At 43.7% G+C, this 144,179-nt stretch overlaps 1 protein-coding gene across 5 annotated transcripts; it reads left to right on the forward strand.

Annotated features, from left to right (window-relative positions):
• Positions 1-44,490: 44,490 nt before the first annotated feature.
• On the forward strand, positions 44,491-114,644 carry cdh11 (cadherin 11, type 2, OB-cadherin (osteoblast)). Of its 5 annotated transcripts, none has more exons than XM_061690998.1 (16): positions 44,491-44,776; positions 78,064-78,110; positions 92,030-92,325; positions 93,623-93,762; positions 95,173-95,467; positions 96,963-97,082; positions 99,250-99,417; positions 101,328-101,515; positions 107,845-107,958; positions 108,078-108,217; positions 108,296-108,432; positions 109,694-109,815; positions 110,336-110,453; positions 111,199-111,450; positions 111,682-111,833; positions 112,339-114,644. In XM_061690998.1, exons 3-16 carry the CDS (start codon positions 92,211-92,213, stop codon positions 112,699-112,701), a joined length of 2,424 nt encoding a protein of 807 aa, XP_061546982.1. In that variant the 5' UTR covers positions 44,491-44,776; positions 78,064-78,110; positions 92,030-92,210; the 3' UTR covers positions 112,702-114,644. The 5 variants fall into 5 exon arrangements, with proteins under 5 accessions (XP_061546982.1, XP_061546985.1, XP_061546984.1 ...); XM_061691001.1 differs by having other exon boundaries at positions 92,126-92,325; XM_061691000.1 differs by lacking the exon at positions 44,491-44,776 and adding an exon at positions 74,205-74,272.
• The last annotated feature ends 29,535 nt before the right edge of the window (positions 114,645-144,179 follow it).

Consider the following 144,179-nt stretch of genomic DNA (forward strand, 5'->3'; position numbering starts at 1 on the left):
ATGAGGGTGTTTATCCTGGGTTAGGGTTTGAAATGAATCTTTGAGTCCATGGTTAGGGTTTCAGATTCGTTTCAAACTCGGGTGAGGGCTTGAAGTTAATGTCTCGAGCCAGGTTTTGGTTTCAAATTAGGATGTCCATGCTGGGTTAGGGTTTCAATTAATGGTTAGGGGTTCAAGATGGGGATAGGATTTCAATTTCAAGCCTGGGTGAGGGTTTCAAGTCGGGTTTTAAGTCAGTGTTAGTTTGATAAGGGTTTGAAAAAAAGGTTAAAAGTTTGATTTCAAGATAGGGTTAGGGTTTCAAATTGAGGTTTCAAGACAGGGGTTGGGTGTGAAACAAGGGTTAGGGTTTTTCTTTGCTTTTTGTATTTAGACAAACTGGAAGTCGGAGAGACAGCACGAGGATGTAGGGTCAGTCGGAGGCAAGGACTTTGAGTTTGTGTGTGTGTGCGTGTGTGTGTCGGATGACGTTAAAGTCGGAACGATCTGTCCAGTAAATCAGTCATCTTCCATCGCAAGAAGATTCAATGACCACATGACCAGCAAGTCTAACCACACGCACACACACACACACACACACACACACAGTTCACACTGTTAAACATTCACTTTAAAGGACGTCCCATCGACCGCGGCGGGGCCTGACTAACACCTGGTACAGTAGACGCTGGTCACAGTTGTAATGAAGTGCTGACCGCGTCGTGCAAACAGCGGCGGCGACAAACGTGATGTAAAGATTCCCTGGAAGCTGATGGCTTTTGATTATCCGTCCCGTCGTGATTTAGCGGCCCGCTCGGCGTGCTACTGGAGCGCTTTCGAGACGACGCGGAGAAACTTTTACACAAGCAAACGTCACGACTGATTGTGGCAAACGACATCGCTATTGACGATTTCAGGTCACATCCCGATGAAATGCAATCCTTTACTGTCACTTCATTAACATTCATCATCCGCAGTTTAATATTTGAATATGTCATTTACATAATGTGCAATAGTTACATTATATTTAATATTCTAACGTACCATATTTACATTATATTTAATGCTGAAATTTACCATATACAAATCATGTCATGTTCTAATGTACCATATTTACATCTTATCTAATGTTCTATACACCTCTAATGTACCATATCTACACCATACATAATATTCTAATGTATCCAATTTGCATTGATATTTAATATTCGAACGTACAATATTTCCATATTTAATATTCTAACATATCATATTTACTTTTTTACACAATATTTAAACCAAATTTCTAGCGTACCATATTTACATCATATTCAATGCTAAAATACCATATTTAAATCATATGTAATATTCTAATGTAGCACATTGATATCATATTCAATGTCCATACACCTCTCATTTGCATCATATTTAATATTGTAATCTACCATATCATATACGTAACGCTCTAATGTAAAATATGTACATATGTAATGTTCTAACATGATATTTCCGTCATATTTAATGTTGATATCATATTTGAAGTTCTATACACCTCTCATGTCCCAAATGCGGCAAATGAGGCTTGTTTGTCCTCATGTGTCCACATTTAGCAGTTTCACATTTCCAGCGAGGGTCCGTCGGTGGGCCTGGAACCCCGGCTGTTAATGTAACAAGCGTCCACTTTCAGTACGGCCGCGGGGTGCCTTTTGCAAAATATCAGCATTAGCGCTTGGGCCCGGATGCTTCCGGAAGAGCGTGCCTGTTAAAAACTCAGCAGGCTTAATAGGTCCACTCGGCCCCGGCGATGGCGTAAGTGGCCGCGCTCGAACGATCTTGTGTGAAATTTAGCTGCAGGAGGTAACAAATGGATTTGAAAACGTGAAAAGAAGCAAGCGGTCTAAGCTGTGTTTTGTAGACATTAAGCAGCCAATTTCTCGTGGAAAGCGTGACCCTTCCGGTCGGACAATTTACGATGGAAACGCAATTACAGCAAATGCATCCCGAATCCAACTGGTCCAGTTATGTTTAGTAATCCACAGTGTGGTTTAAAAATCGTTAAATCGTGATCGGGCTTGATCCTAGCGATGTAGATAGCGAACGTAAAACTGGACAACAGGTTGGTTCAGGTCGGAAAACACAATCAAATCCAGACCGGTCAAGCTATGTTTGACTCAGCATCAAGGTTCTAATAGTTTGGCCATTTATTTTTATTTTTTTTAATATTATGAATAGTTTGTATCTCATTTGGACGTTTTATTGTTATTATTTATCTAGTTTTAATTAACCTTTTCAATAGGCTTGTTGATTTTCATTAGTTGTTTTTTTCTTTCGAAAAAAAATTCATTTTAGTTTTAATTAATTTTGAAATTTATAATTATTATTATTATTTTTTAATTATTGTTTTGGGGGTATTTGTCAGGTGCAGGATTTTCTTTTTTTTTTTTTTAAAAGGTCAATGGCTTTTATGTAATACAAACTCAACAAAAGATACAATTTCAAAAAATGGATGAAATTACTAACATCAGCTTAATAACCAACAACAAATGAAACAACAGTCCACAAAAGATGAAGTGCAATAAGTGCAAGAATGTGCAGTGTATAAATGCTGCTTCTAAAGTGAAAATGTCACAACTGAGATAACGTTGTTGCACAAGTGTGCACACCCTCTTATAACTGGGATGTGGCTATATTCCGAATGACCCAATCGCATTCAAACTCTTGTTAAATGGGAGTTAGCGTAGACTTGCCACCATTTAGAGTGCCTCTGCTTGACCGCAATGAAAGTTCAGCTGTTCTATTCGTTTTTTCCAGACATTTCTGGGCTTCTTTTGAAATTCTATTCACTGTTCAAATTACAGGCTTTTTAAATTTTGGTTTTGCTGAGGTTAGCTGATATTGTAGCAATCGTTAAAATGGTTCGAGTCCTATAGAGGAACACATGATCGTGCAGTTCCGTACATAAACACCACTTAACTGAAAAAGTGAGAAAAGCTCTTTTTTTTTTTTTTTACCCCAATGGGAAACTGTGGGGGGGGGGATGTGTTTTGTATCATATATCCTGTCATTAATTTTTCATATGGCAGCAATACCGCCATGGGACCAGTACTTTTTTGGTCCATTCGAGTGTGTGCAAGTGCATGTGTGCGTGCGTGTCAGTGTGTGATATTTGCTTTAAAGCGAGTTGAAGAGTGCAGCAGAAGAAAAAAAATATTAAGAAATAGAATTCGCAGCAGAGTGCATTTCCATCTGGTGCCGTCCACTTTAGAAAGTGAAAGAGCGATAGGATGAAGAGGAAGAGGGAATTGGATAGGATGAAGGAACACACCGGTGGGAAAGTGACTGCTCCTCTGGTAGACGTCTTCCGATTACACGCCCGCTTAGATTGTATCTCGAGCTCTTTTTTTGCACACTGACTCTCACTGTGTGTGCAAACTGTATATACATATACTTGTGCATATCCTCTTGTGTAATTGCACTGCAACACAGCCACCACTTGCGCACATCAACATGTGCAACAAGTTGTCATCCGTCAGTGTCAACAAAATACGAAGGCTTCTTCCTTGGAGAGGATCTGACTGACAGTGTAAAACCATCGTCTGCGATATGATCCACGGACGCCTAAACAGAACAAAGATGAGATTTTCCTCGAGAATCAGATACATGATTGCTTCTATGTATCCATCCATCCATCCATCCACCCATCCATTTTCTGCACCGCCTATCCCCACAAGGGTCGCGGGCATGCTGGAGCCTGTCCCAGTTATCTCCGGGCACACCCTGAACCGGTCGCCAGCCAATCGCAGTGTTTCTATTTATGATAAATGTAATGCTACATAAGCAAAGCAAATTAATATCGCTGATTTTTTACGTAGCTTCCTTACCCGGATCAAATATCCAGTTTAAAGTCGGTTTGACACAAGAACCTTTGGCACCTGCATATGGGGAGAGATAGGTCTCAAAATGATTAATTAACACCTTCAGTTCGTCAGATCCAATAGTTTTCCATCAGTACAGTGCAGCTGTCTTATGGACATAACAATAGCCTACTATTCAGGTGCACACACTGGATGGCTGTCTTTTTAAAGTTACACTGGAAGTGTAACTGAGTGATAGAAACATACATACATGATAGGAGTCATAAGCAATGGTTACGCAATAACTCCTTTTCTCCAGGTAGGATTTGAACCATTTCAGGACTGATCCATTTCGTCCTACCCACGTTTCCAACCTGTTCAGCACTGTGTTATGATCTCCTGTACCAATAGCCGAAGAAAAAAAATCAACTGCATCGACTGTTATCCTTGAAAATAAATGGTTCACAGACTGTTTGATTCGGAAAATTCTGGAAGTGCGTTGATGCTGGCGTGTATGTCACTGTTGCAACAAATATGAACGATATGCGCCAATAAGTCAGCGAATGCTGAGGCAAATTCATGAATGATGAATTGCGAACAGGCGGGGGCTCACTGTATACGACGTCCGCGAGCCAGACGATGAGCTTCACTGTTTGTTGACATATTAGCCATCTGGCTACAGTGCGAGCCAATTACAATTCCTGGCCCTGACCTAACACGTTCTGTGTTGAATGCTTTGTGTCGTAAAATTTGACTGTGAGTTTCAGTAGTCTCGTAATAAAGACACAGTAGGGCTGATAAAATAAAATAACAAAGTAACAGACAAGGGTTGTATTAAGAGCAGGCGCTGCAATATGTCAGCGTATACGTGGCCGTGTAACAAATAGCCGAGAGGGAGAATAGTACGCCTTGGCTGCGATAAAAGCAGGAAATAAGATCACTCGGGCCGTCGAGATGTTGTCACCGGCTAGAAAACAAGATAAAAAGGTTGTTGTCGTCCTCTTCCAGATAAGAGCCCTCACGTGTGGAATCACGCGTTGCTCCAGTGACAGAAAGAAATGGCCACATAAACGAATGGAAAAAAATATGACTGGGCATCATGTTCTTCTTAATTGAAATGAAGAGTCATCGGCGCGCTCAACGGCGCGTCAGTGCATTGCTAATGAGCGAAAATAAAAAACATTCCAAAAAAAACAGCTCAAACATTCGCAAGAGGCATGAATGGCCTGTTTTTACACGCCGTTTAATTACAATGGCTAATTTATATTTAATGGCGGTGTACGTTGTAATCATGCCACTAATTTAGCCACTGGGGTAATTCATCTAAGCGAAAACTACTCGCAATTACAGAATTACTAAACAACACTCTACAGGCACAAAATGTTTTTCATTATTGTTTTGTATATATTAATTTTATATATTTTATATTGATTTTATATATATATATAATATATATTACGTATAATGTTTATTCAATGTATATTAAATATATATATATTAATAATATATTAATATTATTGTTTTTTATATATTAAATATTAAATACATAAATGAATGGAATAAATAGAATTTAAAAAACATATACAGTTTGTTATTTTTATTATTTGATTATATAGATAACTTATAGAGTATAAATTATGTCAATGTTTTTTTAATTTGAACAGAATTTAAATCTTACATTTCCATTTGAACTTGGAAGCAATACTTTTTCATTTTCTTTTTTTCCCTTTTTTTTGCAAATTTCCAAATCGATTTTTGATGAAACCAATGAAAACCAAAACTCGTCAGCTTGATTGATAGAGCAACATGATCCTTATTTCATGTTGCCATATAATAAGCAAAACACACTCAGCGGATTTCAAGCGAATGACTGTGCCGGCAAAGCCAAAGTTACCAAACGTAGCCCGCGTTGCATGATTCATCGTGCCACGTGCAGAGAGGTGCTTCAAGGTTAGGCTACTAAAACCAGTCAGTGTGAAATAGGATGAGAACCCCGCCCGGTGTTCCGAGGGGTTTCCAAGACGGATGCCGTGGGCTCCCCCTCCTCCTCAATTCTCACCGGCCCGACCTTCACACCTTCGAGCACCGAAGCGCTTGTGAAGTCGTGCGACGGAAGCGTTCCGGTGCCGTATGTTGAGAGCAGCTCGGAGCGACGGAAGCTCGCCGCGCTCCTTTAATGTCAGTCAGCTACGTTATGTATGAACGTTAACACCAGACAGTAACCGCCCGCACGGAACATATTCGCTAATGCCACCTGGCTACTCTGGAAACAACCACAGCGCAGCTCAGCCTCTGGCTAGCGGACATCATGGCTAGCAATATGCTTTTGCTGTTGCATCACAGCAATGTGAATATCAGTTTAGCACGAAAACAAAAACAAAAATGAACGATTGCAATGTTGAAGCAACTCCCTGCAGCACTTAAACAACCAAAACAACAACAAATGCCATGACTGGTCTTTTTATAGCATAATAATCCCCAGTGTTTAAACTGTTACTCTTGCATTATTTATTTCTTTAAAAAAAAAAAAAAATCACATTTTATTGAATTTATTGAGAAACTAATTAAATAAATTAAATGGTTTTAAAAACAATAATTTTGTTGCAGACATAATTTAGTTTATTTAACAATCCTTTATTTTGGGGAGACTGTACTCTTAAGTAGTTTTCCATTTAGATTTGATTTCAATTATTCATCCATTCATTCATCTTGCATTCCGCTTCTCCTTAACGCGGGTCCCGGGCGTGCTGGAGCCTATCCCAGCTACCTTTGGGCGAGAGGCGGGGAACACCCTGAACTGGTCGCCAGCCTATCACAGGGCACATCAACAAACAACCATTCACACTCACACATTCACACCTACGGGCAATTTAGAGTCTTCAATTAATGCATGGAGTGCCCGGAGAAAAGCCACGTAGGCACGGGGAGAACCTGCAAACTCCACACAGGCGGGGCCGGGGATTGAACCCCGGTCCTCAGAACTGCGAGGCATATGAGCTAACCAGTTTTTTTTTTTTTTTTTTTTTTACTGCACCCAATGTGACCCAAACTGTCACCCTAAAACCAAGGAGCCTTATTTGGTCTTCCGTTTCATGCCGAGCTCCGTATCATTCATTTGCATACTGTAACTGTTGATTTGATAGCAATAAATACAGTATTATACATGAGTCCATCTGTGTCTCGGGGAGAAATCCAAACCCTGTTGTAAAGCAACATAAGGCTCGTCTCATATCGATCCTGAAGCAGAGTAATTTGACTCAGCAACTATTTATTTTTGATGAAATGTATTTTCCGTGGTGGTAGAGGGCTATCACATATCCGTATTATGGGATAGTGAAAGTCATTTGGCTTCTTTTTGCCTGCAAAGTGGAGCAAATCTTCTCATATTGGTGAGGTTGAAGCATCCACACACACAAAAAGAAGCCTTCCTGCCGTGTTTGGATTGGATTGCACAATTGGTGTAAAATTGTGCACCCGGTGTCTCAAACGCACTTGTGATGCATGAGAGGATCCGGGGAATGTGTGATCATGACTGCCTCTGGCTCTCATTCGAGTTCTATTTCACAGCCCCTTCTATTATCTGCTGCCTTTTTAACTACACCTCACGGTCCCTTCATGCGTCTTTCTTCCTGTCGGACTCATCGAAACACGACCGACCGACTCTGTTTTCGTGCCCCTCGGTGGGAATTTTTGTATTTCGGGGGTGCCGACCTCGACAAGTCCAAAACTCATTCAGTAAGGCCCACCTCGAAAGTAACAAAGCATTAGCCCCCGACGCCGATTTCACTGACAGACATGTTTATGGTAACAGGACCCGCGCGCGAAATTAAAAACAATGGATATTGTGCCGCTCCTTCTGGTGTGCGCGCCAAGGCCACCTAGGGGAGAAGAATACCGACCTACTGTAAAGACACACTAAGAAGATCTTGATAAGGGACTCAGTAGCTACTATTAGTCGTTTTTCTCGCAGAGGATAAAGAACGTATGACTGTGAGCTCTGTTATGTTGTCTGTCTACATGTGGTGCTCCACTGTTTGAGTTCGAATAACCGTTGCTTAAAGGGTTATAGCACCGATGCTATTCGTTAGCCCTTCTATGGCATTTTGCATTGTCCGTTAGCATGACGGTAAATGGACTTTATTAAGGCCAAGACGTGGTTGTTTTAAACGATCGTTTTGAGTTTGTTTTGTTTTTTTTCCCATAAAAAAAAAAGAGGTGCTAGATCCCGTTCATCGCTGCGCACAGCTTTAATCAGTTTGTTTTTACGGCTGTAGTCGTCAAACCGGCTGGTGTAACAGGATTACCTCTCTTGCGTCAAATCCTCTTTTTTTTCCTGGCGGCCTGCTTCCTCCTCTCACTTCTTCTCATTTTAGCACCTTCTCTATATTCCTCGGAGAGGTTCAATATCAATGTCAGTTGTGAAAACGTCTCGTGAAATACAGAAAACACGTCAGCCTGTGTGCGTGCGAGCACGCTTGTTATTCTCCCACGCAAATATAAACAGGTGTGTTCATATATGCCCATTTTATCGGGCCTTGTGCGAATACGCCGTCGCTTATTGACTGTGAGTGATTTTCACGGGCTTTCGCTACTCAAAATGGCTCCTCAATTTAGCGCTTTTATGGCCGGCGAAGGTAGCGTTTCGCTCATTCTCCAGCCGTCCACGAAGGTTAAACTGCCACGAGCAAAGGCGTACGCGCTACTGGGTACACAATTGTGCGCGTGTACGTTCGTAGCTTTCACAGCCTATTACAGCTTTGAAACAGGGAGCAGAGCTAATTCTACTTCAACCAAAGCAGGTTTCAAAGCTTTTTCTTATTTAAATAATGGTAGGGTGTAAAGATTCTACACGCTCGAATGCCGCAGAAACGCTGTTAATAATTACAGAAAAAATACATAATAATGACCCGTGTCGCTGATGAGACACATTTCACTGCGAGCTTATTTAGCTTTTAGGTATGAAATACACACTGGACAATATAATGAGGGATATCATATGTTTTGTCTTTAACAAACACTGGGGGCGGGAAAGACGGTCAACTTTAATGATGAATACACTTGGATACGATTAATCGATGTAATAATTAGGAGAATAATCGAGTCTGAAAATATTTGAAAGTGAAAGCCCTTCAACATACCCGTTTTATCAGATAAATGCAGAATAACAGTCGATTCTATTTGGAACGGAACACCCCAAAAGTCGAACAGTGTGGAAACCCATCAAATAAGAGGTTGAGCTGTCATGACCTGTGAAGTCACGCGAGGTTTCAACACATCCCGCGGGACTTCAGTGAAGAGACTCACCTCCCGAACACGCACACTAAGCTTCACAACACATTGATAACCGTCAGATTGCGATGCTCTTTTTATCTCTCTGTGTTCTTTGCTATTCATACTTGACATAAAGTAGAGGCAGCATCTGATCGAAGCGATTCTCTTTCAAACAAAAGTTGCCGCTTTCATAAAAACAAGCTCCTCTGCCGGCTAAACCGGGATGAAAAATGCTTCTTATTCCCCGGAGGGGGTCCTCGTTTGACGTGACCCGCGTCGAGTCAAAGTCAGCTCGCGGCGAGCAATTTTATGCGGCGTCTACTTGCGTGTCCATATATCTGTTGGACTGTCACGCCAAATCTTTCATCTCTGAAGGGGAGCAAAACACGAAGCAACCTACGAGCGGGCCTGTCCTTCCAGCTCGCCGCATTTACTGTGCGATGTTTCACAAATAGTCCAAAGGATGAAGAAGCCTCCCTGCAGGTGTCCTCGTGTGAAAACTTGCTTCTTTAGTTGGTGTACCTGTTTGACTTCACAGTCATGTAGTGTTTTGACTTTTCACTTTTTCACTTATTCAGCCTAAGAATTGTAAAACGTTTGATTACTGAGGCGTACCTGTTTGTGTTTTGAGTTGTGTGCTGTACTTGTTTGACTTTTGACTCTAAAACCAAGCAGGTTGAGAAGGCTTGTGTGCTACAAGTATGCAATTCGTATAGTAAGTCACACAAATGCGCCGCTCCAAAGTCAAACAAGGACACTACTCTAAAATCAAGCAACTACACCACTCAAAAGTCAAACAACTACTCTTAAGTCAAACAGGTACACCTCTCAAAAGTCAACTGCGCTTAAGTCAAACGGGTACACCACTCAAAAGTCAAACAACTACTCTTAAGTCAAACAGGTACACCACCCTCAAGTCACACAAGTGCACCATTTTTGAGTCAATCAGGTACCTGGCTGTTCTTTTCTCTGCGATGCTCATCGTCTCGCTTATATTTGCGCTTTTTGCACGTTGCTCGATGTATTATTGACAAGTAGCTGTCAGAGATGCGCAGGCGGATGAGTGGAAGAAGATACGGAGCTAATGGCGCAAGCGCGTGGCCATAAAAAAAAAAAATCAGAGCAACGAGCCAAAGTAGCACGTGATGAAGGTATAGTGACCATACTGGGGGGGAAACAAAAGGAAAAGGAGAGTGGTGGTGCACGCACACACTGCAACAAGTGTGAAATCTCTGAGAAGGACAACGACGACGTCTCTGGTGTCAGCCTGCAAAAAGCCTCTCCTCGCTCGCCTCTGTTGCACAATAACACACACACACAAAGGCACGCACTCCTCCACCCACAGTTAATGCATCCATCCATATCAACCACCAGGTCGACATTGGGAATGAGAATCTGTTCTCAATTGCCTTACCTGGATAAACAAAGAAATAAAGGGAAAATAACGACCAGGGAATCCATCCATCCATCCAAACAGCTATTCATCCATTCATCATGACCTATCTGGACAACCGTCCATCATCCAACCGTCCTTCTGTTGAACCCAGCCGTCCAATCTGTAAATGTATTCTTCGTCAACTATCAACTACCAGAGGAGGCATCCATCCAACCGAGCATCGATTCATTAACCCGGTGGTCTCCAACCTTCTCTCGGCCACGGTCCGGTTCATGCAAGCGCACATCCGGCAGCCGTTTGTGTTTTTTGACGTACTGAATCAAAACAAACCCCCAAAGACGTCCCGTTGCTCTTCTCGGCCAAAACGTCCACCATGACGTTGGGCTGCTTTTCAATGCAAATAAATTCACTGAGACCTGAGTGACAAAACGCTTCCATTTCACGGCGAAGCCCGTTAGTGTGTTCGGCCGCAGAATGAGGCCGAGAAGAAAGCGCGAGATTGAGTGAGAGGAGAAGAAAAGCGGGAGATTGAGCGAATAGGAAGGCCGCGGGAGGTGAGCGAGCGTGTCGACGTAGCCGAGGGGAGACGGGATGCTAGATACAAATTATTCATGCGCCTCCGCCAAATCCGCCCTCTCGTGAGAGACGACGCCGTGTTTGTACCTCGAAGACACTCGGACGCGAGAGGAGATTGCGAGACGAGAGCTGTCGCTAAACATCATTCGGCAATCTTTTTGCCGGCTTTCTATTCAGTCGAGGAAACAACGAGATCGATCGCAAAAAAAGACTTAAAACTTCGACAATTCATTTTTAGTCAGTGAAGCCTTTGTCATGACAATCAGAATTTGGCCAAGATTTTCCGGAACAATTGGGACCACCAATTCACAGACCAAACAGTAAAGCCGGCGTTTATCAGCTTTGACTCTTTCACACAGAACCTGGCAACGCCTTCTACTGTGTTGTGTGACTAATGAAATATTAAGATTTTTTTTTTTTTCTGATTGTCCAAGTTAAGCTAGACTCTCTTATGAACCACTTTCCGAGTTTATGCAAAATTTAGATACTTAAAAGTACAACCGCTATTTATCAGCTTGTCGCTTTTCCACAGAACCCAGCAAAGTCTGGTGTACAGTCGTGTGCTGAGCCATTTCTCCCCGTGTCATTTGTTAAGTCTGTTCTATGAGCCTTTTCACACATTTCCCACTACATTCACAAATGTAGCAGTACAGCTAGCATTTATAAACCTCTTCCACACAGAGTTTTCGCTAAAAAAAAACAAGTCGGCATTTATCGGCGTGTCTTTTTCATACGGATCCCAGCAAAGCCTCATTGGTAATGTGATTATTTCCTATGAGGGACACAATCTGATTGCCTTCAACCTTCAATGTTTTGCTGTTATTTTGAAAATGCAGACAGGAGGTCTTCACACAAACTCGACTCCGAATAAATTGAGATGGACGACGAATGAACACGCGCACACGCGGCATGTCAAGCGCATGGTTGTTGCGTGTGTGTCTTGTCCGTTTGCGTTACTCGACAACATCGTGTTCACCGTGTAGCCGTGAGATCCACTGTGTGGCTCATTAATGAAGACGGAGCGAGCGGCTCCAGAGCGCACGGGGAAAGCACAGGCGTATTCACGCACACACACGTCGCACAGAAGAAAGAAACGTTCCGACGGTCCGTCCTGCTTTAGAGTCGGATGAATAATTCAGCATTAGCTAATGTTGTCTCGGCCTCACCGCGCATATTTCACGATGGCGTGCTGCACGTCTTTGCTCTTTTTTTGAATTGTTTTTTTTTTTAGGGCACGGTGGGCTTTCATTTCCCGCTCTGACGCGACAATACTCGATCAAGTCCATCGCCTCGACGCACACACAAACAAGCATGCTTGTTGCTTGTTAGGATGGCAAATATAAAGGCCTCCAACAATGACATACATGTTAGAACCATTCGGTTATGCTGTGTTTTAAAGTGACTTTTTGCTAGGTGGGACAGAAATATTTGAGTGCCTGTCCACCCATCAAGTCTGAAAATTAACAACCAATTAGATCTTTTATTATTTCTCAAAATGTGTCTGTGAGCGAAGCACTTTCTTAATTTTGCCATATTGCGACATCACAATTTGTCTCATCTCCATAATCCCACCCACACATTATGTGTTTCTCCGCCCACAATTTGGGAGCTTGGGTGGGCCCAGATCCTGAGCCACTTTCAAGACCTACCAAATAGATAAGCAGAGGTGTGTTGAGTTTTGGGGGATGCACAGAGGCGGCATCTGTCAACACGGTGGTGTTGGGGAAGGCGAACGGTTCATTTTGGTTTGGCGACATGTCTGCTGCATGCAGCAGACATGTCGCCCCCCCCATCCCCACAGTAATCGACTGTTGGAGTTTAGCAGCTCCAGCTTCCTCTTACATTCCAAAAACGAGCTTGTTACGCTCAAAATTGTCCGTAAGCGCGAATGTGAGTACGAATGATTGTTTGACTACATATTAATATTCAAATGTTCATTGTTATGCACTGTCCCTTTTTGAAATACATAAAGTAAATACCTAAACCTGCATGAGACAGGGCCACCCCCTCAAAACGGGCTAATTTGAGGGGTATTTGACAAAAGCATAACACAGACATGTTATTAAGACACCTGAAAACTGTTTTAAATGTAATAGGTGTCTTTTAGAATAAAAAAATGATTTACAACATTATGTAGAATCATGTCTGTGGAGATTCTTGGTGGTAATCCGCAAAGGTGGACTCAAGGCAACTGGACTGTTCTTGCTCGTTGAAGATGTTTCCCCTCTGATCCAAAATGCTTCTTCAGTTCTCAAATTGTTCTTGAGATGCAAATGAACCGCTGATCCTGGACCCAAAGAAGCCGGCCGTCGATGCGCCTGTGAAGCGGTTGCTTCGCCCCTCCGATGTATTTGAATTAGTGTCTTAAATCGGCTTGGAAACCGTTCAAGGTTCCAGGTATTCATTAGAATAAATTCCTAAACATACATTAAATAAATAAGAAACAGTCAAGGCATTCATCATACCAAACAAAATAACCACATGGCTGAAGCACATGCTAAGCTAAGCTAGAACAAGGTTCCTAGTTTGGAGTCATGTCATCACATTTACAGGCCACATGGTAGCTGACTAAGCATTGGCAAGTTAGCATTTAGCATGTTAAGCTAATGGCTAAGGGTAGCATGCAACTGATACTTAAAAATATGAAACATTGCACAAGTTAGCATATAATCAACTGCATGTCTTCGGGTCATGGGTGAGCTAGAGCCCATTCAAGCAAACATTGGGCACTCGAGACACCTTAGAATAGTCGCCAGCCAATCGCAGGGCACATGTAGACAAACTATGGACTGCGCTGCCAGCAAATCGCAGAGAAATATATACGATAAATATTGCTCGACTGGCCTTACTTTTCATCTTTTCATTGCATATTTTAGGGCCCGAGTATCAACTGCAAATGTAAGCCATAAGATACACAAAGCGAATGTAAAACAAATGTGCGCTGACAGAAACATAAGTCATAAAATCGGTAGCGCTCAGTAGCTGAGGCTGAAATGTGTTTGCCGATGATTTCAAGGAAATTACACATGCAGATGTATTCGTCTCTAATGACTGTGCTTGCACGCAATCAGTGTCGGCGAGAGTCGCAACACTCACGTTGCAAAGCACTTTGTTTTTTTCCCCTTTCTCTCTCCTTTTATGTCCGTGAGCTCTGATCCACAGTGAGCATGACGCTCACCAATGCGCCGGGATCATATTTTGTCCAGGTGAGGATATAAAAATAGAAAATACAGGGCAGCTGTCAGGCTCGCGGCCCAAATTGGAGATGGAAGCGAGCGGTGGACGTGGACTGCTTCGCCTGCATCTGTCGTGTCTTTATCTGCGGCTGAAAGGTCGAACTCTGCCAGACTGCAGCTGACTGGCTCAAGTGTAATCAAGCATGGCCGACTTTTTCTGACACACACACACGCGTCTAACCAAGCTATTTCCTGGCGCTGACACTTTGTCATTTGCTACAAAGACATCTCCTCTCCATCAGCAACCTCCATGGGCGCTTACTTGACTGGGTTAGCTGATACAGACAAAGGACGACAAAAGACATGATGAACAATACGTAAATTGGCAATTTAGCCTCACCGGTCTGTCTCGGCTCTTCCGTTTGTGGCTGATTTGGTTGAATTCCCAATTGGGGAATAAGTGTGTGTACTTTTGCTACTAGTTTAAAAAAACACACATGCTAAACAGGAGAAGCAACAAGAGAATAATCCTAAAAACGTTGAGCTAAATAAGACTGACGGTGCTTCCACTTCCACTTCCACACTTAAATCTCACTCAGAACAATTAAGTAATACATGCATTTTTTTTTTTTTTTGGTCACAGTCAATGAAAGTATCCCCCTTTTGAGTTCAGTTCAGCTTGTGTTCATTGCGACCTTAGAAACACGAATCTTGTCTGCTTCACTTGCAATAGCACATGAAAACGACTCCCAAATCCTCAGTTCAGAGGCGAGATAGAGCGCTTGGGCTAACGCAGTCGGCCTCATCGCAGCACCTGACCCGTGAGACGACTTGGAACTCCACAGCGGGAGGGTCCAAAAAAAAAAAGGTATTCTGGTCCGCTGTATATTAAAAAGTCTCTCTTCGGTTTTAAATTGAATATTAGCCTCGACTGTATACGATGCATATAAGAGGCTAATAAGACGCTAGCATTAGCATGGTATGTCGCTAATCGCATTTTGTTTTCTGTGTCAATTGCATCCTCCCAAATGGCCATTAAGATGCAATGTCTTTAAGTATATATATATGTTGATAAGATTTATATGAATTATTCGAGTTTATTATTTATTTAATGCTTCTTAGAGTTACATGTTTATTAGCTAACTTACCATCTTGCGTTGATGCACAGGTTGTTTTTGTCTGAATTCTGTGTGAAAATCTTATCATATGCCCACTTGGACACAATGTCTATAAGTATAGACATGTTTGTAAAGTTTATATTCCTGCGTAAAGCGCATTGTTAGAGTGTTGCTACCTAAATTTATGTTCATTTGCTGACTCAGTTTGGGCATTATGCCGCCCTTCTGTGTGCCTGACCGAAACTTTTTGTGTGAATTCCATCCTTCTCCTTCCTCTCATATGCTCATTAAGACATGTATGTAAGGGGATCAAACAATAAAACTGAAACCTTCGACTTTTTAGAGGGTCGACTGATGATAGCCATGCCGACCAAATTCCAGGTTGCTCAGTGAAACTGGCTCTGTGGGCTGAGTTTTTAAAAAAAAATGAAAAAAAAGAAAAAAATCCCAGGGGTGCTACCGAGTCTGTTTTTGGATGTAACGATGGATGATCACGCCTACAAAATGTGGTGACTTTTTGATGGAGGGAAAGCCCTCAAAATGAAACATTGATGGAAACATTGATTGATTGCAAAAATGAGGAAGAAACAAAGCAATTTCGAGATTTTCTTACCACTCAGTGCTCAGGCCCTGAAAATAATATGCTGGTCTTATTGTACAAGCAATAAAGTTTGCCCACACGGGATTATTGCAGCCCCAAAAAGGCTGAATCGACAAATGTGCTGCAGAATTTCTTGAATCCTCTAAAAACATGCAGTCATATACCCTGGCAAATCAGAAATAAAATGTATATACTGTATATATGTATATTTTCCTTAATGTTCAAGGGAGCAGAACAAGTGTGTCACTCCTGATTTGGAGCAAGAAGAGAGGTAAGCCTAGTTTTTAAAAATATGCAATATAAACTCCATACAGGGAAAATGGCCTGGTTGTTGCATTTCAGTTGTAAAAAACGCTAACCACAACTCTGTCCTGCATCGGTTTCTATTGGGTCACTAAACCTTAACTCGAACTGGAGATTCCAACCTTGACCCCTTGACTGCCAGTTAGACGTGCTAACCGCATGTTCCGCATTGGGGAGAAGAAGCACATTTGCAATTTGGGTCCTGAGTTCAAAAAGTTTGGGGAATCAGTGCTCTAAACTGTCAATAAACGACACCCTCAGCTATTTTGGAGACAAAGACGCAGGCCAGCTCAGAAGGAGAGCAAATTGAGGTGAGATGGGAGGATGGGAGCTAAAGTGAGATTTAGGAGAGGAGGGAAGGGTGATTAGTGGGCAGCTGATGCATGGAGAGAGGCGCTGAGGTGAAGATGGAGCTGGGGGGCAGGTGAGGTAAGGGGGTGGGGGTCTCACAATGGAGGGAGACACAGTACATCACAGAGAGAGTCTGGGTGAGAGAGGAGGAAGGACAAAGTTTAAGCAGGATTGATCACCTGTGTCTGTCTCCGGAATAAGGCTCGAGATGTACATCATTACAATAGAAGATGCTCCCACACCTGAGCTGCGTAGAAGGGGGGTCAGGTTCTTCATCTCACTTTCACAGGAGCTAACAACAACCATGGATCATGGATCACTTTCTATTGAGTGGCCTAAACTAACCCAAACCCCGTATCATTAACCCGAAACCTAACCCATATAGAACGGTTGGAATTGGGTTGCGAACGCGTCCTAGAGCGGTTTTGATTGGCTCGCTAACCCTAACTCCGTGGTGGATTAATTTTCATTTTGTTGCTAACCATAACCTGAGCCCCAAACGCTCACTCCTAATTTCTAATGACTGACCTTTTACTGGATACATTTCGAGTGGCTCGCTAAACCTAACACTAACATGGCTCAGTTTTTACTGAGTCATTAACCCTAACCCCTATCCCATAAACGCTAACCCTCTAACTTTAACACTAACCATGTCCTGGAACACGTTTAGGCATGATGCCTAAATCGGATTGTTTGTTACATCAGATCTTTTTATGTTTCAGTCCAAACGCTTTTGTGGCAATTTCAATATTACATTGATGATTACGTTACATTCATTACAATTATTATTAATAACACGAGCGATCAGGCGCATTGCAGATATTTGCGATCTCCTTTATTATCATCTGCCCGTGGAGGTCTGCTTGCAGTTCCGTATAAACGTGTTTTGTGCGCCTCGACCTCCCGGACTCGCACGAATCACGTTCCTCTTCCGCCGTGTCAAAGACTGTCAGTGCCGCTTTTAAAGGGAATGAGAGGAGCCGCTTCGATTGGACATGATTGAAGTCGGCTGTGAACACGCCCACGACAGCGCAAACGTCCCTCTTTTAGGAGCATTGGGGTGCGCTTGTCCACAAAATTACCAGCACTGCGTCCTCGCGCCGGATTTATGCCAGTCACGGAAACAGAGCCCCTTTGAGAACCATTAATATAGGTTATCCAGTAAATGAAGAGCATCATATGGCACAACATTTATTCAGCTTCCCAGTTCTCTTCATGTATGGATTAGCGATTTGAAAAAATAAAAAAGGCACACTCAATTTAGACCTTGCAGGGAGAGGAAAACATGTTGGCTGAATGCAAACTCACTTGGAGGTGGGCCAGTGAATTAGAGCGTGGAGGCCATTGTCGATGGCTCCACTACGTTAAGTGTGTGCGTGCGTGTGTGCGTGTACATCGGGCCCCATTATCATTATGGTGATTCATTCCACATGCTGGTGGAGATGGACGAGAGGGGGGGGGTGAGGATGGCGATGAGGAAGAGGAGGGCGAGGGTGTGGCCACCGCAGAGAGCGATCGTAATAACTGCAGTGAGGTCGCCGGTGCAATTATCGGAGGGGGCGGTGCAATCAAGCGCCACTGGCGTAGAAATATTGGACAAAGTGGTCGAGGTCAACAACGTTTTGCGTTGCGTCTCCGTCTGTTTGCAATGTTCTTGCTCTGTCCACATAAATGCACACTACGGAAAGCAGCATAATGAAAGTTTATGAACTGTTTCAAAAAGGTTTTTCTTTTTCTTTTTTTTTTAAACCTCAGTAATGCCTTTCATATAGTTGAGTATATTGAATACGGCTCCATTAGCAACTAAATGTTCAGGGTCGACTATGTCAGTCATTTAATTCAATACTATTGTTAAAATATATTTTTTTATTATTTTGGCTGACTTTTACCAAAATTACCAATTAATGAATCAAGTAATTTTCTTTTTTTCAGACATTATTTTAATTCATATTTCTATTTTATTTTGAGAAAATAACTGAAATGTTTTGGGCATTTGTAATTATTTAAATAATTTTGTATTATATGTTTTTTAAAAGTTGATTGACCTTGAGGAAAATTGACAATCGATTAATTGATAAATTAGGTATGTAGTTTTCCTTTTGCACAATTGTCAAAAAAAAAAAAAGGAGATAAAAAGAATGTACCGGCAAACAGTAAATTGTCTTGTTTTGTTATTTTTATGTTTTTAATATTTTTATGATCAATTTTAGTGAGTGATTGTTAAGTATGTAATATAAGCGTGGCCATATATTTGAAAGTGGCACGTCATTCCGTCCGAGTGAGACGGTGGCATCGCATCCTTGACCCTTCACCCTCATCCGCGCCTCGCCCGCTCGAACCCGCCCAGGTGAAGCAGGTGAAGCCCATTTCGGCCGAGGTGACGACGGGTCACGCCGATGTCGTACATCACTCGCCGGGTGTGCGATGTTTTTCAAGGGGGACGTTTGAGTTGGGGTCCTGAGGTCGGCGCAGCGCTTTAATGAATGACAAATTACCGTCTCCACTCGGACGCCACGGCAATCTCCGAGTACACGCACACACAAATGGTTTGCTGCCCTTGTTTGAAAGCAAAACTACTCTGAAACCCTAACCCTGACATGAAAAGCTCATTTCAAACCTCAACCCTACTCCGAAAGCCTGCTACTGCTTTGAAAGCCTCACCCTGGCTTGGAATGTGAATGTAAATCCTTAACCCCGGCTTGAAAACCTAACATCCTCGTACGGTTCCGCATAGAAGGATGTGGACTCGACGCGGTCCTGCTTCGTATTCCGAAGCGGTCCCGCCGCTACCGAGGCGCTAAAGCAAGAAGCTTTGATTTGATATCAAACGAGCAGAAGACTGACGGACGAGCGAGCGAGCGAAAAGGTGAGCTGTCTTAATTTAACCCTCATGTCGAGGAAAGAGATGAAGGAAGGATCGGAAGAGCAAAGAAAAACATGTAACAACAGATCATTATTGTACGCGATGTGGTGCCAAGTAACGAAGTACAAATACTTTGTTACTATGTTTAAGTAGATTTGTCAGGTGTCTTTGCTGAAGTGTTTCTTTTCTGATGACTTGTACTCCCTATATTTGAAATGCGATGTCGATAGGCTCTTACTTCTTTTTAACCTCCGCAGATGACGGCAATGTAAGAACATACAAAGTCAAAAACCACATAGGATGGCTCTTCGGCTAATCTTGAAAAAGGCAAACAGGTAAGGTGTCATTTTTTTTTTCAATTGTTATCATTAGCTATATTAGCAATGTTGTTGTTTTTTGGTGTTTTGATCACAACAAATCTCTGGGAAGACATTACCCGGTGACATCTGGATTTGAGCATGTTTCACTGCCGCTTGTCCTCTCTCTTCCTCCCATCCTCGGAACTGAATCGGTGCTTCTACTTTTTACTACAGTCTTCTTTTTGTTTTTCCACAATAACCTGTACTTCTACTCAAATACACCGGGTGAGTACTTTTGCCACCTCGATGTGTCGCAATAAAAAAAATAAAAAAAAGAGAAGCAGCTGGCGGTGTTTGGATAACCAACCGCGGAAAGCCGCAATCTTCTCGTGGTCTGCGATGGATTTAATGGCGCAGTCGGCCGTCATCGTTCGTCTGAAGAGGCCGACTTTAATACTCTTTACGCCACAGTTCCTGTTTGCGCTTCCCAATTGATTTAGAGCCAGTCGCACGACGTGATCCGATAGAGGGATTTGCTGATGATGTAATATGTGCGGGGAATGAAACAATGCCCGGGCGAGCCGGGCATATTCCATGATTCACGTCTTATTTCATCATTTCACCTCGGAGCGGGTTTCAGGGGCCCTTTGTTTGCGCTAAATCTGCATCCATTGCCATGTGGGTGCGAGTCTTTCTGACTCACTAGCGTGGCTTGAAACTCGTGAGATTGACTGTAAAACATTTGTTGCTCACGTCAGATCCTAACCAATTTTCCGGTTGGGCAATTGCTCATTTTAAGAAAGATGAAAGACCCCCGGAGGCTAACGTTAGCCGTTGGATAGTTTAGGGAAGTTTTAATCCATCTTTCATCGATCTTTTGGCACAACAAACTAAGGCGGGTGTCGAAAAATTCGTTACTCGACATTCACATATTGTCTTGAACTAACCCTAATCCTAATGTGAGCAAATATTTTAGCATGGCGACTTGTGGCTCACATGGAAAATCAAGTAGCCAGTTGCCAAGAAATTTACTGGTTAAACACAGTTAATAATCATCAAAAAAACGATCAAAGCCACACAGAGGCTAACTTTATTCGTTAGCTGGCTCCAACAAAAATCTCCATCGATCATTATTCGATATTTCATCGTCACAAACTGCAGCATACCCGCTAATCTCAAACGGTTTGCTAGTTGAAAAATTGACAATTCTAGCAGGAACTAAGCTAAATCTGGCCTGTGAGCCGGAGTTTGACATGTTTGCCTTAACTTGTTGGATAGCACCAACAAAATCATCCACAAGCTACAGCGGAAGTGCTAACGGGGAAAAATTTGAAAGTCAGCCAGACAATTTGAGAAGGACACAATTCTAAAGTTGGCAGTTTGCGAGGAATGATTTTGTGTCAAGCGTCTGTCTGCTGTTTCTTTGTGTTCTTTAAAATAGATATTTTTTGTGCGATTTCACCAGAGAGTAGTATTAATGTCATGTTGACGAACCAGGAAATGGATGTAGGAAAGTTGTATACTGTACTTGCCTTCGTTCTGACTTCTCAGTACAGTATGGCTAAAATGAAAATGGAGACCTTTCTGAGCAGGTTTTAGAAAGATAAAAGATAATATTGTTAGCTGATGAATGGCTCTGACAAAAATCGTCCATCCTCATTTATCTTCAGTTTGCAAATTTGTCTTCTTTTTGCAAATTTCCCCATTGTGGGACCAATAAAGGTTATATTATCTTTTACCGTAACAAACTACTGTACAGTGCTAATGTCAAATAGTTTTGCCAGTGCGAACATTTGCAATTTAAGCAGAAAATGTGAGAAAATTGCAGTTATAAAATCAGACATTGACCTCAGTTGAACACAATCAACACGTGTTGATTCACTCAAACGTTTAAATGTCATTGACCCTGAATCACTGACATTAAAATACTGTAACACATATTATCATTCTAAAGTGACTTTTTGCATACAGGTTGTTTTAGGCAATCTTTTCAAACCTTAAGCTGAAATTCTATCACATAATCCATTTGTCACATGTCAGTAGGCTACCATTGCGCCTGTTTACCGAGTTCCAGTGAATCGGATTGATTGAATCATGTGTTTTTTTTCACTGAGCGTGAAAGCGCTTAAGTTGACATTTTTTGTTGTTGTTTAGTGGCAAATCAAACTATAATGCTATGATGTGCACCTTCACTGGTGATTATGTTGACTCATCACCAGCATACGTGTACACGCCGCATACGGAACAACATGGCAGGAAAGCGTTGAAAGAAGCTACAGGATGACGATTGTTATTACAAGGATGATGACTTTGTAGTCCACGCTGCATGTTTTTGTGGTTACACAGTGTCTGCCGATAAGCCAACATCTACCATAACAACAGTGACAGATAAGAAGCAGCTGTTTTGCGTGTCCAAATGCTCAACTAAACACTTTGACGCATTGTTACGATTTAAAGTAACAATATCGAAGTGAATTCAGAGATTTGTTTCGAAATACATTAAACGGGTTTTGAAGATAATTGCGGAAAACATGCAAAGACTGAGAACTATGAAGTAGCTACTGAATTTTGGACATATAGCATTCAAATGTTTTTCATCATTTCAGTTTTTCAGATTTTTGAGGTGCGGCTAAAACGTTGCAGTGCGACGCACTTTGGAGTCCGGCCTAAGTCCCCACTTGCCCACTATCTAAGAACTTGAGCGCCTTCATTTGCATCAGCGGTCCGGCACATTTGTGACGTACAGTTAGTTAGCTAGTTACGCCCACAATCCCGGAAATTCCTCTTCTCCTCGTATAGCCCGCTGGCGCGACTGCTTTAGAGTGCCTCATTGTCGGCCGTGAGTGCATGCACGTCAACTAAATAAAAAATAAAAATAAAAAATGAAAATATTACAAATATGTATATTGATATATATTTTAAATGTTTTTTATTTCGCGAAAGACCGCTTACGAAACGAATGGCGCTTTACTCTGCGTGTTGTGTGGATAATTGTTGATTCATCACTTAACGACTGTAACAAACTGTGCGGTCTAGTCTTTAAAGAGGAGCGTACAAGCGCACTAAATGCGTTAAACATTGACTTGAAGTGGGCAAAAAGTGTCTCCTTGAGCTTCGGCTTCCATTCATTGGCGCTCATAACAGCAGTAAGAACCTAAAATCGCAGCATTAAAAGCCATTACTACCGTCGTCATTGGGCCATCTATGAGGAGGACAACGATGTCATTTAAGCACACACAAAAACTCTGTTCGGTTCCACACACACACACATACTTGGAAGAAGGGCTTGTCTGCTCGCTTTTGTTCCCGGTGACCGCTGCTTCTGGCCGTGTCATATTCGCGAGCGTCCGCGATGCGAGCGGACAGCCACGTCGCTCGCAGAGACTCGGCACTAGCGTACCTGCTGCTGCTGGCGGCCACGGAAAATGACAGCGTGGCTTTGTGCGCGTCTGTATACATGCGTGTGTTTGTGTTTGTGTTTGGGCAAGCTACCAGAAACACAACCTGCGTGTAAAAAGAAGAAAAGACTGCTGCTGATTGGAGGATAAGGAAGTAGCAGCCTTGTCGGAAAGTGTCAAAAGGCCATTCCCGACTTTTTCGATTTATTAGTTTTTCAGACTAACCTGGCTGCTTGGATGCAAGATGGCAGACTTTCTGTAACTTTCCAGGTATGGGTTTTTGAGACTTTTTTTAAGTGGATCTTCTCATGGTAGACATGCCTACCCAATTTCATGTTGCCAAATTAAACGGGCTTCAGATTGGATTGGATTGGCTTTTCAAAATAATGATCGGTTTTAATTGTGAGTCTGTTGCTGTCATGCTATGTTGACATGCAATGGCTGAAATGTTTCAAATGTCCAATTTTTCACAATTTAGCACCATCCATTTATCTACAAAAAGTGGGTTAAATTTGGTAGCCGTGGGGGAAGAAAGTATGAAGTCCCTCTGAAAATGGACAAATGACCCGGCAACGGCTGCTTTAAAGCGAAAAGGCAGACTTGCGTTGTCTTTTTCGATGAATGTTCGTCAGACTTTTTCGTTTGTCAACTCATGATAGACATATCTTCCAAATGACATGTTGTTGTTAAGTGACACCGGCTTCGGGCGCTGAATTAAAATAATAAATAATCCTGTTTTTACGGTGGTTGTTGATTCGTCATGAGAGAGGATTTTTAAACTTTGCCCCCATGCTCCACCAACACACAATGACGAAAATAATACATATTTGCAATTCAGCATCGCCCGTCAGCCGAGTATAGCTACTGTATGCGGTTGAATCTAGAGGACAAGTTAGTTACTGAAGGACTCGTGTAAATGGCCAAAATGACCGTAAATTGGCTGCTTGAAACAAAAATGGTAGACTCCCTGTGTCTTTTCAGGCATGGCTTCTTGAGACTTGACACCCAAAATTTCATGTTGCTAAATGAAACTGGCATCAGCGGCAGACTTTTCAAACAGAAATTATGTTTTATGGCAAATAATCAAACTTTACTGCCATACTAGGGCGACACCTAATGACTCAAATTTAAATGTCTTGGAATTTAGCCTTATTTTTCTTGTCTACTGTATGTGGTTAACATTTTTCTAACCTCTGTACAAAATCTTTAGGACACGTTTGTTTTTTAAGGATCTCCGGACATGGTCATACATGACTCAAAAAAATTACTAAAATGAATTCTTCGAACCAACATGGCAGACTTCCAGTTTCTTTTCAGGCATGAGTTCTTGAGGCTTTTTTGTCGATCTACTCATGAGAGAGACACCTACCAAATTTCATATTGCTAAATGAAACTTTCATCGGGGGACCACATTTTACAGTGGGATGAGTCCGTCTTTGAAGGATCCCGGGAAATGGCCACCATGACCCTAAAACGGCCGCTTCAAACCCAGATGGACGCCTTCCTGTGTCTTTTCAGGCAAGGGTTCTTGAGACTTTTTTTGTGGGTCTAGTCATGATAAACAAACCAAATTTCACGGTGCAACATGAAACTGGCTGACGTTTGCCAACGTGAGCTCTTCAAAGCCAGATGGTCGACTTCTCTTGTCTTTTCAGCCACGCCTTCTTGAGACTTTTTGGTGGGTCTACTCATGATAGAGCTTCATACCAAGTTTTATGTTGCTAAGTTAAACAGATCTTGGGAAGAAGAAATCATGGTTTATGGACAGTTACTAAACATTGCCACAATGCTCGGCCCATACACAAGGATGAAAACTCTCACTCAGTTTAGCGTTACCCATCTTTCAAGCACAGGCGCTGTAAATTTGGTAGCCGTCGGGCAAAATCTCGAGGGCAAGTCCCTCTTTGAATGTGCAGTTGGAGGAATAGTTCCTGGTTTGAGAGGAGGGGATTTAGAATGGAGGTGAATTCCAATCTATTCACTGCTAGATTTACACACATCAGTGAGTTGAGAGGAAGCGAGGAAGAGGAGGAAGGAAGGTTTTCAAATGTCAAGTCCCCAGAGATTAACAAGCCAGCGAGGGAGGCCCGAGCTTCGATTCCACGCCGCTTGTCGGCTTCCGCCTCCGAGACGCCGGCGTCCCTCGCCGTCCCCGCAACACGACGACCACCGCGACCCCGATAACACGCACGCATTCTCGTCACATCCTTTGCGCTCGCTCGCCTTTTCGCATCTCTCTCGTTGCACATATTTTTTTATGCACACTCACTGTTGGGACTCAAGCAAAGAGGGCCAAGGAATGAATACATTAACTCCAATGGCTCTCACTTGGAAGTGCAGACCTGTGCAGAAGCCGAACTGTCCTGATCCCCGGTGTTGTCGATTGATTGGGGTTCTTTGGGCAAATTCGCGAGGAGGCGATAACCATGCAAGAAGATGTTGGCAAACCAATCTTTGCAATTTAGTATTGCCCACCTGGTTAGCATACTTGCTTCTGATTGGGGCTCATTTAGGCAAACGTCCGAGTACGAGTTTGCCGGAATGTCTCCGAACTGGAATTTGCCCAAAATCTGAGGGAACCTGTGCAAATGTGGTGGAGATACAGACAGTTCTCAGGACTGTTTCAAACTCCCCACTTTGCCATAGAAATTACACATCATTTGGACTGTTTTACTGTTTCGAGATTCCCCCATCACCCTTAAAGGACCAACAGGTGAATACTTCTTATTTTGATTTAAAGACGTGTTTTTGTTGACTTTGATTCAATTTAGTTGTGTTTCATGGAATGTCATGTTTTTCTGTGTCCCTTGTTCAAGTCGAGTCTACTCATTAGGTTTTTGCCTCCACCTGTTCTCCTCTGCCCTGTTCCTTGTGTCCATCAATCAGCTCCCTCCAACCACTTGTGTTGTCCAGGTGTGCCTCGTTGTCTCATCAATTTGTTTGTATTTAGTTCCCTGCTTTCTTTCAGTGTGTGTTGATTCATTATTGTTGCAAGTCACATTTCCCAAGTTATGTCATCTTTGCTATTGTGTATAGTCTGTTTGTATGCTACTCTTTGAATGTTCTTTTTTAGTTTTCCATGTGTCATATTTGCCCTTTTTGTAAACGAATCTATCTTTTTGAGACCGTGCCTGTTCCCTGCGTTGCTTCTTCTGACCCGCATCAGCACCACAAACTTTATAGCACCTGTACAAAAGAATGATATTTTTAAATATTTAAAATTTTGTCTTTCAGGTCACTGTAGGAAAAGGTTCAGATGAAAATGACATTTAGAATATTTTTATTACTGCCAAACATCAGAAATGTGTCAAATTTGACAGGTTAAGTGGCAGTTGGTGGAGCCAATAAAAATCCACAAACAAACTTGTCAACTTTCTGCATGCAGAGTATATTTCCAAACTACCAAACAAATTATCTCGGGGATAGAATTTAAAGATGCACTGACCCCGATTCTGCTGTAGATTCCATCAGCACCAATCCGATGTCTTCCTGGCGGGATAAATTGATTCCATAGGGTGAAGGCGTGCGCGTGAGTGCGCGCGCGTGTGGTCTTCAACCGGCAGTGACCTGGTTACACAAGCCTCGTAACGACAGCCGCATGATTACGCGAAGCGCTCACGTCGCGTCGGCGTGACCTCGGCGGCGGTCGGGAGCGAGGCTGATAATGTCATTGTTCGAGGCTCGATGTGGAAAACAGCCATTTGTCCAAAGAACACTCGCATTGTGAATGGAGGAGTTGTTGTTGTTGCTGTTGGGGTGAACTCAGGTTCGTTTCTTATGTTACTGCACAGCTCAAGGCTTTTTACTTACACGTTTCTGTCGATGGACAGCAATAGTCAATAAAAATTGTTGGGGTTATTTAAGGGTTTAGGTGGGGAAGGGGGGTGCGTTCTGTGTATCTGTGTGTGTGTGTGTGTGTGTGTTGGGGGGCTTTTTGGCTTAAAAATGTTGTTCCTCACCTGAATGAATCATACTACAAAGTAACACATTATCACACGACTTTCACTTCTTGCTCCCAAAACTGAAGTCCCGGCGTGTCTTTTCATTGTGAGGTCGTTGACTTCTACACACACACGCACGCACGCATGCATTGAACAAACACCTTTGAATATACACGTGAACACGCGAAGGCACTCACCTATAAACATGCATGAACACACACATAAACGCGCATACTTTGAGTCACGTGTGAATGCACAGAGAAGCAAACTCATACAGATACACAAACACACACACACACACACACATGTACGGAAACACTGACACAAAGGAATACACACTAACATGAACACAAACACACCCAAAAAACACGTGTACAAGAATAAACGCACACAAAGAAGTAAACGCGTAGACACACAAACAACTGCACGTGAACATAAGCACAAACATGTGCACACACACACACTAATGCTAACATGTACACAAATGTGAACAGGAGCAAACGCATTAACGAAACACACAAACACTCGTACAAGAACAAACACGTACAGTAAGTGAACAAACTACACACACTACCTATGTAAAAGTACTCATTGATTAGAGTCGCTGAATGCAATCGGATCAATAAAACCAACAGCTCCTCTCCGTGATGATGCAAGAAAAAGACGACAAATGCCGACACAAGTGTGATGGCGCGTTCGCTGTCAGGCTTGAAAAAACAACTTCAAGCTGATCACGTTAGATTTTTCCAATTGACACCAGCGCAGCATTCCTGACATTTTACCTTTTACGGAGACGGCCGTCTGACATTTTCTCACAGCGGCGAGAGGAGTGAATGCTAATCTTGGCCGCTCATTCCGGAACGCTGCGGAACTCTTGGAGAAAACCGATAGTGGCGGCCAAGATTCATTTTCAGGCACAAAAAAGGACAAATCGAAATGTCACACACTGCGTGTGGCCAGTCGTGTTGTCCTTGTGTGTGTGTCAAAGTAGCATGAAAACATAGTAACGACGTGCATTTTGTCTTTCTTCAGTGGAGGCTGAAACAATGGATAATCGCAGAATCAATATTCACACTTATGTTTTGTCATTTTCATCCTATTATGTGAGCAGTTGTTGTCAAGCTTAATATGTTTTACATCGTGACTATGTTTTGATAATTTTGTCTATGATGCATTTTTATTGTCTATTTTGTGAGTGTGTGTTGGTTGTTTTGTACCCCAATTTGGGGGGTTTTCATATATATTTTTTGTTTGTTTGTTCCATTTTACGTCATGGACAACAGATGGAAATTAGCTTTCTCCTAAATGTGGCGCAAGCATCTTTTCATGTGTATTGATATTGATTAATAGATGTGCACATTGTCCATGAACTAAATTAAAAACAGATCCACTCTGTCGTACTGAAATATCAAAACCTTAACAATATAGCTGTCATGTTCTGCCGTGCAGTACCGTTTCCGGAGCCCGGATGGCGCTTTGCGCTCTCTCTCGTCCCCTCGCCCTCTCATTCAGCACCTTCCTCAAGCCGCGCACCTGTCTCCAATCAGCCCTCATCACCACCTACATATAAGTCTGCCTGTTCCCGGAAATCCTCGCCAAAGTATTGCAGCTTATTCCAGCGGTACCACGGCCCGCTCGCCTCACGTACGCCACGCTGCTCCAGTATTCCTCCGTGTTCCAGATCCACGTCATTCCTGCCGCCTGTCCTCTCCACTGCCTGCCAACGCACCCAGGACCACCTCCGTTACCTTCCTAAATAAACTGTTCATCACAATTTATCTGCATCCGCCTGCTCTTGGCTCCAGCTCCTCTCCATATGTGACAATATCTGTTAAGTAGTACAAATTCAGTACAAGTCTACCTGACTCATGTTGCTGATTGAAGATCCACCATGTGCTCAATAAATGCTAATATTAGCCAAAAATGTCCACTCTGTCAAGGTCCACCCTGTCAGCAAGCGCACATTTCGCTCTTTGCATGTTCGTACATTGTCTACTTGTAGTAAATTTATTTTAAAAAAAACAAAAAAAAAGTGGGAGGTTGACCAATATGCAGTTATAATAGCATAAAATCTATTTAACACAATGAATGTTAATTTCAATGGAAAATCTCAACTTTTTGGGGGTAAAATGTAGAAGTCTCAAAGGCGATTTATAGTGATAGTGACTCGGAGAGTCAATATAGGTGAAGAATGTCAGCTAATTCAGTGAAAGAGATGTGAAAATAAATGCAGCAAACAAGGAAAAACAGTTCAGTTCTGTAACATTCCATTTTATTGTTATTACTGCATGTTTTTATACAGTACAATATTGTACAGTGCTTAAGAACGGGGCTGGAACGGATTAACGGCATTTGCATTCTTTTCAATGGGCAAAGTTGATTTGAAATACAGATTAAACTCTATAGTTAGCCACTTACATTCCTGTATTTGGGATTTTCCTGTAATGTGTACATGCGCTAAAGCGGCGTCATTTTTCAAGGCATTCCGCAGTGGGTGGCTTGCGTTGGGCTTGTTGTGTTCTACAAAGTACGACAAGTCGCTTACTCACACCGCACGCTAATTGTCCCCGCAGCCCGCCATGCGAGCGCTCATTGAGTGCTAATTGCCGCCCAGAGCGAACGCGTTACGCCTACCAAAGAAAAAGAAAAAAAACTCCCACGCAGATGCAGCAGCACTTATGTTTGTTATTAAAAGCAAAATGGCTAATTTGCACCTGTAAACTGATAATAACTGTTTTCCCGCGAGGGGATTTGAACATGTATTGACTCTTACTGATGAGGTCGGCCATCTGATTGAACTCTAAATTGTCAGTTAAGCTATGGGAGACTCGACCTAAATACAAATGCAAGTCTGCCTGTGTCTTTAATTCACACTCACACTGAACATTTTGACAATGTCACGAAAGTAGCGTTCATTACCAAGACAAACGTTAACTGTGGAAGGAAGCGTTTGTTCCCTTTTTTGTTGACGTTTCGTCCTTTCGCTTATGAAATATTTTCATCTTGCAATCGACTTCAGCAGCGTGATTGATGATGTGCCGCAAGAATAAAAGAATAACAATGCTTTGATTAAACCGACAGAAATAAATTCAAACTGCGAGGACCCCTTTTTTCACGGCCTATGTTCAGAATGACCACTTTACTTTGACGCCGTCCTCCGCCCCATTTACAGGACATAGGCAAGAAGTCGTTACGATTTCGCTGGGATACTTGCTTCTTATTGGGGCTCGTTTGGGTAAATTTCCTTGGATGAGTTTGTCCAAGTACGAGCCCTGGAATTCCCCCAAAATTGATGATTCGCTTCAAATCAAAATTGCTGACTTCCCGTTCAGTTTCTTGCGTTAGTCCTTCAGAATTTTTCATGTGCCATTATGATCGACGTGTTCACCCCATTTCAAGTCGATCAGTGAAACTGGTGTCAGGGTTTTTTTTTTTTTAAACTTTCCAGGGAGTGCAATTGGTTGAGTTCGGGGGAATCACATTTTGGACCCTTAAAATAAATTTTCTCTAGGACACAAACAAGAAAAATACAACATTTAAAAAAGCTGGGGAAACGTAATCCTGAAAACTAACAAAGACGTCATTTACCTCAAAAATTGCGTTTTGCAAAAGTGCTCCCGCTACAGGTGTTAAATGTAATTAGCTTCAAAGTCAAATGGAAATGAGCACACATTCGTGTATTGATGTGTGCCTTTAAGTGAGGCTTGGCCTCGTGAGGGATGTCAGGAACTCTGGACTCCAGCTCTGGTTGGCCATTTGCCATGCGTTAGCATCTGTTCCATGCTCCTTGTGAGTGTTTTCATTTTGTATTTGCGCGTTTAACTCCTCGGTTCAATAAATGTCTGACAGTGCGTCGTGCAGTGTGGCTTTGGAGTTTTCTGTTTGTTTGTTTTTTCACTTCAATGAACTCACTGACTGAACTAGCGTCTGCTCAATGCTCCTTGCGAGTGTTTTCATTTTGTGTTTGTGAGCACATGGCCATTTTCCATGAGCTTAGCATCTGCTCCATGCTCCTTGTGAGTGTTTTCATTTTGTATTTGTGTGTTTGGCTGCTTGTCCTGTTCAATATATTTCTATTTCTATATTTATATTTATACTATATAGGTCTAGGTCTTTTTTTAATGGTTGCTTTTGTTTTGTTTGTGGTAGTTGATCCTTTTTTCTGATTAAATCCCAAGGCACTGCTGTTACTGATATAATAATTTGTATGATCGTATTAGTGTATATAGGAATAATATTTCTGATTTATTGTTATTATATTATCATATTAGTACTATATTGATGATGAAGTACAGATAGCGGTACGAGTAAACGTTTTACTTCTTCTACTCCTTTCCAAAAATGTATACTTTAACTCTTTTATTTTTGTTCAAATCTTTCTTTGTTTTGTTGTTTTTCTGTAACTTATGTTTTCCTGTTCGAAATAAAGACCTGAATTCAATTCAAAGATTCAACTCAACGAACGCCTGAAACAATTGACCGAGCGGTGGCTCGAGAAAACTCAAGCTGGGGCACTCAGAACGCAAGACACCTTTGAATTTACGTTTTCGATCAAATTAAGAAATGTTGTTAACACTGCATTTGTAGCCCAACGGGATGCCTGGGAAATACCAATGGAAAACGTCAGTTCTTTGGAGTGCTGCAAAGCGATCTCAGCAGTTGAATTTTGTATCTTCTCACGGAATAGACATAGAAAAATGTGAAACAAACACCGCAGCAAAAGCCAGACAGGGAGGGTTGCTAGCGAGAGTCTGCGTTTCTTCCGTCACAACTTCTTATCGCCGCCTGACTCAGACATGTGCACTCAGTCAGCAGTCAGCGATAAGATAACGACAGGAGATGGATGAGCATAGAAGCCCCGCAGAGAAGAGTGATGGCGAGTAAATAAAGAGTGTGTGGGCTTCTTTAGCCAGCGCCTGGCGGGGGGCGGCGAGGTGGGATTTTCAGTTAAAGAAAACACATGAACACCCAGTTGATGATGTCGACGGATATTTTTAGGAGTGGCATATTTGGCGCGCGTTGCTACAAACACAACAACAGCGTAAATGTTTCAATGTTTGCTTCTGAAGCGCTTGCGTGTTTACAAGAGCTAAAAAAAAAGAAATGATTACATCTTTAATTAGCCGTGCTTGTTTTGAAAGGGATTGGAAATCACAACATAAACAAAAGCACTTTCCCCTCCGAGTCCCCCGTCAGAGAAGGAAAACACACCTTGGAGGCAGCCCGCCGAGAGCTGCGGGGGTGCGACAGCTGACAATTGCGCTAAATTTGGATTTGGCGATGGGCGACGAGCTAATTGAAGCCTGCAGCTCACAGCCAAGATCGTTTTTCAGCTCATTGTCATGACGACATTCGTAAATACTTCCGTGCCCTGACACGGACTCTCACAGAATCCCTAAAACGCCAATTTGGACACAGCATCGGACTGAGTAAGTGACTGAGTGAATCATTTGTGAGCAGTTTCATTGGGAGAAATGTAGTGCTGAATGAGTGAGTGAGTCAGTCAGTGTTAGTTGTCGGTGAGCGAATGAGTCCTTTTTGAGTGAGCGACTCAGTTAGTGAGCTGTAAGTTAGCAAATACTTTTGTTGCGAGTTAGTTGTGAGTGAGTTATTAAGTTGTATGTGAGCGAGTGAATTGCGAGCCACTTTTAAGTAGTAGGTTGGGAGTGAGTAAATGACTGAGTTGTGAGTAAGCAAGTAAGTAAGTTATTCGTGAATAGTGTTGTAACACTCAAGTCCGATCTCGGTCTCGTGTCGGACTCAACTCCCAAAAGTCTTGGTCTTGTCTTGGTATCGGACTGGCCAGACTCTGAATTTTCTGTCAACGCCAGCACTGTTCTGCAACTCTTCAACTTCACGAATTCTGTTGTCTTCGGTTCACTGACGTCAAACGTTTTGCCGCCATCTCCAAAGAAAACATAAACACGGGTAGGCTAGCGTTAACTAAGTGAAACCAGCGAATCTAATTTTGTTTTGCTAAGATGAATATGTCTGGAATGAGGTTTAAGATCCACCTTAAACGTTCAAATGTATTTAAAAGAAAATTAAAAACAATGAGAAAATACTCTTTAACTGTTCAACCTTGTCATGGTTTTTAAAATGGATTTTTATAGTGTTAGTCTTTTCACGGTCTCGGTCTTGGTGAGTTCTGGTCTCTGCAAGTGTTTGCCTTGGGCACAACACTAGTAGTGAGTGAGCAAGTGAGTTAGTGAGTTGTGTGTGAGGGAGTGAATATGTTAGTAGTGAGTAAACAAGTAAGTTGTGTGTCACACAGTGAGTTAATGAGTAGGTTGCGAGTGAGCGAGTAAAGAACCTAGTTGTCAGTGAGCAAGTGAATGAGTGAGTCGTGCGTGAGCGAGTGAGTTAGTAATTTGTGAGTCAATTGAGTGTGACTAATTTAGTGAGAGGGCCAGGTCAGTCAGTGTTGATCTTACAACTGAGTCATTTGACCTGGTAAGCAAGTAATTGTTGAATGAGCGAATGAATTAGTGAAGCAGGGAAATGAGTTATTTGCCTGTGAGCAGGTGCGTTTTTGTTGTTGCTGTTGTTGTTTTTAAGGGCTTGTGAGTTGTGACTCTGTTCTGAGTAAAATTAGTTAATTGCGAGTAAACAAGTGCGCTTGTTGTGAGTAACTGAGTGAGTTAGTGAGCTGTGAGTTTAACCATACCATACGATTTTGGCATGTTAGCCAATACAAGGTGGGATAATTTGGGACCTTTTTCCAATAGAAACAGTCAAAAATGTCAAATAATTTTGGGGGGCAATGCGCAATTGCTTCTTCTTGATCTTTGGTCTTTTTTTCCAGAAATGATCTGCAAAAAAACCCCGATTTGTCCCGCAATAGCGCTAGGCTAGGCTACAAGTGCCCCTTCACGCTCCCAGCTTCTAACTCATGTAATGCACAAAGACAGCTTACTGCAGGTGCTATTAAGAAAATCAAAAGACCCACATTAGCATTGGACACGAGATGCACATTAGCATAAATTATAAACTTGTTTTTTTTTCTCATCGCAGCAGACATGAGAAAAAGCCCGCATGAGTTCAAGCATATGCAAAATACAGAACGAGAATAAAAACAACACATTTGACCACTTCAAAGCGCCGCCGAGCTACGGAGGATCGGCAGGGATCGGCACCTTCGGCACCGGTCGGCGGTTTGTCGAAAAATCGTTTTTACACCTGCAGGCTTAGGGGGGTGGGGAAGGTGTTGGGGGTTTGGGGGAATGCTTTCTCCTTCAGAGAAGCTTTGTTCACGTTATGGAACAATTGAGGAGTAAGTGAAGCGGGCAAACTGAACAGCAGCATCCACATTCGAGGCGAGAAACACTTTGGGGCCCCATTGACTGCGAATACTTCATTGGCTTCAGCTGAGGATTATTCAAACGCTTCAGCGACAGCTTCCACACACTTTTGTGTACTTTCGTAGCGGGAAAGAAAAACAATTAGAACAAAGAGAAAACAGAAAAAAGTTCCGCCCACACTTGGCAGTTGTGGTTTGACGCGCGCAGTGCCGCGAGCTAGCCGCCGTGGCTACGTTTTAATTGGAATGCATGGCAGCAGAAGGCGTCCAATAAGTCATTTATTCAATTTAAATTAAAAAAAAAGAAGGCGGCAAAGGGAATGTTGGTGACTGACAGACTCACTGACTGAGTTTAAGTTTTAAGAGCGATTGAGTGAGTGAGCTCTGAGTGAAGGAGTCAGTTGATATTCACGCTTGAGTACTCATCGATACCGATAGAGAGCACCGATACCACTAGTGCTTTTGATACAGAAACATTGAATTAACATAATGACATTGTGGACAAAGAGATTTGTTTTTCTTTTTGATTGATGATTCGCCAATGTGTCAGAATGCTGCGGTGTAGCACCAACTACTTGTGAGGAGGACTTGCTCGATTACTTCGATTTTTTTGCTTTAAGTATTGGTGGCCGGTATAATCATCTTTTACAAGTAGCCGATTCCTTTGAAATAAGACCAGTACTTGCCCATCCCTAATGAAAACAGTGCATCCACTGTACTCAACGAATACAGATACCTAAAAACAGAAGAAGAAACTTAAATACAGTAATGAAGTGCTTGTAGTTTGTTGCTTCCCACCACTGTACATAAGTGAGCAAACATTCTCGCCATTAAAAAAGTGTCACCCCATTGCAAATTATCCTTGAAACAACAAACTAACACAACCACAAACACATTTGTATTGACTTTAATACATCTGCCTTGGCTGAGGTCTCCTATTGTAGTTGTATTTGCTTGAAGCCAGCCCGAGACCCCTGAGTGTTTATTCGACGTGCAGGCTCGCACAAATCAACTGTGTCGCCTCTATAAAAAAAAAAAAAAAAAAAGAGGAAGTGGTGAGCAAAAAGTCTATTTTCTCTCTCTCTCTCTCTCTCTCACTCTCGCTGTGTTTGTTTCGAAGGCTTCTTGTTCCATTCTTCCATTCACACGCTATTGCTCTTTGTGCAACGCTGATGCATGCAGACGAGTCGAGGCTCTGATTAAATGAGTCCAGAGTGGAGGAGACGGAGGCGGAGGAGGGCCGGCCCGCGTTTAGCGCCGGGCGGCTGATTAAAATGCGGGGCGAGAGGCCATTGCTATGCAGCGCCGCTCCTCGCCGCTAACTCGCACACAAGGCCGCTTCTATGCGCCGCTCGCTTTTCATTGGCCGTCTTTGCCCATTTGGACTCGCTCACTCTTGTTGTTTTCTTGTTTATTTTCCAACTTTGCGTCGACCTTTTTGCTTCTCATTTGGGGCGTTGAAGCGCTTTATGAGGACCATTAGCCCAGACAGACCCAATTAGAGGATGTTAAAATGAAGCCGGAAGGCAAACGCGAGTCTTGCTAAAATGATGTGATTTAAGGGGATATATATATATATATATTAGGCTTTACACAATCAGGATTTCGGGGGCCGGTCACTGATCAGCGAGTTTAAAAAAAAACGATAACCGATCACCGATCCGATCACAAGATGGAGGAATGTGTCTATTTAAATGACCTGTTCGTTTACCGTATATACTTGTGTACTTAATTGCTCAAAAAAATTATATTTACAATTAATAATGTATCTGTGTTCCTCTATTTATGCCTGTGAGTCATAGTGACAGACAGAACAAATGAATGGTCGTCTATTAGATGGCAGGAAGTAAATACAGTAACTAATGTATCCACTTTTTTGGTAAAATACGTTCCTTGGCTCCAGAAAGGTTGGAAATCGCTGCTCTAGTCAGATGCTGTATTCGAATCAGTCAGGTCAAACCAACATTACAACGTGACAGAAATAATGGGTGCTAACTTACTGTAATTAAATTACTTTATTTTTAAGTAAATGACTTCACCCACACCGAAACTTTAGAGCATGATTCGACAGTACGGCGGCATGTTTACGTCCCACCGTTCGTGCTAGCGCTAGCTTGATAGGCTGCATAACGTTTTGTGGCCTGCTTGCGAGCCGTATCGTATTCAAAGTACGAGAACATACCTCAAGCGAGCCTTAAACCGACGTCCTCTCCTGTCCTGAGCACCGGTGACCACCAACACACGTTTTCCCCCATTTTGTCCTTATAATACAGTCGGCGCGATCCACTCTTGTTGTCGTCGCCACGGTAACAAGTGTATCCGGTCGCATTTGAGTTGACAAGATAAAGCCCAGTGATCGTAAAAAACGGAATGCGGTGGTATCGGAATACAGGAATTTATTGCAGTAGTCTGACATAGTGCAATCGTGAAAGAGCAAATTTGTGTTGTAGTCTGATCCGGGCATTACGTGTTGTCTGTCTCTGACGTGTTGTCTGTCCCACAACGCCGACATGTTTTGTTTTTTTTAAGAACTTTATTGGCCGTCAAATATTTACAGTGCTACGTCAAAAGACGCGCGACAAGGCAAAAAATAAACAAGCTTTTGGATTCAAATATACTGACGCGGAGTAAATGTCTTTTTTGCGGAGCCGATCAATGACGTCATTGATCGGATCGGCGAATTATGACATTGAAGCCGATCAGCATAAAATGCAAAATATCGGCCGATACCGATCAGGCCGATAAAATCGGTGTAAAGTCTAATATATACATAAAAACTACAAGTCACACACAAACGGAAAAAAGCCTGACTGTACAGTGCATCAGAAATGTTTGTGTGTTACAGCTTTATTCCAAAATGGATTCAAAATTGATTTTCTCTCAAAATTCTACACGCAAAACGTTGATTGGGAAGGAACACGCTTGTCTATATACACTGCCTGCGGAAAGTATTCACAGCACTTCACTTTTTTTTCACATTTGAAATGATTTTCCTTCCAAATTCTGCACAAAACAGTCCATCGTGACAATGTCCATACAGTGCATCGGGAAACTATTCACAACGCTTCGTTTTTTTCTGATTTTGTCATGTTACAGCCTTATTACGAAATAGATCAGATCAGAACTTCCTCAAAATTCCAAACACAGCACCCGATAATCATATTGTGACATTTTTTTTGGGGGGGGGTGGGATTTTTCAAATACATTACAAATGTACATAAGTATTCAACGCCTTTGCCAAGAAGCTCGGGCGCATCTTGTTTCTACATATTGATCTGAGTTCCACCTGTGGTAAATTTAGCAGATTGGACTTGATTTGGGGAGCAACACACCTGCAGTGTTTCAGCTTTTCCACATTGCGGTATGTACACAGCCTGATTTACAAGCAACACCCCAAAATGACAATGTGGGGGAAAGTGTTGTGTTTGTGTGTGACATTTTTGCATGTATTTTTATATGTCATTTTGCATATATATACAGACATAAGCACAGCCATTGTCATGACTCTCCAAATTGAGCTCAGCTGCATCCTGTTTCTACTTACCACCCTTGAGATGTTTCAGCAGCCTAATAGAGTCCAGCCGCAAAACAAGCATCAAGTCAAACAAATTTTTTTCACAATTTCAGCTGCTTTGAAGGTCTCAAAGAACATCGCGGCCTCAATCCTTCGCAAAAGGAAGACCCGTATACAGCCGTTGTTTTTTAGCGGATTGGCGGGTTATTGTTTTTCAAGATTGTTCATTGGCTTTTTTTTTTTTTAGCGGTGACTTGGATGTTTTTTGGCTGATTGGTGGGTTGTTGTTTTTTAGCTGTCGGCTTGGTTCTTTTTTTTTTTTTTGCTATAGTTATATGTATGGTTGTTGTTGTTGTTTTTTTTCTTAGTTGATCGTTATTTTTTAATTGCTTGGTACAAACATTACCTCAGAGTCCAATAATGATACTCATGCTATAAATTAGTGTGGAGTGTAGATTGCAGCATATAAAGTGTAGCGTTATTGCTTCGCTAGTTGCGACCATGTGTTGAGCTCCGCCGTTGTGTTGACGTGTCTGATGAACCACCAGACTGACGATTACACTTTTATCGATGCATCTTGATGTTATGAAGGGTGAAGCCATAAACGTTATTACCTTCATAAGCCTTCATTGACTAAAAGCTTTATAAAGGCTATATGTGAGGGTTTGAGGTCAAAACCCGGTGTGATGCCGGAATACGTGACTCGTCATTAAGAACCAAAGAAAACAAGAAAAAAGAAACCTTCTGTCGCTCGAAGACGTTGCCCCAATATCCTCCTGCTCAGTTACCGTGCCGACAGCTCAGATTCAATTATGGCCGACTGCGATAATCCCGGCCTGCTGATTGGTCACCGCTGCCCTCCATTAAGCCCACACAGCGGGGAGGAGAACGAGGAGTTCCGTCGAAAGCGTAGGACCGGGAGAAGGCGGACAAAGGGAGGAGTCAATTAAAACATATAGCCCGCTTGTGTGATCCCCTCAAAGCCGCTGCTATCCTTCAGGCTCAAGTGAAAACAAACAAGCTGGCCCTTAAAAGGCCGCGCCGTAATCCCCCGTGTAATCACCGGGGCGGCCTCCAGCAACACGCATGCACGCACGCAGAAGCCAAAAGACACACACACATGCACACGCGTGCGTTCTTCATTTGACGACATTAGCCAAATTCAAACAGGATGTTGGAGCGCGGAGATTGTCTCCATCTGCACTGTTTACAAAGAAAAATGAATAAAGATGACAAATTCTTCAAACGGGAACAAATGTGGAGGATTTATGACACGCACGAGCAAGAATGGAAACTGGAAAGACATTAGCTCACATGCAAGTAAAAACAACTACTACTGCTTGTTGTTGTTCTTGGACTGTTTATCTCGACCAGTTTGTGCCCAAATCCCTGAAAAATGGCACTTTCAAACCAACAAAATGCGTTTTCTAGGGATCATATACTTGCAACGTTTTGCGTGTGTTCCAATATGTCTACCCTCGCTATGAACGCGCTGTATTATTGGCTTCTGTGCATGTGCTGTCACGGTGCCGGATTTCGACGCACTGAAATGTCGGAAATCTCCATGAGGCGATTCAAAGCGAATCGTCAAACTTCACCGCCAGGCTCCGCCCACACCGTGTGATGAAAACGTACAACTTTCACGACTACCGGTTGTCCATCTGTCTTGCGTTGGGGTCAATATCACTATAAAGCGCCTCATTAGAATCAGTCAGATATCATGAAAATGTAGCAAAATAATGAAAGCGAGGTCTTATTATAAATGGCCAAACAGTTGCACACAATAAGTCTCTTCAAATGGGTTTGCTTGTTTTTATGCCATTTTTTTCTTTAAATCACTGGATGTAAGTGATTTTGGCGTGTTCTACTACAGTGTATGTAATAAGTGGTTAAATGATACTAAATCCACATTTTGTTTGCCATGTTTTTATTGTCCACAACAACTTATTTTTATAAAACACGTCATTTGCTAAATTGTAGTCTCTTTTCATCATCGTATTCAGGGCTCAAGACTAACTTTTTGCACCGGTTGGGTTGTTAGGTGCACCCAATTTTCGACTGCATCCCAGTTTTAATAATAATAATAATAATAATAGTTTCGATATTGACTGGTAAATGATTAATTAACAATCTGGTCAATTTGCAGCACAATTCTACAAGACAGGCCACTCACCCAGGCCTGTCACGATAACACATTTTTTAGGACGATACATTTTCCCACAAATCGCAATAAATCATAGTATCGTTGATGTTGTTTTTTTTTATGTCCCTGATATGACATTGCAGCATAATTCAAGCGGTTACGTCCTTTTTAAGAGTAATTAACTTTAATAAAGATGAAAAAAAATAATGAAAATAATGATTCTGGGCGGCACGGTGGCCGACCGGTTAGAGCGTCAGCCTCACAGTTCTGAGGACCCCGGTTCAATCCCCGGCCCCGACTGTGTGGAGTTTGCATGTTCTCCCCGTGCCTGCGTGGGTTTTCTCCGGGCACTCCGGTTTCCTCCCACATCCCAAAAACATGCATTCATTGGAGACTCTAAATTGCCCGTAGGCATGACTGTGAGTGCGAATGGTCGTCTGTTTACATGTGGCCTGCGATTGGCTGGCAACCAGTTCAGGGTGTACCCCGCCTCCTGCCCGATGACAGCTGGGATAGGCTCCAGAACGCCCGCGACCCTATTGAGGAGAAGCGTCTCAGAAAATGGATGGATGGATGGATAATGATTCTGATTCGGATGGGTGGACAGTCCTCATATGTCTGTGTCATTTATTTATGAAGCCGGATCTATAAGAGAGATTTTTCTTGCAAACTCAACACTCTGCTGCCTTCGAATTGTCCATGACATCAAAATGTCCACATTTGACATCTTTTCCCGCTCTCGCTCATTTTCTTATTCCTTACATTTGTTTGCTCCAAATTCTCTCGTTTCCATCCCTCCTCTTAACTCTCCGTGCACCGCATAATTGTAAATCTTCTCCCCAGTCCAATGACCAATCGCGTGTGAGCACTCGGGCCTGCGGCCTCTCCCCTCTGCGCAGTGCCCAGGGAGAGAGAACGGGAGAAAACAAAATAATAACCCGGCTTTCAATCAACTCCTGTCGTCGAATCAAATTCAAATTGCGGTAGGGAGCCTTGAAATGCCCCAAATAACGAATAAAAGGCAGCCTCAAACCAAAATAGCCGACTACCCTTATGTTTGCCAGCATGGGTTCTTTATTGATTTTCTGCGCATCCCGAATGCTGGATTTCATGTCAATCAGACGCACTGGTGCCGAGTGCTAACAATTTACAAGTCTCTTGGGAGCATATTGACATGTCGCATTGACAAAAACACGCAGCAAGCGCCTTAAGTAGAGGGAAACTCGACACTTTGCCGTTTGATTGCACAACCGATGGCGTTCTTGGAGACAAGGCAACGTGTGCGATGAACTAAGAGCGGGAATGTGAAATACGCGCATCGGCAGCGCGACGTTGGAAATGTTTGCAAGCAAGCCGCACTATTGTGTTATTGTCCACAGAGCCAGAATCTAAATGTCTCTGTCTATACTCTTCATTCGGTTTTTATAGTTTTTTTAATTATCAGCAGTTGACGCAAAAAGTCATATCAAATCCTCTTTCCCAATTGAAATGAATGGAAACGCCATTAATCCGTTCCAGCCGCACACCAAAAAAAGATGTCGCTAAAACCTTACAACCGCTTCCCCACAACCACCTTGGCGCAAGTTACAATTTTGAATTTTAGGGATACAATATAAAACTGTAACTCAACTGCAAGATTTATTTTTTTGGGGTTAGGGGGGGATTCAGCCATGAAAGCCGGTTTCACTTAGGCACATGGAATTTGCGAGACATGTCCACACCCACGAAACCGTCTCAAGAAACCATACCAGAAAAGACAGTAAATATGCCATTTGGGTTGCAAGCAGCCATTTGTAATAATCTCATGGATTAGCTCTTTAGAATTGGCATAGTTTGAAGAACTAGTAAATGTGTAATGCGTGAGTTAACTTTGGCTGTCGAAAAACAGGAAATCTTAGCTTGTAGGGTGAAAATAAACCCTATAAACAGGAAGTCAGCGTGCGATGTGACTAAATGAGGCAGTTTTGAATTTGCCTGCATCACACGCACTGGCAAAAAAATGGCCGCTGTTGTGTGAAAGAGACCCCATAATTCAATTTGACAACATGCCCTTTATTTTAATCTAATTATGTCCTTCGGACTCCACACTAATAAAGTCCTACTGAATGTCATAATGGCAATGTACAGTATCCTCCATTTATTATTACTATCACTATGATTACTTCAGCGCAGTCGCTCGTGTTGTTAACAGTAGAAGTCAGATGAATAAATTACATTCCTAAAATTTTGGAACACACTGGTGGGCCGCAGAATTGACAAGTCATTGAAAGTCACTGCCATGCTCCGCCCACATGCAATGACAAAATCTAAATGTTTTCACAAATTAGCATCATCCATCGTTGTAGTATATGTGGTTCAAATTCAGTAAGAATAAGACAAAAACTTTAGGACTAGTCAGTCATTGGCCAACATTAGCCTACCGTAATTTCTCGTGTATAATGCGCACCCCAACGTTGACCTAAAAATTCTGGAAAACCCTTCAACCTATATACAAGCGTATAATGCATTTTCACAATGCATGATTTTGCTTCTACCCATATGATCAAAACATTAAGTGTTATCTGGATTTCATTTGTTTTTTCAAATAATTATTCTGATGTTAAGCACTTTATTTGAACACATAATGGTTTCTTTTTATTTACTTGCTTTTATTTTGAAATTCACAGCCCTACTTTTATTTAGTAAATGAGAATGAGTTGTGCTCATATGTTTGATTACCCAGGCAAAAATTTGTAAGATGTGTACAATTCTTTCAAGAAAACGTGAAGGACCAGGAGAAACACATTTAATTTCATTTTAATTAGATTCAAATTAAACAGTCAAGCATTTCAGAAAAGCATTATCATTAAACAAAACATAACCATAAAGAAATGAATGATGATTGTTGTTCAGTCATCAGTCGTATTTAAAAAAAAAATAATAATCATCATAATTCCACAAATTCTGCCAGGGTATGTAAACTTATGAGCACAAGTGTACATATATGCAGTCATATGTACCTGTCATATTGGAATGAAAGTGTAGGCTTCAGCTTTTTCATTACCACTAGGTGGCATAGTAGAATGGAAGTGTACAACCTTTTCCTAACCTCTTGGAGGCGGTGGCCTATTGGAATGAAAGTGTACAGCTTTTTCATAATCTCTAGATGGCAGCATACATTTATAAAATGTGAAAGTGTCATTTTCTCCTATACCTATGTATAATGCGCACTATTGACTTTTGACAATTTTTTGGGTGGGGGTGGGGTGTGGGCATTATACACGAGAAATTACGGTAATTTGTCCTCTTCTGACCACGCATGGCTTTTTTGCTCACTTACTCGTCATAGACATGTCCACCATATTTCATGTCACGAAGCGGCTGAATTTTCAGTTCAGTTTTGTGTTTAATGGAAACTTAATACACGTTGACAACGAAATGCAATAAGATTCATCTAGTATGCACTGTACAAATATGTAGGAGTAGTCCGTCTTTGAAGGATCTGCCGGACATGAGCCTAGAATTGCCACTTCCAAACAAAATGGCAGATTTCAGGCATTGCTTCTTGAGACTTTTTTTGTTTTTTTGTGAGTCCACACATGATAGACACACGTACCAAATGTCACGTTGCCAACTGGGACTGGCTTCAGGGGCTGAGTTTTGGAAAAACAAAGAAATCCTGTGGTTGTGGCAGTTTAAGGATTCATGACGAATCATCAAACTTGGACAAGTCGGTCTTTGAAGGACTGTTCTGTTGGAAATGGTCAAAAATGTGCAGATTCAAATCAAAATGCCCAACTTCCTGTGCCGTTCCGGGCATGACTTCTGGAGACTTTTTTGTGGATCGACTCGTGACCAAAGTTGTTGTTAAGGGAAACGGGCTCTTTTTCTTTTTTTTTTTTTTTTTTTTTGGGGGGGGGGGTTCCTCATTCAAAGAAACGCAGTCCAACAGTGTCACAAACTCTCGCGATTTCCTGGCGACATTTGAAATGGTCACCCAATCACCTCCCTCGGACAGCAGCGGCTCCTGCGCCGAGGCCCCGCCCACTCTGCTTATGATTGGCTCACTGCTCGCGACCAATCGAGGGAGAGCAGCAACTGTTGCATTCCCCTGGATGGAACAACCACAAAATTGAAGAAACACATCAATAACTATATTATAATTTAATAGCTATGATACAAAAATGAGTCATTTTGTCGGTTTTATAAAGGGAGGGTGGGGGGGTGGGGGGGGGCTTGTATGGAATTAAGACTGCATTCCATGTGCACGGAGACAGAAAGAGAAGAGCTGCTGTGATTACTGCGCACCGCCTCCTGTCTCTCTCTCTCTCTCTCTCTCTCTCTCTCCATCCCTCCCTCCCTCCCCTCCTCCCTCCTCTGCCCCCCCCCCCCCCCCCCACCTCTCTCTCTCACACACACACACGCATCTCGTCCGAGGCTCGCGGAGGGAGGACGGAGGGACTCAGAGCGGCTCCGCACATCGCAAGAGGAGGAGAGGGAGAAGGATGCTCCAGTATAAGCGGTGACATCTCGCCCGCTCTCTCGTTCAGTCCCCGTTCTCTTCTTTGGCACTCATTTTGTGGATAAAAACAAACAAACAAAAACAAAAACAAAAAACAAATAGGGGGATTGCCACTAACTGGACTGGACCACCAGACTGCGGATGTTTTATTTCTCGGCTGTGGAAGGATTTTTTTTTGGTTCCTCGCTTGGGACGCGCAACCGATTGACGGAGGTAAGAGACCCCGCAGATGAGAGGCTCTTCTCGGGGGCGAGGTTGAAATGCTCGCCGGTGCCTGTTTGGGTGCACAATTGTTGCGCCACACCGGGGAAGTGGCGCACGCGCGCGTACGATTTGACGCACGGGTTTACGCGTTTTGCGGAGGGCAGATTGAGTGTTTTGTACGTGATTGTTTGCACAATTGTGGCACCCAGCGTGCGATTGCGCCTGAGTGCGCGCATGCGACTGATCGTCTGCGACGCGCAACTTTTCATTTTCCCTCGGCTCGGCTGGGCTCGGCTCGGCTCGGCTCGGCTCTACCGGATGGATGAATTTCTGGAATGAAGAAAGAAAGAAAGAAAGAAAGAAAGAAAGAAAGAAAGAAAGAAAGAAAGAAAGAAAAATGGAGACAGACATTTGACGGGCAGCTCATCTTTTTTGTTTTGTTTTTTTGTTTCCAAATAATCCTCTGATTGTGAGCTGCTCTTGTGCTTTGGTGTCCCAACTAAATTGAAAAAGTAAAGGCTGTGTGTAATTAGTGTACTTGTCGTACAATGTGTAGAACGTGTGTTTTTCCCCCCTTCTTCTTCTTCTTCTTCGCCGCTCCTTCCCTTGCGATGTGGACGAGGCTTGATTGTTTATTCCTGCTCATCGGCAGCATCTCTTTTTCTCATGGTTGTGAAAGTTCCAAAGCAGTCGCCGTGTATTTCTTCACTTCAACTTGAAAGGTTTCTCTTTTTTTATTTTTTATTTTTTTTAATTAATGGGGTTTTAGTCTGATAATTAATAAGGATAGCAGCTGGATGGAGGCCAGGGTGCGTGCGACTCCTACCAGCCTGTTTAATTTCTTTCTGCAACAATGCGGAATCATCTCGTTGCATAAAAGTCGATAAAAACCAAGCTTGGCGACGAGGTTTCGCAAAAATGTTCCTGAGAGTTCTTCGATACGAAGGTCCAGAGAGTTGCGATTGGAGGAACACCGGGTGGGTTCCTCGAACACGTGACAATGACTAGTTGAAAGGCACTGTATTGATTTTAGAGGTACGTTTATTCAGTTAAGCCTTCCAGTAATTAGACAGCCTCCCAATTCCGTTAGAGGGCCTTGGCGAGGGACTCAATGGAATCTTACAAAGATTCTACGACATGTTTGGAACGAGTTGAAAGAGCGCTAGTGAAGCTCTTGAGGTTCTTTTGAGGGTTGGGGGGGGGTTGCGGGGGGGAGGGTGTATTAATTTATGACACTGTAATTGTGGTATATATAATTCATCAAGCGCCAGCTGCGAAGGAGTAGAAGAAGATGATGAATGAAAAAGCAGGCGTCATTCCGCGAGAAGCAACAGAGGGTGCTGTCGGGCTTCGCTGCGGCGGCGCGGCCAATGCCCTTCGCTCCCTTTCCTTTTTTTTTTTTTTGTCTTCCCATCTCAACGCCCCCCCCCCCCCCCATCCACACACAAACCTCTGACCGCCCCCCTTTCCCCACCCCACCTCCCCTCATCTTTCCCGATAGCCGCTCTCGGTAGATGGAGAGTTAGTTGCTCTCTCCCCTGGGACAGCCGATTCAATCTCACACAAGTCGAGTCTGTCTGGATAAGTATGTCGGCCTGTGAGTGGCTTCTGTTACCTCCCAGACTGACTGGGGGGGCTAGTGGTGGTGGGGGGCTCCACTGCTACCATTTTGTTTCGCCTCACTCGGGACTTGTCCCGTTCTCGGTGTTAACACGCCGCTAGTTTTTAGTCGCTTTGACACGCTTGTTGTTTTTCGGGCGGTGAGACTTTCCGTGACAAAAGAAAAGCAACAACGGCAAAGTCGAAAGTTAAGCAGAGCTGCAGTGTTGTCGGATGCGGACAGTTAACCTCTGATAACTGGCACACATTCGATCAAAGTCAGTGTATGTGAGGTTCTTATAAGAATGAGGCAGCATATTGCTCTCCAAACACACATCACATCACATCGAAGCCAGAGGCTAACCAGTGTCGTTGGGCGCATTAGTTTCGAACTGGCTCGTCTTCAAATATTCGGTCAAATAGTCGCGCAAACCGATCTGTCTCTTCTCTTCGTATCGTTGTCTTGTGGAGTGACTCCGAAGTTCTTACAAGAAAAGGGCAGCAGCTTGCAAACGTAAATGGGCGTGTAGCGACCGTGTTTTGGAAAAAAAGGGGTTTTGCTTTCTGTACGACTTTCATCGCTATCACTCCTCCCCACCTCGCGTTGACTTGAATCTTTGTTCGGACATCCCGCGTAGATGCGTAATAACGTCCCGCGGTGATTCCGACGACGGGATGAAAACCGTAATCTGCCGTCTCGGGCGGATTGAATGTCAGGAGTGTGTAATTAGTGCTTCTTCTGACCTCAAGTCCTTGTAGTTTCCCCCCCCCCCCCCCCCCCCCCAGAGGTTCGCAACAGTGACTCCATTGTCTGCTTGTACTGAAACGTCCATTCAGGTGTTTGCTACTCACAAAGACCCGAAAGAAGCTAAGATAAATGCTAACAGAACATATCTGTGTTCTAACAAAGTCTGGACACAAACATCACGTGAGCTTAAACGACTACCAAAACAGTCATAAAAGAGCATAAGGACGCCATTGCTAACAACATTGTAGAGTCCGTAATATAATATAACGTTTGCACACATGTGGTCACCCTTAAATCAAGGTAGCATCAAAAGGATTTTGACATGGTTCTTTCAAGGAGAAATTATCACATATTTCTGTTTTACACGTAGGAGCAAGGCAGCCCGAGTGTGGCTGGTCCACCAGTACGTTTCCTGGGTCCAATTGTGACATAGTGATGCTTTAAACTGGTGGAGCTGCGGAAGAAGGCTAAACGTGGCATCACCCGGGCCGGCCCGCCGCACACTGTACACTAATTCATGCCGGTGTCACATCATAACCATCCTTGACGCGGTTATTTTAAGGACGGAATTATGACAAATTGTTGCTTTAGGTCCGCACAATGAGGCTGAAGGTTGCCTTGGAGTGGCTGGTCCACTCCTGTCACAAACGCCACGAAAGGAAAGCTCGAGACTCACCATGGCAACAGACATGCGATTCTTTGAAGTCAAATTTTACACGACTTCATTGCGATATGAGAAAGTGGAAGATGGCGTGAGTGGGGCTGGCCCACTACTATTACCGAACACAGCTAAGTTACGTGCACCGAAACAACTCTTGTCATTTTAAGATCAAATTTTACATCGTGTTGCTTTAGCGAATATAATTATATTACACTCTAAAATAGGTGCAAGGTTTGTTGCCGTGGCAACCACAGATGCTAATCTCATTTCACAAGCAGGTTTCACATCATGAGGACTTTTAATGCGAGGGAAATTGTTACATAGTCTGCTTTAATTGCTTCAAACTTTATTTGGGCACGCAAGAGCGCACGCCACTTCTAAAATTCTGCAATCCACTTTGTCGTGAGCTCAGGGATCAAGAAAGTGCGCCCCCTGTCTAGAAAGCACGGCTATCCGCGGCTCGGTCTGACATCAATTAGCGCCGCCGTCGTCGTCGTATTCCGCACATCGCCGGTGCCTTCGAGCCATCCCGCCTCGGCGCATGGGAGCGGCGAAAAGTTTGTTCGACGACAGAAGTCAAACATCTGCCACGCATCGCAGAGCTTTTGTGGGTGGGGGGGTGTGGGGTCGGGGTGCGGGGGGGCGGACGTCGGCATCTGTTGAACTCTTCTTTCCTGATAGTTGAGCCGCTTCCTGCCTTCAGTCGGATGTCTCTGCAGTTCCGATCCGAACTCCGTGGCCCCCCCCTCTGGCCGGAACAGAGCAAGAAAATGAAAGCCGGGGTGCGCTTTTTCGAGTGCAGCGGTACCTTGACTAAGTTGCATTCGTTCTGTGACGAAGTCGAAAGACAGATTTGATGGAGGGGAGAAACTGTACAAAGCACGGAATGCGGATTAATTTTTTTACGTTGCCCTCACTCAAACTTAGTGTAAATACGAGCCGTCTTAAATATAAAATTGTTGAACAATACATTTTGAAATGAAACCAACCCACAGGGTGCAGTATACAACGTTTACAGCTGCTGTCAAACATCAGCCGCCTCTTAATCACAAACATATCATTGCTAACCCTGGGAACGAGTCACATGCTGCTTCACCGTGTGTAAAGACGTTACTGTCTGATCACGCGGTACATTTCCGTGACGCCGCGTCTGTTGTTTGAGACTCGTTGCCCGGCGCGGACGGGACCGATGCTAATTCGACATTAACGAGCGATCGCGTCCATTCGGCTGTTGACGATCGGAGCGTTGTCGGCGTTTATCGAGCAGATTAGAATGGGAATTGATTACCCCCGATAGGGAGGCGTATTGATCACGGCCCGAATGTGTGCTCGTGTTTTCGTGTTTGCATGTGTTTGATGCGAAAGCAATAGTTTGCATGTTTGCACGCACTCTTGTAATCCGGAGTGATTTGTTTTCCGTGACTGTCAAGTGCTTGGCGATTGCAGATCTTCACCCAGCCTAGCCTCCAAGTCATTGATGTAAATGAATGATGTAAATGTGGCTGATTGTGACAAGAACCCACGCATCCATTTTCACGGATGAGCTGTAGCCTAGGCCAGCACGCGGAGAACCCGAAAACTCGAAACGGGTAAGCTGAGATTCAAACGTGCCATCTCTCGACTGCGAGGCAGACGTGCAAACCATTATTTCACCCTGCTAGTTGGGTAACAAAAGTTTTTTGGTTCCACACTTAATGGGTGGGCAGCCACTTCACACACGCATCTATTAAAACAAAACAAAAAATCCACTTTCTCATAATACCGTCAGCGTTCCTACCTGGATCAAGCGTCTCATTTCCATTTCAGGCAGGAAAAAAACAAAACAGCAGCACTCCTCTTCTAGTCTTCTTTTCCCGATGTGGGTCAGAGAGAATTCGTAGGCTAGCTTGAATGCTAATTCATAATTCGCAGCTGAAAGGATCCTCTCTCCTTTGCGTCGGCGTTAAGCCAGACGACGGCGGGAAAAGACGGGAAAAGAAAGACTTCGCAACGCGTCGGGTCAAGGAGAGATTTAATGAGTCATTTGCGTCTCATTATTCCAGATAATAATTAACAGCATGTGTGTGTGTGTGCGCGCGCGTGTGGATCATTCACAGTTGTCTTCTCCTCGGATTCTCTTTAAGACGTTTGCTAATTCATCGCCGCGATGATGATGTCACGTTTAAAAATCAAAGTTTGGGATTCATTGCTAATCAATAAGCTAATGGTTGTGTGTTCACACACACACACACACACACCATTAGCATAACTTAATGTGCTTATGTTCATTACAGCTGCTTCCATTGCTGATGTAACACTTTTTTTCCACACGTATGTGTCCGTGCTGGTTTAGTCCTCCAGGTGCAATGCGTGTATGTTCGTGCATTTGTGTGTGTGACTTTTCCACGGGCACGGTGTGTAGTTGGGAGCGCGCACACACATGCTGAAACATGCTCACAACAGGCACGCTTTGACACCACGAACCTGACCAAGATGTTTTCCGATGACCTTCACCGAACGCGCATTGATACGCATTGCTTGTACACCCGTGATTTTGTAGCATTTTTTTTTTTTTTTTTTTTTACTGTAGGGAGGCTGGATTGCGACGTCAGAACACGCCACAAGTCAACATAAACAACATAAAAAAGCTCAAGAACACAAATCTGGTGCACGGGTGTGAGTTGAACATCATGCCTAAAACTTCCAAAAAGAGAGAGAAAGGTTAAAGAAAAGTAAGGGGGGGGGGGGGGGGGATGATGGAAAAACAGCTTCTGTGTTTGTTCCGCCGATCATTTTCAGTCTCTGCAATCGTGCGCTCTGAAAAGAATGAGAAATCGGATGGCAAAATTCATCTACACTGGATAAATCAACATATGAGAAGAATTAGCTCAGTAACACAAATGCTACCGAGAGCATAATGGAAACAACGATGGGACTGTGCCAAGTCCAAATAAACAAATGAATGGATGTACCACAGGAAGAAAAATAATAAAGACGAACCGGGATCCATTTTAATCGTATTCTCAGATCAAAGGCACGGATGTCATGGCGTCCATCAGTGCCTTTGATCTTCTTGCAGCTGAAGTCCAAAATCGATGATGGTTACGAAAAGCAAATCGCACAGTTGTCACAAACCAGGTGCACAATTTATTTTATTTTTTTTATATTATTGAGTTTGAACCTTAGAGCGACGTCGTTGGTATTAAACAGAATAAAAATGACCAACATAAACGATGGATTTTTAGCGCTGTTGTGTAACGTTTTACACGCTAACGTTTAACGCAATCTAATTGGACGTCTTAAAACGTACATTTGGCAATGCCATGGGATCATCGCCCTTGAAAAAATTGTCAAGTGTTTGCACAAAAAAAAAAAAAAAAAAAAAAAATCAACAGCACAGTTGTCACAAAAACTACACATATTGGTCTTGGATTTAGTTTGAAACCCTGAAAAAAATGAACAAAAACATTAACGAAAACGAAATATTTATTGGCGACCCGAAGGTTTTGGCTGGATCAATATTGCACTTTGACGACAGGGATTCCAAGGGAACCTGTGACAAACGCACCCTAGTGGCTGTGAGCAGAATAAGGGCGAAATTAGCTAGCGCAATCGGATTGCGCACACAACATACGTTTGGCAATGCCGTGACATCATTGCTTTGATCCTCTCGCAGCAAAATCGAAATCAGCGTTAAGACAAATAATAGCGCAGTCGTCAGAAAAAAAAGACGCAAGTTTTGTACTTTAAATAAGTTTGAACCCAACAGCACTGATATTAACCGCAATAAACGGAATGGAAACTTTGAAGTACTTTTGGGCCCTGCCATGACAAAATTGCTCCATGTTTTCCCCGAGAAAAATAATATCCCAATCCTCATGAAAATATGCGCATTTTCTAATGAGATAAAACCGCAAAATGATGGCGCAGCTCTTAAGTGCGATAAAAACGAAAAAAATCAGGAATTGATTTTCATAAGCGTTACAATTGCATCCCAACAAATCGAGTTCACACACGCACCCACGCACATGCATACAAACGCTCGTGGCCGAAAGCAGAATAAGGACGACATTAGTGCGTTCCGATTGGACGGCTCGGAAAGTACATCTGGCAATGCCACGACATCATTACCTTTGATCTTCTCACACCCAAAAAAAAAATCGGTGTTTCCACGGAGAAAAGTAATAGCGCAGTTGCCACAAACAAAACGCACACGTTGTCCTTTGATTGGCGCTCGAACCCTTGAGCGATTCCACCGCTATTAAGCGCAAGAGGTGATTTCGTTTTGACGACGATGCGCTGGAAGCGCGTGAAGGCTCGTCGTCCGACAGCATTTACGCAATCAAAGATTTTTATCGGCGTATGTTTGGCCGACAAGAATGCACTTGCGCGCACGTTTCACATCCAAAAGCCGGTTTCCTTTCCCACAAGACAGAACATTACGGCACGCTTGACCTCTCCGCCATAATAGGCTCCCTCCATCTCGTCGCATTCAGTCGCCTCCGTCCTCCGTTATCAATAACTCCCACAATGCATCTGCCCCCACCGTTCTTTTTTTCCAGTCCACTTCCTTCTCTGACACTTCGAATGTCATCATATGATTGAATAGGACTGCTGGTACTTCGCCGCACAGTATTAATTCCACTTTGGCTCATTTTCTTTTTTTTATTACTCTCAGACCAACGTTTTTGTATTTATCTTTTTTGGGTTCGTGTGACTGCTCTGACCTTTACAGTGAGCGTTGCATCCTCCAGGACTGCCGGGATGGCTTTGATAGATTAGGATAGCTCCGTGGAATATCGACGTATTTGGGGCTTTTTCTGGGCGCCAAATCCGTGGCTCGTAGGAAAGCCTTAATTGGTGTCAAGGAAGTACGTTGAAGCGATCTTCTGTTCTACGAGGAGCTAAGTTTAGCCGGGGTTGTTAGCAGAAGTGATGGAGAGTCTGCCGCATGTGCATGTTTTTGTTCTGCTGGGTGACAATTAAAACACTCTTGCTAACAAAATTGTCATTACTACTTGACAATTCGTTAGCCTATTAGTATAATTTTTGGACAGTTTTAGAAAACAAGCAAGAAAAAAAACCACAACAAATTCCACAAACAGTTGCCTCGATTCAAATTTTGCAGATGACTATGACCTGGATGATTGAGAATCCACACAGACGTAAAAGAAAATAATAATAATAATAATCTGCAAGCACATTGGTATTCTCGATTGATATTGTGAGAGTAAGTTAAAACTAATTCGAGCAATTATGCTATTTGGCTAATGAATTGTTATTTTTAGGTGTCGACACTACCGACACACTTCCAACGCACTTCCGTTCCATTTTCCCGACATCAAATCATCTGCAAGCCATTTATTTTTAAGATTCACGTTGTATAATAAGTGCTGGGATCATAGTTTGTCGTATATTTACAGTTTAAACTACTAATATAGGCAATTATACACATTTTAAGAGGAGGCGTTAGCTGACTTGTTTTTTTTTGTTTTTGTTTTGTTTTTTTGCTATTCCTGGCTCCCTGTCGTATAAATAGTGACGATTTACAGTATGATAGAGCTCCCATGTGGAAAAACAACCCATTTGCTCCGTCAGCACTCCCAACAGTTATTGTAATTGCTTGCTTAGTGGGTACTTCCGGTTCCGAGATGCACGGTTCTCCTGGAGTAGTAGTTGTTGCTGTTGTTTTTTTACCTCCACTCGCCTCGAGCCATTTTCATTCCGTGTTTGCGTCCTCACCGTGTACAACACTTTGGCCAGAGTGTTTATATTCATTGTGATGTCGAATAGGCGTACGGGTTACGAGTACGAACAAGGTCGCTAGGGTCTGTGAGCCGTACTTGAGGGGACAGGATGCTACTAATGCCAGAGAATTTAGCCTCGAAGACTGAAAAATAATGCACGGTAGCAGTAGACCACAATGTATCCGAAGTGGGAATTCTTGAAATGTTTGGCGATGCTACGACATCATCGCCTTTTCTCTTCCAGATCTCAACTTCAATGAAACAGTTGGAGATGTCTTGTGAATGATATCGACTACGTGAAGAAAAAAAAAAAAAAAAAAGATGGCATAACTCCATCCAGATCAAGCCATTTTTTGGATACATGTGGACATCTTAAGTACTGTTACAGACACACAACATTTAAACACCATCCAAATAAAACTGTGCCCTGTACTGTTTAGTCATGAAAGGACAGTCAAGAATGTTGCGCGTTTCGAGTCCTCGGAAATGTTCAGTAATGATATCAAGGCGTATGAATTGTCGCCGGCGTCTTGTTTGGTTCTCTTGCCGGGGCCAAAACCATCCCGACGTCTTTTTCAGCGCTGCCGCCGCCGATAATCTGGCTCCGCGCGCTCGCAACCTCCTCGAGAGCGGCGCGTCAACGGCGTTTTTGATGAAAAGGCCGCCATGAAAGAGAAGCGTCGTCTCGCTTTGACACCCGGGCGGCGAGGAAATCTCATTTGCGAGGATCGCAATATCGTGTTTATCCTTCAGACGCGCGGGGAGGTATCAGTTCAAAGCGACCGGTTTGTTTGATGAGTGTCGACGAGGAGGACGAGGAGGATGACGAGGAAGGGGGTCGAGGCGTCGCAGTTGACAGGAGTTTAAACGAGAGGGTGAAAGTGGAGTTTTGATGAAGAGGATTCCACTCCACGCTAAAACGCTGGAGGAAATTGTTTCATGCGGGTTCAGGCCACTTGATGAATTCCCTTGGAGAGTTTCCAGTTTGGAATATTTCCAAAGCTCCCCGGCTTGAATTCCCATGGAATTTTACTGCGAATTTCCCGCCCCCTTTGTCACTCCAAACAAGACAAATGTTGCTTTTTTTTTTTTTTTAAAGATAACAGACTAACGTATCTTTGCTTGGTAGTAATGGAGAATGACGTTTACGTTCATCCACATTTGTAGCCCGATTTGAACAAAATTCGACAGCTTCCGCCACCTCTTTGCAAAGTCCCGCTTGTGTACTAATACGTAATTCTGCTGAAAATCGATCAAAACAAAACCTCTGACCCTTGGTGGGGGTTGTGGAAAACATTCACGTCCACATCCGATCCTCCGCCGAGCCAAGATCCCTTTCCTTTGGGTCTCCGGCCTCCTCCGCTACCCCGAGATGGAATATTTTTGGCCACGATTCAAACATTTCGTCATCAATCAAAGAGCCGCCCCCGACAAAATGTCGCCGAGACGAGCCTTTATTGCCTTTGAGGGCTTTTGGCAGACAAGGAATGAGCTTCATTGAGACTCGAGCTGGGGTCCGACACGGCGGCTCACGGGAACAACAACAACAACAACAACACGAGGGCTTCTCTGTGCAGTGCACGCATGCATATTCACTTCACGCTCGTAGAGAGTGGGTCAAGCGATTATAATCATATTATTCTTAAAACAAAATTGTTGATTTGGCTTATCTGTCTGCTTTAAAAAAAGCAAAAAATAAAAAAGCTGAAAGAAAATTTTGCTCACCCCCGAAAATTGGGAGTAAAGCGGGAGAAAATAGTGAAGGACAAAGACCCGAGTGTGTCCTCCAGTGTCCCCACTGAGTGGCGGAGCGTGGCGGGGGGCGGGGGGGGAATGGCAGGCTTCCCGGCGAGGGGCTAACCGGGGTAATTAGGGTCATCACACATGCAAGGCGACACCGCTAATCAATGGGAACGCTGATGGTAGCCACCATCACCCCATCATGGCGTTGATTCTCAACAATCCATTATCAATTAGAAAAACAAATAAACAAACATGCGCCTCGCTTATGCCGTGTCGAGACCCCGGCGTGTACTTGAACCGCCGACACGCAATTACTGATGATCAATCGTTTGTGGAAATTAAAGGCTGTTGGATTTAATGTATGTTTTGCGTGCGTGTGTTTCACAAGTCGCATCAGCTCTGTCGTGCTCAAAGTAAGGTTTTAAACCAGGCTTGGGCTTTCCAATTCGTGTTTCAAAGAGGCATTGGGGTTTCAAAATAGAAGTAGGATTTCAAATCTGGGTTTCGACACTTCAAACAAGTGTTAAGGTTTCAAATTGTGTTTTATAGCCTGGGTTAGGGTTTCAAATGAGTTTCATTCTTTAGGTCCTGAGTTAGAACAATGGTTAGGATTTCACTTTAGGGTTTCAAGCTTTGGTTTCTGGCCTCAGTTAGGGTTGTGTTAGGGTTTGAAACAAGGGCTAAGGTTTCATTTATGTTTCTATTTTTAAAATGTATTTTTTTCTTTTTGCACGAGTCTTGAAAAGTTGTGCATCGGTCACTGCAGTGGACAGCATACATGTCCACCGTAGTGACCGATGCACAACGTTTCTTATGCATGTCGTTATTAAGGAGCCCGAGACGTTTGCGTGAAATATTGATGAGGTTTTATTAGCCATCCAAATATCTTAACTTGCTTGCTGCACGATGCACATCAAGCCATCAAGCGTAATGAATAAAAAATGCATCCGAGCTATTAAAGAGCTAATGGCCGGCAGGCGATCGGATCGCAGCGCTCCGAGGGTCCGCCAGGGTCGCGGTGGGCTGAGGGCGACGTAAACGCACTGTGACCCGCTGGATGAATGGGACGCTGATGTCAGGCTGACATGTGGGGGTGGGCTAGAGGGGGTCTGTAAAGGCTTAGCGGCCTTTTCTGAGACCTTCTGTTCTGGCCCTTGCCTCCTCAATAGAGCAAAGCTAATCAGGGGGCGCTTTGGGGGCCCAGGAGGGTCTCCTCTTTGCTCTCGGCTGAGTTTCAGAGCCGGCGGGGGAAGCGGTGACTCGCTGTCTGGCCCAAGGACACTCGAGGTGGAGACGGTGGAGCCAAACTACTGAAATCCATTATGGAATAAAAGCAAGTCGACGAGCCTTCGTGAAGCTCACTTTGGCCGAGAGGGGGGCTTGGGGGGTGGGTGGGGGGGGCGGGGGGGGATCGGTAAAACAGGCTAAAATCCCGATGTCAGGCGGTAAGGCAGGGCAAGTGACTAAGTATATGCTCGGTGTGGTTACATCTCAAGTTGAGGTGTAAACATATCTCATCTTTTACAGACTTTCGATAATCATGCTGTTGCTGACTTTAATTCGAAGGGGAGGAAAAAAATGCCGATTATCGCTATAAGTGTACCCCGCGATAGAATCTGGAAGCGCAACATTGCCATCTACGGGCCTGGCATGCATATTACAACATTTTTTTTAAACTTGTTTTCGTAGATCTGAATCATTTTCACAACTAGTAAACACAATCTCAATGTGCCAATGATCACAAATCCAAGTCGCGACGATAGGTCATCTCAGCTGCTGCGGGTTTCCACTTCGAGATTTCCCTCTTTGGCTGTCAAAATGCGAACAAGAGCCTGAGCGCAACCAGCAAACACCGACCGGCTGCTCGTGCACCCGAGAGGCTCTCGCGTAATCTCGCTCAAAATTAATACTTTTTTCCGCTGGAGTGTGTCCATCAAAAAGCAGCATGTTATCCCAAAAGACAAAAAAATAGCAAGAAGGGGGGGAAAGACGGTGTCTGCATTTTAGATGTATTTAACCCCATCTCACTGGCTCACATCATCGGAGAGCCCCCCTGGCAGCCTTCCGGGGGTCACGGTGTCAGCTGTGGGATAATGGGACTGCTGTATCCAGATGAGGCGCAGCACAGCAACCCCCTGGCGAGGGGGTTGACATTAAGCCAATTAGTAGCAGTCAATCACCGTGACGTAGCACAGGCGGCTGGATCAATACAAGGATATTTGCCGGGTGGGGGTGATGATGAGGAAAATGGACTAGCGGTATGAAGTCAATGGGATGATCCGAGAAGTGATTAAAATGGCTCTTGTGCCGTTATAATACAAACGTTTGAATGGCAGCAACATCGTCGGGTCTGAAGAAATTGCAGCTTTTTTTTTTTTTTTTTTTTTTGCTGGTTAGCTGCCATGTTTGAAAGGTACAGAAGGCGGGGCACGGGGGGGGGGTTGAAGTGGACCTGTGAATTTGCCAGCTTTTGATACGTAAATGACGAGTAGTGTGAATTTTAACACCCGCAACTTACCGCCCACGGCTCGCTGTGTCGAAAGCAACTTTCCGCTCTTGCGCTGATGAGGCGACACCTAATTACCCGAACGTGTGAAACCGCAATGGCTGCGTGAATGCATGCTGTGGTGCATTGTGTCTGAAAGAGACAGGTGAATAAATGTCCACTGTTACGTCTCTGAAAGCAGAAACTTTTGTTATCAGCATTATCTTTAGCATTAGCATTTGTACTCAATTAGCAATTAGCAATTTTGATTTGCTTTTGCGGGCCACATAAAATGATGTGGCGGGCCAGATCGGGCCCCCGGGCCACCCGTTTGACACATGTGCTCTAAAGCGTCCCTCGAGCAAGATGACATACATACTTTCATTATCGTGACGTACCCATTGAATTTGGTCTTAAAGGGAAAAGCGAATAAATGCAGTTGCACATTTGATACGCAGTGTAAAAGCAGCTAGTTTGTCGTTTGCATTGCTTTTAGAAATGACCGATGCCTTCTCTTTGATTGGTTTTGACAGTCGGCGACAGTATGAAAGTGCATTACTACAAGACAACAGTGGCTACTGAATTGATTTATTTGTTTTTTTAGATCGGATTAAAATTGTGTGGTGAAATGTCGAGCGGAAAGAAAACGGTCACGCATATCTCGGGCGAGACGACGCCACGCATCTAATTATCTCAACGTGCGATTCTGTAACGGCCGTGTGTGCGCAAACTTCGGCGAGTTGGGACAAGCGAATGAATGCGAAGATTAGCGATAGCATTGGCAGGCCACAGACAGCGGAAGCGCCTTCTTCCTGATTTTGTTTGAAAGTGCGCTACCAACCCATACGGGACTTAAGTGGCTATTTGTTTTCTAGATTGGATGAAAATAATGGGGCGAAATTGTGATGTGGCGCTGGAACGAAGACTGTAAAGTGTCGCTCGGGGGAGAGGACAACTAATTACCCGAACGTTTGGCTGTTGCCTTGTTTTGAGCATGACGAATGCCTTGGTCTTGATTTGTTTTGACAGTGCGCAACTATTTGCGAGCAAGCCACCGACACCTTCAGGACTTATATTTTTTCGATTGGATGAAGATTTTGTTGATTTTGGAGCGGAAAGAAGCCTCTCGGCGGGTCGCGAGGAGAAGAAAACAATCCGGGAGAGATGATGAATAATGTCGGAATAAAAATAATAATTATTATATAGATTCCGCCTGCATACCCGAGAGGTGTTAAAATGAAAAGGTGTGCAAATCACCTCTTCCCTCCGTAATCTCGCCGACTGTTTTGCATTCTCGTATTTGTTGCTTTACCGCTCGGAGAGTTTCAAATGAGTTTGTCACGACTAAGGACGTCAGGGGAAAAAAAGATCCAGGCAGCGGAATGAAAGGCACGCATGGTGGGGAATGACAACGAGGCTGCAGAGAGGATGTGAGATTTTTCCGAGGGTGAATGAAGGCGACGCTTCCAGCGTATTAGCGGCATCGTTGGGAACGAGTGCGCGCCATCCTTGCAGCGCAAATGGAGTCAATGGAGGCGAGAGGAAGGCCGCGCACAAACACTGCCGCAAATTAACGGCAGAATGAAAGAAAGGCAAGTAAAATGGAAGGAGGATGACGAGGAGAAAGGGATGGCAGGGGAATAATAGAGGAGTGGAAGAAGGAAATTTTTCAGAAAAAGAGGACGAATGAGCATGAATGACGGAGGAAATGGGACAGAAAAATGAGACGAGGGCGGAAAATGAGGAAGGGAGGAACATCTGGTATGAGACTCAAGAAGTTCCATACAATTTCAATGCGTGTGTGTGCGTGCGTGCGTGCGTGTGCGTGCGTGTGTGTGTGTCTGCGCGCGCGTCTGTGTGGTATTTAGGAAAGAGGAGGAGGTTGTTAGTCTAAAGCAATGATGCACAAAGACACACCAACCGGGCCTGCCACACTCACTTATGTTCAGCTGCATTCATTCAGCGGGGGGAAAAAAAAAAAAAAAAAAAAAAAAAAGGAACTAAAGGTTTGGGAAGCGGAGACCAAAAAGTTTTTGTTTTTTTAAAATAGAGAAAATCCAAAAGGGTTACGTCAGGTCTTCATTTTATATCCTCACTGGCCACAATAATCGCTCAAGAGTTGCATCGAATTCGACCAATTCATGGTTGTAATAACTACAATGTAAACAGTGCAGCAACATAATCCACAATCAGATTTGAATCCAAATTGAGTCAATCGACACCATTTTGGCTCCCTTTTCGGCTTCGTGGGAAAGTCGCAACAGTTAGGATCGGCGTGATTTCTTTTGACACTCAGCAACTGTTCGAAAGCGCACTCCCATCACCTACTGGACTTTTTGTTGTTGTTTTTCTTTATCCAGTTCCGTTCAAAGAATAGATGCAGCTCCAAATGGATCCAATACAACACTTTTGTTTCTACAAAGAAAACTAGGAACGCATGGTTGCGATGACTACAATGTATCCGACAGGGGACCCTGCGAAAGTAGTTTCACCAAAACTGAATCGACAGATACCATTTTGACCTCAAACACAGTTGCCTTGGTGTGAAATCGGCCATGACAAAATAAATACAGCGGCAAAACTCTCCATTTTATACACTCAACTGCCACAAAATTTGGTACCACCAATCATATCCGATATAACACTTTGTGTTTACAAAAATAACTATGAATGCATGTTTGTCATAATCACAGCGTATGCCCAGGATTACGGTTCAATATGCAGTCTGTAGATATAGCCAGGAAATTGTCACATTTAATCAAAAAACAAATCAACGCAAACACCGTTTTTGGCCCCGTGTTGACGTCTCACATATTGTTGTTACAAAGACACGAAATGAAATTTGCCTCAGTGGGATACAGATATTTTGCAATGAAACTTGTTCACTCAATTATTTCAATCATTTAAAAAAAAAAAAAAACACTAAATATAATTCCATGACTGCTCTATGAAGCATTTAGCCAATCAGAGGCCTGGAAAAGTAGCAACAGCTGTCTCTGTTCCTCAATGTAAATATAATTTTCATGTATTTTTGGTTGTGACTGGTATCTTCTTTGAGCGGGCGGACGTTTGGAAGTTGTCACAAGCCGTCTGCCCTCCTTCCTCTTTGTGACTCAGGGCCGCGCTCGCTTCTTTGAGGCCTTAACAAGAGTATTTTCCGCCCGTTTTAACCCTTTTGCTGCCACTGAATTATTCATCTCAAACAAACACGCATACCTCGAGGTCGGCAGAGCCATGCTTTTGTAAATGAGGCTAATCCGCCTTGTGTGCGTCAAGGTTTTCGATGGGTCGAGCGTTTTGTCCGACGGGGATTTTAGCTGTCGAGTGCGGCACCGCGTTGACCCTTTGCGGCCTAAAAATCACAGAACTGCGTGTGCGTAGGTGAGTGTAGGAGGCTCTCGCTTCTTCGTGACCTATTTGGACCGGAACAATCAAAGATTGAGGCCCGAAGGCACAAAGCGTAAACGGGCCAAATACGGCGCGATATAATATAGACGAGCAGGCCGACACACTCAGAGGCGTATACGATTCAGGTCACATGGACACGCACACACATTTTAATGACCATACGGCAATAGTCACATGTTCCCCTTGACCACGGGTGTCAAACTCAAGGCCCGGTGGGCCAAATCGGGCCCACCAAGTCGTTTCATGTGGCCCGCAAAAGCAAATGATCTGTGTCGACTTCCATGATTATTGCTCAAATTATCATAAAATAATAACAATAATTAGCGTTGAGACATTGCAAGCCTTTTCTGTTGATGGTAACTTGAACAGTAGTTGACCAAACTATTATCCTTGACTTCTGATTTCAAAACTAGGTATCCTTCAATTTGTATGTGATGATGAGGTGACCTAAACATTCATATGGTTTCACAGTCAACGGCCCCCTGAGGGAAACCGTGACTACAATGTGGCCCGCGGCAAAAATGAGTTTGACACCCCTGTCCTAGACTGGCGAAAGTCAACATACGCATGACAATGAGCTGATGGAGGCCCGGTGCCAACAAAATCACATTTTGAAATACTAAAGGTCAAACAGTGTCATTCGGCGAGAGGTAATGTTGTGTAATGTTCTTGAAAACTCTCGAATGTGGAACTGCCGTGTGTTCAGGGCCGGGTTTAAGTGCTTTGAAAAAGAATGAAACGGCTTTTGAAATGCCGAGCAGTTGAGCTCTTAGCAGGAAGAAACCTTGGACACAGTTAGAGAAATGGGTGTGCAATGACGCATACACTGGTAGTAGTAGGACAAAAAGAGAAAGTTGAGTGGGTGGGTACGGAATGTAGGGTAAGTAAGATCGGTGGGTAGGTTTTTAGGCAGGGTAGGTTGGGGGGAAAAGGCCTGTAAGTAGGTAGGTAGGTAGGCAATGAAAGTAAGTTGGCAGGTCATAAGGTAGGGCAGGATAGTTATGAAGGTCAATGGGGGGCAGGATGGGCCAGTGCACCCCCTAGCACTGGGCTTGGCCCCCATTAATGTCCGCCCCCACCCCTCAACAAAATGGATAGGATGTGACCAGACGAGTCAGTCAAAATTTACGCTCAGATAATTTATCAATAAAGTGCAGAAGGGACATTGAGGCTAATAACAGTACCAAAAAAGCAGGAAGTCGTTTCTCCCCCCCCCCCCCCCCCCCCCTTATCAGTAACAGTAGCAGAACTTTAGTAAACCATTTAAGGGGCATCTGAAGCCTAAAGAATCCAAATAGGAACGAAAATTGGGGGAAGAGCGATGAAGTGAGTCCAATGGGGGACGAGGAATGGAAACTCGTGGCGTCTAGCACTTTATTCTTCATTGCGCTATTAACCTGTGTGTGATGCAGGTTTAGCAGCTGTGAAAAGTTCTGCTGAGACAAAGCAGGTCTGACAGCAGCCACACACACACACAGACACACACACACACACACACACTCATGAAGCCTCCTGCTGCCATTTGAGCAGATGTTTGCTTTGGCCTCGACTGGATCCCACTTTGATGAGTTTTCCATAAGAGGTCCCCCCCCCCACCGCACCACCCCACCCCAGCAGTGGTCGCTTGAGCTAGCACGAGCGCTGCGGTTTTGGCAGACGAATCAAACTGATCCTGATTGGCCAGACGTGCAAACCTAAGCAACGTCTGATTTTTTTTTTTTTTCCCCATCCATCGCACTGATGCTCATATTTCACATCTCGTCTTTTTCACTTCACTCTTCGAACCTTTTGAACCCATTTGTACAACCGCATTTATTCACGATTTCTGGGGTTCGATCAGAGGCAAGAACTACCGCAGAGTCCCGACCGAACAAAATAACAGGAATACACATCTTGGACACAAGCGGGGTTTAAAGCGGGCTGGACGTCTACCTCAACTGCTTGGCTTGAAGGGGAGGGGGGAGATGGGGTAGAGGAATGGGATCCGGAATGCCAGACCAATGCGCATACTCATACTGGTACTCACAGTCACCTGTATCGAATGGACTACGGTAAATAATACAAGTGCAAAAACTACTAGCGAGTTTCAATACACGAGCAAACAGATGGGGTAAGTAGGTCAAAAAGTCAAAGTACATATTTAAGAAAACTCAAGTGGGCGGGGCTTGGGTAGGTTAGGTAGGTCGGCAGGTACGACGGTCGATCAGTTGGTCAGTCTGTCCTTAAGTTGGTAGCCAAAGAGGTTAAGGTAGGTCGGCAAGGATATAAGACAGGTAGCTAGGGTAAGAAAGTTGAGGTAGGTAGGTAGCTCAGTCGGTAGACTGCAAGGATGCTCAAGCAGGTTGTAAGGGTATTAAGATAGGTAGGGAGGTAAGGTAGTTAGCGAAGTTGAGGTATGTTGGTAAGCTAGGGTAGTAAGGGAAGAAAGTTAAAGTAGGTAGCGAAGGATATTAAGGTAGCAAGGTAAGGTAGGGTAGGTTATGGAAGTTAAGGTTGGTAATTTGGTTGTTGGGTGAAGTTAAAGGGGAACTAAACCCGCCCCAATTTTTACTTACATTTTTTTTCCAATACGGTTTTTGTGCCACAACCAATCTAAACACGATATTCTGATTGATATTGCTTTTGTGGCATAAGAATTCAGATGAATTCATCAATTTGAATTCATCTCATGGCAACTTTGGCAATATCGCCCTCTGCTGTTTAGCGAAATTAACGTCACTACGTCAGTTGCGCTTGCTGCGAACGTCACGTGACCAAAACCGGGAAAAAGGTAGAGGACTGCACGTGGACGCTGCGATAACTAGCATAACAATGAGTTGATGACATGATGTTTTGAACAAGATTTCTACCAAGTTTGGGTTCAAAACATCATGTCATGAGGGCACAAACAACATATTCTTGCTCCAAAAAATTTTTGAGTTGAGTTCCCCTTTAAGGCGGGTAGGTTGGAAGGGGTACATAAGGTTAATCGGTTGTCGGTGCGGTGGGCGTTACTTTGCTGTTGTTGATGGACGCAAGAACTAGCTCAGAGTTGGAACTGATCTGAACTCTGAACTCATCCTCTGCTGCTGTGACAGATGACGTTGCAGTTTGCATCCTCCTCCGCCCGCCACCGTTCCGTCATGTTTGCTTTTCTGCGCTCGCTCTCTCTCTTCCCGGGCCTCAACATTCATTCTGACATTAGCATTCACGTCGCAAGCCGTGGGAGCTTGCCTGCATTATCGAATGCAAAGTCGCTGTTTGCACCGAGGAAGCCCAGCGTTTACCAATGGCCTCGTTTTTGTTTGGCGGGGGGGGGGGGGGCGTTTGCTTTTTTTTTTCAAATCTTGGCATCAATTCAAAGAGCACAGCTGTGCTGAAAGACCCTTTGGACAATTTTAAGGCACATTGACAGCCTAAAGGGAACTTTATATGAATATATGTATCAAAAAGCAAGTTCTGACTAGCACAGGTGGATAACCGTTGTTAAGAATTTTGGAATTGGATAGATGTATGACTCAACAACTTTATGTTGGGTATGCCATTCCTTATCTTAGAAACAAACCTCTTTCACCCAGTGGAATCAGCATTTATTTGCCTGTACAAAAAGGTGCCACATCACCTAGTATAGCTACAGTCTACCACCAACCAGCTAAGTACATCTTATCCCCTTTCACACCGCCATCCCAGAAATTTGGCCGCATCTGTGGGGCAGACAGTAAAAACAGCTTTGGTAAAGAACTAAATGTATATAAGGAAGTTAACGTAGGTAGTTTGTTAGTGGAGGGTAAGATGAAGAGTTGGTAGGTAAGGAAATCAGGTTGGGTCGGTAAGGTTAAGCGGTCGGGTTCGGTAGGTTGGTCGGCAAGAAAGTGAGGTTAGGCTGTTGTGTGAGCATTGAATGCTTCTGCCTGTCACTATACGTTGCTGGCATAGATAGCGGATCAAAGATGCACCATTTGTGCGGAACTGCGGTAGCAATCCTTGGTCCAATGGAGCAGAAGAAACGTCCCTTCAGTAAAACTCTGGACGACAAAGGCGGCGCCACACAAAGACAGACAAACAACAACACACACCCAAAACGCTCGGAATCCGAACGGACAAAACGTGGCATCACCTTTGTTTACATCCGTCCACTAAAGTGCGGGTGGTCTCGTCCTGCCCGCCCTCATAAAAACGCTTTTACCGCCATGTTAAACAGGAGGAACGAATGCCGTAAACTAACGGCCGTCTGAAAGGGGGCGAGGGAGACTCATTTACATCACACTACGCGCACATGCAGTAAAAAGGACACTCGCTTTAACTGCATGCGTGTGTGTGTGTGTGTGTGTGTGTGTGTGCGTGTACTTCAGTGCAGGGTTTCACACACCCTGGCAAAGAACGGCTGACAAAGCAGCAGAGTGTGATGTAAATGCTCGTTGTTGTCACTCTTTTCGGTCTCTTTCCTGTTGGTTGTCGCGGTAACCGACAGCGTCTGACCTTTGACGAACGACGCTCGGGGGACGGACGCGTAGACGCGTGTTGTGACATTTGCCGATGTACAACAACACAACTCATCGATACAACTATTACGTCACTCCGCTTTTATTGTAGGCCTTTGCGGCTCAGGGAACCATGTTGACAGTCTTGAGTGGCCGAAGGACCAACTAATATAAACTTCATGTGAAGTGCGGTACCTTGACTTTGGAGTTTAATTCGTTCTGCTATCAAGCTCGTAACGCAATGTATAGACCACGAATGTGAATAACGCTGTTGCCTTTCTCCGCTTCTCTGAAATGTATGTTGAATTTTGAACATTTAAAGGGCATTATTTGTCTTTTAAGCAGCGGGGAAATAAAAGTGTGAGAGAATATTGTGACTAGAGTGTTCCCTTTTTTCATATTTATATCATGCATAAGTCCCCATATTGTGGGATATGCTTTAAAAAAATGTTGTGGGAAAACAAACACTTCCTCGCCTAAAAAAAATAAAATGAAAAAGAAAAATTCATTCAAACCTATTACAAGGAATAATATGTACATAGTGTACAGTACTATTGTGCATTATTGTATGTTTAAGAGTTTTGAAGGTGTTTGGTAGAGATTAATAAGAGTGTGGGGAAGATTAATCAGTGCCCGGGGAGATTCATACAGCTTTAAGATATGTATAAATAGTCCCAAAATGATGTGGTTGAGACTTGGCGGATTTCACCTCTTGTAGGGGTGGGCTGGAACCTAACCCCCATGACAAACGAGGGATTAGCGTATTATAAGTAAACAATCATGCTATGCTGCTGCTTTGTTGCTACATTTAAATAAATAAAAAGAAGTAGCATTGTTTTACGCACCGTTTCCAAAATGCAGCCGTGCATGTTGTCGCGGAGGGATTTAGGATATTTGCTGACGTGGAGGCGTCAGCTTTGCTTTTGGAAGCTCGCGCTCTATAAGCAAAAGCAGCTGGAGGCTTTTAAAATATCCACACGACAGTGGCTGCAAACACAAACACACAAGCGCTTTGTTCACGACACAAACATCTCCATTGAAATCGTGTCGGATCGCTTTGTCGGGATCGATGCGAAATCTACTGTATATCAAAACAATAACATGACTTGCTGTCTTTTACAAGGGACAACTGCACTTCATAGTCAGTGGTGGGTGGTACGTTTTTTACTCGAGCACATTTTTTGTTTTCTTCTTACCTTTACTTCCGATATTTGGAAAGAGATACAATACATGTGCTGTACTTTCGACTAATTTGTTAAAAAGGGCTGGTTACTTTTTTTCCACCATCAACTATGGATGGGTCCACCTTACATGTCAGAATGTGTACTTACCGGTATTTTCTTTTACCTGAGTAAAGCAATGAAATGAGTACTTCTACTTTTAGCAATCCTTTTGTTTTACACAAGCATCTGTGCCTCGACTTCAGTGCAGAAGTGTGAGTACTTTGGCCTCCTGTTCCCAGTTCCTAAAGTATGTGGGGTGAAACATTTCCTCGACCCTCGCCCCTTAACGCTAATGTCGATGAGCTAGCCTGCAGCTTTTAAAAAAGGACGAGCGAGCGAGCGAGCGTTTAAATTGCTTTGACCCGGCGCTCGGGTCTGTTTGTTTGCGTTATTTATGACATTGCCACTTAGCGTGGGGTCTGACTGAGACATTAGTTGATAGCTATTCAACGCCAGCTATGACACATTTCTGGAATCTTAAAACCATTTTTTTTTTTTTTAATAAGGTGTTCAATTTGTAAGCCAAATCACTCATTTAAATGCCATTAATCTGTTCCAGCTCCAATCCCCCAAAAAACGCCCGCAAATGTTTGCAATGTGTTTTATTAATAAGAAAAACAGCGCTATATTTTATTTATTTATTTATTTATTTGTCCTGTTCGGCTGTTCGGTAGGTCCAGCAGAATGGAAGATCTGTATCCCTTTTATGCCGGAGCGGTTTTACTGTGTCACAATGGAGTTATTAAGCTGCCGCTGTGGTTTCTTAGTTTTATAATTGATGTTTATTAGGAATCAGAGTCGAACAGAACAAAGTTTCCAGAGGGGAGTGAGAAAAGAAGACAAAAGACAAAGCACTAATTGTGAACAGGATGAGAAATGTAAATCATTACATTATCTACAACAATGAAAACATTCGATATGAGCGTCGCATGGGGCTGTAGTGCGACCTCCTGCGAGGGGAGGCCAGGGCAAGCTAGAACAGGACAAGGACAGGAGAAGATCGGGCCCAGGGGTCCGCCCGAGAGCCGCCCGGCGGACGGGACACGACCCACGGCGAGGGACCGCCGGGCCCACCGAGGCGCCCCGATAACCGGGCACCCGGAGGAGGCCGCAGTAACCCGATGCCACCCTCCCCTCCGCAGCCAACTCCCCCTCTTAGCATGTTGCTGCTAATTCTCACTTAAAGATCACCTTTGCAAGTATTCCCTCCTTCTTTATTATTTACTGTTCAATTTACATTGGGCGCAGGTTGTTTTGATGAGCGTTTTCTTTTGTTTTTGTTTATTTTCCCAATCGATGACTCCCATGGCTTTTCGCTGGCTCCTGCGAGTGAAAAGCCTCCTGCCCGGTATTCTCTTGGTATTCCGCGGCTGCTCCCCTTTAGCTCCCAGCCTCTTATCTAAATCTCCATTGGGACTCGATCCGATAATGCAGGTCGCTCGCCAATGACAGGCCTAAAAGGCATCCGGGGAGTTAGAGAAAGAGAGTTGTTACCGTGATGGATGCATGGTGAAAAAAAAAAAAAAAAAAAAAGCTTGCAGAGGTAATGAGCAGCTTGATATGAAAACGAGTGTGCATCTGTTGTTTTGTTTCCCAACACTCGCCGATTTATTTTAAGAGCCGCGGGCTGCGATACATCAGCGCCAAATACTCGCCACATGCTCGAGTGTTGGAATAAAGCCACGTGTGCTCGCCCCACTGTCCTGTTTCTAAAAAGTTCTTATTAGCAGGCTTTACAGTGGCGTATATTCTTTGATGTGAAATTCAGATTTCAAAAAGATTTTACTGGAGTGGGTTAAACAGTTTTTGGTCAGGACTAGTTTTTCTGTTACTACAAAAATGTATGGTTTTCTATTACTTTGTAGTACGTTTCCTTCGATGTGAAATGTGGATCTATTTTGAGCCTTACGTTTTTCCTGGATCGGGTTAAGGGGTTGTTGGTAACGAATGCGATCTTTTTTAACAAAAAACAAAAATATTGCATTTTCTACTCATTTGCAACGCATTTCCTTGGATGTGATTCTGTTTAAAGCCTTACATTTTACCGGATTTGGTTAAGCGGTTGATGGTAAGGCGTGTTTTTATGCACTATAACAAAAATTCATCGTTTTGTACTGATTCACAACGTCCATCCATCCATTTTCTTCCGCTTATATGAGGTCGAGTCGCGGGGGCAGTAGCTTTAGCGGGGACGCCCAGACTTCCCTCTCCCCAGCCACGAGGCGTTCCCAGGCCAGCCGAGAGACGTAGTCTCTCCGGCGTGTCCCGGGTCGCCCCCGGTGGGACGTGCCCGGAACATGAGGCGTCCGGGAGGCATCCGAATCAGATGCCCCAGCAACCTCATCTGGCTCCTCTCGATGCGGAGGAGCAGCGGCTCTACCCTGAGATCCTCCCGGATGACCGAGCTTCTCACCCGTTTTCTAAGGGAGAGTCCGGACACCCTGCGGCGGAAACTAATTTCGGCCGCTTGTATCCGGGATCTCGTTCTTTGGGTCACGACCCACACCTCGTGACCATAGGTGAGGATAGGAACGTAGATCGATCGGTAAATCGAGAACGTAGATCGACCGGTAAAATCGAGAGCTTCGCCTTTCGGCATCACTGCAGACGCCGCACCGATCCACCTGTCGATCTCCTGTTCCGTTCTTCCCTCACTCGTGAACAAGACCCCAAGATATCTGAACTCCTCCACTTGGGGCGGGATCTCATCCCCGACCTTATTCGCAATGTTTTAGCCATAATTTCTTTCTGGAGTGGGTTAATAAGTTGTTGGAAAGGGCGTATTTTTAGCTAAAACAACAATGTATGTATGTCCTCAGATAGGAAATCCTGATAACGTCTCATGAATGTGAGACTGCGGCGTTTGCTAACTTTGTGGCTGATGGCGGCGCCGTGCAAAGTGCTGACTGGCCCACATACACAGTGTTGTGTTCAAGGGCATTCGGACAAAAGGATGTTGAGACCGACCTCTGAGCCTCGTTCACCTTGAATATGTTTTTATCCTTGCGGAGGGAGTGGGTGCTTTGTACGAATCCCTGCCAGGGAAAATGGCATGAAAACTCGCTCGTGGCTCAGGTCAGGTTGCAGGGATCGACCGGCCGTCCCAGGAGGCAAAGTTTGTAGTGTGGCTGGCAAAGCGTCGAGGCCATCGATACGGAATTTTCTCGCTTTGTCTCGGCATCATCTGATTCACGCTTCGTTATTAAAATCACTGAGAAGAGTCATTTGTACGGACGCGCCCTTTAAGGATGGCCCAACCTGTTCTTAGCCTCCATCTTGCGTCCCATCAAGGCAGTAGGGGTGGCGCCGACATCGATTCAGAAAATGTCCCGTTCTCCTACGATCACAATGGCAATGCTGAATCTTTAACTTGGACACCTTTCAGACTATTCAATTAGGAAAGTATCACAAGAGAAGTATCCAATAATTTGATTTGCTGTATGTGATGTTTACATTAGAAAAACTGTGAAGAACTGTGAATTTCCCATTCCCGAATGATCACAGTGCTACCAACTCTCGCTCAGTTCGAGTCAGGAAGAACCATATTTTTTTGCAAATAAATGCCACCAATGCTTTTAGAGGATTTGGAAACTGGGGGTTGTGTTGTCAGTAGTTTAGTAGACTAAAACAAATGTTAATTTTAATCAAAAATCCTGAAAAAAAAAAAACCCAATCATTTTTCAGTGGTCTGTTTTTTTTACAGAGCCTTATCATTGGCGGTTTTCTTTCAACTCTTTCAATTTTTGATCGCATAATCTGTATTGCGATACCGTGAGCAATTCGGTTGGCATCGGCACTACCGCAAGTGACTGTCTGTGATTCTCAGCCTTACTCGACTTCAAATCAAACTTGAATGAGCATATCACGGACCAGTCCTCCCACTGCGACGACAAAAATACGTCCGTTCAAAACAGTTGACTTCTTTTTTCTCGGCTGAGCGTTCCGAATTGATCCACACCCCGGGTGTCTTTGCGAGCCCACACTTTTTATTTTTAGTCGTCTCTCTTTCCGCCCTCGCAGCTCCCAGCACGCCTCCGTCCATCCATCCATCCATGTCGCTGTACGAGTGCTACCACTTCCACGCCTTAAATGAACCTTAAAAGCCTGATTGGGTTTCTTTGTCCTCGTGGAGGTAATACAATGTGCGGTCTGAGTGTGTGCGTGTGTGCTTGTAATGCGATGCAGGCTTTTAATTCAAGCAAGGGGATGGAGTCAGCAGGTGGAGGTCACGACCCCTGCTGGAGGACACACTTGTAACCTGACAGGAAATTGATTTGGAAGTAAAGTAGAAGAAGAACCCGTCTGGCGGGTTCTTCTATAGTTAAAAAAAAAAAAATAGTTAAACCCCCTTTGACTTGAGTGCAATTTAAATTTTGACCCAAAACTGAGCACTGAAAATCATACAATTTGGAATTAGAGCAAAACATTTGCAAAAATACGTCCCGAAATATCGTTCCACTTGACTTCTGAGAATGTTCAAACGTTCCAACCTTCAAAATGTCATTGAAGTCATTGTGTCTCGAATGGAACGATCCGCCACGGAGTCAAAATGTCAGCACATTGCGCATTGGTTAGCTAGCAACTTTTTGCGGGATCTTTTTAGAGAGGCAGAATGTTTCAAAACGGCGAAATTGGACAACGTTTCGAGTGTCAACGGTTAGACTTAAAACAGCGGACGGACGCAGCGCTCACGTCCCGCCGAGGTGGTTTTTGGCGCTGGAGCGGCAGCGGTCATCTCGCAGGTGGTGATGGTGAGGATCAAGAAGCTATCTCAGCGCCGCTTCCAACCCGATCGATACAGTCAGAATGAAGCAGTGGCCGTAATCAATTAGCTTTACCGCGGCCAGTAGGAGGTGAAAAAAAAAAAAAAAAAGAATCTAATGTTGTGTATGGAATCACCCTTTTGTCACTATAAAGTGCTCTATATAGTAGGGCCGGGGGATTATGGATTTATGCCGATGTTTTGAAACATTGACTTAGCTTTGTTTTCTTAATTGGGACAGAGCAGTAGAGTCTTGACATTTTAGAAATGAGTACAAATATGCCACATTGTTTTTCAAAGCAAAAAAAGGAGAAACAATCGTTGATCACAAAACTCAGTTTTGTTCATTCTTGCATGACAACCACACGAGTAGACATGTCTGTAACTTCCTGAAAAAAATTACATGTCCGAAGAAGATGTTAAAAAAAACTCATTCCCTACTCTCTCATCACATTAATTTTTGGGTGAATTTATTTAGTGGCCTATACTGTATATATAGCCCACTACGTAAAAATCGCTATATAGTGATTCGATAGTAAACAGCCTCACACTTTGCTCAGCCGTTAAGTAAAGATGCCAGATAACAACAGTTGCAGTCGGCTTCGTAAAAGGTTTACGTTACCATTTTTGGCCTAAACCCCCCCGCCAGCATCACCATATCTGCCTCAATTTCTTATTCTAAACACGCACACACAAATACATCTAAATACAGACCACACACAAACACACACGCACAATCCCTCAAGCATCAGCCGTGGAATTGAAAAACCTCTGCAGAGAAATAATGGAGCTGCGGCCAGCCTGCAGTAGTAATGTGTTAGTTTCCGTGCGTGCGTGTGTGTGTATGTGCTCGTGTGTCGTCATCTTCAAGGTGGGAAATGGAGCCGTGCGCTCCCAGATTGAACATGCGGGTGAGAAACGACGTGAGCCGTGATTGGCTGTTTTATTTTATACCCTTTCTTATACAGCGGTGCCTTAATAACACACAAATCACATTTTTCCCGATTGTAATGAAATTACAATCGGGAAAAATGTTCTGTTGCAGCCCCCCCAAAAAAACAACAAAAATGTGTGTAGTGTTTTTTTTATTTGAAAAAAAAAAGCACTTTGCAAGATTTTACTTTATAGATATATACAGCAGTGACATAATTCATAGAATGTGAAGAATTAAAAAGTTTTGACCTTTTTTTTTTTTTTTTTTTTTTTTGCTTAGATTTTATGGCCATTGTGCTGCTCCTTCTGGGCAGTGTGATACAGACACAGAGGAACACGAAGAGTTTCACAACTTACTCAGTAAGCTGCAATTATATCCGTTGTTTTTCGCAGAGGATAAAGAATATATGCCTGTGAATATGATTTGGTCTGTCTACGTGGTTTGCTCCACCGTTTGTCTTCAAACATCCGTTGCTTAGAGGGCGGCCACACCACAACCTTGACGCTATTTGTTAGCCCGTCTGTGTTTGTTATCATTAAGCTAAGCTGACCTTATTAAGGCAAAGATTTGCGGTTATTTTAAATACACAAACTATGTCATTCTCTTTGTTTCATGTTTAGTTTGACAGTCAACTTCAACGAGGAGAGCGAATACACAGCTTGAAGCCTCTTTTTCAAAGAATTACTCACTGCAGTGGGCCCCCGCATACTCACAATTCAGCACCTGCAGATTCACCTATCCGTTGATTTTTTTTTTCCCACCATTTTCTTTTTCAATTTTGAATTTCTTTTCTGTTTATTTTTATTTTTTTAGCATCCCCTAAAACACTTATTGGCTATTTATTCAAAAAAAAATTGTGTGTGGGGGGGGGGGGGGGTTACATTTTTAAAAAAAGCAATGTTTGCCAATGCAATTAGAACGGCTGTCAATTATCTGCGGATTTTTGCAATTTACGGTTTGGCCCGGTCCCGCTGCATGTGCCGAACTGCTGTTTGTTGTGTAAGTAGTCAACGCCAAATACTCTATACGTAGTCCACTATGTAAAAAAATCCCTTTATGGTAACTCGGGAGTAGGGAATGAATGACGCACCACTAATATGCATTTTTAGTGAAGCGTATAGTCCACTACTGTTTATAAAAAATCCTTATATAGTGATTAGAGAATAGTGAATGAGTGAGCGATTCCGAACACAAGCAAAGTTTGCGCGTCGGTCATAACGGCCAGTTGCTAAAGAGCTTAGCTTCCGATGAAGTAAAGAGGATTGTCTCGGAGCTGCTTTATATGCAGATGTATTATTACGTGCGTAGATGAGCACATGGGGAAAAAATATTGTCCACGACCGTCTGACCTTTAGATGGATCCCAATTCATAGATTGATCGACGCATAGATAAGGTCCCCAGCCTGGTTTAGAGTACGGAAGTCGTGTATGTTGTAGAATTTGAGCTGATCCAAGAAGTCTGCATGTCTATGTGGGCAAAAATCTGACGCTTAACGTGTTTTTTCAGCATTTGCAGCCAGACAGAAACCACCACCCCAACTTATTCAAACACACGCCGCTATTTTAAAATGGGCCGGCTGTGAGACTTCACGTCAGGAAGTAGTATGGGGGGGGGGGGGGAAATAGAGGCGCTGAGAGAGCGTAGGAGCGCATCTGAGCAGGAATAATACTCACTAAACACCACACTGAGTCAGGTGAGGACGAGAGGAAGAGGAAGAGGAGGAGGAGGAGGAGGAGGAGGAAGGACGCTAACTTAGTAGGTGATGCTAAAAGTCAGACAATTTCAGCAAGGCCGATGGTGTCGTTGTTGTTTTATGCTCATTTTACGGTTTTAAGTCTTAAAGTGAAAGTACGTCCTCCAAAGGATGTAATGAGCACATACTGTATATAAAGTTCTGGCGACTGCTTAAACTACACTTTTGGCTTACTGTCACTGGTGTGAATTTACGTTCATGATTGTATTAAAAATAACATACCTTTGTCATATTCATTGGTTGAGGAATTGAATATTTATTTGGGTTACGGTGGTCCCCCGCTGTTCTTTTTAAGAGGTTGTGTGAGCTCGGAGTTGATCAGTTAGTTCAAAGTGATGAAAGAGATGAAAGCTGCTAGTTAAAAAAAAAAAAAAAAAAGGACACGCGAGTGTGCGCAGTTTGAAGAAAGACACGAGAGTCGGCCCCAGCAAGATCGACATCGTCTCCGAAAGGCCAAGAAGAATGTGACCGGGATTCATGTTTTATGTCTCATAATTGATATGATGTCGAGAGCTAACAATTCTGGTTCGTGGTGAGTTAAAAATGAAGGATCAAAGTTGTTGTTAGTGGACATTATGTGAATCTGTGCTATCTTATTAACACGACACTGCTGTTGCTTTTTAAGGATATTGTGAGTGTTGATCATTTTATGCGATCCATTGATAAATGTTAGTGTATGTGAAAGTGGAGAAGCTTAACGACGTCACGCGGAAGAAAATCAGGACGAAATGTCATATTTTCCCAGTAATGTTTTGCAAATACGTGCGGATGATGTGGACGCAGATATCGTACACACACGTCATACACACATCATACACACGTGTTCCGACAGCTTGAAAGCTTCGCCATGAGTGTTGCGCTTGTCATTAGCTAAAAGGCCCGAGGCTGCAGCGAGACCAGAATAATTATTATGATTATCGTCCCCCAACTGAGCTCCATCTAAACAAATTATGCTCCCGCGGATTAAAATCTGCCGTTTCTAAATGGGGGCTGTGCGATTGATGACATCATCGGCCTTTGCTCTGACCGTGGAACGTTAGTCGGCACTCGTGGACCGTTTTTTTCCGTTGCTTCCCAGTGTCACACTTGGCCTTGTCAACAATCCAAAACACTGTAAATGTATGCTCCTAGTTCATATGAAAACAGAGGTGTGCGTCATTATCTTTAGCAGTTAATCCATTTGACGTTTTGTCTGATTTTGTAATCTCCAACTTTAGCCCTTTAAATATATGACTAATGTCGTTTATATCAAATGGTACCTTTTGGTCATATTGTGGCCACTTTTGACCAATTGAAACCCATGAAAAGTATTTTTTTTCCCTGGTTATTTGCTGGATTGATTCATACAATCTGTAATTCCCAAAAGAGTTATTTAATGGTTTACTGCACTCCAATGGAGCAAATGAATGACAAAGTGAAATAGGTCAATTTGACACAACAGGAGACTAAATAACCCAAATGATAGTTTTGTTGCTAAAATATATTTATTGTTGTTATCCATCTTCAAATGTACTGTTTCTCAACCCTGTCGCTTTCAGTGTCTGATTCACTCGCCGCTCGAGGAAGAAAATAGATTTGGCGGAGCTAAATCGATATATAAAAGGTGTTCACGTTCTGAAGGTTGCGGCCGTGCATATGCCATCAAACTCCAACACGACGCGAGGTGCCACCCCACGGGAAAAAAAATCGATATGCTTTAATTCATGCATGGCACACTATTTATGGTATGGACACGGTCGTCTGGCCGTGTCTCGCAACGCAGTGAGCGACGGCGGAATGGATTGCGCCGACTTTATCATGTCGGCGATCCAAAGCAACGCTGGGCTGATATATGTGGACTTGTATCATGTACAGTAACGTCTTTAAAGTGAAGCGACTGACTGGTGCCTTGAGATGCGAGTGGCTCGACTTACAGGTTTTTCCAGTTACGAGCCGTCGTGCGACCCATTTTCTTGCTTTGAGTTGAGAGAGAGAAAAACTTGAGATACGAGCGCCGTTTTCCGGCTGCCCGATTAGGTCCAGAATTCTAAAACCTTATTCTTCATGTCAGGGAAAATGTACTTTTGTTGGCCTACTTTTTAACAAACAAGATGTAAACAGTTTTCAGGGCAAAATAAACAAAATTGAATGATAATAAATATAATAATAAATGTATCCAACAATTGAAAATGTACTCTTAAGATGTAGCTCCTTGCATGCAACGCACCACACTGCCCCCGGGAGGCCAAGGCGCGTACAGCAGGAACAGCGGATAACAGTAATGGCTTTGTAAAAAAAGACAAACGCTTTTTCCCCCTGACTGTCTGACATAAAATCAGACTAAAGTGGGATTGCCGACATTATTTCTTTTTGCTAACAACAATACAAACATAACTCGTAACAACTCATCAAAACAGAGGCTTCATGCTGTTTAATGTCACTCGCAGTTGAAGTTTGAAGTGTGTTTAGAACAACCGCATATCTTTTCCTTAGGAAGGTTCACTTAGCTTAATGCTAACAAGCAATGAAAACCACCAATGGCATCCTTTGATATAAGTGAGTTCATTGAGTTCTCGAAGTAAGTCCTGCAGCGAATTTCGGTTGAAGTCAAGGCACCACTGTAGAGTGCAGCTCACCTTAAAGGAGACGTTGTGCAGGTTTGTTTTTGTTTTTGTTTTTTTCAAAATTGAAAACAGTTGCCAGTGTTGCTAAATAAGCTCTAACCCCGTTTTTCACTGTTTGAACAAATCACACTTTCTCACTCGCAAAGTCCCGACAGAGGCGCTCGGCGCGTTTGGCGAGACGCTCGGAGGTTAAGCCGCTTGCTGCGGGGCAACTCGCAGAGAGCTGACTGATGGCGGTGCCGTCACATATTATAATGACATTAGAAACAGCCTTTGTGGGACACTTCTTCACTAAATGATGATGATATGGGTTTGATACAATATTTGAAGAAATGCTGCGATAGTATTTTTTAGGTGCTATATAAAATAAAGCAAGAAACATTTCCCCTGTGATTGCAGTTTGCAAGTCGTAGCGTTTCTTTGTGAATTTATTTTTCAATAGTTTTTCTATTTTGGCATTAAAATGTCATTGGAGTATAATTTTACTATTATTTACCCACGACCCAGGTGAGGAAAACTGTTTAAAAAAAAGTATTTTAATTGGTGGGAAAAAAATCAGATACGTATTTCTCTTTCTGTCATGTCATTGTCATTTGTTCTTCGATAAGTGAAGGGAGGAAATCGATTCAAATCAGAAATCAGATTTATGTAAGAAAAAAAAAAAACATTGATGAAAAATCATTTTTGAAAAACCAAAAACGGTTGTACTTTTAAGGGCATATATCACAGACCAAGAGCTAAACGATAGAAATGGCAGAGACGTAACATTGAATTATCTGAAAAGCTGCCATGCGCCACGCAGGAAGCGTCTCTGCGAATTTAGTCCGGGGCGCACATGAATTAAATATATTTGTGTTGCATTTCGGCGTCCGCAGTCATGCGCGAATAGGCGGCGTGCGCTTGTTTTGACACGCAATACACGGCAGCCGACAGCGACACCGACAACAATTTAAAAGCTGCTAACCGATTCTCCGCTGGTGCACTGTCAGCCTGCTGCTGCTACTTATCCCATTCAATTTGTTGTTTTTCCTTCTGCAAATTTCTACCGGCAGAGCTTTGACAGCTGGTTGTTATTTTTAGATGCACGGGCCTCAGCTAATGTTTTTATTTATGGCGACAAGTGAACGCGATGAAGACGTATTGTGCTTTTCAAAGGCAAAAGGTTAAAGCTCTTGTTCTTCTTTCCGCAGGCTGATTGCCGACTTTCATTGGATGCGACGCCAGTAACGAGCTAAAGGTGGGTGCTGCCACTTTTGACCCTTCCGCTGTTTGTGCGTGCGTGTGTGTTGACTTGACGTTGACGCGGCTCGCCTGTTTAGCATTCCGTTAAACGTGCTTGGAGGGCGAGTCAAAGTGACGGCTGCAAAGGGGCCATTTTTCGTTTTTCGCAGTGCAATATTGCTTTGTGTGCCATGTTGAAGGATTTCCCACAGAGCAAAATATACACGACCCATATATAGCAGGTTTGTTCATCCTGGGGGAAATTCACATCTGGTTGGGGTTGTGGGCGTAAACCCAGAAAACTGTCGTGGTAACGCCCACTGGTGTTCTTTGGAAATTCAGCCTCTGAAGCCAGTTTCACTTAGCAACGTGGAATTTGGTCGACAAATCAATCCTGAGGAGACCCACAAAAAGTCTCAAGAAGCCAAGCTGGAAAACACACGGGAAGTCTGCCATTTTGCTTTGAAGTGGCCATTCGGCGTTATTTTGGTGGAATACTAATGATAGACACAAATACCAAATTGTATGTTGCCAAGTGAGCAGCCTTCAGGGGATGAATTTTCTCTTTTTCCGTCTCACTTTTTGCACCATCCACCTTTTTCCATGCTTCCCGAGAAAATTGTTTGGCGAGCCTACGTGTTCGAGGGCGCTTTTAGTTGTAAAGCCACATTTTATAAGATCTCATGTTCAAAAAAGACTTTAAAAAATAAAAAATTTTCCCTCTGGGTCGCGCCTTTCAAAATTGTGCGTATCGCACGCGCCACAACTCCTTTAAGCATCCACCCCCTTCCTCCCATTGGCCTGCAAGAGTTGAATAGATTAAAAAGGTAGATCTGATCGATCCCGAGGGTGCTTATCAGCGACCGGCAGGCTGACGAGCCGATTGCAGTGCGACGCATTCTAATCCTTCAAATTCAGGCCGTAAAAAAACCGAAACGACGACTAACGCTCACACTTTCCCAAACTCTAGATCGTGACTCAAAATGTCAAAATGATCTTTACCACTCGTTTTAATGTGCGGTTCTTGTATCGGAGCTTCATTGGTGTACCTAATGAAGTGGCTTGTGACCACATAGTCAAATATTAGCCTTTCCCTGCGAGCGTCCTATATTTATGTATTTATTTATCTATTTATTTTGACAGTGACAGTGACGGGCGTCTGGCAGACGTGATAAGCGGCAGGTATTAGCCAGCGAGGGCGGGGATTCACACAAAAACGGCAGCAGGCCGAGTTTTAATGCCCTTTACTCGTATTGATTAGCCTGCAGGGCTGACTGATCGGCAGTGAGATACAGGAGAGCTCACATCAATAAAAAGCCGTGGCCATCTTTTTAAAGGCGCGCCGACACACAAAAGGGGAATAAATTACACTTTGGTCCGTTCGGCTGCAAAACCTGTTGGCTGCCTAAAAACCCAGACGAGCAAAAGAAACATTCTGGTGCGTCAAATGCTTTAAAGATGTGACTTAACTTGGAAAACTTCTCATTTTGCGGAAAACTTTTCAACAAGAATTTGAGCTTTCTATTGGAATGAATGGAAATTAAAATAGTAATCCGTGTCATTTGAACCAGGGGCTCTGGAGGCGAGATATTCTGCCGCGGTCTCGAAATCCTGACTCACGTCTCTAAGAACCGAGCGACCCGTGCACACCTTCAAACCAAGCAACTTTATTTCATTTCAAAAGTTGCATGTATAAAACTGTATAAGATATCAATAAAAAAAAAAAAAAAAATCTAAAGTTATTGGGAATTAAGATGAGAACCTGTGTCATTTATACCAGGTTTTCTAAAGCCAAGCTAAATTTCCTCATGGTCGCAAAGAGTGAATGGAATGAAATTGCTTTTCCGGGACTTGGAACGGACGAGACGTACAGCGAGTGGTCCTGCGATTCCGCATGACAATATTTGAAAATGTCAATATTAAAATAAAATTGATTGATTTTTTTTTTTTTAAAAGCAGAAATTGGAATGTAGTAATACATCCATTGGAATGAAGACCAAATTACTTGGGTAAAAATTGGTAATATAAAAAAAAAAAAAAAAAAAAAAAAAAAAAAAATCAGCTTTTTGTGACACAAAAGTAAAATGACAAAACTAATAACACAAATCAAAATAGATTAAATACATTTGAATTCAGACTACATTTGGCTGAAAAATGGGAACAAAAAATTTGTATTGATCATCTTTTATAATATCTTGACGAGGGGTTGAATCGATTTAGTCGACGAATTGACTTCACTGACGTTTATGTTGTAGTTTTAATCGTTTGTTTTTATTTGTTTTCTATGCTTTTCTGTTAAAATATGTCGTTCAATCAATCATCAATCAAAAATGTATTTATATAGCACTTTTCATTCATGGGAAATCCAGCATAAAGTGCTGTATGTACATGATAAAAAAGGAAACTGGTGAAAAAAAGGCTGGGGACTGTTGTACTGTGTGGGGGGAAATTTTTTTATTAAAAAATCAATTAAAATTTAAAAAATTTCGACCGCAAAAAAATGTTAGTCGTTCAAACCCTAATCCTCAAATAAAGTTAATTACACAAAAAATGCAAAACATTTTGAATACATTTAAATTTAGACCTAATGTAAAATCAAGTCACAGAACTATATTTTACGTATTTTTTTACATATTCGCATATGAAGTGAAGAAAGAAAAAAAACCTATTAGATCCATTGGAATAAAGACAAAATGAAATACAAATGAGTTTGGTAAATATATTTCTTTTCAGTTAAGCGACGATGTCACGCAGATTTTCACTCATTGCCGCGTTGCTTCTGCGCATGATATCTTCTTTACTCGTGTTATTCTTCGTCAAATTACACACAAAATACCCCAGCAGCAGAAGTATTGGCCTTTTCCGGGGGGGGGGGGGATATTCAAATATATCAGATAGAAGAATACGCACACAAACAACAAATGTAAGCCCCTGGGGATTAACTCACTGAGGGGAAAGAAGGGAAAAAAAGAGGATTGCCATGCAGCAGTGCAGCTTCCTCTTTGATAACTCACTCATGTTTCATATTTAATATCTTTACTCTGCAGTCTGCGGACACGCACGATTGGCCTGGCTGGACGACAAATCCTCTATTGTCTTTCTCTCTCTCTCTCTCTCGCTTCCTTTTTGTTCCTTTTCCACCTCCTAATTTTCCCAACAGCCTTCAACAACAGGCGCTAATAAGACGGACTGATGCCATCCCACACTTCACTTCACTGCGCCGCCGCGGCATCATCATTGACAGTTTGCAATGCTCAAGTCAAGCTTCTTTTGTGTGTGTGTGTGTGTGTGTGTTTTTTAACGGGCTGTACACTAAACACACACATGCACAAAATTAGACTTTGTTTCACACCCTCCACACACAGACCCCCCACCCGCTAGATATCCTTCCATGATACGTTGAATTCTTTTTTTGTGGATAATATAGGCCTGGGAGTAGGGCTGAAGCTAACGATTATTTGAATAAATAATTATTTATTTGAATAATCGATGAATCGGATTTTTCTTTTTTAAATGTTAAAATTTCCATCCCTTTATTCAAAATCAGGACATTATTTGGAATTGACAGCGCACAAAATGCACAAACATAAATTGATTACGATTCAGTTACTGGTTTTGTCCGTAATGTCAGAAAATAGAAAGTTGTTTGCAAAAGTCTTATTTTGATGAAACACAAAAAATTAATTAAAATTTACTGTTGAGAGGCTGAAATTCAGAGGATTTGGACTATTGTAAGTTAAACAAGGTCGCTAAACAATCGATTATCAAAATCCGTAATTGATTGATTTGCTAATCGATTAGTTGTCAATTAATCATTTAATCGTTGCAACTCGACCTGTTCTTATTTTACAGACAGTTTGCGTTTTTTACAGTTTGCGTTCAAATACCTGTTGCTTAAAAGGATATAAGGCCGCACCATCGATGCTAGTTTTGTTGGCCCGTCTATGGCGTTTTGAATTGTGTGTTGCAACACACGGCAAAAAAAAATAATTACAAATGTCGAGCTATCACTGTATTTGAAAATAATCTGACAATAAGATGGACACGTTCATATGAAATGCCCGAAATGAGGATAAAAGCAACGATGGGGCCCCCTGGTGGCGTGGATGACTGCTGAACTTTGAAGTGTTAAGAGTTTTATTTCCCTCCACCAATAGTCATCCTCTCGTCACACGCTGAGCCGGCAGTTCTTACACTGCCTAACCGCACGTACTTACACACGTGCATGCGCGCGCGCACACAAGAAGAAGAAATATTTGATTTTCCTCACGTCTGGCCCCTTTTTGGTCTTCGTTTGGTTTCTTTGTGGCCGATTGTGCCCCAAAAGAATCACAAACATTTTATTTTTCCTTGAGGCTCAGAGTGTTTCCAGACGTATCCCTTTGGGCAAAACACACACTCTCACACACACACGCACGCACACAGACGCTCTGAAGGGACGCAGGGAGCAACTTGATTTGTTTTCAACACACTACTGTGTTGGTGTGATTTGTGTGTACTGTTTCCTCTGCACGCTTGTCTACTTTGGATGAAAAGAAGCAGCGAGAGCAGCAGGAACCTCGCGTGTGTGACCGCGTCGTAGCTGCACAGAATTTGGGGAGGATCTGGGGGATTTTTGGATGGAACTTTAGGGGGAACCCGAGAAACTCGAAGCCAGCCTGAAACTCCAATTCGAAACCATAACTGCATTACGAAACCCTAATTTGAAAGCCTAACGAACCCAGGCCCGAAACCGTAACTTTAAACCCTAACTTTGAACCCTTACCATGACTTGAAACCTTTCTTTAAAACTGTAATTGTGAGCCCTATTTCAACCCCTAACCCTAATATCCCATACTCTGGCTTGATACCTTAATTTCAAACCATCATTTGAAATCTTAACCCTTGTTCAAAAGCCCGAATTTGAAGCCCTAACCCCTTTCTGAAACCCAAATTTGAATCCCTAGCCCGAATTTGAAGCCCTACAGTACCCCAGGCTTGAAGCCTTCATTTCAAAATATTCATTTGAAACCTCAACCCTTGTTTAATACCCTATAACATTGCCTTCAAACCGTAATTTCACACGCTCTAACCTGAGTTTGAAACCCTAACCCTCACTTCAAACCTGAATTTCAAACGCTAATTTAAAACTGTAATAACCCTTTCAGAGCCATAATAATAATACGGGAGAGGACAGAAAACATCTGCAGCGCGTGCATATTAATATTCACTTTGTGGCGTGTACTGTAATGTAGTGCGGCAGTCGATTATTGTGTCATTTCAACAGTGAGGCGGCAATTGCCATTCCAGACACGAGTGAACCGTGACGGAGGAAAAAGAAAGAATGAACGAAAGCCAGATAAATGGAGAAATGCGGCGTGGAGGTGAAGGAACGGGGAGTATTAATTAAAATGCCAGTTAATTGAGGGTGCCCTTCCAGTTCCTATTTGAGTCAATAATGACATTAGCACAAACTAACGCCCTCTTTTCCCATTTTAAATTGAACATCTGAGATTAGCGCGTGGTAATTAAAAGGGTTAAATGGTGGACAAAGTCATTAAAGTGCGGCAAACGCGTCGGTCAGCGGTCGGATCGGCGACGGCTTTGTTTCGCCTCCGGCTTCGACGCATCTCATTTGGGCAGCCGTTCAAGAATTCGGGCTTCCGCAAAGACGGCGGATCTGGTAAGGAAGAACACATTAGAACGTTTGTGATGGACTAATTGGACGACAACCCGCAGCCAAGTCCAGAATTATGACTTTCATTGTTTTAAAGGATGTCAGAAATCATTGAAAACATGAGGCAACGCTCCCCTCGTGGATTTGAGTCACGATCACGATGTTCTGTTACTACAAAAACGAACAGTCATGCTTTCCAAATGACTCGTATTATTTGTTTTATGCCTGCAAAATAGCCCAACACAAACTGCAGATCGATGCTGAAAAATAAGCGACCAAGAAAATAGCTTTCCGTCCCCCGGTCTTGCTAAATAAAAGCTTCCATGCAGGCTGGCCGACGTCATTGTCATTACAGTGTTGCAAAATTCCAACCTAAAAGCACAATTGCCAACCAATTCAACTCGCAAGTTGAATTGGTTCCTCCAACACGTTGTACCTCAAAATAAGCGTATCTCAAGTCATCTTTCTCCGTTGGAACCAACGGAAATGCAATTAAGCATAAAAACACCAATAACAACATTTGTAACATGTTTTTTGTATTCATTATAAACGGCACTCTTAACCGCAATTCATTAAAAGAACACCAGAAAGACAAAGATGGGAACGTGACAAGAACGTTTTCATACACAACAAATCTGAATACATTAACAGTGAACAGTGAAAGAGGAAGCATTTGAAAAGGAGAAAAGGAGAAATGGCAATGTAGAAACATTTGTAGACGTTTGGAAGAAAATGAGAACATCAGAAGGATGGGGAAGAAAACGTGGAAAATGAGAACGGGGTGAGCGTGGAAGGAGGAGAAAACCAACGGGAAAAATCGAATGTGGGGACGTGAGAAAGTGACAGCAAAGAAAATGAGGACATGAGGATATAGGAATTGGAGATGGAGAAGAAAAGGGGCGAATACAACAACACAATAAAATAAAAAAAAAGGAAAAGATAAGCACATGAGAAAAGGAGTATATAAGAACACAAGAAAAGGCTGTATAAAAACGACAACAATGGAACATGACAAGACGAGAACATTTTCAAATGGGGAACGAGAAATGAGAGCACGAAAAATGAGAATAAGAAACTTGGCATAGAAGGAGAGAATCAGAAGAGAATAGGAATAAGAACATTTGAATATGGATGGATGAGAAAACGGTAACATGAGAACGAGAAACGACAAAGTGACCACGTAAGAACGGAAAAGATCTCACATGGGAAAATGACAACAAAGAAAATGAAAATGAGAACGTGAGAAAATGAGGAAATGAAAACCCATCCATCCATCCGTTTTCTTTACCGCTTAGCCTCGCGAGGTTTCGCGGGCTGCCGGAGCCTAACCCAGCTATCTTCGGTTTGAAAGAAAAGAAAAAGTGGGAACGGGATCAAATAAAGAAAATAAGATGATGAGAACATGACTATGACACCCGTTGGGAGACAGACAACACATGGAACGAGACCAAAGAAAAAGAAAGGACAAAAACGAGGAAATGACAACGTGACAAAATATAAAGCACGAGAAAACGCCAATCGAAGAAGCGGAGAAAGCTAAGGCGAGGTTCGCGCGTACGAGCCGTTAACGTCAACGCGCGGGTGGCCAATCGAAGCGGATTGTCGTGTCGTCACATGACATTTGCGTTCATCGCAACGACGTAGTATTAACGGAGTCACGTGCGTGTGTATGTATATGTGTGCGTGCACGCGGTGGACGCTTATGGGTGCTAATTATAATTAGCACTCGAGTTGCGCTAATGGCTCAACGCTAATCACCTACATCCACGCACTCATTTAGTCTCACACACCAACACACACACGCTAACAGTCAGACACAAAACAGTCACACACACATACATACAAACAGTCACACACACACACACACAAAATAACTTTGGATTGGTGAGTCAGCGCCGCTAGTGTGTCATTAATACCTATTTACATGAATGCTGAGAAAGCTTAGAAGCTTTTTCTAATCAAAAAAAAAAAAAACACACACACTATTGGTTTCCCAATTGAAAAGCAATTAGGCCTCAGGTTTCGCACTAAATTGTGCAACAACTTTCAAGCTTTTAGGAGACTAGCACACAAATGAGTCACCCGCAGTGAACTCCCAAAGCGCTGCTCCGTCTGTGTGTGTGTGTGTGTGTGTGTGTGCGTGTGTGTGTGTGTGTGAGTAATGTAAGAAAAGGATACAAGTACAAAGGAAAGAGACGACAACTACACGGAACATTTTTGAGAACCCAAGTATGAATACTGGAAGATGAGATGAGAAAATGAGACTAAACACAGACAATAGAAGACAGAAAACATAAAACAGGAGTACAGTACAACACAACAAAATGAGCAGATAATACCAAGAAAATGAACATGAGAACAAAAAGAGGATGAAAGAACATGAACCAAAAAAAATGCAATACGGGATCATGTGGAAATTAAGATTAGAATGAAATATGACAACTCTGCGATTGGCTGGGGGGGGTGCCCCGCCTCTCGCCCGAAGATGGCTGGGACGGGCTTCCAGCACGCCCGCGACCCTCGTGAGGATAAGCGGTGCAGAAAATGGATGGATGGATATGGCAACTAGACTAAATGAGACCGTAGCAAAATTAGACTGCGGGACGTGCTCGTTCCCGTGGCTCTTTGGCCGGGTCGCATCTCCGAGTTTTTTTTGCCCCGTTATCACATCGTGTCCGATCAAAAGAAGTACACAAAATCAAAACAAATTCTCCAGCGTTTTTGCATCTCGAGTCTTACAGACAAGCTCGCGGGATTTGTTTTGGCGGGTGGATTTTTCTTTTCTACAGTAACAGAAAATCTCATTATAAACCTCACATGACCTGGTTTTGATTTGGTTTGTATTTCATCCCCGGGATAGACACAGAAGGAAATAGAGCGCACATCTGGAGAAGGAGCTCTGAGGTTTGAGTCCGAGTTCGCACCTGGATCAGGAGATGGTGACGATAAAGTTTCCATGAAAAAATATATGCAGATATTTATGTTTCCGTGGTCTTTTTAACCCCTTTTACCCTTTTCAACATGGCACGCCCCACCTCTGAGCTAATAATTCAATCTTAACAAGGGAAATGCTCATATTTAGCCTAATGTAAACGTACCAGGTTGCCATATACTCTGACAATTGCGCAACTGGTGCGCCTCAGTTTGGCAATCCCTGTACAGAGGTGTCTTGACAGTGTATTTAAAACCACATAGTAAGTTTGCCTTATACCAAAGTCGGCTCTCTTAATTCTAACAAGCAATGCAAAGTGCCACAGATGGGCTAACGAATAGCATTTGACTGGTAGTGTTATAACCCTTAAAGTAAGGGATATTTGAACACAGTGGAGCAAAACACATAGACAGACAATATAACAATATTTACAAGGATATATTAGAATCAGAATCATCTTTATTTTGCCAAGTATGTCCAAAAAACACAGAAGGAATTTGTCTCCGGTAGTTGGAGCCGCTCTAGTACGACAATAGACAGTCAATTGACAGAGAATACTTTTGCGACATAAAGACATTGAGAAAAACAGTCACTGAGCAAGCAATAAAAGGTTGCTAGTAATCTGGTAATGCCGGTACAATTTTATTTTTTTATTTGGTGCAAAAAGTGCAGCTTGAATGACTAATATAGGAATACTCCGGTGCAATGAGCATTGCGCAAAGGGCGCCGAGACTTCAAGGAATATATGCTGTTTAAAGTGACGAGTAGTGCGATCATCTGGGACAATGTCGATTGTGCAAATGTTGCAGATACTCGTCAGTCAGTGTGCAAGTGGGGCAGATGCTACTCTGGCCTGAGCGGCCAGTATTGGTCAACAGCAGATATGCAAATAGTGCCGCGTGGCGAGACTACTCCAGTGAGTGCACGAGTAGTATATAATTGGCCCGACAGAAATGTGACAACAAACTCGAGACAAAAAAGACAAAACATTGGCAGCATGTTGCAAAGGAATTGTTTAAGAGGTTAATGGCAAGAGGGAACAAGCTGTTGGAATGTCTGCCAGTTTTAGTTTGCATTGATCGGTAGCGCCTACCTGAAGGAAGGAGCCGGAAGAGCCGGTGACCAAGATGTGGAGGGTCCGAGAAAATTTTGCACGCTCTTGTCTTAGTTCTGGCAGCGTGCGAGTCCTCAAGGGTGGGTAGGGGGGTACCGACAATCCTTTCAGCAGTTTTGGTTGTCCGTTGCAGTCGGAGTTTGTCCTTTTTTGTAGCAGCGCCAAACCAGACTGTGATGGAAGAACACAGGACTGATTGGATGATCGCTGTGTAGAACTACCTCCACAGATCCTGTGGCAGGCCGTGCTTCCTCAAAAGCCGCAGGAAGTACATCCTCTGCTGGGCCTTTTTGAGGACGGACTTGATGTTGATCGGCAACACTTCAGGTCCTGAGAGACTGTAATTCCCAGGAACTCGAAGGTCTCGACGGTTGACACCAGGCAGTTGGACAACGTGAGGGGCAGCTGTGGCGAAGGATGCCTCCTGAAGTCCACGATCATCTCTAGAGTCTTGAGCGTGTTCAGCTCCAGGTTGTGTCGGCCGCACCGCAGCTCCAGCCGCTCCGCTTCCTGTCGATATGCAGACTCGTCACCGTCTTCGATGAGGCCGATGGCAGTGGCGTCATCTGCAAACTTCAGGAGTATATATTCTTTATCCTCGGCAAAGAATGACTGAATTGTTCAGTGTCCTTGTTCTTTTTTTTTTATATACTGCCCCCAGGTGGCCAAGGTGCACACACCAGGAAGGGCAGCTCAATGGCCATTGAATTAAAGCAAAACAAAAGGCAAAATGTTTATTTCTTCGGATTCTGTTTACTTATATCATTACTCTTGTTTTTATAAAAAAAAATTATCTGGCAGTCGGGTGCTCCACACTTTTGGAATCCCTGCACTTGACCCTGAAATGCGAGCGTGCCACTTAAACAGTGGCGTGTGAATTTCCAGCTTTGTTCGGACACATGTGGTGTCGGTTAGTGAGGTCGCGACCCCGCCGCTGCAACCTCTTGAACCTCCCCTCAAAACTCCCTTAGCGCCGTGCGGTCTAATGTTAGCCAATGAATCACAAACGTCTCGGCCAACTCGTGACTCCAGCCACCCGAGGGACACACACGTACACATATATAAATATACACGCGCACACACATTGTCGACTGTAAAGCGACTCTTTTGAGTCATGTGTTGAAACACAGGAAGTAGGCGGGTGAAAAAGGGCTTGCTCGCCCGAGGGAGTCGTTATCTCGTTTGCTGCACAGCTCACTTGCACGTCTGGCCAAGTCTGAGGAGGAAATAAATGCATCAAAATGGCGAATTCAACAAAATGGGCCCTCACACACACACGCACACACACACACACACACGCAGAATTTGACACGTGCCACAAAGTATTGTGTTTTATAACAAGTCATCAAATTGTGCCGCCATGCTCGGCCCACATGCCATGACAAATTCTGAAATTCTTTGCAATTTAGACTTGTCCATCTGTCTAGTATAAGTGCTTCAAATTTGGTATGGAATGGTCGTTGGAGGGACCCCCGAGAAAAGCAAAATGGTAGACGTCTTTGTCTTTTTGGTCACGGTTTCTTCAGACTATTTTGTGGGTCTCCCCACCATAGACAATCCAATGACATTTCATGTCGCTAAGTTCTACTGGCTTCAGGGGTTGAATTTTCCGATGCTATTGATACGACAAAAGTTGGTCTTTGAAGCACTCACAGAAAATGACCCAAAAATGGCCACTTCAGACCAAAATGGAAGACTTCCTGCGTCTTTTTTGTCATGGCTTCTTGAGACTTTTTTGTGGGTCTACGCATGATAGACAAGAGTGTTGAATTTCATGTTGTTAAGTGAAAGTGGCTTCAGGGACTGAATTTTCAAATGATTCCAGTGGCCCAAATTTGTCTTTGGAAGACCGTGAATAAACAAAATGACCGTTGAGAAGCAAAATGTCACATTTCCTGTCTCTTTTCTTTTCTAAACGTTTACCACTCATGATAGGCAAGCCTACCAAATTTCATGTTGTTAATTGCGACAATCTTCAGGGGCTGAATTTTCAAATGATTCCCATGTGGTGCTTTAAGCCCATTTTTTTTTGTCAAGTGACCAATTTCCACTGCCAAGCTCCGCCCACACGCTGGAATGAAAACTCAAATTCTTGATGTAGCAATCTTCGTGTGTCTTTTCCGACATGGGTTTCTGAGGCGTTTTTTTGTGGGTTTGCTACGGCGGCCTGGAAGTGCAAAACCATATAGCACATTGTGAAACACTTTAACTTAATTTCAGAAAACAACAACAACAAAAACGAGTCCTGAAATGTTAAAGGTGTTTCACAATTTGTTATATTTGTTTGCACTTCCAGGCCGCCGTAGTTTAGTCAGCATAGACATGCTTACCAAATTTCCCTTTGCTCTGTGAAACTGGCTTCTGGTGCTGAATTTTCAAATGGTTCCCACGTAGTCAACTGAGCCAATTTTTGTAAAATCATCCAAATTAGCTGCCATACTCTGCTAATATGCTGTAACAAAAATGCTAATTCTTTGTAATTATGCATTGCTCATCTTTCTCATATATGTGGTTCAAATTTGGCAGCAATCATAGAAAATCTTGAAGCTCAGTGCATCTTGGCCCACTTTCAGTCTCGTGGCTTCTTGAGACTTTCTGGGCGGCTCTGCTCATGATAGACATGACTCCCAAATTTCACGTTGCGAGGTGAAACCCAGCCTGTTCCCAAATCTGCGACAAGAGGCTCCTGTCATGTTTTTGTCCTCAGAGAAGAATAATTGCCATTGAAATCAATGGTGGCGTTATCAAGTTTCATATTTGTCGAGGTGTCACTCACGCTGCCGGTCCCCCGTACATAAAATGTGCTGTTTCTCTATCGGAGCGAAACATTGCCTCAGACTAACAGATGGGTGCGGTCAAGCGAAATAAGGCACTGCTAGCGATATTTTCAATTTGCTTTTTCAAAAATTTCAATTTATGCTGGACTAGTTGAAATAGGTTGACGCTGGATAAAAGCCGACTCACTGGTGACACTTTGACAGCCCGCGAGGAAATTCTCTACACGTTTTCTGCCAGTAAAACAAGTTGGGAGCTCTTGGAATTCTTAATCACGTTGTGCTTTAACTTTGGAAAAAAAGTGCTTGGCATAGGGATTTGATTCAGTATAAATGCATATTTTCTTCGATGTATACAGTGACAGTTTGAGTTTTCTCCCAAAATATGCAATTCAATCTTGTTTTCTCTATTTATTTATTTTTTTAATCTAAGCAAGTTTACGAAAAAACAAACAAACCCAGAAACAATTATTGACTTGGAAACAAAAATGTCTCTCACAATAGGACTTTATCCCTGCAGGACACACGTGTTTCCCCCCGACAGTTTGACGCGATTGATGTGTCATGAGTTGCTGCTCCGCTGTTCGGTGTCGGTTTTTGACGGGCCCTGCATGTCGTCGCCTCTCCGAAGTAGCGAGCGTGCGAGGCCGAGAGCAGAGCAGAAACAGCCAAGTCGTCTACGGAATGTCAAAAGCGACTGCACGGTCAGCACTCGCGCGGCGTGTTCTCGTGTCTTCGTCGCGTCACGTCAGAACGCAGCGACGAGTACAATTGCGACGTGCTCAATAACGTTTGGCGATGTGTGCGGGTGAAATACGAACGCGGCACCAGCGCCAAGTGCGGCCCGGGCCTTAGCGCTGTTGCTCAATTCAAATTGTAACCGCGTGTGATGTACTGTAATGGCGTCTTCTTCTTTCAGCCGCTTTTCTATTATAGTTCCACTCCAATTCATTGCTTTCGACGAGTGGAAGTAAATCTTCCTGGCTCGTGGAAAGGAGTTTGGCTGACTGTTTCATCATTGTTAACGCTTGGAAGCATAACACAATAAGAAGGCAGTAGAGATGATAATCTTGTAGGATCGCAACTTTATTCTCACTGTAAGAGAGTTTTCCTTTCAGTGTGGCTCTTTCATTCTTTCATATAATGCAACATGGTGTTTGACTGCTATTTAAAAAAAAAAAAAAAAACTATTCACTCTCACGTCAACTGTCTGTTGGTGCGATTGTAGCCGCTTTCTTCATGTTTCTGCACAGTGATTGATGGTCTTTTTAAATAAACGCGCATAAACAGAGGCCTACGTCATGTTTTCCGCCATTTTCACGTGACTGGATCCAAATGAATTCGAGCTAATTAGTTTACAGGCAGCCTCGACGGGCTAATTAAAGGCGAGTCGCATAACGCGGCTGGCGAGCATCAGACGGGAAGCTTCCTTTTTTTCTTCATTTTATTTCGCTTCCAGGTTTGGAGGACTGGAGGAGAAGAAGAAGAAGAAGAAGAAGAAGAAGAAATTGGCTCGTGTTGAAATCACACTCTCAACATTCCCTTCGCCAAACAGGAAGTCGTCACCTCAGTGGGGGCTGAGCTCCACTGAGAGGAACCCGAGAGTGAGGAGGCCGGATTTGACGACGACGACGACGAAGATGCTGAGGGTCTTCCTGGTGTTAGCGGCACTCTGCGCCCTCTGTAGCCTGGCGGCGGCTAGCCGGAGGAAACACGACTCGGTGGATCATCGCTCCCACAGGCGCAGACATGCAGGTGGGAATGATGCCTCGTGAATTTTAGGAAACGTAAAGTCTTCCAGCATATCACCATATTTGGCCACACAAGTGCAATATTTGAAACAAACGTTTTCCCTTCAAATCCTGGAGTTCTCAAAAAGAGAGCGCTGTCACAAAAGTGATGCATTTGTCAGGAAAGTGGTTTGCCACATTTTGTCATTAAAGCACTGTATTTGGTCACAAAATGCCCACGTTACACAATGAAAATCATCAAAGCACCAAAAGCACTCTGTTTGCCAATAGGCAATTTGTTCAGGGAAAGCACAGAAACATCAGTTAAATGCAATATTTTGTTATTAAAACATGTTTTTGTTGACAAAAAGGCTACATTCGTCGATGGAAATGTTACATTTTATCTCAATGACACTGCAATCAGGCGCTTTATTAAGAAAAGGGCAATATTATGATGATGACTGTGTAAATTGTCGTGAAAGCGCTACATTTTTTCACAAAAAGGCGTTTTGCCAAAAACAAAACTCAATTAATAAAAAGGTAATTCTCCGCTGCAAAAACCTTCGATGTTTAGTTTCCCAAATACAATATTTTTTTTCATCAAAGTAAGGTTGTTTGTTATCTCTTCTTTTCCTTGAGTACGGTCACCGCGAGTACTTTTGAGACAAACAATTTCAATCAACACAATGACAATGACATTTCATTTTGAACTTTCTTCGTAAAGCGCATGATGACTCGCTGATATGTCAAACCGCCACAGTGTAGCGCTGACTACTGGCCAGGAGGATTTAATGGAGGCCAGATTTCTTTATTTATTTTTTGATCGCCTTAAGTATCGGTGGCCGGTATCGGCAGCTCTCACGAATACCCGATACCTTGAAATAAGGCCGTGTCCTTGCCCGTCGCTAATTAAAACACTACACTCACAGAAATGCTACGTTAGGCTATCAAAATGTGAATTTTCGCCACGAAAAACAGTAGCAGCAAAAAAACAAACCATAAAAAGCTACATGTTGCAGTTAAAATGAACAAACTGTTTCAATGGTGGTACTTTCTCATTGCTTTGTCATTAAAACAGTAGATTCGCTTACAAAAAGCTACATCGGGCTATGAAAAGCACCACCCACACACACTTTCTCACTGTGATGATGTCCGAGTGGGATTTCCATTGACGTGCTTGCCCGTCGCATCCCACACACACCTTGGCGCTAATCCCGATAAGAAAACACACTCACAGACAAAACTTGTGCGTTGTTGTGGTTTTATAGTCGAGTGAACTCGTGTGTGTGTGTGTGTGTGTGTGTGTGTGTGTGTGTGTGTAGGTCACACATCGCTGCACAGACACCGGCCCCGGGTGGGCAAGGAGGGTCAGGTGCTGCACAGGTCCAAAAGAGGTTGGGTCTGGAATCAGTTCTTTGTCATTGAGGAGTACACCGGACCGGATCCTGTTCTGGTGGGACGGGTGAGTTGAGGCTCGACGACGACGAGGGTGGGCTCGCTCCATGTACGTCATCGATTTGAAGGTTTAGGGCTGCAATTAAATGTGGGCGGGTTTATATGGCAAGCGTTACTTCTCCTGGATACTTCTTTCTACAGATATTTTGGTTTTCCTCAAGATTTGTGCATTTTAATGTATGTGATGATTTTTGTTTTTGTTTTTACTTTGATCATATTGGGTATTGCACCTTCATTCACAACTGAGATAAAAGTTTTAGAATCTTCACTTTGATAGGTCGGATCCCGATCAGTGTCATCTAGTTTGCAGGAAAAGAAATGAAACAAAACGGGATTAGGGCAAAAAAATAAAAAAAAGTCTGATAGTGGTCTCAATCCAAATATCGATAAATTCTTATCATAATCATCAATTTAAAAAAATGTTTCATTTATCTTGTTAATTTTGTCCAAGTTTCCTTCAAAATGTCTAAGTTTGATAAAAGACCTCAGCGTCGCACTTAATCACTCATTTAAATACTTCAAAATAAATGTGTACATTTTTGTGCTTGGTATTTTACTATTTAGCCTATTTTTACCCCAAAATATTTGTTTTGTAGTATATTTCATATTGAAATAATTAAATTTAATAATATTTTTGATATTGTTATGTATAGTATCTTTTTTAAAATATTTCAAATTGTTTTGAAAACACATATTACCATACCATACCATACCATATACCATATTAACATATTACCTCATGTTTTGTCATAGTTCTTATTATTATTTAAACTGCATATTAATACTATATTAAAGGGTTAAGCGGGCTTTACCCAAGAGTCTCTTCCTCATCAAGAGTTGGGGGGCTGGTTGTCGTGGGCAATTGCGGGCGATGGGAGGCTCGTACTTGGGGCGCGATTGGCGGCGGCACGCCTCAACGACGACGACGACGACGACGACGACATCAGTCAAAACAGCAACGAGTGCGATGACATCGAACGAGCGTCATATTTCATGCGCCAGAGCTCCTACGAGAAGAACACGAGTTGAATTGAACAGAAAACATTTGTCACTTGTGGGATGGCAGCCCCCTTTAAAAACGCTCACTTATTAGCAATACACGCACACACAGACTAAAACACACATATACACGCAGACCACAGTTGTTGCTGGGCATGAATTCAAAAACAAAAACAAACCAAAAAAAAAAGGTCAAATGTGAAATATGTCAAATCATTTGAGCAATAAACTAATTATTATTTTTTTACTTGAATAGTTAACCAATATTTAATGAAATAAAAAAGAATGAAAAAAATGAAAATGAAAATGAATCCATTTTTCAGCTACCAATTTTCGCTAGCAACTATGAAAGAACTGTTGGCGTTGTAGAAGCATCTCGTACTTGAAGCGTGACACGATTGGATCTTCCCTCGCGCAGCTCCACTCCGACGTGGACTCGGGCAACGGCTACATCAAGTACATCCTTTCGGGCGAGGGCGCCGGGACCATCTTCGTCATCGACGACAAGACGGGCAACATCCACGCCACCAAGACGCTGGACCGCGAGGAGCAGGCTCAGTACACGCTGACGGCGCAGGCGGTGGACCGAGACACCAACCAACCTCTGGAGCCGCCCTCCGAGTTCATCGTCAAGGTGCAGGACATCAACGACAATCCTCCCGAGTTCCTGCACGGGCCTTACTACGCCAGGGTGCCCGAGATGTCCAACGTCGGTGAGTAGCTCGCCGTACCAACCGCCAAACGATTGGATGTTTGCGACCGTGACCGTCAAACAATTGTATGTTTGTGGATGTAACTGCAAACAACTGCACGTGACAGCCGCTTCCAGTCTTAGAAGACCTTGCGCATTGCGTGCGTTTTACCTGGAAACATTGTGGTAATTATTGACTTTTTAATGCGAAGGGTCTTAGATTTTAGACCTGCGCTTTTATCAACAGGATGCTAAACCTTATCATATGTATGTCGATGTAATCGCTAAGTGCTTCTTAGCGACATGTAACACAATACTTCTTGATTGGGATTTCTTTTTTTTAAGACTTGACGAATTCCCTCAGACCAAGTCAAACGAGTCCAAAAGACATCAGCCTCAAGTGAGCAAGCGAGTGAGTGGCGCTCGCTAATGAAGCCCCCGCCGGAGCTCATCTCGGTCGGCGTTCTTCAGGAATGATCGATTGTCACGGAAACCCGAGCACAGGAAGCGTGGCTGCGCGACCGCGCCATTAGCCCATACATTAAAAGGAATCAAACTCCCGACAAGCTCCCGCGGCGCTCCTGACTAAGAGCTTCCGATATCGATGGAATCTCAGGGCCGGGATTGGTTGTGGTCACGGGGACTCTTAATGGCGATGAAATTGCGGAGCGCGCTTCCGAAGAAAGATGTTCGGAGAGGACGTTTGTACGATTCCGTTTCAAGATCCGTCCGACAACGTGAAACCTGAACGCTCAAGTCAGGCCTCGGCAGGAGGTTAGGCCGGTTTGAAACCAAGGTTAGGGTTTAAGATTCAGGTTTCAAGCCTGGGTTAGGGTTAGAGAAAGTAATGTTTTAAAGTAGGGTTTCGAGACATTGTTAGGGTTTCAAACAAGCGTTTCAAACCAGAGTTTGAAATTAAGGGTTCAATTGGGGTTTCAAACCAGGATTAAGGTTTTAAATTGGGGCTTCAAGCTTGGGTAAGGGTTTCAAACCAGAGTTAAGATGTCCAATTAGGGATTCAAGCCAGGGTTACGGTTTCAAACAACTGTAATGGTCACGTATGGGATAGGGTTTCAAACAAAGATTAGGTTTTTGAAAGAATTTTTCAAATGTAGGATTGCATGCCAAAGTTGGGTTTTTCGACTTCGACAGTGTTAGGGTTTCAAGGTAAGGTGAAGGTTTCGAATTCAGGTTTCAAAGTAGGGTTTCAGGCCCGGGTTATGCTTTCAAGCCAGGGTTGGCTTTCAAACTAAGGTTAGGGTTTAGAATTTGGGTTTAAAAAAGTAGGGTTTTAAGCCAGTGTTACAATTTCAAATGAGAATTAAGGGTTGCAAGGGTTACAAATCAGGGTTAGGGTTTTATTACAGGATTTCAAAGTAGGGTTTCAAGACTCATCCTGTCAGCGGTCGCCTTGCTGCACGTCGACAGACGTGCTCGCCTCGCAAACGTGCAGACACCGCGGTTGTGGTCTCGTTTTTGGTGAACGGAGCTGACGGCGTGTGCGCGTTATGTCGCAGGTACGTCGGTGATTCAGGTGACGGCCACCGACGCCGACGACCCCACGTACGGAAACAGCGCCCGGCTGGTGTACAGCATCCTGCAGGGACAGCCCTACTTCTCGGTGGAGCCGCAGACGGGTGAGAAACGGGGCACGCTACCACTGGAAGAAAGGACAAGACAGGGCAGCGCGCTACACCGGGGAACATCTCACACCGAACACAACATTACGTACACTTGCGCTAGCTCACCATCTGTCTTATGATACCCGCTTCCCATTGGGACTCATTTGGACCGATTCCCCAGTAGCTCTTCAAATCGAAATCGACGACTTCCTGTTGAGTTTCGGGCGTGAGTCCTTGAAGACTTTTTGGTGTCCTGTCACGATAGACACGGCCGACCAATTTCGTGTTGATCAGCGAAACTGCACGAGGTCCTGGAATTTGCCTCAATGGCTTTCTTCAAACAAGGGAAATTGTTTTCATCGGAAACTGCTGTCCTATTCCACTGCATAGCAAAACCAAAACAGTCGTGCACAAAGGAAAGAGTAAAGATGGCGGTCATATAAAAAGTCAGTGGAGCGGGGACTCTAAAGTGGTTTAAAAAAAAAAAAAAAACAGAAAGAGCAGCACGTTCAGTTTGATGGTTACTGAGTCCTGGCCTGACATTTGGACAGCGCGAGGCGATGACGGATGGACGCGTGGGGTCGCACAGAGTGGAGATGACGCCGCTTCGCACAGAGAGACATCGGCCGGTGGTGGGCTTTTGGCGGCGGATTTGCGCAGAGGAAATCGGAGCTAATCAGAGCGGTGTCGGCCGTTTGACTGGCGCGCATCCAAAGCTCACATTTCTAATTGGTTTGGAGATTATCAGCTTTGCGTGCTGTCACACGCACGTACACCAACACACGCACACAGCCGGTCCACCGTGACCATAAAAACCTTAACGCGCACCAGCCGATTAGCGGTGTTTGAAATGTCGAAAAATAATCTCACGCTTGTTTAAACGAAGTCCATATTTTTAGCTTGATTGATTCTGAAGGCAAATAGATGATTTTTTTGGAGGTCATGTCACACATTGCAACGAGGTTAGGCGGCTGTGGCCTGGTTGCCGGGGTAACAAAAGTGAAGAATCTTAACATGCAATCCCTTCCTCGCCGCGGGAACCTGGCATCCTCTCAATTGGCGCTCGGAGAAAATCTCGGGCGAATAATCCCGCTTTTTTGCTTCCGTGCTGTAGATTCAAAAACCGAGAATTTTATTTGTCATTTTCTCCACAAACTAATGAATACAACGGCGTTGTCAGAGCTTAGTTTTTCGTGGCAACTTGTCAAACTCCGTGCGCACACTATGATGAAAACTTAATATATTTACTGTGCTCCATCTGTTTCGTGGACCTGGTTTAAATTTGATAGCGATCAGAAGAATTGCTTCGGAGAAGTCTTATTATAGTTTGCTCTATGTACGGGGAATCGTCCAAATTTGTCAACTTGTTCCGCCTCCATACCTTGGAGAAAACCCACTAGCTTGGCAATTTAGCGTTGTCCATCTGTCTGCTACACCTGGTTCAAATGTGGTAGCAATCGGATTAATTCGCTAGGATATATCTGTATGTACAACAGGGTAACAGTTAATAGAGCTTCCTTTTTTTATGGTGAACCATCAAAATATGTCGCCGTGTTCTGCCCACATACCGCAATGAAAAGTCAAACGCCTGGCAATTTCGCATGCTCCAGCTGGCTACCACACCTGGTTTGAATCGGGTATCGAAGTCTGTTTAGGTGTGCCGCAATCTGTACTTGTGGAGCTGCATTATTCGAGATTCGGAATCGCCGAACTCTGCCGCCACGCTCCGCCCGCACACCATCGTGAAAACGCTCAAATGCTTGGCAATTAAGCACGGTCCATCTGTTTAATAAATTTGAGAGCGATCGTATTCATACTCTCGGAGAAGTCTATTCAGGTTACGATGGGAGCTCAGGTATGAGGTTTTTTTTTTGTTTGTTTGTTTTTTTTAAGGGTAATCCCTCAACATTTGCCACCGTGTTCCGCCCACATACCATGAAGAAAACTCAAAACCTTGCCAATTTGGCTTCGGCCTAGAAGCCCATTTACTGTTGGGAGGACCAAACTGACAGGACAATGGCTGCTTTGAACTAAAATGTCCAACTTCCTGTTAGTTCTACAACCCTTTTCTTGTGCATACTGTCAGTGTAGACTACCAAATTGTACGTCAATGGGTGAAACTGACCCGTGATCCATCCGTGACAGTTTTGATTGGAAAAGTTGACATTCTCCACGCCCGCAGGTATCATTCGCACGGCGCTGCCCAACATGGACCGCGAGGCGCGGCAGGACTACGACGTGGTGATCCAGGCCAAGGACATGGGCGGCCACATGGGCGGGCTGTCTGGGACCACCGAGGTCAAAATCACACTCACCGACGTCAACGACAACCCACCCAAGTTCCCGCAGAGTGAGTGCACGTCAATTATGGACGCTTCTTAGGTGGCGTGTGTCGCAGCGTGTGTTTCCCAAGTGTGTGTACACGGGGTGTGCTTGTTTTGTCAATCGCAAAAAGTTCGACATTTTCAATTAAAAAGGAAAAAATAAAAACGTAAATTTAAAAAATATATATATGTTTGGGGTGGCCCAAGTGCGTGTGTGTGTCCATCTGTCAATAGCTTAAGCTTGAAAAAAATGGCAATGTAAAACCAAAAAGGAATGCATTTAAAATATAAACAATCATAAAAATATACATGTTCGAACCCTAAAAAATAAAGTGTAAAAACTAAGTAAGAAATAACGTATGCATGTGTCATTTTTTAAGCCCCCCCAAAAATAGAATTCGAAACCCCCAAAAAATATGAAATATATTTCAACTCGAAAAAAGTTGCAAGTTTAAATTCAAGATTTTTTTTTAATAACGTGTGTCTGTATCAACCCTAAAAAAAAATACAAGTTAAAAAAGCAAACAGTGTAATTAAAAGATCAAAATCATTCAAAACTACACGTATGTCAACTGTGAAAGGTAAAACAAAAGATGCATTCAATAAAAAAATGAATTGATAAATATATAGATATAAATATACACGCTGTATACAAATAATACATATGTAATACGTAAGTGTTTAATTTTATTTTTTATTTTTGACTGCATTAAAGGGTCGATTTTGAATAGTCACTCACGTAACCCAATATGGTTTCGTGCGCGATAAAGTGCGACGTGACGAGCAGCCGTAAAAGCTGCAACAACAGCTTCCACTTGTCGCACGAGTCCGAGCGTCAGTCAACTACGAGCAGAAGGAGCACCTGCGCAAGGAATGTTCCAGATGGCGCCAATGAGGACGCTGATTACATATTTAGCACTTTTGAGAGCGGCAGCGCAGCTAAAAGATGAAAACACCCCCAGAAAAAAATCAAAACAAAGCCATTATGGAGTCCTGTCTTGAAATCAAAGCATAGACCGCTTCCTGGCTCCTCAAAGACTTCCTGTCACTGTTAATTGTTTCGCTTTTAGCCAGCAAAATAGAATGAGCGTCGAGACTTGACTTTAGTACAACACTGGCGGTGACAAAAAGGCAAGAAGCTCTGACAAAGGGGAATTTTTGTTTTTTTTGACTTGATCTGTCACATCGTCGCTGGCACGTATCAATTACTCGACACGCTCCTTTTGTGAGATTACTGAGCCGCCGCCGCCGCTTCGCTCGTCGCCCCCGAAAATGAAACGAAACGAGCCGCAATCCAGCCGCACAAAAGACATCCGACTTGAAAAGAAGATTTCTGTGCCTGGGAAATAGCAGTGAAGTTAGCGCCTCATCCCACTAATAATATCGCACGATGAAATGTATGTGAGTGTTGTGCTTCTGTATGGATAGAATGCGGTGGGCAGGTGGGTGCCGAGGGAAATGGAGGTTTTCCTGGGGGAGGTAAACGTGCGAGAAATAGGCCAATGGGGGGGGGGGCTAAGGACGCATGCCGAGATTTGGTAGTGGAATGAGGACAAGAAGAAGAAGAAGCAGCAGCAGCAGCAAGCATTGGCAGTTCCCTCATTTGCATGAGACAAACAACAATCTACACTTCCATCTACCTCAATGATCAACTACCCTACTATCTATTGATCAACCCATGTATCAAACTACCCATATAGCCAACTACCTATCTACCATCTGGCCACTTATCACTTATCCCAAGAGTAGATGAAAAAGGATAGGCGCAGGGAATAAAATGTGACTTCAAACATTGTGTGACGCACCGGTCGGCCATTTTCAACACGCTAACGTCTGCTCCGTGCTCCTTGCGAGTGTTTTCATTTTGTATTCGCGTGTTTGTATCCGCTCAACAATCAAACCTGCACCCATCGGCCCGCGGTCTCTCCCCCCGCAGGCGTGTACGCCATGTCCGTGTCCGAGGACAAAGTGGAGGGCGAGGAGGTGGGCCGTCTCAAGGCCAACGACCCCGACATGGGAGACAACGGGATGGTTAACTACCGGCTGATAGACGGAGACGGCATTGGGACGTTCGAGCTCAGCACCGACTCTGAGACCAGGGAGGCCGTCGTCAAGCTGAAAAAGGTCAACTAAATCGCTATTTAAAAAGCATGTTTTCTACTGCCACCTGTTGAGCTAGCAAACTGCTGGCGTTGTTGTGTGGATCTGAGTTCCCTGCTGGCTGCCGCCAAATAGTGACAGCGACAAGCCAAATAATTCAGGGGCTCATAGATGAATGGATGGCTAGACGTGTACAGAAAGAGGACGAGATGGGTAGGTTGGTCGGACAGATTGCTAGATACATGGCTAGATGGACTGGTGATTACTGTGTACATATGGAAACTATTAGGTAGATGCGGTATATCAAGGGTTAGACGGAGGTGTAGATAGAAGGTGATATCCACTGAATTTGCTTTGTTTGTCCTCTCTTGCGCAAGAAAAAAACAAACATCTTAACATTTCGGAAGAGCTATGGAGGTCAGAATCTCCTCAACACGAAGGTAGGACTTCCTGTCCGCACGGCGCACAAAGCGAGCCGGCTCACTTTGATTCATTCTGCGAGAAAATCTTTCTCCAGCCCGACTCGATCGATGCAAATCTTTTGTCTTAATGCGGCAGCTCAGCGGCACTCGTAGACTCTCGCGGGTTCAGCTTTTTGCTTTCCGCTGCTATCAGGAAATGAGAGCAGGAATTTAAAAATCGAGGTGGTTAACCTCGAGCTCAAGCGTCGGAGGCGGGCAGCTGCGCAGCTGATCCCAACGTGACCGGAGCGCAACGCTGACCACATCCAGCGCAGAGAAGACACATGAGGGATGACTTGTCAGCCCTTGAAAAAAGATGAAGGCACCCCACGCCACGCCACGCCACGCCACGTTCTCGTGCGGTCCACAGGGAGGAGTCCCACATTTCAGCTCTTTGTCCTGCCCGGAAGTCAAATTCACTTCAAAATGGAGAAATTGGGGGGGGGGGGAAACATGCCGTGATTGAATGTAGCAGTCAGAACAACGCATGCTAATACACAACAGCTTGACACATTTCATACAAAGACTAAGGGCAAGCGTATGGAGTATAATATGGCGGCGTCAAGAACGAGAGTACAATAACAGTAATGTCTCTTGTATACGTTTCTTTCAGTAGACACTTTTTATTCAAGAGGAGACTATGGGCCTGCTGCAACAAAATGGAGACCGACTACCTGTAAACTAGTATTATTGATAATGTAGTGAATGCCCGCATAGTCACGATTCGGCACCCGCGGATTCACTTATTCGCTGATTTCCCAAAGGCTATTTGGCAGTTTTACCCGCGTATTCAATCATTTTTGGGGTAAAAAAATATTTGTAAAAAATAATCATAATAATGGCCGTCAATTATCGATTTTCACTATTCGTGGCTCAGGCCTGCTGTAAAAATGCATTGGTTTTACATATATTGAGCTTTTCTATGCATGCAAAGATCCAAGGAAGCTATTTACAAACAAAATAGTGACAAAATTTCTCGCCATAAAGATAATTCCGTTTCTGGAACAAAAATGGCTTGCCTCCATTTTTGCTCCAATGTCGGGGTTCGATTTGTGAGCAAATCGCATTTACTCAAGTAGACACTGATTTACAGTTTGTCCGATTTTCTATATGCGAAGGTAAAAGTTTGGAAACGTCTGCTCGACATGGACTTGCAGAAGAAAAACTAGATCAGGATGATCCAATCACCTACATTGTGTGCGTGTGTGTGTGTGTGTGTTGACTAACAACAGGGAGCAATCACACCAAAAATCCTTCATCCTGACTCCCTGCAACTCTCGTAATAACAGCATCAGAGCCCGAGGCTGATTTGAAACGTGCGTGTGCGAGAATGTTTAAATACAAGTGAGAGCGCTGCGTGAGAGGCGCTCACGTCACGAGGCCCACTTGGACGCGATCTGATTACCGTGTCCTGATTCGGATGCGCCGCATCGTGATTTTTTTGAGTCCTGATGCCTCTCGGGGAAATCATCACCTGTTGGCCACAAGGGGCAGCACACGCACACGCACACACACACACACACACACACACACACACACCTGAACACTTTGAAATCAGCGTCGGGAGAAGTCTTCACTCATCTCTATTCTCCCTCTCACACATTCACGCACACCGGCATGAGCTTTTTAATCAACTATTCTCTTTCAACTGTGTCCTGACGAAAGCACTTTGCGGAATATTAAGAAGCCCTGCGTGTGTGTCTGTGTGTGCGCGCGCGTGTGCGCGCGCGCGTGTGTGCGTGTCACTGTGAATATTGTCATGAATGGAAGTGAGCTGAGCGAGCGATCCAGGGAGTGTGACCAAATCGATGGAAAGCGAAAGAAGTGGGACACGTCGGTGACGTTAGCTTCCCGCTGACGCGTTAAGTTCCGTTGGGTATTGTGACGTTTCAAAAAAAAAAAGGGGGGGGGGAGGGGGATTGTTACCCTAATGTGGCAAATCTTAGCCAAAGACAGTTTTGACAGTTTGCTGTCACGCAGCGATCCAGTGGCTGCTAGAAATGCATTGGTGCCTTGACATGCGAGTGACCCGACTTACACGTTTTTCAAGACACGAGCTTTTCAGAGCTTGAAGTTTACTGTCAAACCAAACCGTAAAACAAAGAAAATTACATATTGTATACTTAAAGCCAACCACATAACTATGCCCTAAATGCTGCCAGCTTAATGCTAACACATAATGGGAAACGCTAACAAATAGCATCACCAGAGCGGTGTTGTAACCCTTTAAGCAACAGATATCTGAGAACAAGCAGTGGAGCAACACATGTAGCCAGATAATATCACAAAACTCACAGGCTGGTGCCGAGAAGCTGTTGGAGTGAGTTGAGGCGCTTCATTGCGATAAAAGTAGTCCTTTGCCACCATTTTGTGGATTTTTTATTCAATTACAGCTCAATATACACCTTTTGGAGAGGGTAGCGGGGGTGCATTGTACATCCTTGACACCAATTGTACTACTTTCCTTTTTAGTCAGGGCTTTGGCGGCATCTTGTGGCACCTTAGGGCATTTCAAATGGGTGATTTTTTTTCAGCAAAATCCCGGGAATCGGTTTCAATTCATCTACTGAAAACGGCAAATATGCAGGGGATTACAATTACAACACGAGACCACTGTGACTAAACGTTTACAATCTACCGCGTTGTTAACCTTTTATCTTTTTATGAGTCAACGAGTTCACCTGCGTTTGACGCATCGACGTCTGGGACGACAGGCAGCTCGTCGAGACGGAACAGATGCTTTGTGCCGCTCTGAATTGCCCCTAATTAAATCTGTGATCGCTTAACTGCTGTTATCGCGGCGCTCGTAAAAAGACCCAGTTAATGCGTCGAGCCACTACAGTCGGCTACAGGTGCTCGACTGGCCGTGTCCGACCACCGGCTGAAAGGTGAGACGATCTTTGGCGCTCTACGGTTGACGACTTTTAACATTATGGCTGTGTTCGCTCCCTTTCCGCTCTTGCGTGCCTTTTATAGTGAGTTGGCCATTTTGTAGGCTCCTTTAAGTGGTGAGTGAGTACAACGAATGGTCACTAGAAAAGCAAAAGAACTCAGTATGCGTAGCCAGACAAAAAGCCAAACGGCTGTGGTTACATCACCCAACTTTTTTTTAAAAGGTCTTCGAGCCGTACTGTAAGTGATGCAATCAATCCAACGGCGAGCTTACTAAGCGGTTTAATCACCGGAAATGACGCTCTTACGTCCGTGGCTGGCCGGTAACTTCTTCGCCGAAACATGACAGCGATGAATTTTTCACGAAACGGGCTTGCTCAAGTTTATCTCATTCTTTTCACTCGTCACTGTCTAAAAAGCAACAACCCGGATTTCAATCTTGAGGCGACATGTCGCCGCACGGCTCCCGCAGAGTGAGGGAAGAGGCGCAGTTGGACAGCGCTTCTCAGACATTTGTTAATATGTTTGTTCTCGAGCTTTTTTCAAGATTTTAAAATGGTTACTCATGTCGAAAAATATCAAATGACATGACGGCAAACTCGATTTGTGAAAAAATATGACATGGACCATCATTGGACAGCGACAATATGGTTTTCATAAAGTGTGATTACTGCAGGTACTGTAGTATTCGTAATACGGGAGCCCTTGAGGGGCGTGGCCTAGCGAGTGACAGCAGGAGCCGCAGTCGTATCTGGCCAATTGATGTGCGTGCGAGCATCTGGGCGTGCGTTGTGGCCGACAGCAGCTCCTTGCGAATGTTCTCGCTTCGTATTTTTGTGTTTGTGCCGGCCCGTGTGGCTCTCCTTGCCCACACGATTACATACAACTCACCATTGCGCTCGGTGCAGTTGTTGTCATGAGCGGCAGCCGTGCGCTTTGTTTCTTTTCTACGAGCCGCTTCCAACTTGGGATAATGGGAGACAACGGCTGCCCAGTCCACCGCCAGAAAATCCCGCTTAGCAGCGACAGGGTGTTGGAAACGGAAGGGATTCTGTTTCTTTTTGGCCAGTTCGATTGAGGTATGGGAATGAGTTCGTGATTCCGAATGCATTTTAATCCCGCGACATCGTGTGTGTGCGCGCGTGCGGCGCTCACACACGTCCGGTAGGCCCTGCTGAGCTCGAGTCGGACTTTAAAGGGCCGCTCCTCCCGCCGGGATTCCGTTAAGCGACGCTCGGTGAGGAGATCGAGCTCCCTCGCGGGACTCCTGCCACGTTTAAGCTCCCGCAGCTGCTGGGAAAAACGGTGTCGGGTGAGGAGAAAGCGTGTCATTATCCCGCTTTCTCGGGAGAAGGATTGATGCGGCAGAGAGTGTGTTATTTACTGTCATTACGGGGACAGCAGAGATCCAGATAAGCCCAAGACTGGTACTCTTGGCACCGCGCAAGAGCAGATTATGGTTTTCGTACAATGGCTGACAACGCATAAATTGAAACTTTCCCTGGAGGAAATTTAAGCCAGCGCTTCTCAAATTGAGGTCTGCGAGCCGTAGCTTTGGGGTTTGCAAAAGAAATTGCACATACCTACATATTAGGACTCGCGTGCCAGTTAAAGAAATGTAAAAAACAACAACAACAACAACAATTAGTCCGCCCTATCTTTGGACCAGTTAAAAGTTCCATAAAATATGACATTTCTGCATGAATATTTTTTTTTTTCATTTTTAGAATAAAGGCATTTTTTTCAACAACAAAAGGCAGAATTTGACCAAGATTTTCACAACATTACAACTTGTTTCTTAGAAATAGTTTTTTGTTTTTGTTTTTCTTTCCATGTATATGAACGTTTGTACTTTCCCCTCCAAAATGGGCAACTTCTGAATTCCCTTGGCATTTTGGGCCAGATGCGGTAGAACGCTACAATATGTTTGGCGTTGGGATAATGAGGGGATTCATGGGAAAGGGTGCGAGAATTCCAGGTTTCGATGTTCCATGCTTTGCTCTGCTGCTTGCAAACGGTCCAACTGCTCTTATAGTTTTTTTTTTTTAGTTTTTTTTTTTAATCAGTTTATTTGAAAGGGGACAATGCAATTTCATAAAACACATGAAATACACATGGTTCCAAAAGCCAGAATTAGCCAGAAGGCTAGTTTTCATCTGTTCCATTTCCGGTGAATTGCAGGACTTGAATGAACCCAATTGGAAGCAGCCAAGCTGTTCTGCCTACGCTGTCGAGTATGGGGGCAAACACGAGACCTCACAAATCGTACAGAGCCACTGATCAAGTTCACAACCCCCGATCAAACAGGATGGTGCCCCCCGCCCCCCCCTTGTGCAGGCTTAAAATCCATCTTTTTTGCCCCAGGTAGCGCCGCCTTCGCTTTGCATGCCACAAGCTCCAGGTGTCTTGGTATAGAAATGTCTCCCGTGTTTCAGTCAAAATAGCCCAAGGATACAGGACCATTTCCACCCTCTTTGAAAAGCCCTGTTGAAATCAGTTTCGGGTGGGCTGTCCTGTCTATCCTTCCAACAAAATGTGCAGCAAATAACATGTCATGTTTCCTGGCTCCTTCTGGACAATTCTCACTCCTCACAAGCATAGTTCGCTTTGTTATTAGTTTGTTATTGGCAATTGTGTGTCAATGGTTTCCCACGAATATAAAGTAATTGAATGACAGCTGTGTTCAATATAAGCCAATTGAATCTGAGGCTGCAACACCGTTTTACATCCTTATCAACAGTGTTCTCTAAATAATGTGGAGTTATTCGAGGTAGTTATTGTGCAGTTATTACCTTTTGGGCTTCCCCAGGTTGACTTGTCAGTCACTGCAGGACTGCAGCAGCTGCCAGCCTCATTCTTGCAGCAACAGCTCCCCCTAGCAGCAGACGTGGACACTGCACCGAGCTGCCCAATCCGACTTGCAGTTGCTTTTCATGAGAATTGATTGTGACGCTGTGAACTGATGTAGTCTTTGTGTGTGCGTGTGTGTCTCGTGCGCAGCGCGTGGATTTTGAGACCGCTAAGTTGTACACGCTGAAGTTGGAGGCCTTCAACATGCACGTGGACCCCCACTACCTGGCCTGGGGGCCGTACAAGGACGAGGCCACGATAAAGGTAAGGCAGGGCGGGATCTTCTAGGACACTGATGACTCGAGTGGTACTCAATGTGTGGTATGTGGTGTCGATAGGTAGATTATTCCATGTGTTCTCACACAGAACCTATTTTTTCTCAGATTTCAGTGGAGGATGCCGACGAGCCGCCCGTGTTTGTGGCGCCCTCGTACACCTTTGAGGTGGAGGAGAACGCCCCCGCCGGCACGCAGGTGGGACGCGTCCACGCCCAGGACACGGACGCCGCCGACAACCCGGTCAGGTACGACGGCAGCGAGATCCCAGCGCGTGTTGAAGCGAGGTCGCATTCGGACTGAAACTTGTGAACACCTGCGCACAGGTATATGATTCCGCGTTACACGGACGTGGAGCAGTTCTTCAGCGTCAACTCTGAGGACGGCATGATCACCACCGCCAGACCGCTGGATCGGGAGGCTCAGGCCTGGCACAACATCTCCGTGTCGGCCACCGAGATAGGTGAGCTTATATTTTCGCCCTCTGGAGCTCATCGCGCGTGGAGACTTCTGGTCAGTAGAGTCACGGTCAGTAAAGTTCGTCATCAGTGACAAATTCGCATTTGCACGCTAAGTCGACTTAATTAGTCGGAAAGACTTCATGGTCGTAACAAACTGTCCATTTAATAGGATGGGTAAAGTTAGTCACTTGCAAACTGACACATTGTTATGGGTAGTCGAGTTAGTCGGAGTTAGTTGTCAGTAACAAACGGTCCCATTGGCGTGGTCGGCAGACTTCGGCTGAGTAGCAAGCTGTCTCGTTGACTTGTTTACATAGACCCCAAAATAGAAGTCAGGTTAACTGGTGACCCGTCTGCGCCTTTTGCCCCGTTCGACATTTTCTGCTTGGCCAAAACGACCCACAGAGGGAAAAGAATGTCGAAACATCCATGTGCTGTCTGTGGCGCGATAGCTTCAAACAAACAAAAATGGCCGAGGCAGCAAGAAAGAAATGCGAGTTGACCCGCGGGGCCTCTCACATTTCACCCCTCCCCCCAAAAAAATGAAAAATAATAAAAAACAAGCGAACCCCTCCCTGGCATTCTGTGGCCGACAGCTCTGGCTCGCCGAGCGCCGTGCGGTTTCCCCGCGGCGCTGTCGACGCCAGACGGCCAGATGGAAACGCGCGGTCGGGCTAGGCTAACCACTAACGGGGCCCTGGGAAGCTAAGTAGAAGCCTGCTAATGACGGGGTGCTGGAAAAACCAAATAAGAGGGGCCAGTCGCAAGAGAAACTGAGCTGCAGTTTCCGTTCCGAAAGAAACAAACGCGCTTATTCGACTGCCGATGGGACGTGTGCTGGCAGCTCGTCGCTAGATGTGTCGTACGCAGTACGGAGGGGGGGGCAAAAGGGGGCGTACACTTTATACGTGAAGGTTTTGAAGGAAGGACAAGAGGAAGAATGGATAGAAAGGAACAAAGGAAGGATGAGGGGAAAGGGAGAGGGTGGGCGGATGGTGTCAAAGGAAGGAAGTAAAGAGGGATAGTGGAAAAGGATTGAAGGAAGGGAGGAAGGATGAAAAGCATAAGGGGAGGAGGGTTCGGGAGGAAGGAAGCGTGTGGACATATCGGCTCCCTTTTTGCGGTCGTCTTGTGCGCATGACGCGACATCTAAGCGGGTTTGTGCGAGACGCGCGGGAGCCGGCGCGCACGCCGGCGGCACTCTCTCAACGCTCGATTGCGCTCGTGTGCGAGTTAGCATTTTCTGTGCGTTTGTGCGTGTAGGAGGCCACCACCAGGACACCAAAGTGCGCGTGAACGTCAGAGTGAAGGACAGGAACGACAACGCTCCCGAGTTTGCCATCGACAACGAAGTCCTCATGTGTGACAATGTTGCACCAGGGAAGGTAGGAAGAATGGACGTCGCCATTGTTGGAAGGACTTGAGGACTTGGAGGCTCCATTCTGTAGTTTGAAAGCTTCATTGCAACCTTGTTTTAAACCCAAACACAGACACAAAACCTAAACTAAAACTCTAACCCTAACATGAAACCCTCATCCAGACTTGAAACACGAATTTGAGACCTCATACCCTTGAAAGCTTTCTTTGAAACCCCAATTTAGGCTTGAAATGCTCATTTGAAAGCCCAAATCCAATTTTATTAAACCCAAACTTAAAACCCTAAGCCTTGTTTGAAACACAGGTTTCAAACCCCAATTTGAAATCCCAATCCTGGCCTCAAAACCCTAATTTGAAACCCTCACTCACACTTGAGACCCTAAAGTTGGCTTGAACCTTTTCTTTGCTTTCCAGGCTTGAAATGCTAACTTGAAACCCTAGCCCCCAAATTGAATTCCAAACATGAAACCCTATCCCCGGCTTGAAACCCCAATTTGGAAAAAAAACGCACGTGTGTCATCTCGACAGGTTATCGAAACGGTCAGTGCGGTGGACAAAGACGAGATGGCCCACCGTCAGCACTTCACCTTCAGCCTGCCACCAGAGGTGGCGCACAACCAGAACTTCTCCCTCAAAGACAACGCAGGTGAGCCACGTTAGCATCAATGCTAACTTCGCCACGTTCCCTCGAATGTGCGGCCACGCACGCAGAAGGACGACGACACGTCCCGCGGGCCGCATGAATTGCATCGCGATCTCGATCCATCTGTCGGCGCGTCTCGGGGGCGCGTCGTGATCGAATTAAGCTGCGAGAGAAGCTTCAAGTGGCAGCCAGCATGTCGACGCTGGTGGACGCAGAGAAGCAATCCAGCGTGCAGATGATGAAATGGAAGCAAAGACACGAGGCAGACGCGTTGGCAGCTTGGCGACAGATGACGCTCACATCTGAGCAAACGAGTCTTTGCTCTTTTGGATTCATCAGGTGTCGTTTTCGAGAATCCGGTCGAGTTTGATGCGAGAGATTTTCTTCCAGCATTTTGGCTCGGGAAGCTCATTTGAAACAGTTAATTTAAAGCCCCATTTCAAATTGGAATTTAAAACCCCCAATGCTGTTTTAAAACCCTAACTTGAGACCCTGGTTGGCAATACCCTAACCCCGGCTTCAAATGGAAATTTGACATGGTTTAAAACCCTAACCCATGCTTTAAACCTTGATTAGAAACCCCAACTTGAAACCTTACCACAGACTCGAGCCCCTCATTTGCAAGCCTTAACCGTGACCTATAGGAGACCCCAATTTTGAAACCCTATCCCAGGCCGGGTACCCAAACGTGAAACTGACAAAAGGTGAAGAATGCGTGTTGAGCGTGTTTGGTGTTCCCTGCGCACAGACAGCACGGCCAGCGTCTACGTGCTGCGGAAGGGTTTCAGCCGGCTGACGCAGGACGTCTACTTCCTGCCGGTGGAGATCAACGACAACGGCGTTCCGCCCATGAGCAGCACCGGCACGCTGACGGTGCGCGTGTGCTCCTGCGACAGCAAGGACACCATCTTGTCGTGCAACGTGGAGCCCTACGTGCTGCCCGCCGGCCTCAGCACGGGCGCGCTCATCGCCATCCTCGCCTGCATGGTCATCCTGCTGGGTAAGGCCGAGGTTTAGACTCCGGTTTCCAGTCGCTGTCAGCTTTCGTTGTTGGCGTTTACAGACGAGGCCGCCTTATCATTCTTTAAAAAATGTAACTGTTGACAATCGACCGTCCGCAATTGAACGTGCACGTACTGCAAAACAAAAAGTAATTGTATCCGAATTCAAGCGTCAGAGGTTTGGTGGCGAGTGGACGTCGGGCCAACCGTTTGCTGGTGTGCCCCCGCAGTCATCGTGGTTTTGTTTGTGGCGCTGCGGCGTCAAAAGAAGGAGCCCCTGATCGTCTTCGAGGAGGAGGACATCCGAGAGAACATCATCACCTACGACGACGAGGGCGGCGGAGAGGAGGACACGGAAGCCTTCGACATCGCCACGCTGCAGGTCACTCCGCCGACAAACGACACGAGCACCTCACGAGACCTCCTTTGAGCCGCCGGCATCAGAGGAACGCTAAACCTGACTTGAAATCCTGACCCTCGGATGAAACCCTAACTTTGAACCCTTGACTCAACGACAACCTCCTTTTTTTTTTTTAAACGCTCATTCATACTTGAAACCCTAATTTGAAACCTTAACCCTGGCTTGAAACCCTATTTCTAAGAATACAATATACCTTGCTTGGGACCCTAAACCAGGCTTCAAATGCTAATTTGAAACTCTACCCTTGTCTTGTAATGGCTTACTTTGAAACCCTAGCCTACATTTAAAACCAAACCCTAATTTCAAACTGTAACTCTTATTTAACACCCTAACCCTTGCATTGAAACCCTCATTTTTAACGCTAACCTTTTTAAACCGAAGGCTTAAACCCTAATTTGAAACCTTAAACCTTATTTGGAAATAATTCATTCTAATTTAAAACCCTGACACGTTGTCCGTTTTTCAGAATCCAGACGGCGCCAACGGTTTCCACCCGAGGAAGGACATGAAACCGGAGCTCCAGTTCCCGCTGCGTCCCGGCGTCCACCCGGCAGCCAACAGCGTGGACGTGGACGACTTCATCAAGACGCGCGTGGCCGAGGCCGACGGCGACCCCACCGCGCCGCCCTACGACTCCATCCAGATCTACGGCTACGAGGGCCGCGGGTCCCTGGCCGGCTCGCTCAGCTCTCTGGAGTCGGTCACCACCGAGTCGGACCTGGATTATGACTATCTGCGCAGCTGGGGTCCGCGCTTCAAGAAGCTGGCCGATTTGTACGGCACCAAAGACTGCTCCGTTCACGACGGGGACGACGACGACGACTGTTAACGGCGGACCAACCCCCCCCCCCCCCCCCCCATGCCCCCACCCCCCCACCCCCCCAACCCCCAGAAATAAAAACAAATTCCGATGATTCCATGAGGATTTTTGCTCCAGCGGCTTCCCAGCTTTCTCCCGTTTCCTCCCAAATAACGAATGCCGAGAGCTCCCGACTTTACTTCTTACGGACCGGAGCGGAGTCGGACGGGGAAAATGTATCACGTCACCCGTGTGTGTTTGGAATTTACTTAGCGCAAAAAAAAAAACATCATAAAAAAATTAAAAAAAATGTTTAGCTGAAATTAGAAGTTGTGTACACTTAACGTGGACTGGATTCACAAGCGTCGTCGAGGTTTCGGTCCCTCGGCGGGATCCTCCAGCTCGCCGTCCCAGCCGGACCGGTGGTCCCGCCGTTTGTTGTTGCTTGTGCGATCTCACTTAGGACTCTGGGTTGTTGATACTGTCTCGGCAGTACGGTGGCCTTAAAATAAATCAACAGCAACTCCGGAGGCCAACAGGCGATACGAGACGAACGACGTGAGAGGCTTCGTTCGCTAGCTACGAAAACCGCGACTGAGGCTCGGTGGTGGAAAAAAACAACAACAACAAAATCAAGACGGACCGAATTGGACATAAAAAACTGTGGAGGACAATTTGTTTTTTGATCCCTCGATCCTGTGTCCGAGCAATCACTTCCGCCGAGGGTTGCAAACATTCCTGGGAAATCCAGCGAGGACGTTTTGGAAATAGTCCAAATTGGAAGCTTTCCAAGGGAATTAATCCGAAATTGAGGGTAATTCAAGCACGAATATATATATATATATATATTAAAAAAAACATTTTTAAAAAAGGGTTTTGTCATAAGCAGATATCATTGCAAACGATAGTTTTCAAGAGTCAAACTTAAATGTGTTAAATTCCAGTCGTTTCTGCATTTACTCCTGCAAATTCCCATGGAAAGTTTCCAACTTTGAACATTTTTGCAACCCGACTTCCGCCAATGATGATGATCAATCATAAACCAGTAAAAAACCTGTGAGATCTTAAATATCGCCTTAACGGACACTCGCGGTGCATTCTAGCTATCCATTGTTGTTGTTTTTTGTTTTTGTTTATTGTTTTGTTTTCGAGTCCCAAAAGCAAGCTAGCTAGCCTCCATGTTTGCAGAGAATGTGCAAAACGAGCGCCGCGTTCCACTCGTTCAAAACAAAACAGGATACGACGTCTTCTTTTCTTTCTTTGTTTTTTGTTTTTGTTTTTTCAGAAAGGCCAGGCGACATCTGTTGCATCAACACGTGTTGCAAACGTTTCCGAAAAACTTTCGCCCACTCCCGAGAAGGCAGGTCGTCGTCTTTTTTTTTTTTTTGGGTGGTTCGACATCATTTTTATTATACTACTATAATTATTATCAGTTTCTTTTTTATCACTATTATCATTATTATTATGATTATTATTATTATTATGACTGTTGTTGTTTCTTTGGCCACGCGTATTTCGCTCTTTGCTGCCAAAGAGTTACGTAGTCAAATGACAACCTCATGTTTGGTTTGGTTTGGTTGCTTCTTTTGTTTTTGTTTTGGTTTTTTTTGTTTGTTTTTGTTTTTTGTTTGTTTGTTTTTTGTTGCTTGTTTTTGTCATTTTTGGGCGTTTCATCGTGGTTTCTCCCACTCGAGAGGAAAACGGCAAAGCGACCTGTACGCTGCTCGAGAGAAAACGCCTGGTTTTTATTCTTCTGTCGAGTTTTATGGTACCGATTTGTACAATTTTAAAAGTTCTTATTTTTTAGTATACATGCAGAATATTCCAGTTACGAAAAAAAAATGTTAAGATTTCAAAAAAAAAAAATCAAAAATCAAAATGATTCAGCATCACACTTATATTTTCTGAACATTGTACTGTTGCTTTACTATGTGCTTCAATCCACGAAGCAAAAAAAAAACAACAACTTTGAAATAAATGATCTTTTCATAAAATGACGACGACACTTGTGTTTGCCTTTTAAATACAATAGTACACGTGTTGGGGAGTGAACATGAGAAAAATATGCAAATACTCTACAAAAATGAAATTAACCATATGTGTTGTTACATGTATTTATGCAAATACGGTAAAAACGATTATTCAAATATTGAAAAAAAAAATTTGTTTCAACCTTGTTGAGTAATTAATTATATATTAATAACAAACAGTATTTATTGCAAATATTGGATTATGATTCAATATTTATTACATCATTGTTTGAGATGTATTGATGCAAAGATTTGTTTATTTAATTATAATTACAAAACTAATTATTTAAATTGTTCGAATCTTGTTGCTGAATTTTTTATTGTAGTATGAAATTGTATGACTGCGATTGGCCGGCAACCAGTTCAGGGTGTGCCCCGCCTCCTGCCCGACGATAGCTGGGATAGGCTGCAGCACGCCGGCGACCCGCGTGAGGAGAAGCGGCTCAGAAAAGGGATGGATGGAAAAATTGTACGACTCTTTCATCATTCAAAACAATTTCAACCGCATTTCAATGTCGTCGTGAGATTTGCGGACTCGTGAGAACAAATGACGTCGTCGGGCCGCGCCGGTCACAAAAAAGATGATTTGTAGCTGACGTATTTTTCCACACTTCTTTCAAATGGTGTCCTTTATGATGTGTGATTGATGTTTCGTGACGTTTTCACGACTGAACCAATCGAAGCGCAGTGTAGGATCACCTGATGCGGTCGCTCGAAAGAACAGGATCTTCTCTCTCTACTACTTCTTCTTCTTTCATCTAATTAATTACACTTCGTGAGTCAGTCGCAGGGTGGGAGCGGTCCCGGGCCCACTGAAGCTTGATTACTTTTGAAATCATAAAGTGGCTCTTGAGTAAACAGTGAAATATGCGTGTGTGCGTGCACGCGTGTCGGATGGATGTCCTTGGACGGTCCGACAGAGTTAATTAAGCAACTCTGATCTTCGGCGCGTCAGCGAGGGGGCGGCCGGCCCGTTTGTTTATCGTCTTTACCCGACGTCCTTGAACGCAACGCGCGGCAAATGGACGCGCGATTATGACGAAGCCGTTAAAAGGTCATCGCTCAAATGACGGCTCACACACTCGACACGACAACAAGTCATAAAAGCAAAATGATCCGTCCACCGGCGCGTCATCCATCCGTTATTCATCCATCCATCCGTCAGCGACTTCATGCATCCACATGTACATCATTCATCCTTTCATCATCCATCTGTCCATTATTCATCATCAATAAATCCATCACCCATCTCATCCATATCCATGCCTCTGTCCATCCGTCCATCCATCCAATCATCCATATCCATCTGTCCATCTCTCCATTCATTCATCCATCCAACCATCCATCCAGCCATATCCATCCGTCTATCTCTCCATTCATCCAACCATCCCTCCATCCATATCCATCCATCCGTCCATCCGTCCAGATCACCCCTATCCATCTCTCCATCCACCCATCCAAACGGTGATGCATTCAGCCCCACATCAAAGCGAACAATATTATTGTTTAACCTACAGTTGACTAAATTCCATCTCCCGGACCAAATGGAATAAAAAAAAATTTTAGGAGCAATTTTGTACCAAAGGTATGCCTTTTTGTGGTTAACTGTGGTTAGCAATAATCTATCATTTTAACCTGTGACCAAAAATATTGACTTTCCATGGAAAATGATCAACTTTCCACACCACACCACAATATTTAGCCTTTTTTTGGGGGGCGGTGGGGGGTGCAAAGTATAGCATTTTGGTGGTGATTGTATCGCCCATAGACTACTAAACACAATCTTGGGGTAATCAGCAAACGGCCACACACAGTCGAACACAAAAATACAAATCATAAAAACTGCTTCTGCCCGCGCACGCGCGCAAAGAAACCAACGCGACGTCGTCGCGTGTGTCTGACTTCATCGTAACCAAGGAGAGGTTAGCGAGAAGCCATTTTGACACCAGACGGATGGCACAAAATGTAGTGCGCGCGTGTGCGTGTGTGGCAAGTGAAGGTTATGTAAAAGCAATCAGAAGCCTGTTTAATCTTTCAAAAAGAGAGAGTGCTCATTTGCATAATCATCATCTCCCTTTCTGCGGCAGCGCGAGAGACTGACGCTGACGTGCGTGTGCGTGTGCGTGTGCGTGCGTAGAAGCCTCTTCATCCATCCTCGGAATCGCATTGAAATGCGAGGTCAAAGTCCCGGGAGAAACTTCCTCCAGGATGGAGATCACGCTTCGGCGAACAGTGTCTCCCTTTGTCTTTTTGGGAAGTTCGTTCCACACGAGACGACGAGCGTTGACAGGGAAATCGGTGTCAAGACGTTGAGGAACGCTGACCTTTGCACTGTGACGAGGTATGAGGTGAAACACAACATTCAACGAATAAGAATATTCCATTTGCACGGGCGACTTAACATTTCCTAATGTGTCATTTTGTGACGATGTGCTGTTGGGACCGGGACCAACCCCCGAAATTAGTGAAGAAGGGGAGACATACCGGGGTTGGCTCCCCCCCAAAAAAGACAAAAAAAGGAATCCAATCGGACAAAAATGGTGAACAACAGGATGTCGTCAGATGGGAATTTGCCGAATGATCTGGATTCCGTCCGCCTTCCATTTAGCATCAAGTGAACCCGTTCACCCTTAATGCATTTCGAACGAGCTGATCTTTCATTGCAGATCTGCAGCTAATTTACCCGATTATCAATTCATGCGCGTGTGTCGCATTTGGCTCGGCGGGCGCGCGGCAGTTGTCGTCGTGCAGATGGCTCGGACGCGCCGCGTGGTCGCGGGACGACGTCATCGCTCAGATCGTTTGAGCTGGCGGCAAACCGCAAGGCGTGATGCAAAACAGAGAGCCAGAACGTCTCCAGAAGCGAGAGGACGGCGCGGCGTCGAGCCAAAGAAAAAGCGTCACGCGCCGGCCTTTGATGCGCCGCCGGGACCTGGCGGGGTTGCCACGATGGCGACGACGTGGCCAATTCACGCACGCGAGGATCTTTCCGGTCGATTTCAGAGACGTCAACAACGGGAATGCAGATTGGACGTTCGGATTTGCAGCGACGTCACTGAAAAGGGGGCGAGGCGCTGAAACCCTAAAACCGTTTTTGAAACCGGAATTTGAAACCCTTAGCCCCTTTTAAAACATAGCCCTGCTTTGAACCCCTGCTTTAAAACCCTAATCGTTGTAAAACCCTACTTTGAAACCCTAACCCTGTATCGAAACCCTACCTTGAAACCCTAACCCTGTTTTGAGGCCCTATTTGAAACCTAACCCTTTCGTGAAACCCTATTTTAAGACCCTTACCCTGTCTTGAAAGCCTCCTTTCAAACCCTAACCCTGGCTTGAGACCTTACTTTGAAACCCTTCCCCAGGCTTGAAACCTTAATTAGAAAGAGATTCTCCTCACGGTTGGCGTTGACTCGGACGCTTTGCTCATCTTTTTGACGAAACAAAATCCGGAAAAGGAGCAAACGTTCAGCGTGCGTGTCGTCGGCGGATCCTCCCTCGGCGTCTTCATTCCGAAAGCCGAGGCGAGAGCACGTCCGCGGCTTCGGTTTCGATGCCGCACGTTCCGGCGAGGTTCTCGACCGAAGCCGCGGGCGGCGGCGGCGGCGGCCGAGCCGAGTCGACGCGCCGCTGATTCGTTTGTCAGGAGTGCGCGCGAAAGAAACCGGCTCGGATTGCAACACAACGCACCTTCAAAACGAAGTTCACTTCAAGGCTAGCAAGGACGCAGATCGTGTTTGGCAGTGGAGGCGTGTCATAATAAGACAGATCTTGTTATTTTTTAAACCATTTTACACATCACAGAAATAATTTGTTCACAATGGCAAAAATGTGTTTAGCACCAGTAGTAAAAAAAATGCGCGACCCGTGCTTTACCGTTTTGCCACACAAGCGCATAAGAGCGCGAAATATGAAAAAATATTGAGTCTGGGTGTAAAGTGCTTCAAAACATTTGGCTCCGACAAGTTGGGTTTTGGCAATGGAAAAATACCGTAAGACAGACAATTTACGCATCATCATAATAAGACATATTGTAATAGTTCAAACATTTTACACATCAAAGTCTGTTGAGGGGTGAAAAAAAAAAAAAAAAAAAAAAAAAAAAGTTGAGTGTGGGAAAAAGTGGTTTGTGACTTCGATGGAAGATGATGTCACCTAAAGCAACTTGTGTTATGGCACACGCGCACGCGCACACACTTGAGTTGTGTTATTCCAAAATAAAACGTATGCAAAACTTCTGCCTTTCCAATTTTCCACAAACATCAGCAGCTCCATCTGAACTTTTTGCACTACTGGAGCCACTCGAATCGGCAAATTCAGTCCAAAAGTGCCCCCGAGCAAGGCATCCAACTCACAATGGGTCGAGTGGCGATGAAGCCAAAGAAAAAGCACAACACGGCTTCATTCTTTGATGCGTCAAACCCCGAACAACCGACGCTTGTTTGACGTCACGTGACTCTGCTCCGTCAAAGCGTTTGAAATTTTCAATGAACAATAAATGTTGTTTTTGAGGAACAATAAATGTTTGTAATGTTTTGTACGGTGTCCCGGAGTGGCCAAAAAGGAGCCTCTGAATAAAATGTAATAAATGGATTTTGAACGTTATTTTGATGAATGCAGCGGGCCGACACTCGCGATATCTCGCCCGACCGTCGGCCGGCGTGACCGCCTCCCTTCCTCCCTCCGTCCTTTCCTCCTCCTCCTCCTCCTCTTCCTCCCGTGACAGCGCTATGAATAACAATTAGAGGATATACAAGTCTCACAGAAACCATTTAAAAGTTTGAAACCACTTCTGTGTGTCACGGATGAGGAAGAGGAGGAGGAGGCCTGTTGCCGAGGAAACGGGCCGAAAAGGGAGGGAGGGGGGATGATTATTTGTGTGAACGTGTTTGTGTGTGCGTGCGTGTGTGCTATAACATGATTAGTGAGTCGTACTCCACGCAAATTGTGATGAAGCGCGTGACTACGCTAACCGCTAAATGCTAATGCGCGCTCGGCTCGCGAGAGAGAAAACTTCTTCGCTGCAATTCGTTCGCGTTAGCTTTAGCGACGCACGGAACGACGTGCTCACCGCGTACACGACGTGAAAACGCGCGCCTGATAGTAACGTACAGCACAACAAACGACTGAAACTCGAATGTGCCACCCTAACCCCAGTTTGAAACCCTAACCCTGTCTCGAAACCCTAATTTGAATCCGACCCTAATCGGGCTTCAAACGCTAATTTCAATTTTTTTTTGAAACCGTACTTTTCAAATCCGAATTAGAAACCCTATTCCTAGTTTGAAACGTGAATTTCAAACCCTAACCCTGTCTTCAAAGAAGGACTTTAAAACCTCAAAACCAGGTTTCAAACACTAATTTGACACCACAATCCTGGTTTCAAACCCTAACCCTTGCTGGAAACCCAAATTTGAAGCTTCAAGCGCTACTTTGAAACGCTAATCCTAATTTTAAACCCTATTCCTAGTTTGAGAAACTAATTTGAAACCCTATTCCTATCTTGAAAGCCTAATTTTAAAACCTGAGCCTATGTTGAACATTTTCAAAGCGATCCAACGAAAGAATAAGAACTGATTTTCCGTTCGATTTCCAAGCGTTTGAATACATTTTCCGATTTCCGACTTGGCCGACAGATGACGCGACCAGTCAGTCGGGTGTCGCTAATTCACTCGTTTCCTTCCGCTCCTGTGCAAAGTTCAATTCGGCCCGTCGGCGGAATGAAGTCGCCCGACGCGCCGATTTCAATTAGCCCGACGGCAGGCAACAAAGGCGACGGAGACTTCCGCGGTGCTTGAAGGGAGGCGAAGAAATGAGATGAGTGGAAAGCGATTTTGTTTCATTCGGGAAGAAGAACGGCGCCACTTACCACTTCAAACCCGAACCTCGGCTGGAAACCCCAATTTGAAACCGTCACAAAGGCTTGAAACGCTAATTTGAAACCCTAACCCAGGCTTGGAACCCTACTTTAAAATGTCATTCCTTGTTTGAGAGTTGACTACTTTGAAACCTTGACTTGATGAAACTTTAACCTTCATTTGAAACCCTTGAAAACCTAATTTGAAACCCTAATCCTAGTTTGGCTTTTCCTCGCGCGGGCCGCGGGCGTGCTGGAGCCGATCCCGGCAATCTTCGGGCGGGAGGCGAGTTACACCCTGAACCGGTTGCCAGCCAATCGCAGGGCGCAAACGAACGAATCATTAAAAAGTCCAAAGTCGATCAGCGCCGATCTTTGTGAAGTGCCGAGCAAAAAACTGAAGTCCATACACACACGCACACGCACGCAGGAATCGGCGACGACACAGGAAACGCTCGACCGGAAACTCTTTCCGACGCCGGAGGGCCAAACGCGAGCTGACCGTCCGGTGACGTCTTCTTTTTCCATCACGATGCCTGAGGGTTTTTTTTTTTTTTTGGCTTGTTTTTATTTTGTTTCCATTTTGTTTTCCTCCCGTGCCTCTCCCTCTTCTCGGCGTTCCTGTTCCGGCCGCTAATTAGATGAAGACACATCGCCGCGACAGAATTCCCCGCAGATCCGCGACCGTTTGCGTCGTCGGCCGCCGCGGCTTTCCGCCGATGATGAACGCGAGACGCCGAGCGGGCAAAAAGACGACAAATTGAAACCGTCCCCGCGTGTCATGTTGACGAGATGGCCTTCAAATCAAATGATCGTCGTTTTCGCTAACATTTCAATTCCAATATTTGATGTTTGATTGCTCGTTTGGAACCCGAGATTGAACTTTGAACCCAGTCTTCAAATCCTAATTTGAAACCCTGACCGAGGTTTACAACCCTCATTTTAAACCGGAACTCGAAATGCTAACAACTAGCTTGCAACCCGAGTTTGAAATATGAACCCAGGTTTGAAACCCTCATTTGAAACTCGAACCGAGACTCGATACCCTAACTTGAAACCCTAACAACAATTTAAAAGCCTCGTTTGAAATCTTCATTTGAAACCACGACCCTAAACCAGGTTTGAAACCCGACTTTGAAATTCTTACCCAGTCTACCTTACCTTGACCAAGTTTAAAACCCTCATTTTAAACCATAACTTGAAAGGGAGACGCGTGTTTTTGCAACCGTACTTTGAAATTCTAACCCAGACTTGCAACCCTCAATTGAAACCCTAACCATGGCTTGATACACTAATTTAAAATGCTAATTTGAAACCCTAACCCAGGCTTGGTACCCTAACCAAGACTTGATAGCCTAAATTTAAACATTAACATTGATTTAAACCCCTAGTTTAAAATCTTAATTTGAAACCACAAACCTAAACCGGATTTAAAACCCTACTTTGAAATTTCAACCCAGGTTTGGAAACCTGATTTGAAATCCTAAAGAAGACTTGTAACCCTACTTTGAAACCCCAACACTAGTTCCCATCGCTAATTAGAAATTCAGATTTGAAATCCTAAACCAGGTTTGAAACCTTACTTTGAAAACTGCCTCGTCCTGTTTTCGATCAAGTTCTGCATTTTTGTTTTGATCATTTTCAAATTCTGAAAGTTCATATTGGTCCATGTATTTTTATTTGTATTTTTTTGTTCCCGCACCAGTTGGGACTGTTTTGCGCTCATTCCTAATCACGAATCCAAGTTCAATAGTTTCACATTTTCCCATGAGAATACGGCATCGAAAACGCTCACCGGTATTTCCCAGAACATAACTTTGGCCTGGCAGCCACTTTTTTTATTTTGTAAGTAAGGACACGCACACGCACGCGCGCGCGCACGCACACACACACACACACACACATTGAGAAAAAGAAATGCAATCGGAAAAGGTATTTGCTTTGTGTAATGGGGGCAGAGCAGAGTCAGACTCCATTCTCTCTCTCTGCGACAAGCTTCGATTTTCTTGAAAGCATTTTATTTTTTTTATCATTACTTTCTTCCTTGTTCCCACGCCGCTTCTCTCTTTCTTTCTTCCTTGCTGTTCGCTTCCACGCGGCGCGTCGACATGATAAACACAATCTTACGCGACGCAACTTAAGCATACGCAACCCGTTTCTTTGGAATGGAAATGTGACAAAAAATGCGCACAAAAAAAAGTGGCTTTACAGATACCGCCCTCCATTGTGGGGGTTAAAAAAAGAATGTTTTGGGGAATTTTTCTTTTTTTTTTTTTTTTCACTTTTTATTGAGAGAAATAGAGAGAGTGCAAAAGCCATGGATAAGAAAAATATCGAAATGAATAACACATACGGTTAAAAAACAAAAAATAGGGTGTTTGCATCTTGGAGAAACTACCTGTACTATCAATTGCCTTCAAAAAAAATGTTTTTTTAAATTTTAAAAGTATTGCCCAATAATAAAAAAACACAAAATACCGGGACCACGAAAACAGTGGGGATATACTGTATTATTATGGATTATCATTTTTTAATCCTAATTTTTGTCGATTAAGTGCCTTAACAGTTGTTGGTCGCCATCGCTTGAAGGAATTCATGCACTGCAAGCACACACGAGCAATTCACTAAAGGCCCCACTAATTTGCCGCCTAAACGGGCTGCGGTAGAAATCCAAACCTGGGAGAGAACGGGGAAAAAAGTTGGGATTTTACAACATTTCAATTTAGGTTTTGGAACTATATTAATACGGTATATATTGTAGCTACGATATAAAATGATGGAAATTGAAAGGTGGCGTCCAACTCGTTTGCTGCCTAAACAAGGCTGCAGTACAAATCGAAACAGGAAGTAAACAGTAAATCGAAACAGGAAGTAAAAAAAAAAAAAACTTGCTTCAGGACTATTTCAAATTTCCTAAGTAAGTTTTGTAAATATATTAATAAAGTATTTAGCTACGATATAAAATGATGGAAAGCGAATGGAGCGCGGTTCCATACAGCTCGTTTTGTTGCCTAAACAGGATGCGGTCGAAATGAAAACCAGGAAGTAAACAGGACGAACGTTTTTCTTTTGAACAACTTTGAATTGTGTAAGCATTGGAAAATTGTTGATGAGGTGAATAGCTACAAATATGAAACGGAGTGAGGTGGTGCACAGAAACTTGCTGTAGAAACTTAAAAAAAAAATCATCATAATTTAAATGTGATTTCCCTAAACAAATCTATCAATAAACATGATGCTGTGGCTACAATAAAGATTAGAATGGTGGAAGGTTAATGGTATGTTAGAAAGTATGTAAGTTAGTATGATTAAAAATATATACATATATTACAGGAAAAAAATGAATACATGACCCAAATAAATGCTATATATTTGACAAATACAAACATTACTCAATGCAACTCAGTTGTATTTATAAAACACTGAAAAAACAAACAGCAGCTGGAACAAAGTGCTGTTCATCAATAAAACTCCAGCATAAAAAAAAAATAAGACATAACACAATTAAAAACAGGGATAAATGTAAAACAAATATGATACAAATATTATGGGCAGAGTGTCATGCATGTTACATAAAAAAAAATAGTAGAAAAATGGGAAAATACACAATTATTAGATTTTTGAAAAAAATGTGAGCTAAAATGTGAAAAGTATGAAACGCCGTCCACGGTAAACCTTGGACAGCATCGCTGCTCGACATGTGGATGGTCGATTTTGACGGAAAACGCTTCTGTAGTTAAATGCTGAAGTCACTAAATTTGGAAAGATGAAAAAGACAACATTGGATCTAAAATTTGCACCAATCTGCAGACGCACTCTTATTTGAAAAGAGGACATATATATTTTGCATTTGTCCTGCACAGTGCACGTGCATTTCAACGCAGATATAATCGATAAGGAATCAAAATGTCTCATCCGTGTACTGAATTCTCTCGCTCACTGGTCCAGACGCTTCCAGATGTTACACGGCGTTTGAAATGTGCGTTTTGGGACGCCGGAGATGAAAGTGCACGGAACACCTGCAGCTCGCGGGTCACCGGGGAATCCGTGAAAGTAGGCCAGTCTTACTTTTTGATTTTTGGGGGGATTGTCTGCTTTTTAAAAGCCAAACAACAAACTGAAAGCGAGAAAGAATCAGTGACAGTTGGAACGCCAGGGAGAGAAAACAATTAGTATCATTTGATTAACGCTGTACCTTTTAGTGTTTAAAGCTGGCGGCCCCGCGCCGCGGGAGACGGCACTAATTAAAACGTATATCCTTCTTGGCGGCCTAATTAAAACATATAGCGGCCTTCGGTTGTCAGGAGCAGCTAATTTAATCCTACATTGCTCTCTTCGCTGTTGATTTGTGCCTAATGAGAACGTATTAGCTCATGACATCTTGGCGGGCTAATTAAAAAAAAAAACGAGGACTGCGCCTTTGTTCTTCGGCCTCATCTGATGCTAATAAATGAAATGAAATTGGTCACACCACCAGTTGATGTGTTGTCAATATGAATTAGGGCTACACAGGAGCTAAAAAATTACAGCGCGGAAATTGTTAGCGTCGTCCGCCGTTGCCGTGGCAACCCCAAATCACGATTGCGTTAGCGTCAGTGCTAATGTAAAGACGAGCCGTTGCAATTGTAATGAGAATCCACCAGGGCATGCTGCGACACAGATAATCAGGTGAAGCAGCATGTGGCTCGTGAGCCAAGGCTATTTTTTAATACTCTGTTCCGAGTCACAGTACAAAATGAGATGTTGTGTTCATGACCATTTCCGAAATGGAAACATTTTTGATGTTTTCGCTTTTTTTTTTTTTTTTAATTGTTTATCATGTTACCTTTTAAATTAAAATGAATGTTTAAAAAGAATGCTTTTTGACTTTTTTGTAAACGGCCGATGGAGGCGGGCGCCACGTTGGCTCCGGTCGGCCCTGTTCGCTGGCAGTCAACTTTGAACTCAGGGAGATCGTTTGACATAAAAGTTGATTAGTAACATGGTCAAAAAATTGATTTGCACCAAATGACATCAAGTCATACTTGCGGTTTGGTGAATCTGTGAATAGTTTTCCCAAAAAATCGTTTTTTTCTATTTTATTCAATTATTTCATTTTTAATGTTTTTTTTTTAATTTGAAAATAAAAATCTTTCCAATGCAATTGTAATGTTAGTCAGCTATGGTCGGTTTTCGAGATTGGCGATCCGGCCCGGTCCGCATCCCCCCGCAAATTGCATATATGTACATCAAATTCAAAGTTTCTATGAGAACTTTCTGAATCACCAACTATTTTGCCGATATCCACTTCAATGAAGACAGAGTGGTGGGAATTGTTCTTTTTTTTTTTGCCCACGTAAAATGTCGCAGATTACAAAACTACGAAAAACTGTACATTGCAAGAAATCTTGAAGAATGGTTGACATCTGATGGCGGCATCGTTAAAAAGCTATAGATGAGGAATGTAAATGTTGATAGCGCAGCACATCGGAGGAGATAGTAAGAAGAAGAAACATGTTGAATTATTCAGTGAATTCCAACAGTCGACGTCTCCGATGCTAATTCTGCCCCCTGCCTCCCCCGACCACCTCCCATTAATCATTTCAGTTTGTTTTTCCGGATGAGGAAATTCTTATCCAGCATATTCCCATTAAACGGCTAAGCATGTGTGATGATCTCCACTCCTCTCACAATTGGCTGGAGGGCTTCGCCGCTCATCAGCTAATCGCGCGGCGTAAATCACCCGACGCCAGGCTACCGTGCCGTCGACGGGGGAAAAAAATCTTGAACGACACTAAAGAGGTTATTTATAAACATATGGAATGTAAAAGTGTGGTCATAAACTCGAGCATGTGGTACGTATGCAAAGGGGGGAAAAAAAGAAAAAAAAAATCCATAGATTTTATTTTATTTTATTTTATTTTTTGGACTAGCTGTTGGCGACCCGCCTGTTACTCATCCGCGACTCACTTTTGGCTCCGGACCCACCAGTTGAGAATCCTTGCTTTCGACAACTTCTTCACTCGTTAACTACAAACTACAGCGAGGCTTTATCTGCGTCTCATTCCAGGCCCACAATTCACGCTTCTGTCGAATAAATACCACACTTACCACAAAAACGTCACTTTCGATTTAAAAAATGGATTCGTTTTGGAATTAATGACCTCGGCCGGTCAGCGGGCCGACTTTACGGGCCGCGCTGACTCGGCGTGTTCGTCCTGTGCTAAACTTTTAATTCAATTACATAGCTAATCAAAAAGGGCTTTTAAAAAAAAAAAAGTGACGTTTTTCATCCGAGGCGACAACGTAGCCTTTCTGTGTAAAGGTCGAGCTGGCCGAGGGCGCTAATTAGCAGGCGGCCGCGTCTTTTCTTCAAAAGCCGGCGGATGCTAACGAGGTCGACGACAAACCGGCGAGCGACCCTGATGGACGGCGGCGGCTCGCTGCATTTTACAACGAATTCAGAGTCATTTGGCAATGAGCCGAGCGCACCTTTGGCTTCGAGTTTTGTTGTTACCTTGCAAAATGTGCGTCAAGTTTCTGGAAAGTTCCGAGAAAATTCCTACGATTTGGAGCATTTTGTGTATGTTTCATTTATGGATACATTTTTTGATATATTTTGTGCAGTGAACTCTCATTATTTGATACCGAGACCCGCTGTGTGTGAATGGTGAAAATTCAAAAAAGAAATGCATAATTGCCTACATCAGTGATTCTTAAAGAACGGTACTATAATAGGCAATTTTTCTAACTGTTAATTTACTGTATTGAAAATTAGTAGACAAGCACTTTATATGGAGGGTTGAAAGGGGTGGAAACTTTCAGAAAGCTTCCACGTGAAGTTAAGCTGGGGTATTTTGTACTTGTACATACTCTGTTTGAGGGTGAAGTGCCTAAATATATCCGACTTCCAACGCGTTGGAATTTCTCTCCCCCAGAATCGCCCAGATTCGCCCTCTTCAAAACCTGTGCCGATCTCAAATCCAAAGCCATCCAACGCTGCCATCTACGGGGAACTGTTAGTCGCTGCAGTGGCTTTACAACACTCAATTTCACAGACAAGCTGGGCGAGACCCTCTTGCACGCCAGTTGAAATACACACTTTGACGGATATGTACGCCGGTGGCGGTAAACAATTGGATTCCAGTTGACGAATGTAAACGCCCGCAGCCGTAAATGAGTTAAAAATCAATCTTCAGGTTTGTAAATTCCGGTTCAGTCACATAAATTCCAACTGAAAGTTTCCGACTTGGAAAATTCCCGGAATTTTGCAACCCTAGTTACATATGGCTGGTGTATTAGTGTCAAAAAACAAACCAAAAAAAAAGAAAGTAATGTAACCTCTGGGCCCAATTCTCAATACAAGCTCCGCGGAGTCCTCAGAGTGTAAAATAGCTGCGAGACCGCACACTGCTCATAATGCCATAAAATCATATTACGGCCCGCCCCGAGAACATGTGATCATAGATTAATCGCGCATGTTTCATTTCCCCAAGCAGCGGCAGCGCACACACATCGGAAATACAACAAACAAATTTGATCGTCATTCATCAGGCCATCGCTGAGCCTCGCTTTTGCTTTGTGCCGTCTTTTTTAATATCTGACTGTTGTTGCCATATGTAATGCCATCTAAACTCATTGCGCCGGTTCAGATTAATTTCGGGAGGACCCGAGATGCCGCCGAGTTACAAGTGAAGCGGATAAAGAGGCAGGGAAACAACGGGAACGCAACAAAACGCGGAGGGCAGGCCAACGCGATGACACGAGCGCTGAAAGCGCCGACGTACGCTCAAAATAAAGAGAGGTGAAATAAGACAAAGCGAACACGGCGAGGCGTCAAAAGCAGAAAGCTTGGACACGCTCAGACTTTCTGACAAAAGTCGGACCTTGCCCGGTTTTCATTTTATTTTCGTGTTCACGCTTGGTCGAAAGTTGCGAGTGCAACTTACTTTTACGAAGGGAAATAACGGCAAAGAAAACAGAGCTAAGCAAATTAAATTGTATTCATTTGAGTGCACGTTTCTATTCAATGGAATTTATATTGCCTTTAAATTCATTGATTTGATCTCTGTGGAAATGTTGATTATTTCATGTCTTTTTAAGCTGGATTTCATTGTTTTCATTCCTTTTATATCATCTGCATTCTGTCAGCAATTTAAAGCAAAAATGTATTTTTTCCATACTAATTACATTTTGTGAACATATAATCATTTGTCTTTGAACAAAATTATGACTTGCATGACTATTGCTTCATTACATGGTGACATTTGATTTATTGAGTTAATTTAACGAATTCGCTTATTCTCATGGGAGCTTTCAAATGCATTTGGTTTCCTTATTTCATCTTATTCACTCAGTAAATAATCCCCCTCAGTCACATTGTTGTTGTTTTTTTTGCACCGGTGCTTGTTCTTACAGACAGCGTAAAAAGATATCCAGTTGACGAGAGCAAAGCAATCGCCGCTCCGAGCGTCGCCGACCGAAGCCTCCCGATGGCGCAAATGTCAACAGTGGAGCGAGTGGGTCCGATGTTCCATTGCAGTGGGTACAATAGCCCCAAATGTCGTCAAATGTTAATTGTGGTTACGTTGGATCGGTGACACAGAAGTCTCTGGCAAAACTACAAAGACGGTGCCAGCAAGAACAAATACCGGTAGCGGTTGAAATGTGGCGCAATTTGACGGCGTGAAAATAGCTTTTCTTCGAAACTAAAATCATCGATCAAAATAAGTAGGTTGCATTCAAACGACTCTGACGAGTAGAATGAATCCAACAAGGTGTAAATGTCGCTCACTACTACCCACCTCCGCGGGGGCAGTAGCTCACACACCGGCAAAATCGCTCGGGAAACGATCGGATCGTCGTCGCGCTGGATTTTGCGTCAATGCCCATTTCTACACGCATTGCGAAAGGGGCGAAACACGATTCGGAGCAACTTGAGCGTTCCGGATGGAGCGACGATGAGGTTCAAGGCCGAAAGGCCCTTTCACGTCCGCGCGGTTACGGACGAGGCCGGCGGTGAAGGAGCACGTCCGTCTCCACGCGTCGCCGAACACGGCGGCCGATTAAATTCGTGCGCACGGCGTTGTGTTTGCGAGTCGGCCGCAAGTCTGCGAGTCTGATTAACGACGCGGCGGCGCTACTTTTAGACACGACGAGCGGCGGAACGAGCCTCGGATGGGAAAAAATGAACGCGCGTCACCGTAAACATGGCGGCTCATGACTTAGTAATGACGGCAAATTGAATCGGAAGGACGCTGAGAAGATTACGCTTGGAGGGGAGGGAGGGGCGTGCGAGTGCGCCTGCGTGTGTGTGCGTGCGCGCGCGCGTACGTACGATTTATGTTAATGCATTTATAACCATTTGCCGGCGAATCATCCATCACTGACAACCGATGCAAAATGAACAGCAGAAAGTGTGTGCGTGTGTTTATACATGTGTTTGTGTAAGTGTTTGTGTGTCTGCGTGTTGTCGTGTGTCCATTTGTGTTTGTGTGTGCGCACATGTACGCATGTGTCTGTCTCTATCTCTGTGTGTGTGTGTGTGTGTGTGTGTGTGTGTGTGTGCGTGCGCAAATCAAACTGAATTTCAAGGCCCAATTTTTCCAACGCAAATTTGAACCGTGACATGAGACCTTCATTTGAAACCTTAACTTTGGTCTACCTTGAATTCTGGTGGCTTAACGCACGTCATAGGACACAAACGTATCTTTCAATGGAGCCTGTTCTCCATTTGAACACAATTTCTATTTTTCTGAGGACGATCGTTTTCCAGACTTTGTGTCTTCTTCCCTGGAAAAACCACAAAAACAACACGCACATTTCCGCATCGTTGTTTACAAGTCGAACCGAGCACTTCCTCCACGATGTCGACACTTTTCTTTTTTGCGTTTGCGTTGTGTTGGTTTGCTCCGGCGGCTGGTCCCGGGGACAACAAAAAAACAGCAACAATAACACACCCACAAAAAAAAAAAAAAAAAAAAACCCTAGCAAAGCAGCACAAATCTCCCAGCAGCCGTGTAACTTGCTTTGGCAGCCATGAAAAGAGCAGCGCACAGCCACAAAACGGAAGACCAAGAAGAAGAAGAAAAAAAAAAAGAATGTTTTTACTCTCTCCAAATGCTAAAGTGGCCTCACAGCACATTTGTGTGTGTGTGTGTGTGTGTGTTTCCCTTTTTGCTGGCCTGTGATTGTAATTAGGGTTGCAACATGTCCCCCTCTTCTTGTCAGGGTTAAAATGATTTGTCCACCGGCAAATGTGCTCGTTTGCCGGCGTCGGAAGGCGTCCGTCTGCGCATAATTAGACGCTCGCGTTCCCGTCGCCAGCAAAATCCTCGCATAATAGGACGCAAGGAGACACACTCGAAGGACGGATGACGCGCTTTGTGTGCGTGCGTGCGTGCGTGGAAGAAACGGAGTGCGTCGAATCTACCTTCCGTTCGTGATTTGGTCTCTCGGATCGGGTCGCCGTTGGGGCGACGGCGTTATTTGGGACGTTTACGACACTATTAAAAAGCATCGAAGTTTGTGCGCATCCGAAGGTAAAAGCCGGATGAGCAAAATCAAACCTTGATGAAAACCTTGAAACCGTACCTGAGGGCTTGAAACGCGCCCAAACTTGCATCCCTAACCCTGACTTGAAACCTTAATTTGAACTCCTACACTTTGTTTGAAACCGTAACCCAGGTTTCAAATCCTGATTTCAAACCCAAATTTGACATCTTCAAACCCTAACTTGAAAACACAAATTTAAACCAAGCTCAAAACCCTAACCATGTCGTTAAAATCCGATTTTGAAACCTAACCCATGCAGGCTAAACCTAATTTAAAACCTCACCCAAGTTTCAAACTCTAATTTGACACTTGAACATTTGTTTGAAATCCTAACCCGAACTGTGCCTTCTTGAAAGCCCGAAAACGTGCGGGAAATTCAAGTTTGAAATGCAAACTTCAAACACGACTTCAAAACCCTAACCCTACCATGAAACCGTAACCTGAAACCCTAGCACTTAACCTTAGCACGGGTTTCAAACCCTAATTTTAAAGCTTACCTTTGCTTGTAACTGTAATTTGAAACCCAAACTTAAAACCCTAACCTTGATTTGAATCCTGGCTTTGAAACTCTTACTCCAACCTGATTTGAAACCAAACCTTGGAACCCTAACCCTGGGTTTCAACCCTTTTTTTTTTTTAAATCCCTGCCGTTGTTTGAAACCCTAACTCTGGCTTCAAACCCGAACTATGGCTTAATTTGAAACCTAACCCAGGTTTCAAACCCTGTTTTGAAATTCAAAGTTAAAACCATAAACCTGACTTTAAACCCTAATTTGAAAACCATAACCCCTATTTGAATCCTCGACTCTAGTCTTAAAACCCTAACATGAAATTTAACCCACACTTAAAGCCCTAATTTGAAACCCAAACTCGAAACAATCACCCTGAATTTTAACCCGAATTTGAAACCTGAACCCTGACTTGATACCCAAATTTGAAAAACATAACCTTTGTTTGAAACCCGACCCAAGGCTTGAAACCCTTTTTTTTCTTTTTTCTTTTTTTTTTTTTTTTTTTTGCTAGTGTTATTCGAGTTGGTGGTCAAAACATCGCCCCCTTGTGGAGACATTTATTCAGCCGCCGACCTTGCGTGTGCGCGCCATCCCTCCGATAAGCGTCCCCTTTATTCCGATAAGCTCTCAAGCGCCACCAGGTGATTTCTCAGCACTGCAGAAAAAGACGTTGCTGAAAAACGGCCTTCATTACGACAACCTTGCGGCAGCGGGCGAGAGAGAGAGAGAGAGAAAAAAAGAAGACCGAACGACTTCCTTTGACTTCCTGTGGAGTGAGGAGCTCTTAACTTGACTGGCGCGCGCGCGCCTCGGCATCCTAATCGCCCCGTGATACATTTTGTTATCTGCGGCGGAAACACGACTCCATCCATTACTTTGGATGATTTTGCATTTGCGTCTTGTCTAATGGAGGCGCTTCATCACGGGCAAAGTTAGAAGAAAGACGTCGTTCCACAAAGTTGTCCTCCGACGTTCAAGGAGACCAGCTTATTGAATAAACCCGAACCCTCACGTGCCGCTCGCGTCCAATTTGATCTCTTCGACCGTCGTAAAAACACTGCGGGACCTCCTCGCTACATCGCGGTTCACCTATTGCAGATTTACTTTTCATATTAATTATCGTGCATTTTATTTTCGTGTGGTAAAATAAATGTGGCGCTGCCATTGACGCATTTAGAAGTCAAATATCCATGTTAACTGGGAAGGCTGGCAGTGAATGAGTTTTAGTGACACATGTTCTATTTTTTGAAAGTCAGATGGGCTATGAATATATTTTGAAAAGCTACGAAGTTCATAATTTGATATAGCCAATGATGCAGTGATCCTTGTAACATGCTACATGGAAAGTGAAACGTATGTAAAGGTTAATGAATAATGTGTCATTGTAGAATGTTTGTTTTGTTTGTTTGTTTGAAGAAAAACTGGCTCACCTCCTAACCTCATTTTAGCAAGCATGTAAGCGAATGAATTCGACGCCCCCACACGTCACAAGATAGGTAGCGAAAGTATAGAAAGGAGTAGCTGATGCACTTTTGTCCATCAAGTGCCTGCCACAGCAGCAGGTGGCGCTAAAGCCAAGCAATTTCAATCAATCAGAAGAGCATTTCCTGACCATTGGACAATCGTTCCACTAAATAATACAAATTGTAATATAAAGATCTTCTTTATAATCAAAGAACATCATCAATTATGTTTTAATTCATCTTTATTACATCTCTGTTTTGTTTATTTTTATTAATGTGCATTTCTATTCCATTTCAGTAAACACTGTTCAATGATTTAGTTGTTTTATTCAATTATTTCATTTCATTGAATTCATATTTTCTGTTTATTTATTATTCATATGGATTTTTATTGAATTTGTTTTCATTCATTTTTATTAAATATGTTTTCTTTACGCTTAATGAAATTTCATTTGTATTTGTAAATTGCCCGTAGGTGCGAATGGTTGTTTGTTGTGCCCCGCGATTGGCTGGCGACCGGTTCAGGGTGTTCCCCGCCTCCCGCCCGGAGTCCCGATAAGCGGTCAAGAAAATGGACGGATGGATTGAATTGTTTGTATTTAATGTTTTTACTTCTTTTGTTATGGATTATGTTATGTCAATATTGTCATTCAAATTCACTCCCAAATATCGCATTATGATTCATAACTATAGAAATATTATGAAAAAATACACACATATGTAATGAAGAATATAAATTATGAACAAATGAAATATTTAGATGGCAAACAAAAATATTGTGCAGAAAATACCAAACATTTGCAAAAGCAAAAATATTGCAACAAAACTATTATGCTTAAAATTGTTATGAGACAAACAAAACAAAAAGATATTATATATATAATATATATTTTTTTTATATATTTTATATATTTTTTTATATTAAAAAAAATATATAAAACAAAACATATTAGAAAATAATGAATCGATTTTGGGAAAACAATAACTAGAATATTTGACAAAAAAGGTACAAATATTTGATCGAAAAAATGTACAAACTTTACAACAAAAATACATAAGTTATTTAGTAATATGAGAACGGGCAAAAAAATTATATTAAAAACACACACAAATTAGATGAATAATACAAAAAGATTAGCCATATAACAATATAATAAACATATATTCGATCAAATGCAAAAGTATTTGAAAAAAATTCGAACATTTGATAAAAAGAAACATTTCATTTGTTTTATTTTATTTTTATTAAGACACTATTACAAAAAGTGTTTTGGCAAAAAAAAAAAAAATTTTTTTAAATACACAAATATTAGATGAATTGTACAAAAAGATGCAAAAAAATACATCCATATTAGACAATAATAAATGTAGGCTAAATTAACATTTGACAAAAATGCTAAAAATAAAATGTGACTAAAAAACAGACAAGAATGAAATTTATCTGTAGAGCTAGAATATGTAAATATTACAAAAGAGGTAAAAGAAATATTTAAAAGAAAAATTCAAAATGATGAAACAAAAAAAAGATGTATGAATCAAGATCAAGGCCGCATGTTCAAGCGGCGCAAGACTGCCTTTCCATTGAGGAGATGAGACCGCGCACCTGCACGTCCGCCCACGCACACACGGGACACCTGAGGCCAGGTTGCGTGCGCGTCTTGACAGGAGGACCTTGACCGTAGGGGCCAATAAGCAGCGGTGGGAAGTAGTCAAGTACAAATACTCGGTTACTCTACTATTAGTGAGGTAGTATTTTCAAGTATCTGTACTTGTACTTTGACTTTGGCTCCCGGAATTTGAACACAGATATCTGTACTTTCTGCTCCTTCCTTTCTTTAAGGTCCACTCAAAAGGCGGCACGGCGGACCAATGGTTTGCACATGCGCCTCACTGTTCTGAGGTCGTGGGTTCAAATCCTGGCTGCCTGAGTGGGTTTTCTCTGGGGACTCCGGTTTCCAGCCAAAAATATGCACATCAGGTTGATTGAAGACTAAATTGTCCTTAGGTGTGAATGGTTGTTTCTGTATTTGGGGACCTGTGCAAAAGAATGACTTGTTTAAATATTTGTAGTTTTGTGTATTTTGGGTCACTTTAGGAAACCTCATCAAATTTAAGGGTGAAACGATGACATTTAGGCTTTTTTTTTTTTTTTTTTTTTAAATCGCTGTCAAAAGGGGGCCAAATTTGACCCAAACCGTATGTGAGAGATACGCGTTAACCGTTCTGCTTTTCGAACGACACGGCGGGGACGTCGTTATTGGGGCCACGCCGTTGCATCCCGAGCTATTATTGCACATCCACGAGATTGATGGCACGCGGAGCGCTTCAGTCTTTCGCCCGTCTCCCACATCCGAATTACAGCTGAGGTAACGCAAAGAAGCAAAGGCAATGGGGTCAGCGTGTAATCTGCTCCCGCGTAATCACGCTCATGAATTATAGAACGACGGCGGCGGCATAATCATAATGCTAGTGCGCTGATAGCTACTTGGCCGCTGATCAATTACGAGCAACACACACGAAAGACACAAAAGACACAAACACTATTTTCCACCGGTGGGACGAAGTCACATACAGTATGGGTGACTTGCAATAAGACTCGAGCCTTAACCTTCAAGTTTCAAAAAAGTCCCAAGTTACTGTGGCAAAAATGAAGTACACATGTATGATAAATATCACCCAGCTGGGTGGTACCTCCTTCAAGTCTGTACCAGAGGCCTGGGATCCTGAGGGTTCTGCACAGGATCGTAGCTGTTCCCAGCTTGGGGGTTACTGCCCCCAGTGCCCCGATCGCTACGGGCACCCCTATTGCCTTCACCATCCACATTTACTCTAGTTCTTCCTTCAGTCCATGGTGTTTTTCAATCTTTTCGTGTTCCTTTGTCCCGATGTTGCTATCGCTCTGGATTGCTACATCGAGCAAGGTTCAGAAGTGGAGGACAACAATCAGCCGCCTCCTCTACGAGGATATGCAGCAATGACATCGGAATGTCATTTGGACTAGATAAGTGTGGGTTGAATGAGACCTAGACGAGAGAAGATCATCACAACCGAAGGGATCGAACTACCTGAGCGCAGCGTAACGGATGTGCAGGAAAGCTACAAATACTTTGGAATTCCACAGGCAAATGGCAAGCACGAGGAGGCAGCTCGGAGGGCAGCCCCAGCCAAATACCTAAAGAGGGTGAGGCAGATCCTGAATTGTCAGCAAGAATAACATGCAGGTCATTAACCTTTTATTTTTACCTTTTCCGGGCCCGCTTGACTGTTAGAAAATCTTCGTATCCGGCACCCGTGCGTCCGATTGACCTGCACCCGTCCGTGGTCATCGTGAGAGGACGCACAAAAATCAGTATTGAATCGCTGCTGTCAAACGCACGTGCTGTCAGCCATTTTGAGTTGAAGCTGCCATTGTTCTGGGATTTTGACACTTTTGTGCATCCCATTGACTCGAAATTCAAAAATATACAGAGAACCTATGCTGAGAAACGGAAGGTTCGTCGGCCGTTTCTAGTGTCATGGGGAAGAAGAAAAAAAATAAAATAAATATATATATATATATATATATATAAATAAAATTAAAAATCTCCGTATCCAGCTTGTCCAATTGGCACAAAATCCTGCATGCATGTTCATCATGACAGGATGTATAAAAATCACTGGCGAAACTACGCTGTGAAATGAAGTAGATGTCATCCATTTTGGTTTAAAGGTGGTCATTTTTGGTCATTTGACTTAAATTCACTGCATCTGGCACCAGTGTGTCCGAATGACTTGAAATTCAGCACGCATGTCAATCATGACAGGATGCACAAAAACCACTCAAGAAGCTATGTTGCGAAACCTGCGCCTTGGCTTGTCTGCCATTTCGGTTCGAAGGAGGCCTTTTTTACCCAAATTCACCTCATCTGGCACCAGCGTGTCCAAATAACATGAAATCCCGCACGCATGTTTATTGCAATAGTCTGCACGAAAATCATTCCGGAACCTATCCTGTGAAATGAACACGTAGCCGTCCGTCCATTTTGGTTTAATGGTGCTGTTTTTCAGGGATTCTGGCCGTTTTATCCGAATTCACCGCCTCTGGCACGAGCGCTTCCAATGGCCACAGAATCTGGCACACGTTCATCGTGACAGAATGCACGAAAATCACTGAAAACCCTTTGCGATGTAATGCACTGCCGGTTGACCATTTTGGTTCAAAGGAAGCAATTTTCTCCAGTCAGAAGGTGACATTGTTTTTTTCGGAATGAGCTCTATGTCACATAGATTATTCATACTATGAATAAAAATCCCAAATTGTGATCAAGATGTCAGGCGTGCACATTAGTTAGAGCGGAATGGAGGGCACGGTGCACGTTTTTCACCACTGAGAACGTCTGGTGTATCCGGGACGTGCGACAAGGGGAGCGAGAGAGGGAGCTAATCCAGCAGGTGAGAGCGGCGGCTAATGGAATCCCGGGCGGGAAATGAAGCCTTTGGAAAGCGAGCGACAGCATGACTGACAGCAACATTAGGGCGGACGACGGCCAGAGCTGAGAGGCAAGAGGAGATGAAATGAGATGAGGGACGGACGCGCAAGACAGATAGAAGAGAGAAGGAGGAGACGGCGGGAGATAGATGCCTCGCTCAACTTCTCAACTTCCAATCAAATGTATACGTCATATACGCACCCCTGGTCACGATACCAGGCACGCCTCCACATTCAACACCCCGAAAAAGTTGCCGCAGCCCTATTACTACCAGCACCACAACTCGCCAAAAGTAGCGAAAAATCGAAACAAATTCCATTTAGCATTGAGACTTACACGGATTTTCCAAGCTTTCGAAGCCAAGTTCCTCTACAAGAGCGCCCATCCGCGGCACCGTCAGCCAAACAACCCAACTACAGAAGGCAAGTGAAATCCGGTAAAACGTCATTTGACTCCTCAGAATGGTTTGTTCGCCCGTCTGATGATTCCGCTCATTGGCCAGCGCGTCGACTTGAGCGCCGCTGCTGGCGAGGCCGCTTAAGGTTCTGGGCTCTGATTGGGCTCGCGTCACGGTGAGAATAACGGAAGAGCAGGTGTTGAGAACCGGCCGTCACAGCATTCAACTCGGTAGGCTCCCCCGATTCGCTGTGTCGGTGGCAGTTTCTAAAAAAGTGAGCGTCTAAAATCACGCCAAAGGTATTTTGCAAAACTGGGTCAAATGTGTTTTTTTTTTTTTTTTTTTTTTTTTTTTTTACAGAGCAATTCTTTGTTTCATGTCGGAATTAGTTTGGGATCAAGTTAAATGCAAACAGAGCACGTTGGTATTAGTGTTACCTGTATATATCATTTATCCAGTGAGAGATTTCCAAGCAGGAATGATGAAAGGTAGAAGCTCTCCTTTGACTCTTCTCAGTCTCCATGTTTAAAGTTGTATCAGTTGGCTTAAAACCCCAAATATTGAGTTTCTCTGGACCAATAAGAATGGAATTGGACAATTTTCAAAAGGCATGCTGATATTTTGTAAGGTACACAAAAAACGGCATGCAGGTTTTTAGTCCCCGGATAATTTTTTTTTTTTCTAAGGATACATTACAGATTATAAGCGTATACCGGTTATGCTGTATCTTCTGTCTAAAGTAGAAGATCTTAAAGATCTACAGCAAACACAACCAAATATGTATAATCAAGAAGAAAATCCATAAGGAATCGGCTCGCTAATCAATAAAGGAATCGTAAAATTAAGTCTTTTCCAAACTGTTGAAGCTTCTCCTGCAGCCCGACAGAGGCGACACGACGCAATCTCCGCTAGCGCAACCTCACAACCTGGGAGGTTTTCTTCCCAATGAGCAAAACTGTGAATTTCCAGCGTGGGCTTTTACCGCGGTGACGCGTTTGCCCCGCACCAGATGGAAGGAGCGCGACACTCGGCCCCACGTCTGTTGTCGTCCCGATTGGGCGTTGATTGTTTTATCTCCGCAACAGGACAGCCAGAAGCCAGAAGACGTTCTGCCGTAATCCCGTGCGTTTGTGGAATAATGTGGTCAGATTAATTGTCATCCTCTGAGCGTGATGGATTTGATTTGTAGCTTTAACAGGATCTGCAAAGCCACTGCGACAAAAATAATAATCCTGATGTTTATCGCCTACTTCATTCCCCGCTCATTGCGTACCATTGTCAGACTGTATTCGTTTATACTTTTGGGGGGGACATGCTTCATAAAAAGACAAGTTTATTTTCATTTGCCTGTTAATTAGGACATGTTTTCCTCATTCCGCAGGCAGGCGCTCCCTCCAGACGCGGTGACAAATTAGGAAAAGCCAGTGAACACTATTGGACACACCTGCCCGAAACGCACGAGCAAAAAGATCGAAATACCAGTCACGTTCGGTCCAACGTGACGAGAATCCGTCTTGATTCAAGCGAGACAAAAAGCTGCATGTTTCATTTGCCTAGCAAATATGGAAGCAGAGGCTCGGTGTGCATTTCAAAGGTGCGCCGTCGATGTGCACAAGCGAAAGTTGAGGCATGCTGAAAAAACACCTGTTTGGAACATTCCACCGGTGGACGGCTTAACTGGAAACAGGTGAGCGGTAAAAGGGGGCATCCCCGAAAGGTTCCGTTCGTTCACAAGCAAGGGCGGGGCGACGTTCGCCACTTTGTCAACAACTGCCAGCGCAAATAATCCAACAGTTGAAGAACATTTCGAGTTGGGAGCCCTCGCTTTGGCCATTTTATGCTTTCTGTTCGAAGCGAAACTCTGGCTCAGCTTCATGTCAAGCGAAAGAAAAAGAAAAAAAAAAGAGAACCACAATCAGCTGTTTAATGACTGCGACAGAGAGTCCAAAATGAAAACACTCGCAAGGAGCATGGAGCAGACGAAAACAGACGGCCGACCGGAGTCAGAGGTCCCGCCGTCGCTCACTAAGCCACGGTGCGGCATTCGCCAATTAGATACAAATATTGTCTCGGTGCCAAAGAACTATGTCGACCCGAAGGGAGGAACTTCAATTAATCGGGCCGTAGCTTTGTCGATTGGGGAAAAAAGTGTTTTGCCGACATCTTGCGGATTGTCGCTCGGCGCGGCGGAGCGCCGGGTTCACCGTAGCTCTCGAACCGAGCTGATCCAATGTGAGCGTTATCGTCTTTGCAAAAACTGAATTTTCGGAGTCAAACTATGTCTTTCCTTCTGATATGACTGATGTTTGTTGTCGTTTTCCATTACCTCCGCTGCCATTTTTTCTCATCACCGGCTCGTCTTGAAAGTCGACTTTGTCTTTGTGAAGATTACGCACGTCGTCTATTTGGCGCCTCCGCCGAGCTTATTCCCAACGTAAACATCGTTTTATCAGCGCTCGCCTCCTCCTCTTCCTCACGCTTTGGTAAATACGACTTTGAGGTTAGATGAGCCGGCGTTGTTCTTTGTCTCTTCGGGGTTGTCAAACTCTCTCTTTCATTTTACTCTGCGCTTGTTTTCACCTCGTGTTGAGAAAAAATAAATAAATCCATTTTTCGACTTTGTTATTTATTTATTTATTTATTTTTCCTCTTCTTGTTCTTTGGCCACACGCCGCTCGTGTGACGGCTCGGGTCGAGCGGAGCGACCCGACGCGCATCGCTAATGCAGGTCGTGGGGAATTCGTTAAATTATGCTCGCCGCGGGGGGGGGGTGCACAGACGTGGAACACCCGCATCGGATTCCTCAAGGTCGTTCGAGGCAAAGAGCCACGCTAAGTCGTTAGTTAGCCTCGTTTCCATGGAGTCACGCAATTTGGAGCTATTCAAAGTGTTTGCGTCGTTTTCACCGAGTGGTTCGGTTTGATTTAGTACGCGTTGTGTTGAATATTGTACAGGGTCCCAAAGATTGTGGTGCCTTGAGATACCGAATCACACTTGATTCGGTGACGACAAATGAAAATTTGTCTCTCAAATCATGATGCAAAAAGAATGGAAATGTCACTGCTCCGTTTAATAAGAAAATTACCACGCTAAAATATCGTATTATAAAAACATACAGTAATGACATCATGAAATAAAATGTAAAGAATTAAACTGTTTTTGCTACATTTTTTTAATTAAAGGTTAATGGACATTCGTGCTGCTCCTTCTGTTGTGCCCACCTTGGCCACTTGGGGACAGTATAATACAGACATAAAGACACCCACAAAAAAACAACGTTCATGTTACCAGTTTGATGTTGTATTTTTGGGAGTGGACAATCAATTAATAATATAAGAGAGGTGATCAACTTGCCTACCGACTCGGTGAGGGGTCCGTTCATCGGTTTATACAGACATTTGTAACATATATGTTTTCTACCTTCAAAAAGACCCCAACAAAGTCAAAGTTCAGTGAAGGTGAAGTGAGAAAAACTTGGCAAACAAGGAAAAACTGTGGATATCTTTACGTTCTATTTTATTATATGGTTTCTAAATTATAAAAGGCGTGATATACATTACGTAGTGTTGGCGTTTTGGGGGGGGGGGGGGGGGGCTGTCACGGATTAATAGCATTTCCATTCATTTCAATGGGGAAAGTTGATTTGATTTAAGTCAAGGCACCACTGTATTTACCGCACGTGCCTGCCTTTCATATAATACGACATTGATGCATGTTAGTGAAGCCGTGACCTTTGAACAGAACTCAACGACACGACGCGTTGAACGTGATCAGGGGGGAGGGGTCGATGAGGTTATTGACCCACCCGGGCCCGTCTCGTCTCTCACGCTGCCAAATCGTCATTTCTACTTACATCTCCGCACCGCCGTGACCGAAATAGAGCAACAAAGCGACATGCGGAGCCCCCCTGGGAGGAGACGGGATGATGCGGCGAAGACGATCACAAAGCATCTGTGTCAAAAAAAAAAACAACCCACTGCTTCCACAACTCGCTTTTTCTGGAGTGTCTTGTTGAGTGCAGCTTCTTCCCACTCTGCCACCTTTTGTTTGCCTGTCATAACCGTCTCCTTTCATCAGCTCTGCTTCCTCGTGTGTAAAAGGAAATCAAGTCGAACGTGTTTTGGGAAACATGGAGGCACTGCTCTAACCACCGATTCAAGAGAACACAAGTGTCATCGACAACTACGATATTAGGAGGCCCAAGGGTTAGCTCGGAGATTCTTCTCACAAAAAATACCATCGTAATCCATTTTTTTCTTATGGAAAAAGCAAATGACATTGATTTTGTTTGGGGGGGTTCCCCCCCTCGCCCCCACCCTTTCTGGGATTTGCAAGCTTTGTTATTTTCCCAGCGTTCATATAAACTCACAGAAATGTCCAAACTTTTTCTTTAGCTGTCATTGGGGGTGAGCTGCAGCCTAAATATTCCATTTATGCAACACGTACATACAGCTCATAAATACATTGATATCGATCGATTAGTGGCAGCTGGTCAATGGAGTGACACTCGGGCGCCACCACACTGGTCACCGCGTTACTTTCCTTATTGAAAACAATTGAACAAAAATGTGAATAATAAAATATATTTTTGAAGGGTATATATATGTATTTCTAGATGATCACGACAAATAATATGTAGTTAATGATGTAAAGCTGTCTGATGAATTACGATTTATTTCAAGTTTTACCGATAGCTACAGTGCAGTTGTGTTTTGTGTTGGCATTTCTTATTTTGTTTTGTGCTGGTATTTTGCCAAATGCTCTTTTTTCTAACCACGGGTACTCTGAAAATAAGTGCTGAGAAGACGATGCTTTGCAAAAGCGGTTTAATTCTTTACATTCCATTTTATTTTTGCGTGACTATGTTTTTGCACAGTGCCATAATGTAGAGTTACTTTTTCAGGATTTAAAAAAAACACCTTACCAAAAATGGTTAGTGTTTTTGGGGGGGCTGGAACAGATTAATAGCATTTCCATTCATTTCAATGAGGAAAGCTGATTTGAGATGCAAGCGTGCTAACAGAACAACTTAAACTCGCAAGTCAGGGTACCACTGTACAAGGTCTTGTGACTAACATACAACTGTCGACTTGCAACAGAGTGTACGAGGATGCCCTAAAAGGAACCACATGCTGCTTCACCCATTACATTACGCACAGGGTCCAACGCAGTTTGAAGCATTTGCTGAAATCTTCCTCTTAATCCATCGGGGAGGCGCACCTCGCGAACGTAGGGGAAATTAAAAAGCTCACCGGCACGAGTAAATATAGACTCTTATAACCCAGAATCCTCATTAAAATATTCAAGGACACTTATCATTAAGGGACGTGAGTAATCGTCTCCTCACCTGCAGCGCCTCCAGGGGGACGTCTGTGTTTGGAATCGCCTTCCGTCAAACACTCCCTCTTAAACGGGAGAAGCTCAAGTACGAACTACGAATGAAGAACGCCATTCAAGTCTGCGTGGAATAAAACAGAAGAGAAGAGACTGGAATAGGCATTTACTGCTACCGAAATTGGGAAATTGGGCTTTAACAGTGGGAAGGCAAGACAGTCAGAGCTCACAAAAATCCATCCAAAAATATCTGGGTGCATATTCACGACATCAGAGGCATTGGGAGTAGCGCTGTATGCAGCAAAAAATAAATAAATATGCAGACTGTATATCAATAAATCTAAAGTCTATATATGCAGGTGAGATTGGCAAACTGTATGTGAATAGACATTATGTACAGAAAGCAATTTGATCAGCAACACAACAGTCACATGCAAAGCAAGTAGCAAAAAAAAAATATATATATATATATGTTTTTTAACACCAAAAAAAATAATAATAATAATCAATGAATAGTCTCTAAATGAATGAGGTGACATGAATGAGTAGGTGGACAAGGCTGAAACGAAGCAAGAGCATTTAGCAAACATTCGACAAAGCATACTCGAAATATGCAGATGTGATTTGCAAATTGATACTACGAATGTAAAAGTGAATGCGAAGAGCAGCAACAACAGTCAGCAGCAGCTGTAGTTAGCAAAATGATAGCCATTCAAAAAATGTTAATACATACTTGATATTATGCAGGTATTCATGGCTAAGTGTGCATTAGAAAATAGACACTGTCCTACGTGGAGCAGTGAATGTGAAGAGCGGCAAGAATAGTCAGCAGTGTTGCATGTAACCAAAAAAAAAAAAAAAGGCTATGCTTTGGAATTTTAAAAAATACATACATAAACTAAAGATAAACTACTGT

This window comes from Phycodurus eques, chromosome 11, assembly GCF_024500275.1.
Source record: "Phycodurus eques isolate BA_2022a chromosome 11, UOR_Pequ_1.1, whole genome shotgun sequence".
NCBI classification, from domain to species: Eukaryota; Metazoa; Chordata; class Actinopteri; order Syngnathiformes; family Syngnathidae; genus Phycodurus; species Phycodurus eques.

What these genes read in the sequence shown, in the direction of transcription:
- cdh11 (XM_061690998.1), top strand. Translation starts at nt 92,211, where the DNA reads ATGCTGAGGGTCTTCCTGGTGTTAGCGGCACTCTGCGCCCTCTGTAGC. An exon ending in ATCCTGTTCTGGTGGGACGG is followed by an intron (nt 93,763 to 95,172) that starts GTGAGTTGAGGC and finishes TCCCTCGCGCAG; the next exon opens with CTCCACTCCGACGTGGACTC. An exon ending in AGGACGAGGCCACGATAAAG is followed by an intron (nt 107,959 to 108,077) that starts GTAAGGCAGGGC and finishes ATTTTTTCTCAG; the next exon opens with ATTTCAGTGGAGGATGCCGA.